Here is a 144,179-nt window from a genome sequence, read left to right on the forward strand (position 1 = left end):
TTGTTTTTTCAGGGTGGGCCTATCCGGCAAAATGTGACAGGGGCTTAAGGCTCGAATTTCTTACGTGATTCATGCGTATAGGTGACTTTTGGGCAGTATGACCGGGCTTTAACACGACCGTTGTGTCATCTCAATACTATACAGTAATAATCAAAATCTTTTAAAGGAAAAAATCGTGCGAATTGCACGGGACTGAGATGGCAAAGAATTCCATACGTGTGGGCCAGTATGCCGAATTGATTTTTTAGCTAAACAAGTTCTGGGATTTATAAGATGAATATTGGATGCATTTCTTGTAGGGTAGGAGTGGATTTGTTTATTGAGTTGGAAAATATTCATGAAATAAGAAGGTACACACTGAATGTTGTAGCGAAACATGAAGGTAGATGTATGTAAAAAATTAATGTCATCATTTTTCAGAATTTTATGCTTTTGAAATATTAGGTCTGTGTGAGCTCTATAATCAGTCCCAGCATAAGTACGCATGGCTTTCTTTTGAAGCAAAAAATATTGAATTAATTTTGTACTACTGTATGAAGTTGCCCAGACAATGTTGCAATAATTTATATATGGCAAAACGAGTGAGTTATACAATACAAAAAGAGTTTCTACACTTCTTAAAAAAATAACATATCAATCTTATTAACACGACCTTTATTCAAAATTTCTTTGATTACTTTCCAAGTGGAATTACAATTATTTCTAACTTTTATACAAGTCTATTACGAAAATATGATTTGCGAGATGCCCTTATCATTTCTGTCAATTTATTTCTATATTATATCTATCAAAACATTCTAAATCAAATCTATTATTTATATGCCATTTATATAACATATTCCGTCTCTTAATCGACCTCAGAATACCATTCGTGATCCACGGGTGTTTTTCCTTCTGTTTGACATTGATTTCTTTTAAAGGCATATTCTTATCAAAATAATTCAAATTCTCTTCACAATGGACAGTTGCAACTGTCCACTGGAATCCTACAATTGAAGTTCCCTTTACCATGCAGTTACCAAGACCTCTGGAAACCTACCATTTAAATACCCTTTACCGTTGACAGTTACCAATGACCACTGGAAACCTACCATTCAAAATATCCTTCACCATGGACAGTTAACACTAATCACTGGAAACATACCAATCAAATACCAGTCACCATTGACAGTTACCACCGACCACTGGAAATCTACGTAAATTCACTTGTTATTGACTGTTACCACTGAATACTGAAAACGTAACATTCAAATACCCTTCACCTTTGACAGTTACCACTGACCACTTGAAACCTACTATTCAAATACCATTCACCATTGACAGTTACCACTGAATATTGGAAACCTACCATTAAATTACCATTCACCATTGACGGTTACCACTGTCCACTGGAAACCTTCCATTCAAATACACTTTACCATTGACAATTACCAGTGACCACTGGAAACCTACAACAAATACACTTCACCATTGACCGTTACCACTGACCACTGGAAACCTACCATTCAAATACCCTTCACCATTGACATTTACCACTGATCACTGGAACCTACCATTCAAATACTCTTCACCATTGGCAGTTGATTACCACTGACCACTGGACAACTACCTTTGAAATACCCTTTATCCATATGAATCATCACTGACAACTAGAAATCTATCATCGAAAGACCCATCACTATACAGTTACTATACTGAATGGTAACATTCAATTCAAAAAACCTTCACCATTTATAATTTATCTAACCGTGACCACTGAAATACCCCTCGGTTTACAGTTTACTTATGACTGCTATAAACCTACCATTCAAATACCCTTCACCATTGACAATTAGCACTGGCAACTAGAAACCTACCATTCTAATACCATTCACCCTTGAGTTCCCACCGAACACTGGACAACTATTCCATCCAAATACCCTTCATCCATTAATTACCATTGACAACAAGAAGTCTATCATCCAAAGACCACTCACCACAGAGTTACCACTGACCACTGGAAACCTACCAATCAAAGGCCTTCACCATTTGCAATTTACCTCTGACCACTGAAATAGTCTTCAGTTTACAGTTTACTTATGATTGTTAGATCCCTACCATTCAAATACCATTCACCATTGACAGTTACCACTGACCATTGGAATCCTACCATCCAAATACACTTCACCGTTGCAATTACCACTGACCACTATAAACCTAGCATTCATATACCCTTCACCATTGAGTTACCACTGACCATGCACTGGAACCTACCACTGTTCACAATTGGCAGTTAACTACCACTGACCACTAGACAACAACCATTCAAATACCTTTCATCCATGAATTACCACTGACAACTAGAAATCTTTTATCCAAAGACCATATAGTTACTACTGACCACTGGAAACCTATATACCATTCAAAGACCTTCACCATCATTCAACGACCCTTCACCACAGAGTTACTACTGACCAATGGAAACCTATATACCATTCAAAGACCTTCACCATCATTCAACATCATTCTACCATTCAAAAACCTTAATCATTTACAATTTATCACTGACCACTGACATATCCTTCAGTTTACAGTTTACTTATGATTGTTAGATCCCTACCATTCAAATACCCATTACCATTGACAGTTACCACTGACAATTGGAAACTTACCAAATACCATTTACCCTTGAGTTACCACTGACCACTGGACAACTGTGAATTACCACTGACAACTAGAAGCCTATCATCCAAAGACCCATCACTGTAGAGTTACTACTGACCACTGGAAACCTATATACCATTCAAAGACCTTCACCATCATCCAAAGACCCTTCACCACAGAATTACTACAGACCAATGGAAACCTATATACCATTCAAAGACCTTCACCATCATTCAACGACCCTTCACCACAGAGTTACTACTGACCAATGGAAACCTATATACCATTCAAAGACCTTCACCATCATCCAACGACCCTTCACCACAGAGTTACTACTGACCAATGGAAACCTATATACCATTCAAAGACCTTCACCATTTACAATTTACCACTGACCACTGAAATTTACAGTTTACTTTTAACTACTAGAAACATGCCATTCAAATACCCTTCACCATTGACAGTTACCACTAATAACTTAAAACCTATCCTTCAAATACCCTTCAGCATCGGCAGTTACCAAAACCGCTAGAAATCTACCATTCAAACACCCTTCACCTTTGGCAATTACCACTGACCACGGGAAACCTACCTTTCAAATACCCTTCACCATTGGCAGTTACCAAGGCCACTTGAAGCCTACCATTCAAATACCCTTTTGACAGTTACATCTGACCAGTAGAAACCTATACCATGCAACTACCCTTCAACATTGATAGTTACCAGGACTGCTGGAAACCTACAGTGTACCATTCAAATTCCTTTCGCCATGGACAGTTCCAACTGACCACTGGAAACCTACCAAAAAAGCCCCCCCCCCCTCCCCCCGTGGTTTCAAGTCCCTCAAAAAACCCGGTGGGATTAGGGTTAATAATAATCGACATCAAAATGGTTATATTGCTATACCGTAAACAAATGGGACTGTTTCAAGTATACAAAACGTGCAAAAACATACATCAAATTGCACCATACAACATCATAATGCAAAAAGTTCTTACCGTGAGATGGGGGAAACCCCCATCCCACTCCCTCCCCCCATCCGTCGCTCACTCAGCTCGCTGGGCTAGGTCGCTTCGCTCCCTCGCATCTACCCCCCCCCCTCACTATCGGAGCAAGAGCTGAGATACCACGATTTAGTCATTCAATTATCAATGAATATTTTTGTTCTTACTTGCTTTTCATGGGAAAAAAATCCAAAATTTTACCAAAGTGTGCACCAGATGGCTGCATTTCAGGTCTAAAAATGCAAAATCTTCCTCGTGTGGGAGGGGGGATACCCCCACCCTCTCCCGCTCCCTCAAACAAATGTTCCAACTGCAAGTCCCTCCACCACCCACCATCATTAAAATGGAATGATACAATCGTCTTGGGATGATTGCTTTATTGACTTATATCAAGAAAATAAAAAATGCAATAGCTACAGGAAAATATCTACTACGTTATTACATACAAAGAAATGGAGATCCATATTACCATTTTATCGATTTTATTTGGGCATTATTCAGGGCGACATTACGTTTTTTAAAAAAGGGGGGGGGTCAAAATCGCCTGTCGGTCAAGAAGAAAGAAAATCAAAAGACAAGAGAAACAACAACAAAAGGGGACAATCAAGTAGAAGTTCAAAACAAATTAAACAAAAGTGAGTCAAATAGCATTATCAGGTTATATCATAATTACGAAGAAATGGTAAAAAAAAATTGGGGAGAAATTCCCCTCCCCCCCCCCCAAAAAAAAAAAAAAAAAAAAAAATGGGTGCCGTTCGTTAATCCGAAAGACACAAATTCCCTTTACCTAGAGGTTCGTTAATCCGAAAATGAAAAAGGGTTCGTTAGTCCGAATGACATTTGTGGGGTTATTCCCAAGGTTCGTTATTTCGACGATTTGTTAATCCGAAAATGAAATTCGGAAGAACGAACCTTTGGAATAACGAATCTTCGGACTGAAGAGCCTTCGGAATAACCAACCTTCGGGATAACGAGCTGTAACCCTAAAAAACATACAAAATTGTGTATCAGTGACATTCATGTCAATTGAATAAAACAAAAACAGTCAGACAATTTTGCACTGTTTAAGAATGGATAATAGTCTAGTGGGATTTCTAAAAAAAAACGGCTCTCTAAAGGTATTTTTTAGTAAAAGTTGGGAACCGGTCTCTTTTACCTAATTTGAGTATGCTAAATCCGAAAAATCCGCTTCCCAAGCGAAATTCGCCGATCTTGACCATCTAATTTGCATAAACAAAATGGCTGCCAAGCACAGAAATTATCAGTTTCAGATACGCATTTTGTAGAAATTCTTCGCAAACGAGCAGGAAAAAAGTGATTTTAAATGTTTGTACAGAGAATAGAATTATCAATTTAAGGGATAAACGTTTCTCAGGTGGTAAATAGTATACTTTATTCATAATCATGCAAATTAGGACTGAAATATGCATATATATATATATATATATATAAAAGAGTAATCTTGACATGTTTTTTTTTTTTTCTTGAGAGGCAAATTAGATACTAAATATGTAAACTTTAAGGTTTTGAGGGTTAGGAAAACTCCGGTTCCCGAGAGAAATTCACCAATCTTAACCATCTAATTTGCATACAAAAATGGCTGCCCAGCCACAGAAATTGTCAGTTTCGGACACGCATTTTCTAAAAATTCTTTGCAAACGAGCTGGAAAAAAAAAGTGATTTGATATTTTGTACATAGAATAGAAGTAGCAATTTGAGGGATATACTTTTCACAGAGGGTAAATAGTATATTCTATTCATAATTATGCAAATTAGTATTGGAATATGCAGATAAATATATATTTACACTGGAAGAGTAATTATTACAATTTTTCTTGAGAGGCAAGTTAAACACTAAATATGTAGACTTTAAGGTTTCCGAGGGTTACGAAAACTCCGGTTCCCAAGCGAAATTCACTGATTTTGACCATCTAATTTGCATAAACAATATGGCTGCCCAGTCACAGAAATTGTGAGTTTCAGACACCTATTTTTTATATTTTTTTTTTTTTTTATACGAGCTGGAAAAAAGTGATTTGAAATCTATGTACATAGAATGGAATAAGCAACTTGATGGATAAACGTTTCGCAGGTGGCAAATAGTATGTTTCTTTCATGATTATGCAACACTGAACTGAAATATGTAGATAAATATATATTAACACTGAAAGATTTTTTATAATTTGTTTCTTCAGAGGGAAGTTAAAAACACTAGATATAATAGACTTTAAGGTTCTCAAGGGTTACATAAAACCAGAATCCCTTCTCAATGGTATCAAAATAAATGCAAATATTGTAATTGGTATGCAAATTATATGTAGGCTTCAGAGTTTTATGTGCATGCATTTCATTCAATAACCTATATACCCTGGTAAAATGTTATTTTTTTCAAGTCCTCTAGAAAGGTCCTTTTGGATTTTTAAAAAAGAATTCAAGTTAGTTTCCGATTCTTAACCAAAATTGATTGCGCTAGGGCAAAAAACAAAACAAAACAAAAACAAAAACAAACAACAACATAAAAAAATGGTCTTTTTCAAGCGAATGAACTTTAACATCTAATTGGCATAATACATACAAAATAGCTGCAATATTGCCATAAAATTGTTAATTCCATGAAAAAATATTTGTAGTGCATCTGTAATCGCAAAACGAATTGATGAAAATTCTCTCTACGCGGATCATGACTCAACTTTTTTAAGGGTGGGGGGGGGGGGAATGCCATCGATTAATGCCATTTTGCAGTGATTTTGTTCATATGCAACATCCATTATTGTATTGTTCCAATATGCAAATCTGTAGCATTAGTACGGAAATTCTATTTCCCAGCTAACCAGAGCATATACATGTATAGTAAACATTCGTCTATAGGTTGAAATGGGATAGGTGGTTTTATTCTATTTTCTCTTGCAGCGTTTTACTTTTCTTGAAAGTCGACGAACAATACCTTTAATGTCACAACAAACGCTACCGATGCCCCAATGAATAAGCAAAATTATGTTGTAAGTTCATTAGATAAAAATCATCTATCTATCAATCTATCTTTATATATATATATATATATATATATATATATATATATATATGTATATATATTTAAGACTGGAGAAGGATCCACTGGAAAGTTAAGCTTGAAGAATAGCACTGGCAAAGGATCAAGAAGTTTTTCAAGTGCGTGTGACTACAAACTTTCCGCGAAACTTCCCACTACAGCTGGGGATATAATGCTGTACTCGCCAAACTTCTCGATCTCTTGCCAGTGTGATCGTGAAGATCGTGAAGACTTCGCGATCTTAAACTTTGCGATCTCTCGCCACTCTGACAGCGCCTTATCATGATCAACTTAAGTAACGATGTTAGAATAGCAGTAAGGGAGAAGAAATGAAAACACATCTACCTATTATAGTATTTGATCTTTCTACATCTGTTATAAGAATGTAACTTAGTCAACTTCCAAGACAGTTTGAACTCTGAAATTGCCTCTAATGCAATCTGCGAAATAAGGGGTTTACCCCTTCCTGTTGCTTTTTATTTTTGTTTTCAATATACGTGGATAATGGTACGTTCCCACTGCCGATCAGATCAACTCGATCAATCCCGATCAAGCTTTTTTAGCCTGGTCGGGCTCGCTGGGCATTGGTATTCGGGGTCGATCTACCTTGATCGGCATCGCTCCTGCTTCCTTCACGATAATTTTGGACATGTCCAAAATATTCGAGTAGGAAGCCCGAACACCAACAGCTCGGGTAGTGATCGAGAAGAGATCGTGCTGATCGGGAATCGGTCGTATAGAAATCTAGTGTGGTCGGGACGGATTTTTCCCCGAGCTCAGTTCCCGATCATCTCGAGTTGTACTCGAATGCTACACGATTGATTTCAGATCATCTCGATCCAGGATTCATCAGTTTCATGAATAACTCGACCGCTACACGACCGATACAGGACTGCTATCGATTGATACTCGACTAAACTCGATCATGCTTCGACCGGCACTCGATCAAATACCGAGCACTTTTTGACAGTGCATGGTTGCAGCAGGTGCAGACGTACTTTCTTAGCACTCATCTATTGTTCAGGTATTAAGAAAAAACATATGCAATCCTTGGTCACGTTAAAAAGTTAAATGTCGTCAGTTTCTTCATCCACTCCTGGCCCACTGAAGAAAAGAAAAGGGCCACGAAGAGAGGGAAAAGAGAACAAACCCTAAACAGCAGACATGACAGAATTAGACTCTCCAGACAAAAATACCAGAAGTAAGAAAAGAAACACAACTGAAACTGAGAAAAAATCGGTATTCTGGTAATATGACCGTAACGTGAAAGGAAATTTTCTAGATTATATACTTTACTTATAAACTGAGAAATGTTTCTTGAATTCTTTTGCTAGCTTGTCTGTTTCAAAGTTGAAGTTGGTTACGTTGATATAAAATCTATTTCTTACGCTGACGTGTTAAAACAGTAGTTGTAACGTAGATTCATAAATGCTCAGTGACTTACTTTACTTTTATTTACGTAGATGTTACACTTTTGCTTCGCTTAATAAGGTTTTTTTTTTTTTATTGAGAGTTGTATGTACATTGCTTAAAGTCCACCTCGATATCGATTGGCTGGGATGAGTTGACAAAAAAAAAAAATAACCAAGATTTTCATCATTTTTTTTTGCTAGTGTAAAATGTTATGTTATTTTATTTTCATGATAATGTACTCTGTTCCACATCAGCACACTTCATGAATTTAGAAATTAATATGATACATGTATTTTATTTTACACACTCTTGGGCCTATATAATTTATCAATGAATACATAGATATTTTTCATTCACTTTTTCATTCTTTAATAATGAGAACAATAATTACAAAGATAACACGACTCATTTGGGGTGTAGAACAGTCAATTTTTTTTCAACTCTGTATAATGGTGCATTTATGGGCATATAGGCCTATGTTTCATTTTAGACCAAATCAATTTCAGCCCACCTTTATGTCATGCACTTATACGAAGCGTGGCGGTGTGACATTTCTTTTTTTTTTTAGTGAGACATCAAACTTAGATTTGCTATTCTTCACATCCAGTGAAAATATCGAATGCATATGAACGAACCTATTATAGGTATTACACATGGTGTCCCGGCAGACAGAGTGCTACAAAACTGTCTCTTATTTAAAAAGATGTGAGCGACTGAATGAAATCGTTACATTATTCAATAGAACGAACATCTCAAATTTTATTTGACACAATGATAATCAATCTTCGTGCAGGTGCTTTGATCTCCATGAAAATTTGTGATTTACAAGTCTGTTACTTTCCGCACTGATATCCTACTTGACTGAGCGATAGTGAAGCCGTAAAAACTGATAACGAATGCGTCAAAAATAGCTACTGAAAACGGATAAAATGAATGAATACAAATGAATGCATTTTTGGTACCTTTTTGAGTGGCTCACAAACAGTAGTGATCAGTCTTTGTCATCGTTTTTTTTTTTGTTTTTTGTTTTGTTTTCAGGAAATATGACTACAGAATCGAAACGCCTGCACGAGAATTGATGATTGTGGTTTCAAAATAGGAAGTGTTCTTCTATCAACTATAGGTTTTCCCGGCCAATTTCGCACTTTTGTCAGTCCAATTCCTAATTGCTGCATTCAATTTAGCAAAATATACCAAAGATGACATGTTCGGTATAGTTTAATTTTATGATCTCTTCATTCAAATTCATTTTGGAGCATTCAAATTACCTTTAGCCTCATTCTAAGTAACACTTTTTCTATTGAAATTCGTAACACAAGCACAATTTGGTTATTTGTTCATTCAGTTTAGAATGATAGTCACGTGATCACGGACATGCTGCTCTCGTTCATTCCAATTCATTTTTGGGCAATCAATTTAACATCTTTTGCAGTCAATTTAGCACGCATGTTTATGGTTTGCTTCTTTCTTTATTTTCTTAACATAGTTATTGTTTTCCAAGCGTCATTACATTTCGTATTTTCGTACTCATTTCAGAGATTTTGGCAACATTCTTTTTTTCTTTAATGTGCTTAGTGACTCTTCAATTCCGAAGATAGTGCAACATGTGCATGGCCACAACTTATCTCGCCGTTGAGCGCTTCATTCCGTGTGTCGGCCAGTTGTAGGAAGTCAAGGTTATGATCATCAAATATTCCTATAATTCGTTTTCTGCCCCCTTGAGAAATACGTCTGTATCTAACTTGTGCCGTCATGACTGTAAGAAGATGAAGTTAAACTAGAGTATTGGTACATGTAGGCCTAAAATGTCATGTATGAAAGAAAAGGGGCGTTACAGAACAGCAAAGTTATATAATAAATATGGTAAAAAATACGATACTTTTACTGCTTAAAGGGAAGATAAACCCCAAGAGCAATGTGGATTGAGTGAAAGCAGCAACATTAGTAGAACACATCAGTGAAAGTTTGAGGAAAATCGGACAATCGATGCAAAAGTTATGAATTTTTAAAGTTTTGGTGTTGGAACCGCTGGATGAGGAGACTACTAGAGGATATGACGTATGAGTGGACAACAATACAAAGAAAATATAAAGGAAATTCAACAAAAATTCACTTTTCTAGAATCATGAAAGAGCAATGGACCAACCTCTTTCAGAAAGCAGGGGGAATAATTCCTACCCTTAACATATGTCAATATCAAGTTGATGGAATATGTAATTTTCATGAAAAGTGAATTTTTGTTGAATTTCCTTTATATTTTCTTTGTATTGTTGTCCACTCATACGTCATAACCTCTAGTAGTCTCCTCATCCAGCGGTTCCAACACCAAAACTTTAAAAATTCATAACTTTTGCATCGATTATCCGATTTTCTTCAAACTTTCACTGATGTGTTCTACTAATGTTGCTGCTTTCACTCAATCCACATTGCTCTTGGGGTTTATCTTCCCTTTAACAGTGTGTGGATCATGAAACAATAAGTCACATAGAAATACGCTTTTAAATGTTATCACCTTTCCAAAAAAAAAAAAAAATGACATGACGTTAATTTCAATGAACATGTTAGGAATTTGACTGCCCATACGCGAAATTGAATGACTGAAATATCCATTTCGCCAGTGCTGGCGAATTTGAATGACTGAAGAGCACGTGCCAATTTGAATGCCCGTTTTACGAATTCGAAAGGCACAGAGCATGTGCAAATCTCATTGATCGGAATGCTAAATTGAACGAACAACTTGCAATTTTGAATGACCGAATGTGCAGTGATGAGGATTTTCGCTAAATTGAATGAACCTTTCATCAAATGGACTGACAAAAGGGCGAAATTGGCCGGTAAAACCTATACTAAAGATAATAATTTCTTTCGTTCATTCATGCTTTTGCAATGAATAGTCAGTTTGTAGCACTCTTTTTGTCCACGCCTTATTCAAGCATTATACTGAATTGTCTCATATAACCAAACGAATACTGTAACCAATTCTTCCTTCACCCGATCACTGTACGAACCTGCCGACCCGAATGCGGATGTGGTCGGATGCGGATCGTAAAAGATCGAATAGCAGTCGGGAAGGGATCGTGTCGAAGGACGATCGAGCATTTGGTCGGGATTGCTCTGGCAAAAATAGGTGATCGGGATTGATCTCGCTTGATCGAGTTGATCTGATCGGCAGTGGGAACGGGGTATTACATGCCGCCAGTGATAACCACCAAGTATGATGCATTTCAATTTATTTATAACTGGACGACGCCACGCTCTCTTGTTTGCAGTGGCGTATCTAGGGAAAACGGCGCCCGGGGCGAAAATTGAGCCCCTAATTTCTGAAAAAGTGTTCAACCCCAACCCGATCCCGGTAGGGACTTTAAAAAAGGTCCGCATGGTATGCTTTTTCAAGCACCTAAGAGGGGTCTTTTGAGGGTGATTTAAATGAAATAAATTTTGATTTAAATTTTTGTATTTCAGCTTACAAAACATGGAATTCATGTCATTTTTTCTTATTAAATCTCTAAAAAAAATTCTAAAAATTCTAATCTAGATATAGTGACGGCCTTATAGATAACGATTTATACCAACAAACTAAGGACTTGAAAAAAATACTCTAAATTAGTATATATGCGCGAGTCATCCGAAATTTGTATTCTGCGTCATCATTACGTTTTGTTCTTATCTTCCTCTTCTTAATGGTGCCAGGTAAAAATGGCAGGGGTAAAAATGGCAGAGGTAAAAATGGCAGAGGTAACAATGGCAGAGGTAAAAATGGCAGAGGTAAAAATGGCAGAGGTAAAAATGGCAGGGGTAAAAATGGCAGGGGTAAAAATGGCAGAGGTAAAAATGGCAGAGGTAAAAATGGCAGGAGTAAAAATGGCAGGGGTAAAAATGGCAGGAGTAAAAATGGCAGAGGTAAAAATGGCAGGGGTAAAAATGGTAGGGGTAAAAATGGCAGAGGTGAAAATGGCAGAAGTAAAAATGGCAGAGGTAATAATGTCAGAGGTAAAAATGGCAGAGGTAAAAATGTCAGAGGTAAAAATGTCAGAGGTAAAACTGGCAGAGGTAAAAATGGCAGAGGTAAAAATGGCAGGGGTAAAAATGGCAGGGGTAAAAATGGCAGGGGTAAAAATGGCAGGGGTAAAAATGGCAGAGGTAAAAATGGCAGAGGTAAAAATGGCAGGGGTAAAAATGGCAGAGGTAAAAATGGCAGAGGTAAAAATGGCAGGGGTAAAAATGGCAGAGGTAAAAATGGCAGAGGTAAAAATGGCACGGGTAAGAATGGCAGGGGTAAAAATGGCAGGAGTAAAAATGGCAGAGGTAAAAATGGCAGGGGTAAAAATGGCAGGGGTAAAAATGGCAGAGGTAAAAATGGCAGAAGTAAAAATGGCAGAGGTAATAATGTCAGAGGTAAAAATGGCAGAGGTAAAAATGGCAGAGGTAATAATGGCAGAGGTAAAAATGTCAGAGGTAAAAATGTCAGAGGTAAAATGTCAGAATTAATGAGAGTGATTTCTTCAGAGATAAACGTATGAAGAGGTTTTGATTGATAACCTAGCCAGAGCAAACTGTATCGAATTATCAAATTCCAACTGCAGGTTTGAAGAATATTGAATTATGTTTTAAAAAGATTAGAGCACTCTCACTATTCTGAGTTTGGTTCAAGTGCAGTGGCGTAATCTGTCTGTTCAGAGGAATAATAAACCAGCAAAGAGCCTAGTAGGCCTATGGGAAATTTTTATTATTATTATTATTATTGTTGTTGTTGTTGTTATTATCATTATTATTATTATTATTATTATCTTTACTACTATTATCTATCATTATAAGGGGGTTCCAACAATGCTGCAAAACCCTTAAACAGTATAATCCTATGTTGTTTCGCCCAATGAAGTTATCACACACACACACTCACGAACCCACTTTTGGTATAAACATATACTTCTATACGCAGATATACATACTCTCACATACACACTCTTAAACAAACGAATTCCGCTCACGTCCAGGCTAGTTTATTGTCATTATTTTTCATTTTTTGAACTGTTTAGTGTAAAGAAGTAAAGGAGACATCAGTAGTCGAAGCAAACCGCTAATTTTTCACCTGTTCTATGTTATTTTCTCACATTCAGGTTTCGTAGGAGGCTATTTATTTAACAAGGCCTGATCACGACATAATGTAGAAATAAAAATACAAAACGCAAAAAACAAACTATAGCAGATGTATCGGCAGACATAAGTAAGCTCTTGCAAAACATGTTATTACATTGTTCAAGTATCACATGGCGCAAAAACAAATATCTCGAAGTTTAATGAACACTTTGTGGTCACTTAACAAACTTATGCTTATTAAAACTGGAGACGAACTTTAGCAATAAACTGTTCAAGTGAGAGTAAAAACCGATAGTTTGTCATGGGATTTTTTCAATCATTGTCGAACGAATCCGCAGGCGAAAAAATGTAAATGTTTGATGCCTTTCAAACTTAGCTGTTGCTCCCGAAGTCAGATTCCATTACGTTTAACGTAGTAAATCTATCAACATGGTGTGTTGCTAAAGATTGGTAGATTCAGCCACCGAAAATGACGTTGTTCTCTCGTTATACAACAACAGTAAGAAAATCCAATCCAATCCCATCCATTTAGAATGAAATCACCGCCTCGATGACTACCATATGATCGCGATTTGATTTACACAGGGATCGCTGAAGCTCTACAAGACTCTCTTCGTCATTTTCATGAGGCCTGTAGTACGAAGCCAAATGAAGAGTCCTAGACCCCGCCATATTTAATTTACACAAGATAATTTCACAATCCCTTTTTTAAAATGTTCTATGGAACAACATGATCAATGGTGGAAATGGGCTGCATGCTTGACGGAGATCTGCGCTCTCAGAGTGCTTTTCTAGTTTGTTAGTTACCTCCGCCAAGGGAGGAGGTTATGTTTTGATTTGTTCGTTCGTTAGTTAGATAGTTAGTTAGTTTGTCCGTGTGCAAAATAAGTCAAAAAGTAGTTAACGGTTTGAGATGAAACTTGCAGGAAATGTTGACAATGGCACAAGTAACACACGATTAAATTTTTGTGGTGATCCGAGAATTTCAAACCTTTACGCGTGTTTTTTTCGCGCATGTATACCTTTTTTTTCCGTTTTAATGTTTATAATAACGTATACATCGTTTACGTCACGGTTTATGCACTCTCATCTCATAGCCCCAAGAAAATGTTTCGGATAAACCAGAAAGAGGTCAGGTGAGGCGATATGCATTCTACCTGTTTAAGTGAGGAAAACGAGGGGAATATTTTGTACATGTACGTAAGCCCTATTGGTCGTGAAGGAATGCAGTTTTCATTCTGGACAATTTTTGTACATGCTCCATTTGCAATAGTTTAGAGACGTTGGAGGCTGGGTGGAAGGTTTGGTCCTTTCCATCAAAACGCAGAGGGTATCCGTGAGAAAAAAAAAAATGCAGGAAAGTAAAATAGGGGAGACCGGGAAAAAATGGGCCATTTTTACCCCTGCCATTTTTACCTCAGCCATTTTTACCTCTGCCATTTTTACCTCTGCCATTCTTACCCCTGCCATTTTTACCCCTGCCCTTTTTACCTCTGCCATTTTTACCCCTGCCATTTTTACCTCTGCCATTTTTACCCCTGCCATTTTTACCTCTGCCGTTTTTACCCCTGCCATTTTTACCTCTGCCATTTTTACCTCTGCCATTTTTACCTCTGCCATTTTTACCCCTGCCATTTTTACCTCTGCCATTTTTACCCCTGCCATTTTTACCTCTGCCATTTTTACCTCTGCCATTTTTACCTCTGCCATTTTTACCCCTGCCATTTTTACCTCTGCCATTTTTACACCGAACCGACGAAATTTAGGCGAGCGAGCACAGCGAGTGAGCCGAAAATGTTTGTATTTAAGCTTACAAAACATGGAATTCATGTCATTTTTTCTTATTAAATCTTACAATTCTAATCTAGATATAGTGACGGCCTTATAGATAACGATTCATACCAACAAACTGAGGACTTGAAAAATACTCTAAATTTGTATGCGCGAGTAATGAGTCGACATTTGTATATTTCTGCGTCATCATCACGTTTTGTTCTTTTTTTTTTTGTTAATTTTTGGCGAGCGAGCGCAGCGAGCGAGCCGAAAATTTTTGTATTTCAGCTCACAAAACATGGAATTCGGAATTCTTGTGTGAACACAATAACACAATAAACATTGTTATTTGTCCGCGTCATCATCATGTTTTGTTTTTATCTTGTTTGATTTGGTTTTCTGCCCCTTCTCCCTCCCCCCCCCCCCCCCTCTTCCCCCGTCCGGGCGAGTTTTGTTTTGTTTTGTTTTTCCCCTTCTTCTTCTTCTTCTCTTTTTTTTTCTTCTTCTTCTTTTTTTTTTCTTCGTTTTTTTTTTTGCGCCCCCAAGGAGTGGTGCCCGGGGCACGTGCCCCCCTTGCCCCCCCCCCCCCCAGATACGCCACTGCTTGTTTGTCTGACTTATGATATATCTCACCAGGTGTGATTCAGATCTTAGAAATGACACTCTCAGCAAACAGGCCTCTAGCTTTAAGGGCCAGTAGATTGTAAGAACTAAAGAATAATGAATACTCATTAGAAACCATGCTAATACATGCAGAAGATTCCACTTCATATCAGACGTAAATGGTCGCCATTTTGCCTCTCATTATATGCTTTATCAAGTATAGTTTTTGAATATCCACGTTCCATTTGAATTTCTGCCCAAGAATTAGGATATGGATCTTTTCATGGAGGACCTGGGTTTTCCACCACCTTGCCAACATGAAGTTACTTTTGTTCCCTTGAGAGATAACATCCATCCAATGGCTACCTTAAAGAGGCCTTCTTCCGTATAATAGATGCTGTAGTTGTGCTTTTTCTGCCAGACTGATACTGACAGTAGCACTCTTATTAAAGCAAGTGATCAATGACTCACAATCGTCAAGGATATACAACTGTTTGTACGAGAAGAAAACTAAAGGGTTCCAAGAATGTGGTTGTTATCAGTCGTCTTTATAAGAATAAACTTATATTCGATTCAAAAGATGCATCACACAAGCTCGTTTGGCACAATGTCTGTTCCGTCATTTTACCGACAAAAGTATACTGAACGCTCGCGGAAGCAGTTCAACGACAATACTCCTGTATTAAAAAAAAAAATATCATAAAAAAAAAAAGAAAATCCTGCTCACTGTGCCAGACCTGATCTTTCTTCACCAGTAGACAATGGGTGGGAACGTTTTGATCTGGTCTACAGCCTGTACAACTGATATATCTAGCTCCAACCCTGCAAAGTTGCCTTGAGATGATTTCATGTGCATGCGAAAGCAATGCAGAATATTTCGATGGAAATGTCACAAATCATGCCTACGACGTACAGCAGTGTGTGCATGTTAGCAACTTGATGATGCAAACCTTGCATGAATGTAGATCGATAGAGTAATAGACTTTTCGATTCAGATTACGTTTCTTTTAAGCCAAAATATAAAGGTGTTGATGACTAGAATTACAAAGTTCATCCTTCGTTTCTGTTTCCGACACTGTCCGAGATACCAGGATTTTTCTAACATTTTTTTTTTTTTTTGCTTGAGCCTGCAGAGTGGGTGAGGAGATAGATACCCCTCCCCCCATAGATTATGACGAGATTTATGAAAATTGCCACTTGATTTTAAATTCAACCGATTGAAAACAATTATAAACCAATCTATCCAATGAAAACGACAAAGTACAGGGAAGAATAAAGTGACCTTTCACTAATCCATAGAGTAGTATAGTGATGTGAATGCCCAATAACTTTGATGGCAAAACCTTGTTTTGGTGGTAAATATGCATGAAAATGGGTGAATATTTGCATAATTTATTATACAAACGAGATAATAGATGTGTGTTGTTTAGTATACTTGCAGTTAAGTTTTGCATCTCTTAATCACACCACGAATCATTAACAGGTCTTGATGTTAAAGCTGTTACGAAACATATTCATATATTGCGGCAGTGCGTTGTAAACTCTCGAAACCTGCTTGGTCTACGGCCTCTTGAATATCAATTTGCAAACATAATACCTTTTAGTGTCATTCAGTTCTCCTTTATTGATTGATTCAAGTACTTGATTTACTTCGGACTCTGACGACATCATAATGTACGACTTGTTTGCCTGAAAACTTAACCTGATAACTTTTGATGTTTCAGGGAATATATCCATAGAAATGGCCAACTATTTGTATAATTTGTATGCAAATTAGATTATTAGGGTATTTCTTTAATACCTGTTTTTTTTTCTTGTATCTCCTTATCACAAAAGAATCATCAACTTATGTATTGATATAACTATAATGATTCAGATTCATATATCGCGGCAATGTGTTGTAGAATCTCGAAGCCTGTCGCAGTATAGCCTCATGCATACCAATTTGCATACGTTGTTGCAAATACTGTTATTCAATTTTTTATTCTGAATTGGTTGATTCCAGTACTTGATTTTCCTCAGGCTCAGATGACACCGTGTACACTTTGTTTGACCGATAGCATATCTATTTTTTCACTACGCCAGGGTACATTTTGATAGCAAAACTTTGTTTTAGGGGAAAATATGTTGAGAAAATGGAAAAATATATGCATAATTTATTGTGCAAATGAGATGCATGTTTTATTCTAATACTTAAAGTTGGTTCTTGTATCTCTTTATCACACTGGGAATCGTGAACCGGTCTTGATACAATAATAACTATCATCAGAATCATGATTCAGATCCATATATTGCGGCAATGCGTTGTAGAATCTAAAATCCTACCAGTTATGTATCCTCGTGTATACCAATTTGCATAGATATTTGCATAAGTGAAATTCAATTCTTTTGAATTGATTGAATTCTTTTGAATTGATTAATTTTGATTCGACTCTGGTGACACTAAGTACTTTTTGTTTGCCCGATAACTTGTTAAAGTGATTAAAAACAGAAGTGAACACGTAGGTATATTATATACATGTGTATTATTATGCAGTAATGCATTGCTGTATCAGCGGCAACTCCTAATTTGCATATTTCACTTCTTAATTTGTATATATAAGTGAAATGAGCAACTGATGACCTAGCTATTGTCTTTGCACCTTAATTTCTGAAATTATTACTATTTCCTCGTGTCTAGGGAGATTTTATGAAAATTAGATCATCGAAATACCTTAAAAAGCAATGAATTGATGGCCATTTTGTTTATGTAAATTAGATGCTCTTAGACTCAAAATTCCGCTTGGGAACCGGAATTTTTGGATTCAGTGTACTTGATTTATACAAAATAGACCGGTTCCCAACTTCTACTAAAAAATGCCTCTAACAGTCATATTTTCCCCAAATCCCACTAGACTATCACATACTTGCCTTGAATTATAACCTTTTTCCATTGAAGGAGCATGATACCGGGTTATGTGAAAGATGTGGAATACCAGAAACAACGAAACATTTTCTAATCGAATGCTCTAGATTTATAATAGAAAGAACATTATGATTTGAGACTCCTAAACTCACCAGCCTAGGCCTATTTACACAAAAAGCAATGGTGGCCTTCGTAAGAAGGACACAGAGATTCTCCTTATATAATCATTTACAATAAATTGTTGAACCCTGGGAAATACTTTTGAGTTTGACGCGTCAACACTCAATTCAATAGGTCTAATGGAAGTGTGAAGGTGAGCAAGCGTATATAGGTACATTATAGGCATGTGCATGTGGATATGAATATTAAAGGACAAGTTCACCTGATAGACATGTGGGTTGAGTGAATGCAGAGACTCACGTTACCCCAAGCACCTTCTGATCTGGAGATTCTCCCGCCCGAAACCCCTATCAAACGGGAGACTCCAAGTTGATGTGTGCGAAGCGCGAAGTTCCTGGGGTTCTAGATGCTTTTGGTGCTATCTAAGGGTGGGATTTCACGGAGCACGCGAACGATTTGCGAAGGACGCGAATGACAAAATGCAACATTCGGAAAAGTTTTTCTCCGAATGTTTTCCGACAATGAACCCGAAAACTATTCTTGCGCAATTTGTGCGAAGTTTCCACGACGTATGTGCGAATGTCGTGTGTATCATTGCTAAAGTACAGCATGTTACGAACACTAAGAACACGCGACGGAAATGCGAACAACGAACATTTTTCAATAATCATGGGAGAAAATGTACCCAAGGAGAGGTGGAAGCTGTCTTGAGTTGATTTTTTTTTTCTTTCCTCTTTTTCTTCTTTCTTTTTCTCTCATTTCTCTATCTTTCTCTCATTTCTCTATCGTGTGCTTGCCTACATTTTTTTTTCCTAGGACGTATCTTCACCAGTAAAGCATTTGATCGTTTTGGTTTTTTTTTTTTTTTTTGTTTTTTTTTTTGCAGTTCCTCCAACACATAATCTCTATATAGTTCAAATGAAATTTTACATACTTTAGATTAATTTCAAGTGTATTCTGCGATTTTTTTTTTGTATATCAAACATTTATTTCTCTTTGCTAGTCTTTAATTTCTTTTGTTACTATAGTTGTGAATAATTTCTTGATGTTTAGATGTATGCTACGATTTTTATTTGTAGAAAACGTATAGGTCATACATCCCCCAACGTGCGCTAAACGTTCGCGAGAATGTCTCAAAAGGCACGCGAACAGTTTGCGATTACGTCGTAAAATGATCGGAAAAACTTCGCAGATTTCGCGTAACATACGCGAGACATTCTCTAAAGTTTCGGAGTCTGTTTGGGGTTTCACGAACATTTTGCGAACATCGCGCGTGTCTTGCGAAGGTCTTGCGCACAGACCGAGGCTTTAGGGTGGGATTTCACGGAGCACGCGAACGATTTGCGAAGGACGCGAATGACAAAATCCAACATTCGGAAAAGTTTTTTCTCCGAATGTTTTCCGACAATGAAGCCGAAAACTATTCTTGCGCAATTTGTGCGAAGTTTTCACGACGTATGTGCGAATGTCGTGTGTATCATTGCTAAAGTACAGCATGTTACGTACACGAAGAACACGCGACGGAAATGCGAACAACGAAAAATGTTCAATAATCATGGGAGAAAAGGTACCCAAGGAGAGGTGGAAGCTGTGGCATCTTGAGTTGAATTTTTTTCTTTCCTCTATTTCTCCTTTCTTTTTCTCTCATTTTTCTATTGTGTGCTTGCCTACATTTTTTTTTTTCCTGGGACGTATCTCCACTAGTAAAGCATATGATTTTTTTTTTTTTTTTTTTTTTTTGCAGTTCCTCAAACACATAATCTTTATACTTCAAATGAAATTTTACATACTTTAGATTAATTTTAACTGTATTCTGCGATTTTTTTTTTTGTATTTCAAACATTTCTTTCTCTTTGCTAGTCTTTAATTTCTTTTGTTACTATAGTTGTTAATAATTGTTTGATGTTTAGGTGTATGCTACGATTTTTATTTGTAGAAAACGTATAGGTCATACATCCCCCAAACGTGCGCTAAACGTTCGCGAGAATGTCTCAAAAGGTACGCGAACAGTTTGCGATTACGTCGTAAAATGATCGCAAAAACTTCGCAGATTTCGCGTAACATACGCGAGACATTCTCCAAAGTTTCGGAGTCTGTTTGGGGTTTCACGAACATTTTGCGAACATCACGCGTGTCTTGCGAAGGTCTTACGCATATGACGAGGCTTTAAAGACACTTTCGAGAACAATTCACGAGCAAATCACGACCAAGTGTGCGGAAAAGGTTCGCAGAAAATTTCAAACTTTTTTGAAATTCTCGCCGAAGTAAAAACGACATTCGCGAACAATTGACGACGCTTCCGAACCCTCACGTTCGTTTGGCGATCTTTTGCAGACCAAAATGCGAATGCTGGATTTTGCCATTCGCGTCCTTCGCAAATCGTTCGCGTGCCCCGTGAAATCCTACCCTTAAAGACACTTTCGAGAACAATTCACGAGCAAATCACGACCAAGTGTGCGGAAAAGGTTCGCAACAAATTTCAAACTTTCTTGAAATTCTCGCCGAAGTAAAAACGACATTCGCGAACAATTGACGACGCTTCCGAACCCTCACGTTTGTTTGGCGATCGTTTGCAGACTAAAATGCGAATGCTGGATCTTGCCATTCGCGTCCTTCGCAAATCGTTCGCGTGCTCCGTGAAATCCCACCCTAACTACACGCAGCCTTTGTCGCGAATCGCGACAGCGCTGCACCTCTATTTCTTCGCGGACGTTCCCTAACAAAAAAGTCCTGTGGTACTCCCTGTGGTACTTGTCGGTACCACACAATGTACCACACACTTGTAATGTTACCACAGGAACTGTGTGGTACTGTACCACAGGCTTGTAGGGTACTCCCTGTAGTACTTGTCAGTACCACACAATGTACCACATAAATAAATGTTACCACAGGAACTGTGTGGTACTGTTTTACAGGCTCATGTGGTACTTCCTGTGGTACTGGTTGGTACCACACAATGTACCACACAAATATATGTTAACAAAGGAACTGTGTGGTACTGTGTGACAGGCTCGTGTGATACTCTGGGATGTACCACAGGGCAGTACCACAGGACATTAAAACAGGAAAGTACCACAGGACAGTACCACAAGACAGTATACACACAAATTGTCCTGTGGTATTTTGGGATCGTATACCACACGACAGTACCACAGGACAGTACCACATGAATTGTCCTGTGGTATTTTGGGACGTACCACAGGAGAGTACAACAGGAAAGTACCACAGGATAGTACCACAGGACAGTACCGCACACGACTTGTTCTGTGGTATTTTAGGAAGTACCACAGGACAGTACCACAGGGCAGTTCCACAGGACAGTACCACAGGATAGTACCACAGGACAGTACCTCACGACTTGTCCTGTGGTATTTTGTGACGTACCACAGGACAGTACCTCAGGGCAGTACCACAGGACAGTACCACAGAGCAGTACCACAGGACAGTACCACAGGAAAGTACCACAGGATAGTACCACAGGACAGTACGACACGACTTGTCCTGCGGTATTTTGGGACGTACCACAGGGCAGTACCACAGGACAGTACCACAGGACAGTACCACAGGAAGGTACCTCAGGATAGTACCACACGACTTGTCTGTCCTGTGGTATTTTGGGACATACCACAGGACAGTACCACAGGAATTGTCCTGTGGTATTTTGGGACGTACCACAGGACAGTACCACAGGATATTACCACAGGACAGTACCTTACGACTTGTCCCGTGGTATTTTGGGACGTACCACAGGACAGTACCACAGGGCAGTACCACAGGACAATACCATGTCAGGGCAGTACCACAGGACAGTACCACAGGAAAGTACCACAGGATAGTACCACAGGACAGTACCACACGACTCTTCCTGTGATATTTTGGGACGTACCACAGGGCAGTACCACAGGAAAGTACCACAGGATAGTACCACAGGACAGTACCACACGACTTGTCCTGTGGTATTTTGGGACATACCACAGGACAGTACCACAGGAATTGTCCTGTGGTATTTTGGGATGTACCACAGGTCAGTACCACAGGATAGTACCACAGGACAGTACCACAGGAATTGTCCTGTGGTATTTTGGGACGTACCACAGGACAGTACCACAGGATATTACCACAGGACAGTACCTCACGACTTGTCCTGTGGTATTTAGGGACGTACCACAGGACAGTACCGCAGGACAGTACCACAGGGCAGTACCACAGGACAGTACCACACGAATTGTCCTGTGGAATTTTGGGACGTACCACACTACAGTACGACAGGAATTCCTGTGGTAATTTTTGATGTATACCACAGGAGAGTACCACAGGAACTGTCCAAAATCCCACAGGAAAATCATAATATGGTGCTATTCCACACAGATATAAGTACCACACAGCAAATTAAATTTTTAAGTACCACAGAAAAATGCTACAGGAAATTCTTTTTTTTTTCTTAACATTTTATACCAGAGGACTATCACATCAGGAGAATATCAAACAGCAGTACCACACAGGAGTACCACACAGGAAAATTGTAAGGCAGAATCAACTGAAATTTATAACAAAAATACAAACAAACAAGCACATATTAATATTCCTCAATTAATTGATAGATGAGTTAGGCTGTGAATTATAATAATTGATTTGCCATTACTTATCCTGTCCTATACTCCTACAGTATTACCTATTTAGTGAAAGTGCTGATGTAAAGCATGAGAAATTTCATAAGGACTTTTATACTCCTGTGGTACTCGTGTGGTACTCCTGTGGTACAAATTTTTACATAGCTCATGAATATTCATAAAAAGCACTCTAGATTTTAAAAAATACATATATGACTTAAAAAGTCAAAGTATTAATGATGGAACTTACTTTGAACTTCATGAAACCCTTACGAAAAAGTCCTGTGGTACTCCTGTGGTAATTACCACAGGACGGTACCACAGGACAGTACCACAGGAAAGTACCACAGGAAAGTACCACAGGACAGTACCACAGGAATTGTCCTGTGGTATTTTGGGACATACCACAGGACAGTACCACAGGAATTCCTGTGGTATTTTGGGACGTACCACAGGGCAGTACCACAGAAAAGTACCACAGGACCGGTACCACAGGACAGTACCACAGGAATTCCTGTGGTATTTTGGGACGTACCACAGGGCAGTACCACAGGAATTCCTGTGGTATTTTGGGACGTACCACAGGGCAGTACCACAGGACTAGTACCATAGAACAGTACCACAGGAACTGTCCTGTGGTATTTTGGGACAGTACCACAGGACAGTACCACAGGTCGATCATTACCACACAGCATTACCACAGGGCAGTACCACACAGCATTTCCATGGTACCACAGGAGAGTACCACACAGGATAGATCGAAAAAAAAAAATCTGGGAGAATTTTAGCCACATCTCAAGGAATATTCCTGATAGATGAGTGATGGATTTCAGGACAACATGGCCCTACTTAATAACCTGTAATCCTAACATATAACCTCAAACGAGAGTCTAAAGGCCAAGTGCCAATCTAGTCCTCTAATAGATCTATACAGTCATATTCTATTCCTAGGTAGCCATCGACCGTATCAGTACATTTATATGGCCGTCTATCCGTAAAGCATTAAGGCATGGTTACTAACTCGATTATACTTTATTATCAAGATATGAAATTACACTTTCATAACAATATCTATGATATTGGGAATAACATAACATAATTAGACAATCTTAAAGTCGGAGATAGTCGCATGACCCCGACTAAAAAGGGTCAAATCATTGCCGGTGCAGCACGCGCGGATCTACTACAAGTTTTACGTAACACATGAAACGCACGGGCGCACGGGCAACCACTTCTGAATGCGCATGCGTGGTAGTTTGTTGATTTTTTGAAGCTCTCGAAGGAAAAGATGCCACCGCACGATCTATACTCCGAAAAATTCAACAATAACTGGATACCAACAAAACGCCGAATTCAACTCAACAATCAGGAAAATATGCTGTAGGTAAGTGTTGCAATTATATTACTCTTAAAATCATACAAAATAAAAGGTATTTTATGTGATTTTGCCGTCAATAGTGACGGTCGTTTACAACGTTGAAACACTAACACATGTCAGACCCTGTGCGCAGCACAGTGTCTGGTGAGGCTAATGTGGATGCAGCAATATCAGTAGAACACATCAGTGAGAGTTTGATCAAAATCGGACATTCCGTAAAAGTTATGAATTTGTGAAGTTTCTGCTCAGTCACGGCTGGATGAAAAGACTACTATAGCTTGTGATGTGAAATGAGTTCAACGATATAAAGAAAGAATAAAGAAAATTCAACATATTTCCATTTTTCTCGCATAACAAAATAACACTCGACTTCTCTCTTTCAGAAGGCAGGGGGAATAATATTAACCTTAAAGGGACTGTACAGTTCTGGTTGAGGTGGGGAATCATGTTTTTAACATTCCTAAGTGAGATAATGAGAAACCTCTTATATGAAATATGAAAGAGCATGTAATTTTAAGAAGGATTCAACGTTTATTTGATAAAAATTGGTTTTCAAATGGCTGAGATATCCAAGAAAGTGATAATAATAAAAGGCTACAGACCACACCTTTTATTAGGATCTCTTTGTTTCACCTTGTTTTTTGGATATCTCAGCCATTTCAAAACCGATTTTCATAAAATAAACTTTTGATATCAACCCCTTAGAACTGCATGATCTTTGACATAGAGTGGTTGCTGAATATCTCACAAAACGTTTAAAGCTAAATCCTCACTTCGAACTGTTCACACCCTTTAACATACGTCAGTGGCAAGTCGAAGAAATGTGCGCTTTATTCAAAAAGTAAAGTTTTGTGAAATTCTCTTTTTATTTTCCCTGTATAGTTGTACACAATATGATTGTGACATCATGCACTGCAGTAGTCTTCTCTTCCAGCAGTGACTGTGCAGATACTAAAAATATTCGTAACTTTTGAGCGGATTGTCCAATTTTCCTCTTAAAACTTTCACTGATGTGTTCTACTAACATTGCTGCATTCTCTCAATCCTTATGTATATGCAGGTGGACTTGTCCTTTAATGTAGGTATGTATACGTACGTACGTATGTATGTTTGTATGTATGTATGTTTGTGCATGTATATAAATGTATTATGTAAACTAAAAATGTAAGAAGTATGTATGTGTGATCATTTGCATCCCACAAGTAGCCCAGAATGTCTGCCTTGATTTATGTTACAATGGTTTCGAAATTACAGGGCCCCTATATTTTGTTTTTGGTTTCAGTGATTCAATCGGAAAAGGAGATCACATTCAGATTGACAGACATCATCCCAGTCTTGGCCGGTACATATTGGAGCTCTAGTGGCCTAGGCTTGCACATATATGCTCAAGCTGAGAAGCGGGGGGGGGGGGGGGGTACTGATAGCAAACCGGGCTGGCCAGAAAATACGCAAAAACGGCCCATGATGGGTGATGACCAAAGAAGTTCTAGCTAGAACCTCTTTGGTGATGACAGTCTGTTTTAGAATCTCCAAAATTGCGGCAATATTATAATGCAGCGATTTTTTTTCTCCTTTATTATTTGAATTTGATAGATATTAGTAGGACCCTATATGAATTTCAGTAGGTATTTTAGGCGTAAATATTCACAACAGAACTGAATGACACACGCCTTGAAAAATCAAAATAATAACAACAACAACAAACGACTGAACTGACCCTCGCGACGAAGGCAAAGGCTCTGCAGGACAAAATAGGCGTAAATATTCATCACTGAATGATACACGCCTAAAATTAAGATAACAAAAAAAAAACAACAACAACAACACAGAACTAGAGATTGTAATTTGTCATCACTGACAAATTAAGGTGATCCGATTTTTTTTTATAAATGATTCGAGTCCTGATTGCAATAGGCATGACCATACAAGTTTCATCTGTGTTTAGAGACATTGGCCGTGTGATGTTTGGATTCTCATTTAGCAAAGGGACTCATATCTGCCATGTATGGTACCAAATTTTGTATACACTATAACGAAGAAACAGCAACAAGTACATATGACTTTGTCCCACCTTTCCACTCCCAAGATAGCATCTGATGAAATATATGTGGTTATTTTATGAAATGATTCTTGCGACATCGTCTATACGTGTGAAAAATATGGGAAAGATAGGACAGGTATTCACCAAGATACAAGATGAAACATTTGTGACCTTTGACCCTAATTTACATACCCAAGATGTTGTCCGATTAAGTAGTTGTTATTTTATGAAATAATGTACGTGACATGAACTTAACATGTGCAAAATATGGAAGTGATAGGGCATGTTTCTTTTGAGTTATTGCAAAGAAAGTTGCAGAAAGAAATATCTCAATACATAGAAGATAAGACTTAATTTCAAGCAAGTTTTCTAACCTGATGCTGACATCGTATGAAAAAAACGAAGGGCAGAAAATAATAGCGCAAAAGCTTAGCTACCACATATTAAAATCTGGGAGAAATTCACTGAAGGGTAAGTGAGCTAGTGCTCGATAAAGACAATCATGTCAATTTTCACATCTAGAAAAATTTCCTCCCATAGAGATAACATGTCATAACGAAGATACAGAAAGAACTACATATGACCTTTGACCCCACTTTGCACACCGAAAATGGCATCTGAGCAAAAAGTGGTTATTTTGTGAAATGATTCTTGAAACATTGCGTGTGCAAAATATGGGAAAGATAGGACATGTATTCACCAAGATACAGCATGAAACATTTATGACCTTTGACCCTAATTTACATACCCAAAATGGTGTTCGATCGAGTAGTTGTTATCTTATGAAATAATGTACGTGACATAAACTAAACATGTGCAAAACATGAGGATGATAGGGGCTGTTTCTCTTGAGTTATTGCAAAGAAAGTTGCAGAAAGAAAGAAATATCTCAATACATCGAAGATAAGCTTGAATTTCAACCAAGTTTTTTGACGTGATCCGGACGTCGTCTGAAAAAACGATAACGATAGCGCAAAGTCTCAACTGCAGCATCTGGGAGAAATTCACGGAAGGGTAAGTGAGCTAGTGCTCGATAAAGATAGTCATGTCAATTTTCATTTTCAGAAAAAATGCACTCCCATAGAGATAACACGTAAACATGTCAAATTTGACAAGGTTACTTTTAAATCATTTTTCCGAGGTGATGCAGTCATCCAATCAAATTGTGACGTAATAATAATGAAAGACCATTTAATAAGCTACAACATACTGAAATCTGGGGGAAAGCGGCAAACGATAAGTGGGATACGCTCGAATAAACTTGTAATTTGATGACGTCATTTTGAAAATTCACTTTTTTTATTTTATTAAGAAATTTGATATCTTTTAAACATTTTTCCATCATCTCCAACCCATGAAATGACATGTGGAACTCATCGGCTTTTATAATGTGTAAAGAAAATGGGGTGTCAACGTCCATTAATTCTGACGAGTAAAATCTGATTTAAAATTGGCGGCTATTTCCAGAAAAACTGCACTCCAATATATAGAGCTAACACGCAAATGGGTCAAATTTGACAAGGTTACCTTCAATCAATTTTGAGGAGGTGAAGACGTCATCTGATTAAAACTTTAATTCATTAAAACTTATAGAGCATTTAATTAGCTACAACATACTGAAATCTGGGTGAAAACCGGCGAAGGATGAGTGAGATACGCTCGAGTAAACTTGAAATTTGATGACGTCATTTTAAAAGTGTACTTTTTTTTTATTTTATTAAGAAATTTGATATCTCTTGATCATTTTTTCAGCATCGCCAACCCATGAATTGACATGCTCAACTCATCAGCTTTCAAAATATGTAAAGAAAATGGGGGGTCACCGTCCATCCTGACGAGTAAAATCGGATTTAAAATTGCCAGTTTTTTGGCATAGTTACGCTGTATATCGCCATTGACGCGCGCGCGGAATTTCAAATTTTACGGGCCCGTATGACGTCATATTGAGTCGGATTGACTTGAAACTTGGTATAAATATTTCTTGACATTTCAGACATCCGATCAAAGTGAAAAAACTTGAAATTTCAATTGCAAATGAGCTGTGCGTGCGTATATGCGCGCGCGCGTACGCGTCCGTCCGATTTTTCAATTTTTCAAAAAATGCTCCAAATGGTCTGAAACGTGTGCAAAAAAAAAATTTGAGCTCGATTGGAGCATACACATATTTCAACGCGCGCGTACGCGCACGTTTTAAGAGAATATATGAAATTTGAGAACATGAGTAAAATGCGCATAACTTGAAATATATGTGACGTAAAATTCATTTTTCAATGAAATTTACGTCACATATATTTCAAGTTATGCGCATTTTACTCATGTTCTCAAAATTCATATATTCTCTTAAAACGTGCGCGTACGCGCGCGTTGAAATATGTGTATGCTCCAATCGAGCTCAATTTTTTTTTGCACACGTTTCAGACCATTTGGAGCATTTTTTGTTGTAGCTTTTAAATGGTCTTTCATTAATGAGATATGATTGAGAATGTGTTTTCATATAATGACGTCATAGTGACGTCACGGTCGATTGATCACAATGATACATTAGATTTGTCGTCTTTGGGACATGATGCATACATGGTATAATTTTGAAATTGATAGGCAGCGGACTTTCTGAGCTAACCTCTGCACAACTTTTGGGGAGAAATAAAGAAATAAAGAAGAAGAAAGAATCCGTACAGATACAGAAGGTGATCCGAAGGATACTCGGATCACCTAATTAGCAGAATTCCATGTGTAGATCGAGTTCTGTGGACACAAAACTACAATTGTATGTTCGATGTTGACGGCGTCAATATCCAGATGAATAGCGAAATAGTACGGGCAGAGTGTCTGGAAGCCAGACTATTTTTAGCCGGCATTTAATTTAAATTAACAACAACAACAACAGCAACAACAACAACAACAACAACAAACGACGGCCAGGTATGGCATAAAAAGTGATCTAGATCGTACGTGCATTTTTACGCACGAGTTCCCTGGCATCCGGCCTTGTCCTTGATTGTCGCAAGGTTGTGGTTTTCTTCTATAATCTGGTTTAGTTTTGATTACAATGGTACAGGGTACACTTAGTTATGTTGTTGTATACTCTTGCCAGCGGTGTCTGTACAGACTAGGAGGATGGACAGCCCGTTCGCCTCCGCAGCAATTTTAGCAGGTCGCGCGGCGCGGTACTCATGTACACTTGTACCACGGACTCGACTCGACTCTGTACTTGCACTCAGCGTTGCGTATTGAATTGCTGCTCCTCGCTCGCTCGGTGCAGATCCTGTGTGCAGATGCGGCAGACCAGAAACGTTATCACATGGGATAAGATCTAATGGTGGCGTCTGACCTCCCTGGCCTGGTCTTTGTCTAACACCGAACAGCCAACAAGCTTTCTTCAACGCTATATAATAAAAAGAAAAGGACAAACGCCATTTGATTGACACTGACAGGCCGCAATCATCGAAATACAGTGTAGCACGTACCGTCGATGAAGACCGGATTTCGTCTGCTGCGTTCAACCTGCTACAGCATCCTGACGGTGGATCAGCCGGACGGTTACGGGTCGGGCAAGCGTGCGTACGAGCTACGGTCGGCCGATCGGTGAGACAAGTCTACATGAACATGGCAGACACAGGCCATGCCAATACTAACGCCACCACAGTGTTTTGTGGCACTCTGGTCCACTCAACAGCCTCCAAACCACTGGACGTTCTGGGTAATTTCGCCATCGGTTTTGAACATCGAAATGGCAAGGTAAAAAAACAAACAAACAAACAAACAAAAACGATTCTGTCTATCGCATTGGGATTGCCCGATCGGTCACTACCACTGCACATGCACTGTCTATCCTAAACTGCGACCATAACCAGCCCTATCTAACGCGAGGTGCTCCCCCCCCCCCCCCCCCTCCTCCGGGGCCTATAATGGGGGTTATAACTTACCGTATTACTTGTAGTAACTATACAGTGCACTCCCGTTATAATGAAAATGCTAGGGACCGGCAGTTTTCTTTCGTTATAACGAAGTTTCGTTATAACCGAACAAATACAATAGTGATAACGAAAACAAGGAATCTGTTCGCTGAATACTCATCATAGTTCATACACTGGAAAGCTAGTTCTATGTAAAACGTGATGGGATAAAACTGTAATATTACGATAATTCAGTGGTGTTTTTCTGTTTTGTAGCCTTGCGGGGCAGTAACGTTCAGTGATCACCACCGCTACATTCATCCCTCATTCAGTCATGATAATGCACTAGTGTCAAGCTTTCTTCACAACAATGTACACATACTGTGCAACAATTTCATGTACTCCGGCATGGTTAAATGCATGAAACACACGGTGTGTGCATACGTACACACATACAATACATGTAAGGATACAATGTGATACATAGTACATGTGAGCAATGCGCAAAAGTTGGATTACCTGTCTATAGCAGCCACCTGTCTATAACGGCCACTTTTTCCGTCTCCCTTGGGTGGCCGCTATAGACAGGTTTGACTGTATTTGTTTTATACAACACCTCGAACGTCAACAGATTTTGGTACTCACAGATTCTTGAATTTAGCACAGAAGTGGCAACCATTTTCCGTGAAAGACGAATGAGTAGCCTCACAGTTGCAGTCACTGTATAACACTACATGAGTTGTACGTACAATGTGAAACGAAGTTGTTTACAAAAATGAGTGACAAAAGTACGCGCTTGTAAGCGCACTTGTAATTGTTGAGTGCACGTGGCACATGTTTGTTTATTGTGACATCAGAGCGCGTGCAATAGAACATTTTGGTCGAATCATAATTGCACGGTTTAGACAGCCGGAGCGTGTAGTAGAACCTTTCACTAAATGTCACGTGATGGGCAATCGACCAATCGGATAGCTACACTCTAAATACAGTGTAGGTGTTGTATGATATAAGTACTAGCCTACTCAAGTCGAACTTAAAATTTACGATTGGCTAATGGTACGCTGTGTGTGTCTTCGCTGTTGCTCAACTTTCGTTCTAATGAAAATGAAGATTTTTGAGACTTCTTTCATGTTGCCATCATCACGATTACTAGTACTGTTAGGCCTAATACAAGATAAAATATATTTAAACAATCAATGGAATTATTCTGTAAACATTAATGATATTATTATTAATTTGAAGTGTAATATATAGCCAGTTTTGGACATTGCTGAGTATCCACCTATGACTGAAGAGTAGACGTAGAAGTGGGTGGTGATTCGGCTAATGAAATTGAACAGGGAAACCAGTGGCAGTGGCATACAGGTACCATAAGTTTAGTCAATCTTAAATTAAGTTTGACTTCTATGATTGCTAATGCTATGTTGACTCCAATACGAGTTGTCATGTAGGCCTACATCAAGCACTAGGCCTACATGGGAAAAGGGGTAAATTAATAATACTGTGAGTACATGTGACAGTGCACCTCAAAACGAACATAAAGTCGCACACACTGATTTTGCGTGAGGACTGAAAATAAGTGAAATGGGTCAACCTAGCCGAACTTGACTTTTTCCTATTTTCTGAAAGAGCGTGTCGTCTTTTGCATTATGCTAAAATTTGGTATCATAAAATGGGCAGGAAAGTGTGTTTTTTTAGCAGTTTATCTCGAACATTTTTGGTAGAATAGTGTGATTAGGTGTGTCTTTAGAATCCCTTTTTCATTTCTGAAAAACCATGTCCACACTCTTCACTTTCAACTCTACTAACTTTTGAAAGGATGATGCTACTGCTTTGAAAGTTGGCATTAATTATGGACAGAATGTTTTAATGAGGCATGCTCAATTTCAGTTTAATCTGATAATCCCTTCATTGTTGTTACTCTGGTGGTTTACTTCCTGTTTTTTGTCCCGTTCATCGCACATCCAGCATGGTTTGGTAAAGATTAAGCGCTTGAATAGACACTGTACTTCAGAGCCTCTTTTCTAAGTTCACACTTTTCCTGAGTTTGTGCTTTCTTTCCAATATTTAGATAGGTTAGGAGAGTCCATTTGATTTGAGTTATACATCATTTTAAAGCTTAAAGTTTGCTCTTTCAGAATATGGTCTAAACTAAAAATTCATGTTTGGCGACTTTTTGTTTGTTTTGAGGTGCAGGGTCACATATGATACCCGCAGTTTTCATGCAGAAAGAAAACTGATATACTGTATAGAGGAAACTTTTAATCTTTCAATCAAAGCCATTTCACTGGGCAGCATAACACAATTAAACATGAATGTAGGCCATGAATGCAGACACTTTTGTCTACATTTTTGAACCAGAGTTGACATGGGAACCAGGTACTGTATACCTAAGCTCTGCAAAATTTGTTTGTATAATGCACTTTCAGCACCTCACAATTTCTTCATGATTAGTATTCACACAAATAATGAAGGCTTTCTGCTGGAAACTATGGTGCGACAGTCAATGTACATGTAGGTCTATTAATGTTTTAAAACAATAAAGAAAAATGGCAGTGATTGTCACTGTCAGAGAGGTATAAATCTATTCTACACCAGTACCGTGGGGTTACGCCATTTCCTGACCCACTTCATCTGACACACTCTTTCTGACACACTTTTTTTGCCATTCATTTTGTACACGGGGCAGTTTTCATGAGACGGCCTCTGTTATTGGCAACTGTGCTAATGAATATTCATCAGCCTTGCGATAATTTTTTCATAATGAGTCACTCGGTCTGATTCTGTGTCTGTGATTGGCTTTTAGCTATTGAATTACGCGTGATATCGATCTCCTCAAGGGGGTCCATGACGATATCTGATTACCAGTGTGCGTGTGTGTGTTGAATTGCGTTTTAGTGCCAGTGAGTGTGGCATAACTTCTGCAGGTTTCCTGTCCATTTCTCTCTCTTTTTCTCTCTTTTGCTTTCGTATCATCTTATCTCTGTTATTCTTAGAGTACAATCGTACTACCACAAGTGTTTTCCCCCATTTTTTGAAGTGATTATCTCGTTTGCAACAATTTAGAGGTGAGTTTTTGTTCGAGTGTTTGTTGAGTTTTTTGATTGAACACGATGTAGATTATCTACGCGTGTGCGAGAACATTCATGGTACCCACTCGTTTGTTTCCGTGTGCATTTTTACCGTACAGTATCTTCATCGTTCGTCTTCCAAGCAGCGAGTTTTCACCCTAGTTTTCCTCAACGTAGTTTTTTACCTCAATTTTTTTTTTTTTTTTTTTTTTTTTGCGGTGCAAGATGTTCAGTGTATTTTTTCTACGGTAAAATGCCATCGTTGATGATCTCCGTGTATTCTTACTACCCCCAGTCGAAATAGAATAGTTTATAAATAGAGAGAAAATATAACAAAAATAGACCCCAAAAATATATTTTCTTACTATTTCCACACCTGAAAAATATGGAGAAAATAGTTTGAAAATATATTGAAAATAGTAAGAAAAATAGAATAAAAATATATTTTTACCTTATATGTTTTGGAACATAAAAATAGACTAAAAATAGACATGAAAATAGTCAAAAAATAGATATGAAAATAGTAAAAAAATAGTCCAAGAAAGGATTATTCTCCCGTCCAAAATAGGAAAAAAATAGCCTAGAAATAGCCTGAAAATCAGTGAAAAAAAGCAAAAAAATATATTTTCTTACTATTTCCTTGATTTGAAAAATAGTGAGAAAATAGCTCAGAAATATAATGGAAATAGTAAGAAAAATAGGTTAAAAATATATTTTTACCTTATATGTTTTGGAACATAAAAATAGACAAAAAATAGACAAGAAAATAGTCAAAAAATAGACCAAGAAAGGATTATTCTCCCGTCCAAAATAGGAAAAAAAATAGCTTAGAAATAGCCTGAAAATCAGTGAAAAATAGCAAAAAAATATATTTTGAACATATTTTTTCCAGAAAATAAAAATAGCTTCGCTCTAAAAAATATGACAATAAAGTAAAGAAAAAAAGTGAGAGTACAAGATAAAGAAAAAAAGTGAGAGTACAAGATACATGTACCATACAAATACCACATTATTTCCCAAGAATTGCAAAAATGTAGGTTTAAACAAATCAAAGAAGACAGTGTACTGAACCTCAGTAAACAAATACAACGTTGTAAGACAAAGAATGCACATTTGTTCGAGTTAATTACTTATGACAATTAAAAAGTAGGTTTATTGCTTCATGTAAAGCACGGTGGTTGTACATACGGCTTACTGTACTGCCAGTCACATGATTTAGAGATATGATAACACCTACAAAATTCTAAATTGAATGTCAAATACACGTTTGTACAGTGAAATTTTGACATGTTTCATGTACATAAAAATACAGATGTATGTAGCTTAGATAATACATGAAAGCTTTGGACTTCAGTGACACCAGGAGCACTGAACAACAGGGCCTACCTATGGGGGTGGGGAACGAAACAACATTAAAACCATATCTTGCAACCTAACAGTCCTGAAATGAGAGCATGTATGCACACTGAGATGAAAGCTGTTCTTGCACTTCTAATGTCCAAGACTATAGGCAGGAAGCTCCAGCACAACTTCTGTTGGACGCTTTGCAGGAGGTCTGATACAGCTTGGGTAGTGTGCCGTAGCTTTGTCATTGTAGAGCGTTGGGATGCCCTTTCGCAACCGAGAGTCATGAGAATTTTCTTGTTGAAGATTGTTCCTGCAATGAATAGAACATTTATTCAATGCACTATTATCATCTAATAACAGTAGTTCTTGCACAGGATAGATACCATGCAACAAACATGTAAAGAATGGGATTAGATTGCTACAACTATTGGTCATTTCATCACTCTGAGGTGCATGTGAGATGCTGTTCAAAGACACAGTGTACATTGTACTTTTAAAGTTTTTAAAAGAATTTACAGTCATTTTAACTTCTATGTGTCACATATAGGCGAAGCCCATTACATTCAACGCTCCATATCATGTTTTGTGCACAAATTGTCTTTAGTAAAATGTAGTTTGATGTTTTTCAATATTTGCACGCATGCATCACTTTCACCTGTTGATTACATTTTATTTTGAGCATGTTGCCAATATTCGACTTCTTTTGAGGATGTTGCTCGTAGCATGCTGCTGGTTTTTGAGGATGTTGCACAAACATTTTTGGTATGTTGCAGACAATATGCTCAAACCCCTCACGGGCCACCCTATAGGTTGAACAAAAACAAAAATAATAACAATAAAAGAGGAATACCTTCCCCTTGATGACATGGAGAAGCCGAGAAAAAAGCAGGACATCAGAGCATCGACTTCTTCGCCGAAGAATTCAGCTAGGAGGATGCCATACACGTATTGACGTTAATCAGCGCTGCATACATGTACTATGCAGATGTACCGGCACCGGGTACCCAAGAAAGGAATGAACAGCATGATCGACGGTCATTTTTCACAGATGGACTTCAAGTCTTCTATCGATGCATCAGCCAGTCAATCTATCATTGATTCTGATGAATAAGAAACAACAACAAAATAATGTTAGAGTTCTATCTCTTAAAATTTTGTTAAAACCAAACAAATATAGACGTCTATAAACAACAAAAAAGAAATACACAGAGATGATGACTTGATGAGGCTGCACCTGAATTTTTACTTTGGTCTTTGTTATATCTAAAAATAAGTTGTAACACTTGTTACAACCGTGTTCGATAACACTCAAGACTAGAACAGGAGTCATTGTTTTCTAAAGTGTCAGTGTAGGTCTAACGCGGTAGCCAATTTAAAACTACGTGGCTAGCTCTAACGTTAACCGTGGGCATTATTCCTTTCTAAATTCTGGCATTCTGCAAATGAAATGCAAATGGTTTCCAATTTGGAATCAGTTCAGACTTTCAATTAAAGATCACATGTACACGAAGTTGTAGGACCTTGTGAATAAAGTTCCCAACGTTAGGCCTAACATGTTAGTTTTGTCTACCAAGATGAGTTATTAATGCTCTAACACTCTTTCACACAGTTTCACGTTGCTATAAATGGTTCTGTAACTCAACTGTTAAGTTTAACGGTCTTAATTTCTAACAAGGTTAAGTTGTCTGGATCTAACGTTAAACTTGTTAGATTCTAACATACGATAGTTACGGTTAGAATCTAACACTAACATTTTACTTTGTTATATGACGAATACCGTACATACTGTCTGCGCAGGTCTAGAAATCCATAGTAAGTAAAAATAATTTCTTTTTGTCAGTATACACACAGCGGGATGAAAAGTAATTAAGCCAAACCCAAAGTAAAAAGTTTGCTGTGCAGTGCAATTTCGATCCCCGTTGGTTCTAACGTTAGAGCCGTGATTATCAGGGCATTCACTGTGTGGTCAGGCCGATGGGTGTGAGAGCTAAACCTTGCAGATCGAGAGCTCGGAAAGGATCGAGCGAGCAGGGCAGCCATTGCAAATCTTTACTTTGCTGCTATTTTTAGCTACCTAACGGTAAGTGTTTAAGATACTATACTGGACTAGAGTTCTACTGTATGTACTACGTAGGTCTTCTAGTTCTATTAAAAGTTGAATTCACCAACCTTTTTCGAGTAGAGTCCAAAAGGAGCAGTTCCTGATCTTATTCTCTTGCGTCGTTTGCATGCCATTTCACAAATATTCTAGGCCCTTATTGTACTGTAAAGAGCAACTAAGCTTGTGTTGTACACGTCCGTTCGGCCGCCGCAGTTTGAAATGAACGGCGCAAATCAAATAACGGCGCGATACGATATGCGCATGATAAACCGCTCACTGTCTAACGGCCATCAGCGACAACAACAACAACACGCGCACGGACATCTTACTCCCGTTTATGATCACAATAATTTGTTGTCATTAATTTTGGGCGCTAAAAATTGTAAAAATATACGTTGTGATACTAAATATTATTAATGATTTGTATTAATATTTTTTTATGCTCAATATATTTTCGTAAAGATTTTCTCCGTAATCTTTTGTACGAACGAGCCTCATATCCGGATCTCCTTTTCATCGTACATAATACACGCCGATGAATCGCATTCAGAGTCCCAGACAGTTTTCTATTGTTCTGTGTACACGGGGAACGGGATACAATGAGTTACTACGTGCTTATTTTCAAGAGTCTGTGATCTTGTTCAAGGTTTTTACATGCTTTATTCCGTAGTGAATAGACGTTGCATTTTATGATTTTCGTAAATCAACAAAGTGAAGCCGCATTATGCTTGCAATGGTAAGATTACTGTCTGATAATAATCCCGCCTGTTGAAACCACAGTATTCCACACGGTTGATGCAGTCACGTTCGATGTCTGGATGGCCGTCATGACTTGCATAATGACCATCAAAATATGACTTTTCGCATTCATTTTTGTGATAAACATCATTGAATAATTATAATCCTAGTAGATTGATTTATAAATAAATTTTGCCGACAACTTTGTTTACGTTATTGTGACATATACTAGGGTCTGGCTTGATAAACTTTCAATAACCCGATCTTCCATTCATGTGTGTAGCAATAGGATTACATACACTGTACAAAAACCGCTAATCGCATACTTTATACAAGTATTGTTTGCTCACTTCGCAATGTACTTATACACGTACGCATGAATGCAATGTGGCATTCAAAGGATCAGGGGGTGTTTCATAAAGGCCGTTTGTCAGCGCTCTGACAAACGTTGATGAAACACGTACCATCCAGGGGGTGAATTCATCAACGCTTGTCAGCGCCGACAATTGTCGGCACTGCATGACCAGTGTCAGCAAAATCCTTGGTTTTGATTGGCTGAGATGCTCTGCATGGTCACCGTGACTGTTACTAATTATGGTGATACAGTGTACTACTGATAGTGTGATTCAAGTTGTCAGCGCTGACAAACGTTGATGAAACACTCCCCAGGTGTGATCGAGCGTGAGAGTTTGTCAGCCGATTTTGCAAATACCGGTACTGTAGGTTAGACCCTTTCTATGTAAAAAAAAAAAAAAAAAAAATTGAATGTGTGTATAGCAAAAAATAGCTAAAAAATAGTGCAGGAACAAAAAGTGAAGGAGATGAGAGAGCAAAAAATAGCAAGAAAATAATGTAATCGTCTTTTAAATATAATTAGAGACAAAAAATAGTTAAAAAATAGTACATGAAATTCAAGGAAAATAGCAGAAAATTAGTGGTATCCAAAAAATAGTTTAAAAATAGTACATGAAGGGGAAGAAAATTTGAAATAGCTAAAAAATAGAGCTATTTTTCCACTATTTGTGAATGAAAATAGTAAAAAAATAGTCCACCTAGTTGGGAAGGTGGGAAAAATAGCAGAAAAATAGTGTGATTTTTAGACTATTTTCAAAGAAAATAGGCAAAAAATATATCATGAAATGATGAAATAGCAAAAAAATATATGGAAAATAGTGGAAAAATATATTTTTCCGCTGGCCAAAATGACTGGGGACTACTAGTTTTCCACCTCCGTTTCATTTTGTGTACAACTAACAAGTAACATTGATCTAAAGTCTAACGTAGTTAGCTACAAAGTCTGCGATGTCTGTATGCTGATGTGTTTTTGTGAGCTGGGAGTGACTATGGTGGGAATGATATTCAGGGTTTTGCTGTGGTTGAGATGATAGTGATGATGATCATAATGATTCTGGTGATGATATACGAACCCTTTTGATGATGCAATTTATTTCGTGTGACCATGACGTTGATCACTGATGATGGCGAGAACGACACGAGTAGCCTAGCCTAGGCCAAGGACGAGAGTGACACTGTCCACGGGGGCTGTTGCTCGCTCATGCACAGGAGTGGTCTAGACCTAGAGACCTGCATTTAATCAGTTTTTTTTTTTTTTTTTTACCTTTTGGTTGTTCACTTGGGTTAGTGCTCCAAAAATTCGTTTCTCTAAAGAAACTCAACCAAAAGCTTGACAATAAGGTTGCCTCAGGGCTATTCTTTAGTAAATATTAGATCTAAATGGCGATGCTAATTTAGTTTTCATTTTAAGAACTCGATTATATCCCATTTTCTTTGCTCATTTTTCAAATGATAAATTATTTAGAACTGTAAATTTACTTAAATTCTGATGTACTGCATTCACCATTGTAAAAATCAATAAAAAAGAGCCCGCTGAGCAGGTGTTTCATTCTATCCTTTTCATTTCCTTCCTATCGTGTTGGTTTCCTTCCTGTCACTTCCTTCTTTGACCCTGGACGGAAGAAAAAAAATCCCATCTTGCCATGTAAAGACAGAACACATACCATCATGAAATATTATGACATTAGAATAGTTTTAAAAGATTATGTAAGTCATCAAAATTCTTGTGTGTGAAAATAGATAATAAATAAAAGGTGATTTCTTACAAAGCAGTTCTTTCAAATGTCCAACAGCCTCAGAACAGCTTCGATAATGAAGCTAGTGAAATCTCAAAACTATCGTGGCAACAAGTGATATTGATAGGAAATTCTGACAAAAACTGTCACAACATTTGATGTTTAAATTTGTCTAGTTTTATTGGATTAGGTCATGAAACTATAAATGCCACCGATAAAATCACAATCGCTCTCAATTTGAACAGAGGCAGTAGGGTAGGAATGACTCAGCAAACAGCTGATTATTTATGCGTCGTATCCATGGGCAACTGCGGGGTAACTGGAAGAAGACGCACGAAGTTTAGACTTGAGTCAAGAACTATTATTTATTATCAATTTTTTATTCAAAACATTTTTTTCTTTGGATTTCAAAAAAAAGGTCAAAATATTTCATATTGCGCTTCTTAGATGTATTATGAATATAAATATGAAGAATTTTTATCGTGATTTCATGAAGAATTAGAATTATTATGAATATATAAATACTAGACGGGCTGAACAATGAAGTCTAATTTTGCCCCAAGAATTTGCAGCCCACCGTACGTGCTGGTGGTGCATTCCTAGCGTTCTTGCCGCACTCTCCCAGCCACGTGCAAGCATGCATGCAACAGTCACCAACAGTCACATAGAGTACATGTTTAGCTACTTCACCGATCTCACTCCTGATCTCTTGCAAAGAAAACCTTTACAAGTGTAGAAAATTCTCTCGAAACTAAGCCAGACATGAATTTGGAACATACATTACAGTGTCAAGACCTTTTCAGTGGACTTTGTTTTCGCTATTTGTCTGTTTAGCTCTCGAATGTACGACTTCTTACGTCCGATTTGTTTTTTACCTCACCACGTGGTACTGTTTTTTCAGCCCCATGCTTCCTCCATATGCACACATGTTGTAAACACACACAAGCCACCGGCACCGCGATCGAAGTTTGAGCGATAGCGATAACATGTGTGGAGCAGACATGCGGATTTCAGCACAGATGAGTAGTTGAACGTATCACGATTGTAAAACAAATATTTTTCTATGTCTCTGCCAATTTGAATTAGGTTATCTAATCATAGATGGATTACGATTTTATTCTAAAATAGATTAGCTATGGCAAGAATTTGCTTACATGAGAGTTATTTGATAACATTGCAAAATAAAACCCCCGTCATTGAATGGAATGTTCCAGAGCTATCTGGGGGGGGGGGGGGGGGGTTGGGAGCATGAATACCCTTCGCGTGTAGATCGCGCCGTAGGGAAGATCGCGCCCAAGTTCACTGCCGACTTACTCAGTCAGACCGCAACGTCCTGAAAAGCCTTCGCATTTATCGTACGCGTATGCATGGACCTCGCGGACATGAATACGTAATGAGCTGGGAGACCACATTTTGAGAGTGTCTGTAAATCTAAACGACATTATCAATCTTCATGATTTATACATCGATAAAAAAGCTGAAGAGTTGTACTTTGATGAAATTCGACCACTTAAAAGGTTATGACATATAAAATATACTGAACAAGGAAATTATAAAACACAAAATTTGCATATTTTTCATTTTTCTGAAGGGGTACACTAGACCAACGAAATTAAGGTGGACCAAAATGGAAGAGGTATAAAATGAAAGAGGAAATATCATTCTATGAAAACATAATGACTTTATGTGGACTGATCCTATGAACGGGTCAGGTTGGCGAATAAATCATTGCGTTGTACAGTTAATTTTTGACGAGATTTCAGTTTGCCGCGAATACGCGTTTCTGATTGGTTAATTCCCTCTGAGTGGAGAGTTGAACGAACCTCGCGGAATGACAGTAAACGTGTACTCTACATAACAGTAATACACTGTGTGTAGATGACAGTGTAGGGCCCTATGGTGTGTGTGTGTGTGCGCGCGCACAATGTATGTATACGCGCTCAGGTTCAGGCAACTGTAGCTGCGACAAGATCTCCACGTAAACAACAAGAACAACACTCCACTCTGATCGACAGCTCAACTTTGGCTTGAACTTTGTTTGCACAACTAGATAGAGTAGCGATACAAATCAATAATAAAAGATCTAGCACTAAGTTTGCGCATATGAGTTCTTTTGGGTTCTCTATTTGGCATTAGAATAATTATTCCTTATTAATCCACTGTATACATCGCTGAGTAATTTATCTAATGATACCTTAGGAGCGCATGATCATTCATGTATCTCAAATTGCCACACTATGATTTTTACTCGACGAGACTTTCAATTTTCGTTGGTTTCTAAGCGAGGGACCAATTCAGTTCTTACTGTGCTATTATAACAAGTATATCTAAAACGTTGACCATCATTCATGTGTTGATTCAACCTATGAACGGGTCGGGTTGGCAATAAATAGAAAACCTTGTTCTAATTTGTCTCAGGGTCGTTTGGAAAATATCGATATAATGCAGAGATATGAATAATGGTATCATAAGCTCATTTTGTATAATGTAAGGATCAAAAGGTGTGATTTATTTCAAATATTCACTGACCATGTCAATTAGTCAAGGATAGTAGATCTTCATGTCGTCAATAAGTGAATCTCGTAGACCATGCACTTTGTCTCTGAATTATCTCGCAAAATCTCGGGTGCTGAGAAGGACATGCGCAAAAACCTGCGCGTACGATAAATTTTTGATTTGAGCTCATTAACAGCAGCGTTGCGGTCTGACTGTACTAGGCAGGCACGAAGATTACTAGTACACAGAGGCCCGTACGTGGATGGGTTAAGCAGCTGAAAAAAAAAAAGGTACTGGAAGCCCACGTAGTAGCAAGGCCTACACGTGGATGAGGTTAGAAATTGCCGCGCGCCTCCAGCTCACCAGCTCCTGGCCGCCTCTTATTGGCCGGCCTTGAGCGCGACGTTCGACAAGCCATACCATAGTCTTGAATATTCATTAGCACAGTAGCCAATAACAGACGCCGTCTCATGAAAACTGCCCCGTGTACAAAGTGAATGGCAAAAAAAGTGTGTCAGAAAGAGTGTGTCAGATAAAGTGGGTCAGGAAATGGCGTAACCCAGTACCGTGCAACAGTTGGTACATAACAGGCAACCATGCACAGGTACATGATTGTCTAATTTATTGTGCATAGTATTGGCAATAAATTATTGTACATAAATTTGTAATATTATTTCTAGACTATGCCTGGTGAATGCCCCTCTATCACTTTTAATAGATTAGCTATTAAGCCCTAAAAGAGCCCCAACCATGTGATGGGCATATATGTACGTACATTGTATGTTTGTTATGTTTCAAGGGCAACATTTAGATTTTCATGTAGCTACATGTCTTGAGTACCATACTTACTGTTCTGTAAAATACCTTGTACCGGATGGTAGACCCTACTGGTTTTAAAAGACAATCTGTACAGCTGTATGCATGTACAGACAAGCATGTACCCAGGTGTTCCTCACATTTATTGGTTCGTCTGATAACATTTCTAGACTTTATGCCTGGTGAATACCCTCCTATCACTTTAATGAATTACATTTGTAGCTAACCCAATTAAAGAGCCCCAACCGCATAATGGGAATGCATTGTATGTTTGTAATATGTTTCAAGGGCAACTTTAAGATTTCATGTAGATACGTGTCTTGAGTGCTTACTTTAATTGTTCTGCATGCAAGATCTGTAAAATACGTTGTGCCAGATGACCTCATTGTAGGCCCTACTGGTTAACTACAGCTGTATGCATGTACAGACCTGTTCCTCACATTTATTGGTTCGTCTAACATTTCTAGACTATGCCCGGTAAATGCCCGTCTATCACTTGGATCATTGGTAGATCTAAGCCAATTAAAGAGTTCCAATCACGTAATGGGCATGTGCATTGTACAGTATGTTTGTTACATTTCAAGGGTGACATTTAGACCTTCATGTAGATAAATTAAACATATGGAATACTGTTATATTATCTGTGAAATAGATTTCAGTTTAATCTAAATTTCAGCATTTCCACATTGGGGCCAAAAATAATTGAGTTAATGCAGCACATAAAGATTTGTATTCTCAGAGATTGTATGTGTTTTGTGGACTTTGAAACTAAATACAATGAAAAATTGTTGATCAGAGCTGGTAGTTGATACAGTACATTGTAGTAACTGCGATTCATTTGAGACATCTGACATGATAATTTGGTACAACAACAAATCTCTTGATCATTATTTTACCAAAGTTCAGCTACAAATACACTAAGTTGGTAAGTGGTTTCACTAGTTTACCGATACATTCTAATCTTACAAAATAATAAGCACATTATTCATTGACTTGATTTTGTACCCATGGTTTAACAAGTGAGCACATGAATGAGTCTGTGGTGCAGAGTGTATTCCCCATGCTGACCCAGTATGTGCATACATAATCAGTGGTATGGCCGAGAGCTGAAACAAAAAACTTTACATAGTCTCCTGCTATCAAAAGAAAATACATAAAAGATGATTATTAAGACATTAGATACAATGTATGAGAAGAATTGCCTTATCCACAGTTCTGCAGTTCATGTGTCTTGCAAAAAAAGAAGAAAAGAAAGAAGAATGTAAGCATTGTGATGTTGGACAGATTAGCATTGTATTGAAACACAAAGTCTCACAAAGCTTACACTTGTAGACATAATATCCTTGGTTTCTCAAAAGTGTCCAAACAGAAATGGTGTTGAACAAATACAACATCTACAATATATGGCAGAAATTAAGTCACAGCAGAACTGCAGTCTATTATTTTGTAGATTACTGCTCAGCGTATAAAATTATGCTGTGTAGACATTGTGTTGCTATTAAACATCATCAATATTAAAGATACTTGTCAGAGTGACAGAAAAAAAAAATAACAACAACAGAACCAAGAATTATTGTGTACATGAATTGAACTCAGTTTTGTACTGATCCACTCAAGGGCAAGCAACATGGAGATCAAACAGTCAATACTTAAATGGCATCATCATAACATACTGATGTTTTGCAGTTGTACACTCCCTCATGACACCATTAGGTTTTCTTTTGTAATACGTAGTACTTATTGTTACATATCTCTGAAAGTTAGTTACCAATGAACAGAGACAGTCTTATCCCTCTCATCTCAGATTATACATACAAGTAAAATATTTTGCCTAATCTGCCTATGAACACTGTCAAATTTTGTTTTCATATTTTTTGTTTTGTTTTACAGATTCTGTTCATTATACCAGAGAGTGATCTCGATGAAGAACTCAGAACAAGGTGTCTTTCAGCTGATTGTGTCACATACTTGACAGATTTGTAAGTTTGGATTGGCAAGGAGGTCCATCATAAATCTATTTACACAGTTTAGTTTACATTCTCATATGATGTTGAGTGAAGTGTGTAGAGATTTCATGATCAGTATCAGATTAGACCTTTTTGTTTTGACAATGGCAGACAGTCATGTACTTTGTGCCTACACTCAATAGGATTTTTAAAGGATTTCATAAGTGACTTTATTCCAATTTAAAAATTTGTGGTTTATGCTGAAGTTCTTTATTTATTAACAGGGCAAGTCCAAGCTATTTGATCACACAAGACTGAAAATTCAAAATGGGTCAATCTACATAAACTTGGTATCATTTTAAAGCTAAGAAGTTAAAATACATGAATTTCAAGAAGAAAAAGTAAAAATCCTTCCGCATAACCAGCAATAAATTAATTAATCTGCATAAATTAAAATTTAGAGTAACGCGTGGGACATTCAAAAATTCTGCATTTTAAAATATATCTTTTAATTTTTACAAGTTTTTACGAAAATAAGTATGGTGACCTTAAGTCTGACTAACAAGTTATCATGACTGTGATTTTCAGTTTCTCAACTGATTAAATATGCAAATGAGGGATGGGCCAAAATTAGCATGTCCCACGCGTTACTTTTTTAGGTCATTATTTCTCATTTGCATAAAAGTTAATGATTTAATTGACCTGAAACTTTCAAAAGACCAAATTCACAATGGACCTAATCATATCCAAGAGATAAAAAGTTAGTCTGATAAATCTCATACTTGCAATTTTCAATTAGATTTAGTAACGCGTGGGACATTTTAGTAACGCGTGGGACGATTTGTGTACAAGTCAATGGAAGTGTACTAAATCTTAGTCTTCTATGGGAAATGTGTACATTATTGAGGGATTTTTTGTAATTTTCTGAATTCTGACTTGAAATTTGGTGAAAAACTCCACTTTGGATAAATAATTCACAAAAGATCATTACATGCTATTTTCAAGGTCACATTCAAAGTCAAATGTTAAAAAATAAAGGATAACACAGGCATTTCATATTTTTTATTATATCTATTGTTTTGGTGGGTCTAAATCATTTGAATTTGCAAGAATTTATTAGAAATACATCTATTTAGATAATTAGTACCCCATATTAAAGTTTCTCTGAGCAAATGTGCAATTCACATCACAATATTCATAGTGACAAAAATGTCCCACGCGTTACTTGTCCCACGCATTACTATACCTATCTTTCTATAATTGACCTTGAGAGAAAACAGTTTCATGATTTTTTCTGAAATGTTTTGTTTCAGGTACAGTAATTGTTGTACGAAAAGATGTTTGTAATGATTTTATAGTATACCAAGTATTTTCACAATAATTGAGATAAAAGTAAAAGAAGAAAAAAAGGACAATTTTTGTGGTCCCACGCGTTACTGGAGAATAAATTTGCATAAATTAAATACTGAACGCGTGATTCTCATTATTTCTATTGTTTTGAATGAAGATACCTACTAGCTATCAAAAGCAACCCAACATATGAAGTTTCAATCTTAACAGTGCAATATAGGGCTAAATCTTCTTGTGATGTCCCACGCGTTACTGGTGCAAAATAGCTTGGACTTGCCCAACACAGGTATGTGGGTCATTCTTCGCTAAGTGTATATTTTTGGCCTTACATATCATTGAAGGAAAAAGTGTCTCAGAAATTATGGAAACTCTTTCAAAAAGTTTGAAAATCATGATGAATGTTGACTTCAGTAAATACAGGTGCAATCTTTATGAGGTGTTTCTTCACTTAAGATAACTATCAATTTTTAGCACTGCATGTAAAATTAAGGGGTGTGACTTTTTGTTCGTTTTGTGATGCACGGTCACATTTGTAGTATCACTGGGATGTGGGGTTTTTATGATGTACAGACCCAGAAAATTAAAGAATAAGTCAGGATGAACACTTCATCCCCTTTTTTGTATGTTATCCTAATTACAGGAATGAAAGTCATCATAAACAGAACAGAAAGTAATGAAATGACCTTTTTTATTTGCATACTGTAAAAGTGGATGTTTTCGCGCTACCTACTCATTTTTCGTGCTTGGCCGGGTGAAAAAAGTTTCGCGTGTTCTTAATTGCGCAGACATGGAGTACAAGAACATCCGGCAAGCAAAAAAATTTGCATGCTTTTATTTTCGAGCTAGTTTGTGGTTGCGCGAAATGCGCGGAAATTTCAACACTGCAAAAATTTCCACTTATACAGTATTACGTTAAAACTAGAGGGATACAGAAATATACACTTAGCGAAAAATGACCCATATATATCATATTGGAAGTGATATATGTATAACAATCAGGGTACCAGTATGCAAATGCATAATATCGGAAAAATGAGAAACATGGTGAAGATGTGTTTTTTATGTCTGCGCCACGAAGTGTCGCCGGAGGCATTATGTTTTGGGGTTGTCCATCCATCCGTCCTTCCGTCCATCTTTCTGTCTGTCCTTCCATCCGTAATCAATTTTGTGGATAGCGTAACTAAAAAAAAAAAAAACGTTTGAGATATCGTAATGACACTTGGCATGTATTAGTGGGCAAAATTGAGCCTATCAACTCTTTGGTGCCCATGCTCAAGGTCAAAAGGTCAGGGTCAAATGCTGAAAATTTCACTAATTCCTCCATATCTATGCAATGCCTGAAGGTATTTTCTTGAAACTTATATGTACTACCACATAAAGATTACCCAGAGAGAGTTTTGGGTCATGAGGTCAAAGGTCACGTGAAAAAGTTAAACTTTCACTTTATTTTTCTCCATATCTGTCCAATTGATGGTTCTTTGGTATCTCCATGGAACTTGGTACATATGCATGTACTGCTTGGTAGTGATTGTCGAGAGAATTTCGGGGTCAGAGGCCAGGGTCAACGGTCATGGTCAGCTCCTCAAAATTTCACTACCGTGGTATTTCCCTGATATTCATGCAATGCCAACAGGATTTTTCTTCAAACTTGATGTACATATATGCATGTATTATACCCAGTAGAGATTTTAGGGAAGTTTCATGCCAAAAGGGGAGACTACAAAAGGTCACAGCTCAAGTGGAAGAGCTAAATTTCACTTTTTCCTTATTCAAGGAAAGTGAACATTCAACACATTTGTGACAAACCTGTCTTTTCAATATTTTGCCGATTATGTGAAACTGTCATCCCACATTGTCAAGACATTGTACTATAGACCTATAGGAGAACCATGCATCATGGCGGAGGCATATCCGTCACCATAGTGACATTTCTAGTTGCTGTTTGTTTTAGCGGAGTGTGCAAATATTCATTTCATGTTAAAGAAAAGAGTCAAACTTTTACATTAAAATGAACATAGATTACAATGTAGCATTGTAATTACTTAAGGGTGTCAAATAACATTAAAATGACTAATATGTATGGTAAAAATGATTAAAAAAGAGAAATTTGGTGGGTTTTTTTTTCGTACTGATATTGCCGTTAGATGTTCCTGATAAATACCCCTTTCATTTGCCACGATATAAGCACATAACCATGACATATCACTAAGTATGAATTAATGTCATATTTTGGTGATCAATTTCATAGGCATTACTTTAAATTCATATAAAACCACTTTCATATTAAAAATAATACATGTATATCACTTTTGCCAAAGAGTGAAGGAGATGGAACTTTCAGGAATACATGTACGTAAGAGACATACATTGTATACTGGTCATTATTAAGAAGTTATGAAAATAGGGCTGGTGTGTTGAAAGATATGATATTTTTCATGAAAAATTTATCTTTGCAATTTTACCTTGAGTATTCATACATGTGCACTTAGTGTTTAGATCTATTCCTACATATTTGTAAACACAGATGGAGTAATGAATGTGAGATTTATGTCGACTTGAGTTGATATCCAAGCTGTGACACTCAAACAATGGTGTATTAAGCCAAAATACTATGTTTTTTGCTTAAATGATACCTTTGAAAAAGGAAAAAAAACATTGAAATAAGACACTAAACACTCATCATAATGACCTTGATGCAGTAGAAAGTGGGCATGGATCATTCTTATTCTTTCTTATAGTAATTTGTTAATATGTGACCGTGCACCTCAAAACGAACATAAAGTCGCACACACTGATTTTGCGCGAGGACTGAAAATAAGTGAAATGGGTCAACCTAGCCGAACTTGACTTTTTCATATTTTCTGAAAGAGTGGGTCTTCTTTTACATTATGCTAAAATTTGGTATCATAAAACGGACAGGAAAGTGTGGTTTTTTAGCTGTTTATCTCGAACATTTTTGGTAGAATAGTGTGATTAGGTGTGTCTTTAGAATCCCTTTTTCATTTCTGAAAAACCTTGTCCACACTCTTCACTTTCAACTCTAATAACTTTTGAAAAGATAGTGCTACTGCTTTGAAAGTTGGCATTAATTATGGACAGAATGTGTTTATGAGGCATGCTTAATTTCAGTTTAATTTGATAATTCCTTCATTGTCGTTACACTGGTGGTTTACTTCCTGTTTTTTGTCCCATTCATCGCACAGCCAGCACGGTTTGGTAAAGATTAAGCGCTTGAACAGACACTGTACTTCAGAGCCTCTTTTCTCAGTTCACACTTTTCCTGAGTTTGTGCTTTCTTTCCAATATTTATATAGGTTAGGAGAGTCCATTTCATTTGAGTTATACATCATTTTAAAGCTTAAAGTCTGCTCTTCCAGAATATGGTCTTAACTAAAAACTCTTGTCTGGCGTCTTTTTGTTTGTTTTGAGGTGCAGGGTCACATAAAAATGTAAGTTCTTATTGCTCAAATTTGCTCAAATTTTCACACAATAAATTACTACAAATGTACAATTCAGGGCAAAAAACCAATGATATTCAAGAAAGAAACAAATTCTCTAAAGTTGTCAAATTAGGATATACCTTCATGAAAATACTAAAAATGGCTGCACTTATTTTCCTCAGTGTTTGAAGATGGCTCAAAACTAGGCGAACCTTCATTGGCAAACTGCACACTACTACATTGTAGTGTATCTTCAGTACTTTCAGGAAAAGCAGTAAAATGAGCTGTTTCTCCATTTACAACATGGGTTAAAAGGTCACAATATCACAGAAATAAGCAAGCATTATACTCCTATGATATCATAACAGGACTTTGGACCTTCTAACTTTCTCCAGCAGAAAGGACCACTGTTTTTTCTTTTATTGCATGCAAGCAATGGCAGGAAAAAAAAAACACAATCAAACAAATTTATGCATCAATTTGATACCAAACACTTAGAGGTAGACTTAGAATTTGTACCTCAAATCTTGATTTTACATTTAAAAGTAGTGAAATGTTGGGTTTTTGCTCAAGATTTTGTTTTACACATTATATGGGTTGGGGGGACTTTTTGGTGATTAATCTTCGGTAATTAACAGTAAATGAGAGGAAATTAGCTTCATGCATTGCATTGGTTTGAGGGACTTTTTGGTACAGTAATTGATCTTCAGTAATTAACAGTAAATGAGAGGAAATTATCTGTTGTATTACCACATGTGATTTTTTATGTCTACGTATGCCTCATGTGAATTTTTTTGTCAGTTGGTGCGTTCTTTAATAAGAAGTTACAACAGTTAAAAGTGAGAAAACCATGATTGCATACCCTGTTTGTGCTTATAAACAAGCCATGAAGTTCAGCTGAGTGATATTGTACTTTTCCTTGCAACAACAACAGAATAAAGTAATGGCTTTCTTGACATGGGAAAAGATAAGGACAGTTTTCCAAAGTTGTAACAATTGTAATGTTTGTTGTAATTTGTTTGAATTAGAGAAGAATATTCTCATTTTTGCATAATCTCTGCAATAGTCTATCCTACACATTCTTCAAACATACTTTGTAATGTCCAAATTAACGAAAAAAAGCAATACTCGGTCTGAAATTTGGTCTTTTATCCCTAACTTTGTAGTTCCAAGCAAATGCTCTAATCATAAGTCTTTCTGGTAATTGAAGACTGCAAACATGTGGAATATCATAAAAGGTGGACAAAAATGAATAATCAGCATCTGGTTGTCAAGTTACTGTTAATGTTTCATGTCAAAATGATAATTTTTACTTCTCTCAATGTATCATTGTTTTTAACTTCTCTTTTTTTTTTTACTTTTTTTTTCACAATTTGTGCATACCTTGCAGCCAGTTTCTAATGCCTGGCCTGGTTGATACCCACATCCATGCACCACAGTATGTCTATGCAGGCACGGCTTTAGACCTTCCTCTACTCGACTGGCTCAATAAGTACACCTTTCCTGTAGAAGCCCAATACAAGGACATCAAATTTGCATCAGAAGCCTACAGGAGAGTTGTTGTAAGATGTTTGTCAATTGTTAAAGGTCCAGTTTACCTTTGGGAGCAGTGATTTCAAAAATGTTCAAGATATCACATTTGATTCATATGTGTAGGTCTGTTGTATCATAAAACATCCTACCATATAAAATTTTTGCAATAAAGCCTAAAATATAAGGAGATATCAGTGTTTTTCTCAATAAACCGTAACTGTATTACGCTTTAGTCTGGAAACATTTTTATTATAACTATTGTTTATATTTTGTGTATTTAACAACACTTGACATCGATTACACGGATTCACATTTTTACAGTGGTTGTTTCTATCCCTAAATCACATTTTAGAACTATTTTAAAGCACTAATGCTGGGTTTTTGTTTCATATGCAAAAGGTAAATTGTGCCTTTAAGCTTGACGCATTCAAATTAACCATTATAATAACTGGCAAAGACTCTGTCAATTGTAATCTTCAATTTTCTGGTTGTTTCTTTTTATTTGTGTGTAATTGTCTTCCTCCCCTTTTTTTAATGCCTCTACCATGAAATGTTGTTTTGGAGGTGTCTATGTGGGGCCGGGATTTGTAAGAATGCCAAGTTTTGTAAAAACACAGAGAAATGTAAACATTTCTCACCGGGAAATGTAAGAATGCTGCTGGGAGATGTAAAAATCATGTACTAATTTCAGTGGTATTACCTACCCATATGAACTCATTGTCTAACTTTACCATTTTCATTTCCTTGTAAACTCCACAATAGATTATCACTTGCCAGATAGCATGTTTATGGTGATGTGAAAACCATTTGAGGTATCGTAATGCAATTTGTGATGTGTGTCTTTCCATCGGCTTGCATTGGGGCACATAACATAGCATCTTGGTCAAAATTTCAACATGAGTTTATTCAACTCAAATTGAGTCCTTGGAATCATTAGTCATTCTAATTATTAATTTCAAGTGAATTTCAAACAACAAACTTCATTTTGGAGTTTATGGCTAAATATTGAAATTCATGAATACCTATATGGGGACACTATTTTTGTCGAGCCCACCGTGGGTGAGGGGAGACTAAGGGATCGCCTGCGGTGTCTGTCTGTCCGTCGTCCTTCAATCCGTTGTCCGTCGTCTGTCCGTAACGCTACAAAAACTATAATAACTCTTTACTCTGGGCTTCAGTTGCAATCAAACTTTGAGGGAAGAGGGGTCATACAAAGTTTCACATTTTGCCATATATGAAGGTCACGTCAAGGTCAAAGCCCACAGGCAGGGGTCAATGAACTTTAGGGCCCAATGTTAAGTTTTTATGGCGCGTTTCTATTATGGAACATAACTTTTGATCCATAACTCCATTTGTGACCAAACTTGGATGGTAGATGTCCCTTGGGGAGTGGATGAACACCACGAGGTCAAAGGTCACAAGCATGGATGGCACGTTTCTATTATGGGTCATAACTTTTGATCCATAACTCCATTTGTGACTAAACAAATGAATTGATTAGAACATTATGTCCTCAGAAATACAAGTTAATATAATGTACATAGCATTTCAATGTGATGCAGTTTTCAAGACTGACTTCTTTATTTTTCATGAAATACTGAGATGAACATGTCAGGGTAGTATCACTAAGTGCTCTTAAAATTCACTATCAAACTTTAATAAGTAGGAATGAAAAAACAAAATGTTATAATTTTCCTCTGCATATATTTTGCATGAACCAAAAATGGAAAAATTTCAATTATGCAAGTTTTTGATAAAGATGATTTTGGTTCATTAGTCCTTTTTATAGTAAATGGATATGAAGTGAAAGTTACCTATGTGATGTGGACACCGTGTCTGCATCACATAGGTACAATTGTTCAGAGAAGAATTTCATAGTTAACAAAATCTTACTGTTTCAGCAGCTATGCATTCTTAACCCTAAAAAGACTGGGCTATTTTGATGCCTCGCAGGACTGAGGAGGGAGGATCTTGGCCATTGACCGCGTGATCGCAATGAAAATCGCACGCGCGTTCCCCACAAGGTAATCTACAAATTGAATAGGTAATTAATTCACAATTATTCAAATTTATTTTTGATATATTGATTATGCTAATTTATGCATTAAATTTTTTTAAAATGGTTGTAAATCTGTGATTAAAGGTCAAAAACTGCTAATTTTTTGTCTAGGTACTCTTTGTAGGATTCTTATGAATGTACATTAAAAAAAAGGATGTATCAAATTTTTTATGCCTCCACCAACGAAATGGCCGGAGGCATTATTTTCTTGTATATATATATTTTTCTCATTTCTTATGTATTTCCTTGTTTTCGACTTTCTGTTTTTTATTGTTTTTTTTTCTGATGGAAATCATTGGCAAAACTATTCCGATCATAAACAACAACATGAAATTAATTGATTTTGATCAGTAAAAGTAAAAATAATGATCGCTCAATACCTTTAATATGAATTTTGGTCAGCAACAGAATTTGCATTGGATTTGTACATGAAATCACGTTTTTGAGCAATTTCGGGTCTGACATGCACTTACAAAATATTGCATGATTTCAGAACCGTGTACCCGGGTCTCGCGAATGTGGTCTCAAAAGTTGCGCAAGACTTAAAAGAAAAATAGTAATAAAACGTTGCAGCGCAAGATTATCGTTACAGGGTTATCGTGAAAAATATCGAGGGGGAGCCCAAAAAGCCCCCCCCCCCCCAGTCTTTTTAGTCTTTTTAAATAGAAGTGACATTGTGCAAAGAGTCATGAATAGAACTTAAATGCATCACTGTCACAATGGTGAGTTGACCAATGACATTTTGGTGACTACATCACATAGGTACTGATTTTAGGTGGAAGGAGGTCAAAGGAGATCTACAAATGGCCTTTTGAGATATTTAGAATGAAGTGATCCTAATGAAAAGTGTGACCCACTTTTCATTAGGGTCGTTTTGTTTTGATTTCATTGTTGTTTGATATCTCAGCCATTTCAAAACTGATTTTTATCAAATAAACTTTGAATTCTTCTAAGAATTGTATACTTTTTAACATTTGTGTCCCGCGACAACAGTTTCAGGCAAAAGTAGCAAGAGCAAATTCCCTCCTTGGTGAGGTTCAAGGATTTTGATCATTATTTTTGTTGATTTAGTTTTTTTGCAGAAATGGAATCTTCAATAATCTACATCTACACTAAATTTCATAGCATAAGACTATTAACCCTAACTAGGCCGGGAGGTCCCCCCTCCAGATCTCGGCCGTCGACCGCACGATTGCTACGAAAATTGGCACACACATTGCCTATAAATGTAATCTAAAGTACTACGAAGTTAAATTTAAAACAAATTATCATTTATGCTAAATTATGCTAATTTATGCATAATGATGCATGAAATCAGACAATTTAGTATAAATCAGTATTAAATAAAGCTCAAAATGGGCAAATTTTTTGTTTGAATATTCTTTTTAGTGTCCTGAGCAAATATAACAGAAAAAAATTGTGCCATCAGAAAAAAATTCTTAAGTATTTTATTGTTTCTTTTTTATTTCTTATGTATTTCTTTGTTTTTTCTTTATGTTTTTCATTGTTTTTTCAATGAAACTTGTCCGCGACATTGTTCCGAACAAGAAAATATGTTATTAATTGATTTTAATCAATACAACCCCCAAATAATTATGCTTTTATGAAATTTGCCTGCAACCACAGTTTGTATTGAAATTGTACATGAATTCACGTTTTTGAGCAATTTTTGGTCTGACATGCACGTACATATTTATGCGCAACTTTGGAACCGTGCGCCACGGCATCGCAAATTTGGTGTCAAAAGATGCGGGAAACTCGAAAGAAAAAAGTCATGAAACGTCGCGGCGATAGCTTTTCGCGTTAACGATACATCGCGCGGAAGGTCAAGGGGGAGGGGGCCTCGGAGGCCCCCCCCCCCCCCCCCCCCCCCGGCCTAGTTAGGGTTAAGTTTTTCCTGTATCGAAAATGTAATTTTTAACACCCTAAGTTGGATCGTGGGATCTTGGCCGTTGACAGCATGATCGCAATGAAAATTAGCATGTGCGTTCCCCACAAGGTTATCTACAAAACTGAATGGGTAATTATTTCACAATTATTCAAATTTATTTTTAGTAAATTGATTATGCTCATTTATGCATTAAATTTTCAAAGCTGGCTGTAATTCTGTAATTAAAGGTCCAAAACTGCTAATTTTTGGTCTAGGTACATGTACTCTCTGTAGAATCCTGACTGAATGTACATACAAAAAAGGCAGTATCAAAATTTTTCCCTTATGTATTTTATTGTTTTTTAAATTTCTTATGTATTTCATTGTTTTCGACTTTCTGTTTTTTTATTTTTTTTTTCGATGGAAATCATTGACGTCACTATTCCAATCATAAACAACATTAAATTGTTTTTGATCAGTAGAAGCCAAAATAATGATACAGTGTACCTTTATGAATTTTGGTCAGCAACAGAATTTGCATTGGATTTGTACATGTTTTTTAGCAATTTCGGGTCTGACATACACTTACAAAATATTGCGTGATTTCAGAACTGTGTACCTGGGCGTCACAAATTCGGCCTCAAAAGTTGCGCAAGACTTAAAAGAAAAAAGTAATAAAACATTTTGGCGCGAGATTAACGTTACAGAGTTATCGTGAAAAATGTCGAGGGGGGCCCCAACCCTCCCCCCCCCCACCCCCCAGTCTTTTTAGGGTTAAAGATTTAGATAGAAGTGACATTGTGCAAAGAGTCATGAATAGAACTTAAATGCATCACTGTCACAATGGTGAGTTGACCAATGATATTTTGGTGTCTACATCACATAGGTACTGATTTCAGGTGGAAGGAGGTCAAAGGAGACCTACAAATGGCCTTTTGAGATATTTAGAATAAAGTGATCCTAATGAAAGGTGTGACCCACTTTTCATTAGGATCGCTTTGTTTTGCTGTCATTGTTTTTTGATATCTCAGCCATTTCAAAACTGATTTTTATCAAATAAACTTTGAATTCTTCTGAGAATTGTATGCTTTTTAACATTTATGAAGTAGTTTCTAATTATCGTGCAAAAATTTAAAAAATTTACTTCCCACCTCATTCCAATACTATACTATCCCTTTAATTTCACTGACTTTTTAAATCCTTGCACAGAAACGAACTTTGGCAAGCGGCACTACCACAGCGTTGTATTTTGCAACTCTTCACAAGGAGGCTTCGCTGAAATTGGCTGAGATTGCAGGTGCCATAATTTCGTTTCATAGACTGATATATCAGGAATTTTCAATTGTTGTTTCTGTCTCTCTCTCTCTCTCTCTCTCATACTGTCTAAAGGGTTTACTGTCAACATTTTGATAACAGTTGGCATGACTATTAGGGAGCATAATATTTTTAGGTGTGCTGAATGAGGCCATTTTAAACATGTTTTTATTAAGTCTCTCCTGTCACTGCGGACATTCAAGTACAGTAAGCATGTCTGGTTGGTAACTCCATAATCGTTTAAGTTCTGAATTATAAAAATCAGTGAGAGAGAATGTGGTACATTTATGTTGTTATTGTGTTTGCAGTGTTGTTGAAATATTAGCAGACACAATTTGTGTGATATCAGGCCTTTCCTATAAAATGCTCTGTGGTCCACTATGTACGACTGTTTCATTATTCATGTAGACTTATCGCAGGGCACAAGAAATTATGCAGTGTTTATACCTTAACATGCCACGTCTGTATATGTTTGACAAGCACTAGAGTGCCAGGTATCATTACCAGCACATGGCATAGCCCCACCTTCATGTTGTCTTGTAAACTGCTTACATTGTTAAGCTTAGTGATCTTTGCAGGTCTGATTTTGATGAATATCATTTGATTGAAGTGTACATGTATATATGAAGTGATGCCCAAGAGTCCTACATGTAGTTTACTTGTTTGCCTGTTGATGTGTCATTGCCAGAGGCAGTTGCCATCATTTCTCCCAAGTCATCAGGTAATTCTGGTACTGGAGGACTTAATTTTCTTCAGCACTTCATGTTGCTTGGTGCTTTTGGGTACAGTGATTAATTTGTTTGTGTGATGTCTATTATCTGACATACAAGATTAGTACTTATCTGTCAGACATGCCATGTAATAGTTTTCTGGAATCTCTGTTGCTCAAATTTAATAATTTTTTTTTTTTCATACCCCGCATCTACTGTTCTATTTTCATTTCATCTATGCAGTTGAACTGGGTCAAAGGGCTTTTGTAGGTAAGGTGAATATGGACCAGAATTCACCTGATTACTATGTAGAAACCACCGAGCAGTCACTCAAAGACACAGAGTGGTAAGGACACTGACTAAGATGTTGTTATTTGTATTCGTAAAGATTGAAATATTGTTGCTGCTAAAGTTATCTTCTCTTTAAGTTCAAGAACAATTATGGGGCCCAATGGTCACATTTTCAGGGTTTTTTGAAAACCCCATGATGGATTTTTTACCAGAAGTAAATGTGACCATGAATTACAAAATGAACAAAAAGTTAGCAAACACTGCTTTTGTGTGAGGACGGAAAATTGGTGAAATGGGTCAACCTAAATCAATCTTGACTTTTTCTGAAAGAGCGAGTCCTCTTCTACATTATGCAAAAATTTGGGATCATAAAACAAACAGGAACATGTGTTTTTAGCAGTTGATCTGGAAAACTTTTGTTTTAGAACAGTGTTATAATTAGGTGTGTCTTTAGAGTCCACTTTTCATTTCCTGAAAATCTGTGTTACGGCACAAATTGTCGCCCCTCCATGATTTGTCGCCTGGCGACCAATTTTACTGCTTGTGCAGTTCCTAATTTTTGACCTCGATAGGGACAATTTGTGCTGTCAAATTGAAGCGTAGCTGCACAAATCGTCGTCGGCCATGCACTATGAATTGTGTGGTTGGGATGGTTGGGTGGAGTGGGTGGTAAGCTATGTGCATGTGTCTGTGTGGGTGGGGGCTGCATGGTATGTGCTGTGTATGATTTGTAGGTGCATATTATGTGACTTGTGTATGCGTGAACTTGCGCATAGCTGTGTGTGTGCGTGTGTGTTTGGAGTATAATAATACAAAGTGTATGTGGAAACTGTGCATGTGTGGTGGTTTGTTTGTCTGTGTATACGTGTGCCTGTGTGCATATATGTGTCTGTGTTTGTGTTTTGATGTTTGTGCGAACTAACTTTTTGGACGGCAGCATGCGCTACTGTGGCACTGGAAATGCCTTCAACGTGTATGATCACGTGTTTATATTCACACAGCAGCGTTGATTTCAAAATGTATGGGTGTGTCAATTTCAGCGGTGAGGCGGGCTAGGAGAGAAAGACCGAGAGAAAAGGCACACGAGGAAGGCACCCACCCTAAATGTTATCTGTCTTTCATTTTTTTTTTTTCACTGTATTTATATTCTTCCATCAGTATTAACTTCAACTTCCATATCACTATATTCTTTGTACCAGAATAAGTTTGGCATACTTTATGCATGAGCGAATAAATTTGACACGCCGTAAATAATTTCGCAACCGTTTGTTGATTTTAGCACAAGCGAACTGCCATATGCACACCACAAATAGATACATACATATGTATTTATAAACAAACACCAACAAACACGCAACAAATCCTCATAATGCATATAAACCACCTCAACACACATTCTTCCATAATATGCAATAACACTTGCACACACACACATGCACACACACGTTAGAACACTTGCAATTATGTGCGCGCGCATATACATGTACACACTTCCTTGAAACCTCACCGTGACTTTTTACATCGCTTGTTTGCATGGATGTAGCCATGTAAGTTATGTGTGTGGCATTTCAATGACCATAGTCAAGGCGCAGGGACCCAGAAAAAATGACTTTGTTCAACCCAACCAGCAGAAAAGGTTTGACTGCATGGGGTGGTCGGTTGGACCCTCTGGAACACCCCTAGGTAGTATGTGATGCTAAATTGTGGTATCAATAAAATTTTACTGGCCATTTTAGTTGCGACAAGTGCTTATTGTTTGAAAAGGGTCTGCGCATGCCAAGACTACTACACGCAACACTGCTACAGGCGCTAGGCACCAGTGCTAGTGGTGCGCAAAGTAGTCTTAGCGCATGCAGACTTTTTCTTCGACAAACGAGAGTTTTTTTTTTTTGCCTGCAACCTTACTTTTCATGCCAAGCTGGGGTCGGTGTAGTATAGTTTCTAGATGTATTTATTACGTCTGATGCCCGAACCGTTTTTTTTTTTTGTTTTTTTGTTTTTTTTTTTTTTGTTTTTTTGGCGTCGCAATCACTGGGTATGGGCCAGCGGGCTTCTGCACATACACAAGGTGCAAGAGAGAAATAAAGACGAAATAAAAATGGCTAGAAACTAGACTATGGCCGATGACGCTCGTCGCTATAAAATGACAAAATAATTACAATTTTTGCATAAATATTACTTCATGAAGAATTCATCAAAACTCCATTAAAGCATATGTACATGTTACTAGAGATGTCAGCAATACAATAGGCTACATTGTAAGTTAATATTGTGCATGGTTACCACGGTAACCAGATGCCTACAGGTGATTGGTAACCCCAAAATGCCTACTGCTGCAAACTTTGGTATTTTTGTTCATATTTTTTGATAGATGCAATGAAAAAAAGCTAATGTTTTTATGCCTCCGCCACGAAGTGGTGCCGGAGGCATTATGTTTTCGGGTTGTCCGTCCGTCCGTACGTACGTCCGTCCACCCGTCCGCACGTCTGCTTTCGTTTACGCGATAACTTGAGTAATATTTACTGGAATTTTACCAAACTTGGTCCAAGTATGAAGTATGATGGGGCAATTATTTGATTAGATTTTGGGTGAAATCGGCTAAAGGTCAAAGGTCAAGGTCAAATCATGAAATTGTATCCGTTTACGCGATAACTCAAGACTGGATGGAGCAAATTTCACCAAACTTTGTTAGAGGATGATGTATGATGGGACAATTACTTGATTACTTTTTCAGTGAAATCGGACAGAGGTCAAAGGTCAAAGATCAAGGTCAAATCCTAAAATTTATCTGTACGTGATAACTCAAAACTGGATGAAGCAGCTTTCACCAAACTTGGTCCAAGGATGATGTATGATGGGACAATTAGTTGAGTAGATTTTAGTGACATTGGCAAGAGGTCAAATGTCAAAAGGTCAAGGTCAAATGCTACAAATGTTGCAATTTCCCCCATATCTATGCAATGCCCAAAGGTATTTTCTTGAAACTTGGTGTGGACATGTACTACTGCGTAAAGATTCTCCAGAGAGAGTTTCATGTCATAAGGTCAAAGGTCAAAAGGTCAAAGGTTAGGTGAAAATGTTGCAATATCACTTTTCTTGCAAATGGTTCAATGTATCTTCGTGGAATTTGGTACATATGCATGTACTGTCTGGCAGGGATTATCTAGGGAATTTAGGGGTCATGGGTCAATAGTCAGGGGTCAAAGGTCAAGGTCAACTCCTCAAAATTTTACTATTTCCCTCATATACTGGTATATGCAATGCTTGTATTATTAGTTTCAAAACTTAATACATGCATTACCTAATGGAGATTCTCCGGGAAATTTCCAGCCAGAAGGTCAAAGGTTAAGGGTCAAAGGCCAGGTTTTAATGCCCCCCCCCCCAAAAAAAAAAAAAAAAAAAATCTATTTTGTACCATCATCACACTCTTTCTTCATACCTTGGAAATTACTCAATGCATAAACTTCCCCAAAATTCCCCAAATATGTGTACCTGCACTCTTAGAAAATTATAGCAAACCCAGTTCAAGACATTTCTGACAAACATGTCATTTCAATATTTTGCCAGTTATGTGAAACTGTCATGGATCACACATTGTGAAGACATTGTACTATACGCCTATTGGGAGAATCATGCATTATGGCGGAGGCATCAGTCGCCATAGCGACATTTCTAGTTAATGATTAAAATGTAAAAAAAAAAAAAAAAATCCTGTTGCAATGGCTACCAGTACTATCCAATCAGCTCTCAATAACTTACAAACAAAAGCCCATAATTTCAGAAAGCTCGATAAGCATGTCCTTCTGCATAAGTGTACCGCATATGGGAAGAAATTATTGAAGCATTTTCAAGTTACAGCAAAATTTCTAAACAAAGTCATATAAAAAAAAAAACATTTTGAGTTAACGGCCATTGAAAGGAAGATATCATTTTCGAATAGTAAAATGCATGAAAAAGTTGTATCCGCCGTACTTTCAACACAAATTTGACTTCAAAGTACACGCAAATGTCGTTTTTAGCAATGTATGGACACAAATTTCCCTCAAAAATATATGTGAATACAGAGAGCAATTGAGCCAATGAGATTCTAATGTTAGCTCTTTTGAGTATTTACAGAGCGATGGTTATTCGAAACAACCTTGGAAAAGAGCAGAGGAAAGGTCCCTGCAGATAACCTGCACATGACAATACCTAGTATGAATCTCGCCTGTAGTTACCCGGAGATGCGCACGCAAGTCCCATTTTCCCGCAGTCAAGTTGAGGCCCTGTCACCTTTCCGGGCAAGCTACGCGGGCTTGTTACGTGTGGGGATTTTCCTGCATGCAGGACAATTTTTGCGGGCGGACAAGGCTTTGGGCGAGTTTCATGTGCGTCCTACATGCTGGTCAGACCCATGCTACTTACGTTCGTCTTAAGTGCATTTTCATGTGACCTGCGTGTCAGGCGCATGGGCGGTGAATGAGGGCTGACAACTTGGTGAAGGAATCCTTCTAAAGGAATTTGATCTGCATAGATTCACAGGCAACTTACGTACTTCAAGTGGATCAACTGCTTGCGACTTGCGGCAGCTACGGGCCTCCTACTAGTGTTCTGCAGGCAATCTCTGCGATTCACTCAGAAAATGTTTTGGTAATGCTCAAAACTTGGCTGCGGGTGAATGTATCGCCCCGTCCGCACCTCGGGGCAAATACGGGCAAGATACCAGATAAATACTGCCAGGTGCGGGCCAACTGCGGGGAGCTCCGGATAGCTTTTTTTTTCCCGCAAGTCAACTCGCAAGGCTTCTCCAGGCACGGTTTGACAAGGTCTTGAGCATGCTCAAAACTTGTTGCAGGTGAGTCGCAGGGGTTTGCCCGCAGAGTTACACGCAGAACACAAGTAAGAGGTCCTTACTTGCAGACCTCACAGGCGACTCCAACGCAGGTACTTTGCAGTCCCCGTATGTCGCTCGTAACTGAAGAAGGGTCGGTTTCGAAGCTTTTATGCAGGTCACATGGAATACACTCAAGTAACAGGTAAGTAGCACGTGTCTAGCAGGTAAGACACAAGTACGGAACTCGCCAACACCCTTGTCCGCCCGCAGAAAATTCTTCTGCTTGCTGGAAAATCCCTACTCGTTATAAGCCGGCGTAGCTTACCCGGAAAGGTGTGACAACTCCGTATAGTTTGCAGGCACAAACCTTTTTTTTTTTTGTGGAAAAAAGCCTGCGTCAAGACTACTACACGCGCCACTGGCACTGTGCGTCCCATAGAGCTTCCTGCAAGTGCCCGTGATGCGTGTAGCAGTCTTGGCATACGCAGACTTTTTAACCCTAAAAAGGCGGGGGGGGGGGTTGAATCAACCCCCCCCTCGACATTTTTCGCAACTACTTCGCCGCGCGAAATTTTTTGACCGCGCCGTTCGCTGACTTTTTACTTTCAAGTCTCGCGCATCTTTTGACACCATTTTCATGAAAGTTGCGCATACCATTACGACGCTGCATAACGTTTTATACATGCCTGTCAGAACGAAAATGGCTCAAAAACGTGATTTTGTGTATAAAGTCTATGCAAATGGAGTTTTCTCTTCTTATTCATAAAGATATGATTATTTTCACTTTTTTAGGCTGAAACTAATTAATTTTAGCATAATTATGCTTGAAATAGGTTCTGTCATAAATTTTGCGAAAAAAAAATCATAAAACAAAAGGTCAAAAAACAAGGAAATACATAAGAAATTCATAAAACAAGAAAATACATAAATTGATTTTGATACCAAATTTTTTTCTCAAGTACATTGTTAGGAATGCTACAAAGAATGTTTTCACCAAAAATTAGGATTCTACGAGCTTTAATTTCTGATTTAGAGCAAAATGTATGATTTTATGCATATATTAGCATAATTAATTATTATGATGAAAATTTACATTTCTTTATGCATAGCTTGGTAGATTATGCCACAGGTAATGCACGTGCCAAATTTCATGGTGATTGCGCGATTGATGGCTGAGATCTCGGGGGGGGGGGGGGGGAGTTGAATCAACCCCTCCCCGGCCACAGAACACCCAAAAAAGCCCGGCCTGGTTAGGGTTAACGTTTGTTCCAGCATATAATGATGAAAAGTGGCCTGTAAAATTTTAATGATACCACAATTTGGAATCACATACTACCTGGGATGTTCATGGAGGTCCCATCTACCGCTCTGTGTGGTCAAACCTTTTCTGCAGGGTGGGTTGAACGAACTCCTTAATTAACCCGGAGGACGAGTCCCGAGTATACTGGGGCAGGTGTCTATGGGAAATGCTTGTTGTAGCAAAATCAAACTTTCCTCAACACTACTGGTTAAGCCCCTTATAGGAATTAGCGCCTTGACTAGTATGTCAAAAATGATATTACCAGCCAAATTGTGCTTCGAGGGTGGGTGACAATTTGTGCCGTCAGCTCCATGCACAAATTGTCACCTATTTCAGGGGGCAACAATTTTGGACGGGGTGACAATTTGTGTTGCAACACCCTGTCCACACTCTTCAATTTCAACTCTAATAACTTCAGAAAGGATGATGCTACTGCTTTGGAAGTTGGCATGAATCATGGACAGAATGTGTTAATAAAACATGCTCAATTTCAGCTTAATCTATTAATCCCTTCATTGTTGTCATTCCAGTGATTTACGTCTTAATGTTAGTCCTATTAATCGCACAGCTAGCACATAGTAAAGATTAAGCGCTTGAATAGACCCTGTACTTCAAAGCCTCTTTTCTCAGTTCAGACTTTTCCAGAGTGCTCGCTTTCTTTCCAGTATTTAGGTAGGTTAGGGGAGTCCATTTGTATTGAGTTATACATCATTTTAAAGCTTTGAGTCTGCTCTTTCAGGATATGCTCTTAACTAAAATCCATGTCAGGCAACTTTTTGTTGATTTGTGATGCTGGGTCACATATTGTAGCATCCCCATGGTGATATTTTTGTTGAAATTAGTTGAAACAGATACAATGCTACCCCCCCCCCCCCCCCAGCCCTGGTTCTCCTGGAACTAGAAGTGATAGAGCTATATACTATTCTGTAATTACATTGATGACATTATTTTCAAGTTTGTTCATGATGGGTTTTGTGGTGCAGCTTCTTAAAAATGAATGAAAAAATATATGTCATGACAGATGGATATTCACCAAATGTGACATGTAAAATCCCTAGGGTGATAGCACTTTTTTTTTTTTTTCAAATTGGCCCCATACCCAGCCCCCCCCCCCCCCAATCCTGTGGACTAGGGGCCCAAATACCCAATTTAATTTAGCTTTAGTGCTGTCATTGGTGACTGTAGCATCAAGCTTGTTCATGATGGATATTGGGATACTCCGTCAGGGGTAAATTAGGACCCAATTTTCACAATTTTATCTTCTCCTTTAAAAATACATGGTCAAAGTTTAACCAAACTTTGCAAGAATTTGTCCTTGTGGGCATTGTGCCACATAATACCCAAGTTTGAGAATCTTTAAAAGAGTCGCTGTCTATAAAACCAAAAATACTGAGAGTAAATACAATTTACATTGATGTAGTGAATGTACATTGTACTTTTGAATACGAGCGTATGTTTATGGCAGATCCTGGGGTGGCCTCCTTGGGGTCAGGACCAAATTTGGGACCACTTTTTACATTTTGCTCTTCTTTTTGAACACACATGATCAAACTTTCTGCAAATTTGGCAGGTTTTATTGTCAGTATGATATAGGTTTAAAGGTCCAATATCGACAATATCAGAGCAAGGGTAACATGAGGAATTCAGATGTCAATAGGGAAATGAAATGCCCCCCTAGAAAAACCGATATCCATTCAGGTAAATGAGATATCCATGGCTAAGCCAAATATCCACATAATAAAAATGGTTGTGTGATTTCAGGTTAATGAGAATCTCATCAGTCATAGGTAATTCAACTGTCACGTAGGTACTTCAAATATCAGTTGACTCCAAAACACAGGAAAGATGAAAAGAAAAAAAAAAGAAAAAAAAAAAAGATGAGCACTGATAAGCATTTTATCAAATGAAGACAGTGACATTATAATGCAGAGACAAGCTCTGATGACTTATGTAACAGAAATGACCAAGTTTTTCTTTTGCTTTTTTTTCGTTTTTTTTTTTTAGAGAACACAAAAGGGTACATGATTGAATATAATAGAAATCTGAAACTTGAGAAATAATTTTGTATTTTTCACAAAAATGGCAGATATGTATTTATTTATAACCTGCAACCAAATGACCAAAAGAGTACAAGAATCTTTTTATACTCTGTAGGATGATGCAAAAGAGGTAGGCATCAGTCTCAAGAAAAGTTATTTCTTCGTATGTTTTCAGATAAAGAAAATGAATAGCCACAAGGGGAGTTAAATATCTATTTTTGTGAACATTGCCTGTTTGGAAGTCATATTGTACTATATATTCATGGAAGTGATTTGATTATTTTCACAGTGTGCAATTATGCAAAGATTTCGTAAGGAATTTCATATTTCTTGCCACCGTAGTCTGGTGTTTGATGTATGGGGCTGTTTACATGCAAAAAAATTCTCAACAATATTATGTTTGTCAGATGTATGCACTGTTTAAAACTGGACATTTGAGATCATTATTTGACTTGATTTTCCTGTTAATTGGACATTGCTGAACCATGTTTTATGTTTATTTGGCTATGCAATATTTCAGCTGCCTATTCTGATATTTGATATGTACCGCACTCTCCTTGGCCACACTCCAAGTTCGGGGTGTAAAAAAAAAAAAAGAAGCTATTGTCATATTCCTCAACTGCGCACACATGCATGGTTATGGGACAAAAGGCATTTTCCAGGGAGGTTGCCGTGAGATCACAAAGAGGTCGCACAGTGGGCATTGAAGAGATCACATCCATAATGAGATTGTGCCAACTTGCAGCAATCTGCTACGAGCTCAATGTCAATTTCAACTTGTGCCAGATCGCAGGCTTAGGTCGCAACAGTGGGCATTACACGTAGGCTTTAGATGGAGTGCAATGAGTGGAAAGTAGGCTGCTGTAGTGAGCAGGCCTGCAAGTCTTTCATTTCAATGTAATCTATTTGTGACCGTGCATCACAAAACGAACAAGAATTCGCAACCCTTGATTTTATGTGACGCCTCAAGAAAGATGACACGGGTCAACTAAGACTCAATATTTGGTCAACCATACTTTCTGAAAGAGCTACCCTTCTATATTATTCGTAATTTTGGGATCATAAAATGAATAGGAAAGTGCATTTTCAGCGGTTTTTCTACAACCCTTCTTTTTTAGTAGAGTAGGGAGATCAGGTATATCTTGGAGGCCCCTTTTCATTTCTTAGTAACCCTTTTTAATACACACTCTTCACTTTCAAGTCTAGTAATTTGTGAAGGAATGCTGCTACTGCTTTGAAAGGTGGCATTAATCGTGAACAGAATATGTGTTCATAGAGCATGTATAATTTCAGCATAATCTGATAATCTCTTCATTGTTGTTGCTCAAGTGGTTTACACCCATGTTTTTGTCCCATTCATCACACATCTAACACGCTTTGGTGGAAGAGAGAAAGTGCTTGAATAGACCCTGTACTTCAGAGCCTCTTTTCTCAGTTCACACTTTTCCAGAGTGTGTGCTTTCTTTCCAATATTTAGATAGATTAGGAGTGTCCATTTCAGTTAAGCTATACATCATTTAAAAGCATAGAGTCTGCTCTTCAGAATCTGCTGTAAACTAAAAATCTGTGTCTAGTGACTTTTTGTTGGTTTTGTGATGCAGGGTCACATTTGGAGCGCAGATGGGCAAGTCCAAGATATCGCGCACCTTACGTATGGGACATTCAGAGTTTTCAAACCTCTGAAAAGTAATGAAGGAGCACATGGATTTTACTGTTTATCATCAGGAGGACTGGTAGCCCTGAGAAGAATATTGTGTTTAAGTTTTATGTCATTTGACCTTGGCTTAATTATTTTATTAAGAAAAATATGGCAACTTACGTATGGGACCAGAGAAAAACTGGATTTTTCAAAATAAAGTTTGAATTGAAAATTCTCTGAAAGTACCTTACTGATGAAGTTCTGTTTAGAAGTGAAGAAAGGTACAATACTGAAGTATCTTTCAGCAAAGTTTCACTGCAAAAGAATGTCGCATATTTTCATGAAGTTGGTGTAATTAACGAAAGTACACCTTACGTGTACTGTCTTGTATGGGACATGGCTGAACTTACGTATGGGACATTTGTCTTTAGTGCACAAGTGTATTCATGGGAATGACTTTAAATTTCCCCATAGTGTCATATTCAGTTCCACAAATCATACTACAACATGTAACAAATGAAATAGACTTCTAAGTGGGTACTTTCCCGGTTCAGATACCTAACAAAAGCTAAAATAAGACAAATAAAAGTAATTAACAATTTACAATTAAATGTCTTAGTTCGGATTCCGTCATGCATTAACACTGTCCTCATGATGTCTACACGTACAGATACAGTATACTGACACTCTATTTCTAGCCCATTTGTAATACTCTGGTCAATATTTTTTATCAAATGAAAAAAAAAATGCGAATTCTAGCTTATGACCTTGATGTATCATACATGCACATGTACCATGACTAATTTGTAGTCTTGATAATTTCACCTGTAAAATCAAATGTCATGTACAGTGTAATTTGCAAATACAGTTTGAAATGGGTACTTTCAGTAGTTTTAGGCTTACCTTGCAAGTTGTAAAGTTTTTATAGAGCTTTGTAATTGTTTGAAATGCAGCACAAAACACAACAACAACAAGAGTAATTAATATTGCTCTGTAATCATCATGTTTTGCCATGTGAATTTTAGCTTCTGCAAAATTAATCCAATTTTAATGAAACTTTTAGAGTTTAAAAGCCGTGGTAGAACAAAGAGATAGAAGAATTTATGTGCCAATGCTGGCTTTTTTTTTTTCAAATTGCTTGGCTTCAGGTCTATGAAACCAAAGACGACAAAATTTGTGTTTGTACTTTGTACATACATACATTTGTACATGCTTGTGTAGTGATACAGGAAAGATTATCATTTGTACATTTAAATCTTAAGAGAAAATGTAATTCTAGATTTGAAACACTCAAGTAACTCACTGATCTGAAACTTACAAGTTTGATAAATTCTAATAACCTAATTTGATCACACACTACGAGATTGCAATGCTTGTTGATAATTGTGTAGATGTGGGGTACAAATTGTATGAGTTGATTAAGGTGTCTCAGAGCACATCTGTCTCTTCAAACACAATATAGAAAAGAAAATTGAATTCCCTATTTGTTTGTGTAATTTGTGTTACTAGCACTCCAACCACAGAACCAGTATTGATATTGTGGTTCATGGCAAATGTAAACTATAGTCTTCATTTTACAGGATTTTCAGAAATCATGTTCATGACCTTGATAAGTCATGACATATTCTGAGGGTGTGCAGTTGAAATATTAAACATCATATCAAAATAAAAAGTATTTGAGTAGAGTTTTTCCTTTGCTATCAACTCAAGTAAATGACAAAGTTACCTGCTGCACCTCAAGTGATTTTTCTTTTCAGTAAGACTTGTAATGTTGTCATTGATGAGCACCACAAGCACAATAATGTTTTGATTTCCCTTTTTAGGCTGTACAGCCTGTAGTACATGCTGAACAGTGTACTGCACCTAAAATGACACTTGTAGAGAATCCCATTCTCTAGGACAAAGTCATTTTGTAGAGAGGTAAAGTTGAAAATGATAACTAAATTAAGAAAATGTCCAATATCAAAATGTTAAAAGGAGGAATGTTAATTGAAGACCAGCTGCACAGCCTGTAATGAAAATAAGAAAATACAAGTATAAATGAATATTCTTTATTTTCCTTTCTTAATCATAGAATGACTCAATAATGCTGTTCTTACACTCTCCCTGAGGTCAACTAAGTAGGAGAGGTAGATATATAGACATATCCTTCAGAGTAGGTGCAAAGATAACCATTAACCAAACAAATGTAAGGACATATAGCATCCATGTCAAAAGGCGTTTTCCCATTCACTTTGCATGTAATGTCCCATACGTAAGGCATTTGTCCCATACGTAAGCAAACTTTAATTAGTTATAAGATGAAGGACTAATTAAATTTCCACATTTAGTTTTGCTAATCTGGAGTTAAAATGAATAAATTAGAACTTCCTAAAGTATGATTGGTCAATGTTGGAAATTTTCAGAAAAAACTTAAAAAAACATACTCAAATCGTTACGTACGGGACACTTCGTTCTGGGAAAGAGCATAATTTGCATAATTAATGTGCTGACCTTGTCTTACCTATTGGAAATTATACTAGCTCATACAGGGGTCATGTCCATAAAGGAACTAGGTCAAGGACAAATTAAACTGATTTTAGATGAATATTTTTAATTTGTCCCATACGTAAGGTTTGTTTTTAATTTATGCAAATTAAGGCTATATTTCTTGCATAAATTTGCATAATTGAATATTTTCTTTGCTGGAAATATATACTTCAACTCTTTGGCTACAACATGATATCAATAACTTTTTGATTAAATCAAGATGAATTTTGAGCATTTGAGGGGACATTATCTTGGACTTGCCCAGATCAAGATAGACTCTTTTCCGGTATTTGGTTATCAAAGCTACCTACACTGAAAGGTGACAAATTTCATACCCTGGTAACATAGTAAGGGTTGGGCTCATCTGTGAAACAGAAACTACAGTTTACATGTAACCTTATTTCTGTTTATTACTCACATTAGAAAAATGTTTATGCAGAGAATATGTGGCACAATTTCTTAGAGAACATTTCAGTTAAGAAACAGAGACAAAGGGAAAAGGTTTTGCTCACTATAGCTGTGCTATTGCCTACAATGTGAGTCCACCGATGTTAGTTAGCACTTTGGGTATTTCATCTAAGAAGAACGTGGGTTATTTGTAGCAACAACTGATATTGTGATCCATTGTTAGTTGTCAGGTGGGCATAATATTTCATCATCACAGACAGAATCATATATATAATTTGTGTAATTATGTTCCGTTATATGCATGTTTTGAAGGTTTGTAAAGCAAGTGCAAGCTCTTCAAAATCCTCTCGTCCAGCCAGTGGTAACCCCTCGCTTTGCTCCTTCGTGCTCTTCGACACTTATGAAGGGCCTTGCTGACATTGCCAAGAAACATCAACTCCATGTGCAGGTTGGTGACAAAAAAAAAAGTAATAAGATGTAAAGAAAATAAAAGACTCTGAAAGAAAAGTAAATTTAATGTACATTTTTTTTTTTCATATTACATGTGTACTTCATCCCACTGAGGCAATTCAGATTGCATTTGCGTTTTGCTGATCTTGTAACTACTTTGTTGTGTATATAATTTCAGACTCTCAGGTTCTATGTATAGTTATTATTACCTCACATCAGTACACCTCTCCTGTACATCAAATATTGCATACAGTACATATCCCTCATGCCAGCACTTATTTCAACAATCAAGTAAAGTGGTTAGTGGTCATATGGTGTTAAAATTCTACAGGTTATGTTTTCTTCTTTATTGGTATTCCCATGCCTCCATCCCAGGGATATGAAGCTAACCACTAATTACGTACAATACTTCGAGATCTTTTTACCTAGGAATGATCAGAATCTTGGCAATGTTTAGTACCGGTTTGTGGGCATTTGCACAGTAAAAGGTTACTTTTCAGGGGTGTCTCTTTATTTTCTGTTTCCAATGTGCAGCACCCCCGAATACAATCTGATCTTCCAGAACACTTTAATGAGAGATAACTTTGCCCCAAAATTGCTTCAAACAACTGTTAAAATTTATGCCAACATGGAAAATTTTGGGTGAAAACGTGTGATGCTGGACCGAAATCTTATGTTGTAACATATGAAGGTCAAATTATGAATGTTCATTGAAACTCTGCTGTTTTTCAATTGAATGGCTTAATTTTGATGAGAGAAGATAATAACAGGTGTGAAAGTGTATCGAACCTTGTGTTTTTTACCATTTCTAGACTTGGTGGTAAATGCACATAACATGGACAGACCAAAATGCGACAAGTCCAAGCAAGGGAAAAAAAACTTCAGCGCAATTTTCTGGTGCCAGAAAATTAACCCGTTGAGGACAAGTCCTAAGTATACTCGGGCAGGTGTCTATTGTAGGTATAAGTTTGATACAGAGGAAACTGCACAGACAATAAAATACAAACGAAGCAATTTGAGTACAGCCATTTTTTTGATGTTCTATCCCAGTGTTAGACCTTGTTGCAGTACTTTTTTCCACTGAAAATCCTGTGGCTTATATGAGTATACAGTGCACTCCCGTTATAACGAAGAAGGTTATAACAAAATTCCGGTTACAACAAAATAAATATCCAGGTCGCAAAGTTGTCAGCTCTATGTCTTTTTATTGTTTATTTGTTCGGTTATAATGAAATTTCAATAAAGCGAAAGAAATCTGCCGGTCCCGAGGAATTTGTTATAAGTATGATGGGAATCCTCTGTATTAGACCAAAATTCCAATTTTGTGCATGATTTTGTTTGATTATTAAATCAGTTACTAATTAACCAGTAGAGGATGAATCCCGAGTATACTCAAGCAGGGGTCTATGGGAAATGCGTATGTACTGTAGCAAAATCAGTTCGTCCTCATCGGGTTAAAAATTAATTCATTTCTGAATATTGTAGACTACATTTCAGGCAGTATGCGTTCCAAATTTGACGGCTGTAGCGCTGAGATCTCAGGGATCCCCCGTCACCCCCCCCCCCCACCCCATAGCATACCAGGCAGCCAAAACTAGCCTAATTCAGTTCGTGACATACACGACTGCGCCATCAAGGTGTACCACAGAAAGGTATACGTTTGCAACAAGTTCAGATCTATTTTGAAGGCTATATGCATGTTAAGCCTCAAAGCTGTTATCATTTTTTACAGAGCCCTATGCAGTAAATAATTGCATTGGGCTCACTTTGCTGATGCCATATTGCCTGTTGTAATTGTTGTTTTTCTCTTTGTCATCCACAGAAAGAGAATCATGTTGTAATCTTTATTTTTTGTTTATGCCCCTCTCAGAGTCACATATCAGAAAACATTGATGAGGTGGAATGGGTTAAAGAATTGTTCCCACAGTGTGAGAACTACACAGATGTTTATGACACACATGGACTCATGACTGACAAGGTTAGTGTTTAATTCACTCTAAACTTTCTAATGAATTAAAGTCAACAAAAAGGAATGCATACTGCTGCATAGAGTGTAGGCTGTCTCATATGTGATCAAGCTGGTTCCTTTCCCCAGTTTTGTCTCTCTTTCTCTTTATTTATGCCTGCGCCACGTACTGTCATCAGGGGCATTCATGTTTTCAGGTTGTTCCGTCCATGCGTAATCAAGTTTGTGGACAGCATAACTAAAAAAATGTTTGAGGTATCCTAATGAAACTTGGCATGTACATGTATGTATGAGTGGGCGAAGTTGTGCCTATCAACATTTTGGTGCACATGCTCAAAGTCAAAGGTCAAATGCTCAAAATTTCACTATTCCCCCCATACTCTGTGCAATACCTGAAGGTATTTTCGTAAAACTTAGTGTATATTATTATTATTATTATTAATGATATCTTTATTCAACAAATTATTGATTGCAGCCAGAGGCTGAATTACAAATGACTTTACTAAAATGAGAAATATACATGTACATGTACAGTATTACATAAATACAAAAATGTAAAATTATATAATTAAGATAACATGCAGGCTCATACCAAAAAAAAAAAAACAACAACAACCTCTGGCACTGCATACATATTAGGGAAATAATGAAAGATTGAGTTGACCTTTGACCTTAGTTTGACCTTAAAGTTCCCAAGACAATCACTGCCAATCAGTACATGCATATTCATTAAGTTCTTCTATAAATGAACCTTGAATCATTTCTGAGATATGAAAAAAAATGAAATTCTAACATGACTTTGTATTTTAACATATACATGTACAAAATCGTACATACAGTATATGTGTACTACCAAATAAAGATTATCCAGAGAGAGTTTTGGGTCATGAGGTAAAAAGTCAAGTGAAAATTTCACTTTTTTTCTCCACACGTTTCTCACAAATGGTTCAAGGCACCTTCATGGAGACTTTACGGTTGTAATACATGTATGCATGTACTGACTGTCAGTGATTATCTAGGGAATTTGGAGATCATGGTTTAAAGTTCAGGGGGTCAAAGGTCAAGGTCAACTCCTCAAAATTTCACTATTTCCCTCATATCTATGCAATGCCTGCAGGTTTTTTCTTGAAACTAAATACATGTATTACACAATAGAGATTCTCTGGGAAGTTTCTTCCCAAACAGTCAAATGTCAGGTGAAAGTGCTAAATTTCACTTTGTCCTCCATATGTATCTCAAAAATGATTCAAAGTATCATTATGAAACTCAGTACATATTTATGTATGTTCTACTTGACAGTGATTCTCTTTGGAGTCTTAGGGTCATAAGGTCAAAGGTCAAGGGTCAGAGCCCAGTTAAAATACTAATATTTTGCTATTTGATACTGAAATTGCACTTTTTTTTTCCATTCCTTGAAAAAAATTACCAAATGCTAAAATTATACGTAAAAGGGTCAAAAGTAAAAAAATCTTCAAATCCTTAAATACTTGCACTCTTAGACAACATTGCCATTTATCCAATTAAACCTAGTTCAAGGAAAGTGAACATTCAACACATTTGTGACAAACCTGTCATTTAGTATTTTGCCAGTCATGTGAAACTGTCATCACACATTGTCAAGACATTGTACTGTAGACTTATAATGTATTAGGAGAACCATTCATTATGGGGGAGGCATATCAGACGCCATAGCGACATAAGAGTGATTGATTTTTCATGAAATTTGATACATGTAATATGCTTTTTGTCAAATATGCAACATCATTTCTTTGTGCAAAATGTACTAGCAGTTTATTGAGTAGTGTTTGTTTAGAAAAGCAGACTCTGATAAGCAGCATTGTGAATCTTTAGACCTGTAATGTTTGCATTAACTCTTTATGTGCCATGGTATAAACCCTGTGTGCCACATTATTCTGAGAATGCAACGTACAATGTACCTAGTCATACTTTGGCAAAGCGTTCTGTTTTTCAAGTCTACGTAACTTTTAATAGATTTGTATACCCTGGTCGTGTAATGAGCAAAGTTGTAGAGAATATGCCCAGCTTTTCTTCAATGTAAATTGTATGACAAATCTATGATTGTTTTTCGTTCAAATGACCAGTATCTACATTATTGTAGAGGCATGACTTTTGCACTCAGAACAGTTAACAGAAACCTAGAATTTATTTGCAAATCCAGTAGGGAAAATCATTTGATAGTCAATCGCCACATAAAATGCAAGCTACATGTGACAGGGATAGAATCACAAGAAAGACTTTCATTGTGCTGTGGCATTTGGCAATAAAGATTATCAATCAGTTTGGGTGGGTGTGTACGTTTGAGCAGAATATGTGAGTTGGCGCACCGCCGGGCGTTTGAACACAACACACAAAGAGTTAATGAACAGGTTGGAATGTAGAAGCCATTCAGTAGATCACATAATTATTATTAGTTTATGCTTTGAGACTACAGTAGAGGTTTATATGTGAATTTGAAGCATGAGGCGCTCATTCTCTTTACAGCTGTTGTTCTTGTTGATTTCAAGGGCTCTTGTGGACCTTTTCAAGTAAACTTAGCACTGGCCACCTGATGCTATGGTGTTCAAACACAGATGGACACTTCTTGTGAGAATGACATTACAGATGTAAAATTTGGCAATGATTGTGAAATTTTTGTGAGATGACAAAATATTGCATTGTGTTTTTTGACAAAGAGTAAAATCTAAATGATAATACACTTGCCTCAAGTCAGGAAATATAGATCTCACTCATTTTTCAATGTATGTTTTCTGGAAACTAAGGTGAGAATTTTGTCTTAAACTTCTTTGCAATGGAGACTGTGTTGGCGCACTGCATTTACCTGGACGATGGAGAAATTGATGTGTTCAAGAATCACGGCACGGCCATGTCTCATTGTCCTTGCTCAAATTTCTCGTAAGTGGATAACATTTTGAAATTCATATCGGCTTGGTGTTTGAGCTGTTGTTTTGTGTTTGCTTTTTCTTCTCTTTTTTTGCTTGATTAATCTGCACACTAGTCTTTGTGGTTTCTATTACATATTTTGCCAGTGGAAATTTAGAACTTGAAGAACTTCTCTCATGAAATGACTTTCCAGTTTCTAGGAGAGACAAGGTACACGTAACACACATGCCTGCAGGTGCAGGTGACATAGTCTACATCTCTGCTTCTTGATTATTTTTTGTATTGTGCATACATGTACACTGTGTATACATGTATTCATTTATATATTTACCGGTACTCCAGTATTCATGCATAAAATGCCAGTTAGTGATGAATCATTAACTATGCTAAGTGTAATTGAAAGTTGTCTGATGAGAACACAAAGGAAAGTGTAATTTGGAAGTCAAGCAGTCAAGTATACAATGTACTCCAAACTCAACAATGAATGCACTACAATTAACCCGTTGAGGACGAGTCCCGAGTATATTCGGGCAAGCATCTATGGGAAATGCGTGTTGTAGCAAAATCAAACCGTCCTCAACGGGTTAAATGATAGTCGAGATTCAAGGAGTTAGCAGCAGATGTATTGAAACAAAACAGAAAAAATCTCATTTACATGAATATGGTGCTTGATTTCCAAATGTTTTTTATGCCTTTTTCCCTCATTTTAGAAGGGGGCGGGAGTGAATGAATTGTTTTGACCAATGTCAGTGACTGTTGTAGTCAAACTTTGATGTGAGAAAAGGGGGAACTCATGGATCAATGTTACTTCCAGTTTCTGAAAGAACTGAGAACTTTACTGAGATTTTTTTGTTACTGATGCTTCCCATGAATGCGCCATTGTCCATTGCTTTGTGAGCCCAAAGCTCTTCTTCAAAGCTACAGAAGTATTCCTGTTGAAACCAGAAAATGTCCTCTTTTTAGCACTCTTCCTATCTCAACCAACAAGTGTTCCCTTTCAAGGCTCTCCCTATCTACACACACACACACACAAATTTCCCCCTTCGAGGCCTGCCTTGTCAAGATTGGAATTTGCCCACCTTTAAAAGAAAACTGTACTGACATTTTCTAATTGTCTGATAATTCTAGTCTACATTTTTTGATGCCTACTACTGGAAAGAGAGGATTGTAAAACCCAGGATAAGCCTGTAATGATTTTTTGAAAAAAATGAAAACAAGCAAGCCATGGAACGATCCACGCAATTTGGCCTACGTCACAGGTGCTCTTTGTGCACAACTCCGACATTAGCAAGACGAACTACATAATGCCAATTTACTGATGAAATCTCACACGAAGCACTCCAAAAGCTGTTATTTAGTATGATTGCAATATGGAGCTATAATAAATATGTTAAACAATATCTATTAATCTTTAAAAGCAAGCTCTTCAACAGCTTTTTATTTAGATAAAACTTGTTGGGAAATTCCAGATATGGGCAAGTCCAGCGTCACGGACATTACATTTCAGACATTTTTTGACACTTTATGAGGTTAGTTTTAAAAGAGAAAACATTTATTTGAAGCTAATACTTGGTGATCACACACCACTCATCTAGATAAAACAACACTGTGAATATAAGAAAAAAATATACAATCGTTGTTTAATTATGCCAGAAAATGTTGTGCGTCACGGACATTACATTTTTTGGACACAACTCTTTACATGCCAACAAATAGTTTACAAACTCTGTGAGTTTAATCATCTTAATAAGACATTTTTCCTTTACAATGAATGTTTTGATATTGCTGTAACATATTTTAAACAAATTTAAATTAAAAAGTGTTTCAAATGACAATGATGGAAAGAAATCTGGCGTCACGGACATTACATTTTGAGCGTCACGGACATTACGCTTTTGTCCACTTATTAAAAACTGAAAGTAAGGTTAGTGAAAAACTATTTTTTCTATTTTTTCTGAAGCAAAAGGACTGTAGGGTACATAAAGATACTTTTTAGTCCATTCTATGAAATAAACAATGTTTTTCAGTTTCCATGGCAACAATAAACAACTCAATATTATTTAATAAAAGTATATAGATATGGTAAAATGAAAGTACTTTTACAATTTAGACTATTCTACATGGTATGTCTTCTACAATCATCTAAGAATACATAAACACTGTCATTGAAGCAATCCCTAAAAGTTAAACTGAAAAGAAAACTCAAAGAGAAAAGTCTTAAAACGTCACGGACATTACAATTTTATGCACTTTGAAAATATATGAAATATCAGTCAGTTACTTAATACTTTCTTTTTCTTTTGTTTTCACTTTTTCTCATTTTTTAAACATACAATGCCATGAAATAAATCGTGTCAACTTTAAACAATTTCTCTGAAATATTTATCTCTTCTCTTTTCACCTTCCAAGGTAAAAATAAACATGTTATATGAATGATGCAATGTAATAATACAAAAATGAAATGATATCAAACAATGGCTCAATACTGACAAATGAAACAATCTTCATAAGTAAATCATAACATGAAGAATACATAATCAGTAATATTGATATTTATCTCTGATATTCGAATGATATTGATGGTACAACTTTTTTATATATAGGAACAAGCCTACGGATGTTACAGATATTACACCTTTGATGAACCTTGAACATGATAAGTGATTAACTTTTTGTTTAGTTCTTTCTGCTGACATCTTTTTTGTATGAGCTAGCTTTACAACATAAAGTATTTCTTTGATACATGATTTTCTCTGATAAGTGGCAATAATAAACATGAATGTACAATCATGGTACGATACAGACTAATTTAAGTGGTTCATTATACCACAAAATTAAGTACAGTTAAGAGAACACATAACCAAAGCAAAAAATGCCTAGATGCAATTCTACAGGGTAGATTGTGAGCTACTGCTACTGCTATTTTGTAAAAAAGTTTAGTTATTCAGCTTCAAAGTTTTGTTTAAAGGAACATATATTTAGATTGTCCATTGTTAGAGAAGACAGACACTCGATAATCTGTGTCTTCTCGATGAAAGACTCTTCTTCATTGCTATAGACGAACAGATTAGATGTACCCTGTCTTATCATGAATGTAAGTTCAGTACATCCATCTCCATGAACTGCAGTGATTTGAGCTACAAAATATTTCACTGACTTTTTGGTTAAGAACTTGACTCAAACGAACGACCCAATTGCAGGTTGGTGAGATAATGAAAGTAGAAACAGATTAAAGGCAAGGGTAAAGATTTGATGAACAAGGTATTACCCCCCCCCCCACACACACACATACCTGCCCCCCCCCCCATATACAATCCATGTGTACATGCCCCCCACCCCACACACACACACCCACACACACATTCACACTAACAAAGAAAGATTACAGGCAATATTAGAAAACTTCATCATTATTTACAGGTATTTCTAAATTTTTCATACTTCGTAATGTCCGTGACTTCTACGGGATTTATAACATTGTAATGTCCGTGACGCACTTTACTGGAAAAGTATTCATGTGTTTCAAAATTTAATTGATAGTCTTGTGTAACAGATTGATTAATAATCAGAAAAACATTGTTTAATTACAAAACTTCAGCATTTTTAAAAAAGTATTTCTAAATTTTTGATACTTAGTAATGTCCGTGACGTCTATGGGATTTATAACATTGTAATGTCCGTGACGCATTTTACTGGAAAAGTATTCATGTGTTTCAAAATTTAATTTGTAATCGTGTGTAACACCATATTCTAGCTTTGCAAACCAAATTTTAACTTACTTGGATCAATTTTAATCTCTGTACAAAAACTTTTATACCTAAAACGTCACGGACATTACACTTTCAAAAAGGTAGAAATCACCAAATTTCAATACGCTGTGATTTTCTTAATATAATATATTTTTGAAAAATTCTTTCTGTTTCATTTAGTGCATTCCATGGACAGTAGAAAAAAAATAAAATGCAGCCAAGATGGGCTTAAACATTCTAATTTTTCTCTCATGAATAAAATGTGTTCAAAACAGTGCTTTTGAGCACTACATTCAAAATGAAGCTAAATTTAGTTTGACATGGTGAAAAAATCAATTTTGCTAGATTTTCCCCAAATTTTCTTTATATTCATCTAAGTATAGGCTTTTCTGAATACTTTGAACATAAATTCAGTTAAAGTCTGTGAAATTTATTTTTTCACCCTGAGGTAACTTTTTTCATGGACTTGCCCATATGCAAAATGAAATTGGCATCGTTATCCGAACGTGCTGCCCATAGAAGACCGTGTGTAAGTAACGTTACGCATTGATGATCATGATGATCGAGCGATGGTTCGCCATCTAATGTAGATGAGGGCTGAGTGAAAAATGTAGTTCCTATATCACACAAGTCGCAAAAATCATTACACTTTTGAGTTTAGTTCTCGCGTAAATTCCCGGTTCGCACAGTACTAGTCGGCTAACTTCAGTTCTAGATTGTGCATCTTGCGTTCGCCAAGATCTCTCGCGAAGAGTGATTTTTTTTTGAGTGACGACTTGAAAGTCGGCGTCAATATTGATACTTCTCGATTACTGATTTCGTTCAAATATAAGAGAATACTTTGAAATATGCTATGAAGTATATCCTGTAATTTTGGTGCGATTTGGTTTAGTGAAATTTGAGATATCTACATGGATAGAACAGTACACAAGCGCCGCCTGCTAGCTAAATTAGGCCTAAGCGTCGTCTGCTACTCGATACGAATTAACGCACGCGTATGCAAGCACTTGTAATCAGTAATAGTGAGAGCACCTGTGACATCATAACATCCGGGCTCGTCAGCTCATTAGCATAATACTCACCTAAAAAGTTCCATTTTTAACATTAAATTACGGACTTAATCGTTATGAAATTTTGATTCTGTTTGCACCGCTGGGTCTTTTAGAATTAAAAGAACAACATATAAAAAAATAAAAAACCGGTAAAATGCCCTTTTAAGACTCACCTTTTAATATCTACATCAGAAAATGTCCCCCTTCAAGGCTCAATCAGAACATTTCTTTTGAATGCCCACCTTATGTACATCAAACTCAGGAAATTTCTCCTTTCAAGACCCTTGTTGCGACACGGATTGTCGCCCCTACACGGATTGTCGCCTCCTGCTCGGGGCGACAATCCGTAACAGGCGTTGGCGGCACGTATTGTCGCCCCCTACACGGATTGTCGCCTGGCGACAATCCGTGTAGGGGGCTGGCGGCACGGATTGTCGCCCGCCCTCGAAGCACATTTTGCTGGGTAATATCGTTCTGGACATAATCATTGAAATACTAACACATAACTTACATGGCTACATCAATGCAAACATGCTATGTAAAAAGTCATGCGCCAGCATGTTTGTTTGTTGTTAATGTTATTATCATTGTTGTTTATAATGTTAACGCCCTCCGGTGGGCAATCGTGTTAAGCGTCTTGGCTGCGGTAATAAATCTACACCACAACCGTACCTGGGATCGTCCGGTGTTTTCTTCTCGTAATGGCGTGGTGGCATCGTTTGGGATCCGAATCTTAGGCCCGATTTAACGTCCACAGGAATCCGAACGGGGAGAGATCTCGCTCGACATAAAAGGGGCCGGACGTTCAGCAAAAGCGCTGTGATAGTTCCAGGTACTGATTTCACCTTTGTGTGTGTAGTCCCATACATACACATTGAAAATGTGTGATGCATCAACGCAGCGATGCGCCGCAGCGGCCAAGTCCAAGGCACCCGCACCCGCACCGACATATCGGTGCCCCGTGACTACTGTCGGAACCACGGCAGCTGACACATTGTGCACAACCCCCTACTTCCCCGGAACTGTTGGTCTCTACCCTCCCGTGGAGGTCGACGTCCACTTGAGAAGTGGTACACCACTGAACATCATCAGAGTGTCAATGGCAGAGAAGTTGGAGTTGGATATTGTGGTTGATTCATATGGATATGATGATCACTTAATTCATGATTACTGGTCTATTGGAGATAGTCTCAAGCTGCCTGATAGTCTCATGCTGACAAAGATAGTAGGCCTGACCTGCTTCTCTATTTATTGTAATGGCTTACAGATGTTGTTTGATGCCATCGTCGTGAGTGATGACAACACAGATAAGGACATAATTGGCAGCGCCCCCTTCATGGAAACAAACGACATCTCAGTGCGCCCCTCAAAGCATGAAGTCACATTCAGCGATGACTCTGTGTTCACATACAATTGGCATTGTGATTATCCTCCTTCCTGTCAGCCTATTCATTCAAGTGACTATGATAACCAGCATCAATCTGTTTGCAAAGCAGCTGACAGCACGCCTGATTCCAGTCACCTTCAGCTTTTAGCTCAGTGTGAGTCTAGCTCTTGCACCGAGCGTTTGCCTGCCGCCCATGCTGGACTTCTACATACAGAGCAGGAACACCACCTTGAGTATGGACTTAGCTCTGATGACTGTCACCATCCTGTCAATTGTGATCCTCATTGCCCTACTACTACATCCCCGTCCGGCTCCCAGCTGGAAGGCGTGAATGACCCTCCACCCTTGGCTGCTACGTGCCCAGCCTTGCCAACGCACACCTCATCAATCCCATGCTCTGGCACCCCATCGCCATCTGCTGTCATGATAGACATCGCACAGACTCCCCAAGACAGAGAAGGCCCTGCCCATGCACATGGTCCACCCCCTGAGGCTGAAGCCATGGACGTTGGTCTCCCAACAGCGATGCAATACCCCGGTAGTGCCCGCGTGGGTGCACCTGACCCCAAGCTAAGGGTGCCCTTCAATGTTGTCCCTAGCACTTCCTGTCACAATGGTGATGTCTGCTCCCTGACCGCTGTACGGGATACCTCTGATGCCCATCTTGGTCCTGTATTGCTATATCCTTTGTGTACCAGCACCAGCAGTTTCCCTCCTGACAGCTCGACTGATGTGCACCACATGTCACCCATGGGGTGGGATACGCCTCCCCAGCCGTGGCCTGATGATGTTCTCGAGCATTGTCCTCTCGTCACTAGCCAAGTTTTGGTACAGCCAGTCCCTGCCCTTTCTGCTCCTGCCCCCTACCTTGCGTATGATGACAACCATCCCCCTGATGGTTCCAGCCGGCCACCGTCCACCATCCCCTTACGGGCAGTACAAGCTCCTTCCCTCTGGATGAGTTTGTTGCTCCTTTCCTGTTCCCATTCGCGCCCCCCTGATGCCAGCAGCCCACTGATGTCCTACATGCTCCATGCGGCTTCTTTGGCCCACACCCTGATGACTCCCTACCCCAAGTCATGCCCCTCTTCTATCTGTGCTGCCTATGCACCTGGATAGTGTGGCCCATTTTGTTTTGTGTATATTGAGTATAGACAATAGACTTTGATGGACATGTTAATCATGCAGTAACTCATTCTTTTGTGTTTTTATGTACAGATGAATAAGATGTTTAACATGCCTTTTTATCGGGTATACATGTACGATTGTATTTCATTCTTTCTAAACATTTACGGTTGTTGGTTTGTTTGTTTTTTCATCAGAAAGTAAATGTAATGTTTCAGTTGTCAGTATTTGTACCAGGTGTACCCTCTTTTTATAGATACACGTCTTCCTGATTATTTTTGTGTTTTCATTAAAAAAAACAAACAAACAAAGACAAGAGAGAGAATAGATACAATTGTACTGTTCTGCTGTTTATCAGTAATGTCCTCAGCTTATTGTTTGCTTTTCACCAATGTAGTTGGTGTACTCATGTGTTATGATCGCTTTCATTGCTGCAATGCAAGTTTGTCCCTGTCCTACTCAAGCCTTTGGACTCTGTCCTCTTTGTACATACATGTATGTAAGTGTGTTGTGTTCTTAGAGGGTTCTCTATCTTTTATAAGATGTGTGGTTTTACATCATTGGGTAAAGCCAATTTCATTTCTCTGTTTTGGATGGGAAACCAAATCTGTTTTTATACTTCTTACACTTTACCCTCATTCGGGTATTTGTACTTTCTGTTCAAATTTGAGATCTGAGTGATTCCTCATATGGGATTTTTTACATAGGTATTATGCAGATCTTTATAATTATTTTGATCTGCAAGATCTGTATAATACTTGTTTTAGTTTCAGATTATACAGGTTTTATACCTCTTGTCGATAAAGTATTGTGTATATTATGATTTATTATTGCCTCTTCTGTTGCTGTAACTTGATTATTACCCAACAGATTTCATTCAGACTTGCTAGGGAGAAGTATGGGTGATCATTCCACATGAAGGACACAACAGTTTGTGGTAATGGCGCCCTCAGTGTTCCAACTTTGGATGCCAATGCTTACTTCTTGTGTGTGCTCTATCAGCCACATTTTTTATAAGATTTTTTTTTCAAATTTGGTAAAAAGGTGCTTTATAGTGAAATGAAGATGCTCATATTTTTTTGGTGGTGGCACCTTCGTTTGTTCTGTCTTTATACATGAAAAGGTAAATTCTACAGGGTCCGCTTGTGTGTGCGACCCTACCTTGTTTCTTGACTGATCTTTTAAAAAATGTTTTATGTACATGTATCTTAGTCAAATTTATACACCTACATCTATTTGGATTTTATTGTATCCTGCAACAGTTGCCATGTACAAAATTGTGGCCTACAAAGTAATCCAGATGGAGTATGGGAGATGGGTTCGGGGGATACATGTGCTCGATTGCGAGTGCTTCTAGTTTACAATTTGCAGTGAACAGAAAGAAGTGATCTGGGCAGCACTTGTTACATAAATATGCTCTGTGTTTGATATTACTTGTAATTGCATTCCAAATGTTATATGCATAATTTTGAAGATAATATCTATGCAACAGTCAAGTAAGTCACTGTTTGAGTGTAGATTTTTAGGTTTGGTTTTTTAAAACAATCCTTATGTTACAGTTTGCTAAAGTCACCCATTATTTGGTTTGATATATGAGTATAGTTATAGACCCTGTGTTTATGCTTGTCCAGCATTCCCACGTGTGACTCTGTGTTTTTACTAACAGTATACCATGCTGTAGTAGAAGTATAAAGTAGTTATTGCAAATTTTTTATATGCATAAGTATTGTATCATTTATGCAGGGAGCTGTCTGTGTATAATTGCTTAATGAAGTGATTTTGATGTGTATTATGGGTAATATGAAGTGCATGCATATGTCATAGCTTCGTGTATTCTTTCCATGCATACGTGTATCATGTTTATTTTTGAAAACTACAAGATGGTGGATTTTAAGTATACTGTGTTTGATTTCACTAGTGTACATGTGTGTCAATGGAGATTTTAGTCTCTACGTACTATGATTTAAAGCGTTAGATAGATATTTTTATAGGGATGGAAGAACACATCGTCTGGCGGTAGTTATGTTCTTTTGTCTCGATTATCACACACTCTCATAAAGGAATTGAAGAGAGAAGGTGGTGAAGATGGTACAATGTATGTACATGTATGTTAAATGATGGTGTGGTACAGTTGTTTAATTTTGATACAAAAGTTTAATAGAGTTTGAAGTGATTGTTACAAATTTATTATGATTTATCTTAGTGCTCATGTGTTATGTAAAAGGGCATAAAAGTATTGTAATGTTTGCATATTTGCAGGATAAGTAGATATGTAAGTTATTTGTTGTTTGACCTTTCGTAATACCTGTTTGGGAATGTTATGACTTATGTATGTATATAGGTTCCTTTTTTTCGTTGTTACAAGCTGGTTTTTGACTTGCTCAGCAGTTTGACAGACTTTGATAGTTGATGTGTAACATCAAGCTGACAGTGCCAAAAGAGATGATGCGTTATAAGTGTTACTCAATTGTGACGATATTTTATTAGGTTAAGGGTCAGTTGATGTTATAAATAAAGCTTCCTCTCTTTGTGTTTGAGTAGGATATTTTGCTCCATTTTATTGGAGGTATAAACTGATGTTGTTTATACAGTGTAGTAGACATGTTGCCAAGAATTACTTAGAATCTTGTTTGACATGCCGAATTGGATTTTCAGAGAGAAGTATTGTATTGAGCTTTGTAAGCAAAGGAGAAAAGAAGTAGTCACGCCAGCATGTTTGTTTGTTGTTAATGTTATTATCATTGTTGTTTATAATGTTAACGCCCTCCGGTGGGCAATCGTGTTAAGCGTCTTGGCTGCGGTAATAAATCTACACCACAACCGTACCTGGGATCGTCCGGTGTTTTCTTCTCGTAATGGCGATGAGGTTTCAAGGAAGTGTGTATGTGCGTGTGTACATGATAGTTTAGTGTCCGTTTGTGCGTGTGTGTGTGTGTGTTTGTGATGGAAGAATGTGTTTATTATGTCAGTTTTTTGCGTATGTGTTTTTTAGCTGCGCGTGGGGAGGGATACCTAGTAAGCTGTTGCTGGCATAAACATTGATATTGATTTTATCAGCAGCTTTGAATTTGATGGGGTTTTTTTTTGGCAGATTTGTATAATTATGAATTCGGAGTGGAGCTTGCGTGCGGGCAGATGCTGCTTTTCTGCATACGGTCCATTATGTCTTATTTATCAACATTGGGAAATCGTTTCATCAGGAAGGAATGTGGTATCGGTTCGGGTGTGCGTCGGTATGTGGGAAGGGGGTTACATTTCGTTATTGCAAAAGTTTGTTACTCTGAAGGCTCATTCGTCCGAAGGCTCATTATTCCGAAGGTTCGTTATTCCGAATTTCATGTTTGGATCTGAACGAACCTCTAGGTATAGGGAATTGTGTGTTTCGGATATTAAAATGAAGCCTCGGAAAAAACGAAACTTCGGAATAACGGAACCTTCGTGTGTGTGTGTGTGTGTGTGTGTGTGTATGTATTTGGGTTGGTGAATGTGGGTGTGGGATGATTTAGGTTTTGTTTAATCAGGGGTTGATGGGTTGGGGATTGGATTTGAAGAAGGATAGTTATAAATGGTATGACAGATGTTGGTAGGATTTAATATTTAGGATAGATGTAGGCCCTAGATTTGTTTCGGATGGGGAGGGGAGGGGGTGGTCGGGTTTTTTAAGACTAATTTCATTCTAGATTCGTGTAATGTATTTGTGTGTTTTTTTTATGTATATGCCCTTGTAAGTAAGAAGGTGTTACATGATCCAAACCAATGTATTCAAGGAATATAGGTTTGGTAGGGCCCTACATGTCAAAACTTTCTCGTGAAGAAATTGTTAGTAGGGTTGGTCTATAATCGAGTTATCTATGTTGAAGTGAGATTATTTGTGGTATAAATTGACAAATGGATTTGTTTCTGTTTCGAATTGCCATTTGTAACTTATTTTTTCATGTTACACCCAGAATGAGTCGATTTATGAATGATTTGAATGAAATCAATGAATATCAAGGAAAAAAGTGTTGAGTTGGTTTATTTGCATTATGAGGATTTGTTTGAGTGTTTGTTGGTGTTTGTTTGTATTACGTATGTATTAGCGGTGTGCAATGGCAGTTCGTTTGTGCTAAAATCAACTAACGATTGACAAATTTTTTACGGCGTGTGGAAATTATTCGCTCATGCTTAAAGCATGCCAAACCTATTCTGGGACAAAGAATAGTGGTATGGACGTTCTAGTTTATACGACTGATGGAAGAAAATGACTGCAGTGAAAAATGAACAAAGACAAATAACATTTGGGGAGGGTACCTCCCTCGTATGTATTTTCTCTCGGTCTCTCTCTCGCCTAGCCTGCCTCACCGCTGATACTGGTTCACACACCCATACTATTTTTAGATCAACGCTGGTGTGAATTTTTTAAACACATGCTCATACACTCTGAAGGCGTTTGTATTGCCACAGTAGCGCCGCTATATTCCACATACACACGTAAGCATACAGGCACACGTAGACACACAGACAAACAAACCATTACCACTATGACCACCACACATGCACAGTTTCTACATATTGTATTATTATACTCCAAACACACACACATACACACATTTACACACACACACACACACACACACACACAACAAATCATACACATCACATATCATGCAGCTCACAATACACACACACACACACGCGCACACATGCACACCCACCCACACACACACACACACACACACACACACATACGCATAACTTACCAGTCATACCCATCCCACCAAAGCTTAACACCGGAGGAACCACCCCGAGCCCGGGGCGACAATCTGTGACGGGGCAACAATCCGTGTCGCAACAATTTTTTTGCCAACACGGATTGTCGCCTTCGAGGTCAAAAACTGGGAACTGCACAAGCGTCACGGATTGTCGCCAGGCGACAATCCGTGTAGGGGGCGACAATCCGTGTAGGGGCGACAATCCGTGTCGCAACAACCCTTCTTAACTACATCAGAAAATGTCCTCCTTCAAGATTTTTCCTACAAGCTTGTTTCTATAAAAAAAAAAAGATAAAAATCTTTGCTACAAAGCTCTTCCTAACTATGCCAGAAAATTACCCTACCTCGAAGCTTTCTGTATCTACATCAGAAAATGTTCTCCTTCAAGATTATGCCTCTCTAAATCAGAAAATGTGCTCCTTCAAGATTATGCCTCTCTAAATCAGAAAATGTGCTCTTTCAAGATTATGCCTCTCTAAATCAGAAAATGTTCTCCTTCAAGATTATGCCTCTCTAAATCAGAAAATGTGCTCCTTCAAGATTATGCCTCTCTAAATCAGAAAATGTTCTCCTTCAAGATTATGCCTCTCTAAATCAGAAAATGTGCTCCTTCAAGATTATGCCTCTCTAAATCAGAAAATGTGCTCCTTCAAGATTATGCCTCTCTAAATCAGAAAATGTTCTCCTTCAAGATTATGCCTCTCTAAATCAGAAAATGTTCTCCTTCAAGATTATGCCTCTCTAAATCAGAAAATGTGCTCCTTCAAGATTATGCCTCTCTAAATCAGAAAATGTTCTCCTTCAAGATTATGCCTCTCTAAATCAGAAAATGTGCTCCTTCAAGATTATGCCTCTCTAAATCAGAAAATGTGCTCCTTCAAGATTATGCCTCTCTAAATCAGAAAATGTGCTCCTTCAAGATTATGCCTCTCTAAATCAGAAAATGTTCTCCTTCAAGATTATGCCTCTCTAAATCAGAAAATGTGCTCCTTCAAGATTATGCCTCTCTAAATCAGAAAATGTTCTCCTTCAAGATTATGCCTCTCTAAATCAGAAAATGTTCTCCTTCAAGATTATGCCTCTCTAAATCAGAAAATGTGCTCCTTCAAGATTATGCCTCTCTAAATCAGAGAATGTGCTCCTTCAAGATTATGCCTCTCTAAATCAGAAAATGTGCTCCTTCAAGGTTATGCCTCTCTAAATCAGAAAATGTGCTCCTTCAAGATTATGCCTCTCTAAATCAGAAAATGTGCTCCTTCAAGATTAAGCCTCTCTAAATCAGAAAATGTGCTCCTTCAAGATTATGCCTCTCTAAATCAGAAAATGTGCTCCTTCAAGATTATGCCTCTCTTAATCAGAAAATCTGCTCCTCCAAGGCTCTTTCTATCTGCACCAGAAAAAAGCAAACAAAAAACAAAAACCCCAAAATCACAGAAATTCCACACAATCAAAACATAGAATAGTTTTACAGTCATGTACCAAGCCAAAACGTTCACTGTACTTTTATTTTTGAGCTATTTTCTTGTCACGCAAAATGCACAAAAATCTCTGATACTGCAAAAATTTTCACTTTTGCAGTATTTTTCTTTTAATCACATGACTAAAAATCAGGAATAACTCAATCTACATTTATGTCCACCACAAAAGCACTAATATGGTCTTAGTTCAATGACAAAGTATTGCATTGCCATTTTCCCTTTTTGCAAGCAGTCTCACAAATTTTTCTTTATATTTTATTTTTTGATTACAAATGAATGCTTCCTCCTTGAATCTATTTTCTCATTACAAATGACATGATGGGACATTTGGCAAGTTTACAAAATCATCAGAGCAATCTGCCATGGTCAAAGCTGCTCCAGTTCTTACGAATTGCATCAATTAGCAAGTATATACAACTCATATCATACATAGAAGTATACATATTGTTTTCCTGTTTCTATGAATCAAACTGACTTCTTACCAGCATTCTTGCTGTACAACTGAAGACAGGATACAATGTTAGTTCAGGGCTCACTTTTACATGTACCAGGAAGTTGACTATTACACGTAGTTATTGATGTGTAGCAGGGTTGTATGGATGTAGGAAGAAGCTCTTTAGAAAACACTATTACTGTTCTTGGCTCTATAAGTTCTTCTTTCAGTGAATGTATGCCTTTCCATGAAAGCAGTTTACACTATTGATATCTGAGCACATGAAAAAGTCTGTGTTTTGGCTTCATTCTTGTACAGTAGGTAATGGTTGCATCTGATGTTCAGCCTGACTCATTGGACAATGTACAGATGCATCCTGCCATTATTATCTAAGTCTTCCATGTACAGTGTAATTACTAAGTCCATTAATCTCATATTACATATAGAAGAAGCCAAGATGGTTGAAAGTGGTAAAAATAAATTAGTTCAAGTAATGCATTTTTCACCCTTCATTTCAAATATGACACAGGTTGCGAAGCGGAGTCATGGACAGCAGGAAAATGATTGATCATGGAGTGAAAGTAGGCCTTGGAACAGGTTAGCAAGCTCTTTTTCGGTTGACTTTTTGAGAAGGTGTTGGCAGGAGACATGAAACTTAAACAAGAGCTACATTTTGTGACCAATATTATATATATTTATATATATAGTATTATACATAAATACATTCCCTGTTTGGCATTTTTCTGTAATACATTGTTTTGTTTTGGGGTTTTTTTTTTTCCTAGGCACTGAACTCTCCAATCATACAGTATGTAATCTCTATTACTCTTTCAGTGAAATACTGTCATAATGATCAAAACTGGCCATGTGATGGGCTAAATATTCAACAGTATCTTCTGAGACCTTCCCCTAATCAGTGTACTCATTTTCTCTCCTAGTCCTTCCTCTATTTATATCCACATCAGTTCATGTATCTGCATCCATTCCTTCTTTTCCTAGTAATCTAGTATCCAGCCTTATGAATGCAGCAGTCATGTACCAATGATACTTAAACAAACAGGAAATTGTGTTTTTAGCAGGTTTCCTTGAACACTTTTTGTATGTAGTGTGATTAGTTGTGTCATAAAGAGTTCCCTTTTCATCTCTTAAAACCCCCGTATGCACTCTTCACTTTCCACTCTAGTAACTTTAGAAAGAATGATGCTTCTGCTTTGAAAGTTGGCATTAATCATGGACAGAATGTGTTGATTAAGTATGCTCAATTTCAGCTTAATCACATTATCCCTTCATTGTTGTTGCTCTTGAGGTTTACATTGTTTTGTTTTTTTTCCCATTCATCGCACAGCTAGCACGGCTTAGTAGAAAGATTAACCCATTGAGGATGGACTGATTTTGCTACATCACGTATTTCCCATTGACACCTGCCCTAGTATACTTGAGACTTGTCCTCAACGGGTTAAGCGCCTGAATAGACCCTATACTTCAGAGCCGCTTTTCTCAGTTCACACTTTGCCGGAGTGTTTGCTTTCTTTCCAATATTTAGATAGGTTAAGAAAGTCCATAATTTGAATCGAGTTTAATATATCTCATTTTACAGCTCATAGTCTGCCCTTTCAGAATCTGTCCTTAACCATAAATCCATGTCCGGCAACTTTTTGTTGGTTTTGTGATGCAAAGTCACAAATGATTGTCTGTTAGCAAAATAACTCAAAAAATTGTGAACGGATTTGAATGAAATGTACAGGTAAAGTTGATAATGACGCAAGAAACAGATAATTACATTTTGGTAGTTACACTGTATGTGGGAATTTTTAATGAATTTTTGAAGGTATTCTTTTTTCTTTTGACAAATAGGGTCAATGAACTTGGGAATTCAAGCTGGGTATATTTAAGATTTGCATACGCGCATGCATGCTGTGCTCTAGGCGCCAAGCAGTGGGAAAGCTGATGAGGTAAACACAAGGCTCCTTCATCTTGTTGTTTTGTTTGTTTGTTTTTTCCAGGGGAGAGGAGAATTTGTGCAATTATGGCACGTGTGTATGAGTGGAAAATCAGCTACTTGGCGGAGGTCTGCATTCTCTTTGAATAGTGCTTTTCTAGTTGATACTGTAGACACGATAATTCAAGAGATTGTGAGCATTGAATGTACATTCAAGTACTGTATCTGTACCAATAAAACACACAAACAGCTAGATAAGATTCACAGATACCTTGGTCATGCTACAGAAACTTCATTGACAAAGTGTGTTTAAAGCAAAGAGAGATTTTAAAACAAAAATCTTCCTTACGCTAGCAGTCCCATATGAAACTTGAGAAGCACTGTGAAAGTGCAGACCTCCGACAGGAGGTCATTTCAACTAATGATCTTGTTCTTCCATAGAGATAGTGACCCATATGTACATGCACACTGAAAATCGTCCGATTCCCCAAGATAGAAGCTTTTTGTTACATCATCGACTTTCAGCTGCGCAGCGCACATCGCCCTAACAGAAACTACAGCACGCACTTTAGTGCGCATATACAAAAACCTCAAAAAAATGTGTAGCTTGAACCTCGAAGATCATTGACCGTACCTGCTAAAATATCGAAAATCCTTCATAAATCAATAAAAATTCCCACATCACTACCAAAATTTAATCATCTGTTCTTTGTGTCATTCTCAACCTTTCCTGTAAGTTTCATCAAAATCCATTCACAACTTTTTTAGTTATTTTGCACACGGACAAATTAACCAACAAATGAACAAACCATCACGAAAACATAACCTCCTCTCTTGGCGGAGGTAACTACCAATCACCAATTGCTGATGCATTTCTACTATTAAAAAAAAAAAAGAATATACAGTTCGACCTCGATTATCCGGCCTCCTTTTATCCGGAAATCTCTATTATCCGGACGCCTTCACGCAAAGAAGGACCTTTTTTTTCATCTAAAAATTGAGAAAAAACAGTGACTATAAACTCAATTAAAACTTCTACAAAACTCACATGATTTACCTACAATATTCCCGACAGAACTAACATAAATTCACACCACATTATCATCGTAAAAGAAGGGACTGCAATTTTGCGCAGGCTAGCATACAAGTACATTACACCACCGTTGCGGGGTACACTACAACGTACCTGCCTCGCTGCCAGTGCACTTGGACAGCAGCTTGGACGGCAGCTATATACATTAACATTGTGTCTCCCATATCCGGCCAATTCGCTTATCCAGATGAGTGCCGGTCCCGACATGGTCGGATAATCGGGGTCGAACTGTACACCTGTATCTCCTGTGCTAGTGTGTTTATTGATTGATTTGACAAAATCACTGGTCTATAGTTTCCTTAATTGCAAAGCTCTTTCTTCCCTCTTTTTAGATGTTTCTGGCGGTTACAGTCCTTCAATGTTGAACGCCATTCAAAATTGTGTCACAGCATCTAACACCATAAGTATCATGGAGCAGCTGAATCAGAGGAAAAATTATCAACACTTACAGTTTGCAGAGGCCTTCAAATTGGCAACACTTGGTGGCTGTGAAGGTGAGTCTGATAAACAGAAATGATGGTATAATTCATAAATCTCTCAACATCCTAAAAAAGAAATATCAAAGCCTCCCTGAATTTGAAAATAAGTATAGTATGCAAGCACCTCCCTGAAAGCTTTCTGAATCTTCTTTAGAACCAGAACTGTTAGAGCTAAGTTTAATAGTGTTTTGAGGAATGACATTGGTGATTATAGAATACAATTGTAAGTCAAGAAAATCTGGCAGTCTCATTGGTTGAGAGGTGTCTGTGGAGTCTTATTGGCAGCACGTCACCTCACTGACAGTAGCCACTGTAAACATGTGAACACACACTTGTAGCAAGATTTCACACTCTCAATAAGAGACACCTATGGGTATATCTGAAAAAGCTCTGATAAATGCTTAATGCTTTCAAGTAATTATCAAGTCGAGTAGATCTGTAGATTCCATATTTAAAAAAAAAATCCCATGATTATACAGTCTTCCAGCTATGTTAGATTTAAATGCCATGTTACTTCTAATTTTGTCCTTTGTCATACATTCAAAACAGCTAATATCACCATCATTTCAGCTCAACACCTCAGCAAACAAATTACAATGTACAGACTTTACCAGCACGTCAGTAGTTAAAAAAAAAAAACACACACACACACACGGTTAACAAATGGCACAAGGCGAAATAGCAAAATGTCCTGCTGAATATTGCAGCAGAATGGGAGAATTACCAAAATGAAAGTAAACAAACGCACTTGAAAAAAAAAATCACTTAAGACGTACATTGTTCTTCACAGAAATATAAAGCGAAAAGATGAAGTTACAAAGAAGGAGAGAAATTTACCCCGTCCCCCTTCATAGACATGCATGCCTGAGTACACTATAGGCATCAATCAAACCAGACAGTTTGGGGGGACTTTTTTTCTTTCTTTCTTTCTTTCTTTTTTTGTTCTTTTTTTTTTTTTTTGGGGGGGGGGGGGGGGGTCACAGTCCCCGAAAAGTTGGGCAAGGCTTTATGTACATAGCTGATGAGCAAAACAAGGGTGGGGGATCCCATAACATGCCGGTGTTATCAGACCAGAACTAGCCCTCCCAGCTTGACTGACATGCGGACTGCAATGGTAATAATAATTATAATAGACATCATACATGTATATCAAAATTATGGATGCTAGATGTTTATTTAGCAGAAATTGTTGATATTTAGTTTTGTGATACTGTCATTTGTTGGCAGAAGAAAATGATATGTGACCCTGCACCACAAAACCAACAAAAAGTCGCCAGACATGGATTTTTAGTTTGGGGCAGATTATGAAAGAGCCGACTTTAAAAGCACATGGTCCCGGTGATTTAGTCAAATGCGTATGCGGGCGCACGGCGCAAGTTTCCTATAGAGAGCTACGCTATAGGCTCCCCTTTAGCGCTTACGCTGTGACCCATTCCCCAGTCCGAAGAAGTCCGATCCACTGTAGTCACTGGTCCGATCACCGTTCGGCTCATGATTCAGCTGAAGGGGATGACAGCTTTAGCAAACTTCTTTTGTGATGTCATAATAAGAAGCACAATGATGCACGCACCCTGGCATTATTACAGACTGCGTGATGCGCAGAGAAGACAATGAAGGCGACGTTACCTAGCAACACCTACGCGCTTTACTCTTGATGACAACTCAACTTCGGCAATCTTCATATCAATAGGTATCAGTGCTAACGGTGATAGGCAGTATCATCAACAGCACCCTCTACACAACGGGGACTATGTGCCTTTAAACTTTAAAATGATATATACAATGTAACTCAATTCAAACTGGTTTTCCTAACCTATATACATTTTGGAAAGCAAGCCCACACTCTGGGAAAGTTTGAACTGAGAAAAGATGCACAGTCACATATCATATCAGCAGTGTATCACAGAAAGAATGCATGGAAGATGAAGTTACAGTACTTAGACAGGTGAGCACTAGACCCCTGGGTTCCTTGTTTCTTTCACCATGCATGCCTGGGGATGTAGGCTCAAAGTTTTGCATGTACTGGCTGCTGCCAACCAACCATATCATCATAAGACTTATGATGTTGTATACTTCCAAGTTGCACAAGACCCAAAACAGTGCTTAGGTTCACAAAGTTAATAAATGCAAAATGGATGAAAGAGGTGTTAAAGTAGGAAGTTGTACATCAGAGAGTGATGGAAGGCTGAATTTTATTGACAAAGACATAGGATGAGTTTGCAGATAGCAGATAGAAAGAATTATACATAAGGAGAATGAATGAGATGAGAGAGTGGAAGTGGTTATGGTAAACAGAATATGACCGTGGTCTAACCAACAGCTAATTTGAACCACTCCTCCTAGATGTTCTTATTATTCATAGATGCTACTTTTCTTCTAGCCTCTGTTATAATAGTGGATTTGTCTGCTGTCTAAGTGTTGTCTCCAGTCACAATGCCCGGAAGAAATCAAAGGAAAACCGTAAAACAGAGCGAGAAGGAGGTTGATGAAAGCACTGAAAATCTCAACCCTAACATGGCTACCCCAGCCAGCCATGAAGCCGGAGCTGTCGGCCCAGCTGTGCCAGATGACGTGGACACCGAGCGTGGAGATTTCGACTTTGGTGAGCTCGGCCAAGCCCCATCCACTGCTGCCTTGGCGAGATATCTTAAAGAGGCAATGGCAACATTCCAAAGCGTGCTGGACAAGGCAGTCAGATCAGTGGTTGAGAGTGTTAAGAAGGTGGAAAGGGCACTTGAATTTGAAGGCCTGAGGATCGACGAACTAGAAAAGAAAAACAACGAACTAGAAGGAAGGTTGGTGAAAATGGAGAAGGCCTACTTAGAGGTTCAACAGAAACTTGCACATCAAGAGGTGGAAGTGAACAAGGCAGAAAGGTTCTCCAGGCGGAATAACTGCCGATTCGTTGGCATCCCTGAGTCGCGCAGTGAGGAGGAGGATTGCATTGAGGTAGTGGAGAACATCCTTCGTACCAAATTCAAAGCTGACATTAAAGTGGAGCGTGCCCACCGGGATGGGAAGAAGGGCGATCGACCTCGGCATATTATTTTTAAGACGCTCTCCTACCGGGAGAAGGTTCAGATCATGAAGGCCTCCCGCCAGGCCCTTCAAGAGGAAAAATACTATGTGACCGACGACTTATCCAAGCTCGACCTGGATACTAAAAGGAAGCATGCAAAGGAGGTACAAGAGCTGTACAAGAAAGGAGTTAAGCTTCGTTTCTATGCTGGCCAGTGGAGAGGAAATGGAGGAGCTCCATACTTCGGAGTGTAACTTTAAACTCCTTTCTCTGAAAGCCTAACCAGAGCCTCGATTGTTTTGGCATTGGAGTAATCCCCAAAGAATGGCAGGAATTTGGATGTTGTATGTCTGTGGTTTGCTACTCATGATGGCCTGCTAAACAGTGACTACAACTGTATACTCTCTGTGTATGCAACCTGTTAGGCCATCCAATGCTTTGCCTTTACAGATATTTCCTTTTGTCTATTTTAATTTTGCCTTTGATTTAAGTGATATAATTATGCTTATATAGTGGCCATCTCTTCTTTGTTCTTCTCTGCATTTTTTTTTTTTTTTCACTCATTGCTATATGCTGTCTGCATTTTCAGACATTTTTTTCATTGGAGTGGTTTGCATACAGCCCTGCTACAAAATCATTCAGTTTGTTTTTTTTCTCTTACCTCAGCAGTGTGTGCTCACGTTCTTAATTTTGCTTTGTTTTTGTTTTTGTTTTTTTTTGCTGTTTCACTTCTGTATATATACATGTATTCTCATTTATACATTATCCCCCCTCTTTTCCCATTCTTTCTATTATGTTCCCTATTATTTGTGCCTGTGTTAAAAATGACTGTGCCAAGTCTGCTAGGCAATTTCCCCTCACCATTCAATGAATTTGGATGAGTATACTGTGCAATATAGCACTAACTGTGAATATTATACACCCAGTGAGTTTTACCCTCAAAAAGATAACTCTCAACACACACAGTGTCTAAGTTTTTTGCATTGCAATGCAAGGAGTTTATCCAAGAACTATCACAATATTGAAGTTCTGTTATCTTCACTAAAATATCATTGCTCAATTATAGGCATTTCGGAAACATGGCTTAATGCTAAATCTCCACCCCTTTTTGCACTTGATGGTTACAAGATGATTCGCAAAGACAGGTTGAATGGTAGGGGAGGAGGAGTTTTAATATACGTATCAGAAAATTTATCGTTTAAGCCGAGAAATGATCTCTCTTTTCAAAGTGCAACTGCCGAATGTTTATGTATTGAGGTTGTTCTCCACAAGGGAAAGAATTTCATTGTATGTATCTTGTATAGACCACCTAGCACTGATGTGGTCAACTTTCTCAATGATCTAGAGTCATTCATGTCAACTCTTAATTCAAGTGATAAGTCTGTTTGTTTAATGGGCGATTTCAATATTGATCTGCTTTCAAACAGCCCTAACTCGATCCGCTTTCGGAGTATTCTTGATTCCAATGCGCTTTCTGTAATGATAGACAAACCAACCAGAATCAATGGTCTCTCATCATCATTATTAGACAATATCTTTGTAAAAGCTCCAAGAACCTTTTCACAGTCCGGTTTATTTTACTCTGAAATTTCTGATCATTTACCTGTATTTTGCATACTATATGGTTACCAGTCTCATGCGAATGGGCCAGTGAGAAACGATAAGAAGAGAAAGATCACTGACGAAAAGGTGTCTGGTCTGAAAGCCAGCTTGCTTTCTGAAGATTGGGATGATGTTCTTGCTTGTGAAAATACTGAGACGGCTTTTGATATTTTTTGGGAGAAATTCTACGGGCATTTTGATAAGCACATTCCGTATGAAAAGCCAAAACCTAAGGAACAGGGATTGCATCCTTGGATTACTAGTGGTATACTCCGATCAATAAAAAGAAGAAATGCTCTCTATAAAAGAAGTATAAAGAAACCATCTCTGGAAAACATTGAAAAATACAAAAAATACCGGAATAGATTAACATCAATTATTCGATCCTCTCGTAAACTGTTTTACTCTACACAATTTGAAAAAACTACAGGCAACATTGCCTCCACTTGGAGGGTCATAAAGGGCGCTTTAGGCAATCAAGGCAATACTTCTGCCCCAGAGAAAATCTTAGAAAATGGACAAGAAATTACTTCTCCTGATGACGTTGCAAACTCTTTCAATACCTATTTTGCAAATGTTGGACCTAACCAGGCTAAAAAGATTGATAGGAATTGCTTGAATTTTAGGGAATATCTGAAAGGCCCTTCAGAATTTTCAGTCTTCTTGCAGCCTACTGACTGCATTGAAATTCTTGAAATAGTTACTGCATTCAAATCTAGTCACTCTTGTGGACATGATGAAATAAGTACATATTTATTGAAACAAATCATTGGCTCAATCATCACCCCACTTGTTCATATTTGTAATCTCTCTCTGGTGACTGGAGTATTTCCTTCCTCATTTAAGCTAGCCAAAGTAATCCCTATCCACAAAAAAGATGACAGAATGTTAATCTCGAATTACAGACCAATTTCAATTTTACCTGCCTTTTCTAAAATCTTAGAGAGAATTGTATATAACAGGCTCTATGATTTCTTGGAGAAACATAACTCTCTAAATCCTGAACAATATGGATTTCGGAGGTCTCATTCAACTGACCATGCCCTTTTGAAATTTTATGATTGTGTCTCTCGTGCTCTAGCTGCACGTGAGCATGTTATTGGTGTGTTTATGGATCTTAGTAAGGCATTTGACACACTTGACCATTCGATCCTCCTGTCTAAGCTCTGTCACTATGGTGTAAGGGGTGTGGCTTATCAGTGGTTTTCTAGCTACTTGTCAATGAGAAGACAGTTTACTCACTGCAACTCTGTTAATTCTGACATTCTGTATCTGAAATGTGGTGTTCCACAGGGATCCATTCTAGGCCCACTTTTATTTCTCATCTACATAAATGACATTTGTGATGTTTCAACAATCTTGACCTACACCTTATTTGCAGATGATACCAGTGTTTTCTTATCTCATCGTGATGTTCGAACCCTAGAACTCACTATTAATTCAGAATTACCAAAGCTAACATCATGGTTCAGAAGTAACATACTATCTCTGAATGTGCAGAAGACTAATTTCATTCACTTTAAAGGGAGGAAATGCTCAGGTGCTCAACAAATTAATGTCAATCTAGATGGTACCCGCATTGAAAGGAAAACATGTACAAAGTTCCTTGGCGTATATATTAATGATAAACTTAATTGGAGTGACCATGTGAATCATATCGCTACACCGATATCCCGCAATATTGGTATATTATATAAAGTAAAAAGTTTTGTTTCTGACAAAGTGCTTTTGATGTTATATAACACACTTATCTTACCTTATATTTCGTATTGTAATATTCTGTGGGCAACGTCAAAGAGTTTGACAGATAATATCCTTTTGTTGCAAAAGAAAGCTGTTCGCATATGTACAGGGTCTGGTTTCCTAGAACATACAGACCCATTGTTCTTGAAATTAAAATGTTTAAAAGTAGACGATATACATTTCCTACAGACTGCCCTCTTCATGTTTCGTTCTAAGCAAGACCTATTACCTGTCTCTTTTTCGACAATGTTTCAACTTAACAGTGCAGTTCACTCGTATCCCACGAGACAAGCATCAGATATACATTTAGTGAACCCCGGTACTGCACTAGCCTATAAATCAGTCAGACATAGCGGTCCTGATGTCTGGAATGCGCTACCTCAGCATGTTCGTAATTTACAAAAAATAGTTACTTTCAAAAGGTCGATCAAACATATTCTATTATCAGCTTCACGCTGAACTCCTGGATACTATTAACTATTAAACTTGCTGTGATCATATATTTCCCCTGAAATCAACATTTGAATGGGATTTATGAGAAATTTAATCAATTCAATCAGTATAATTTGCTTATAATGACTTGACACTTTAAACTTTTTCTTGCTCTCTCTTGTCAATGTCCGACAGGACAAATAGGCACCACACATGCATTTCTTCTTTCCCCCTCATGTTCCCATGCTCTCTTTGTAAATACCCCCCCCCCCCAACTCCTATCAAGTATCATTTAAACTATTTGCAAGCATATAAAGATTGTGTGCACAGGGGGTTGTAACGATTCTCAAGCTTTAAGCTTATGTTGCAATTCCTTTGCGTGTTCGTAACCTTGAATAATGTAGCTCTCTTAGTGGAGTTGTATACTATCCTGTAACTGCTTCTTATCAATGTATACTTATTATATATATTCTGTCTTGGCTATATGAGATGTACTTGCATACATTTGTATGCATTCCTATTTTGTGAACACGCATGAAAGCTTGAATAAATAAATAAAATAAATAAATAAAGGAGCTAGTATCTAGAGAAGGTTTGTTAGGAAGATGTAGTGGTTTCAATAAGGGAAGTGATGATTGCAAGTGAAAAGAGGAGCACGCCGAGTGACCCCAGTTTTTACGTAGCTCCTCTTTTCTCCCTTTTCTATGAAATTGCACCTCATAATTTGCCTATTTCAATAACTTTTTGAATGAGTTAGGAGGGTCTGATTTTAACAAACTATTGTAAGCTTAGAGTTGACTCTTTTGAACTATGTTAAAAAGTGGATATTCAATTTCGCCAACTTTTTGTGGGTTTTGAGCAGTGACATATGGAGATTGATATTGTATGTGGATGACTAGGTTTTGTTGAGCAAGACAATGGAGGAATTGAGGGAGAAGTTTCAGAAGTGGAAGGTGGCCTTTGAGAGTAAGGGGCTGAAGGTAAGCCTCAAGAAGACAAAAGTGATGGTGAGAAGATTGGAAGAAGTGTCAGTGAGCATTAGATCCATACGGTGTTTGTGGATAGAGGGAAATGGCAAATTTGATGCTTGATATGTGGGGAATGGACTAATGGCAGATGTACCAAAATGCAGAAGGTGGCCACAAGACTGGCAAGAGATGTATGTGGAAGATACGAGAAGAGAGTTAGATAAAGCTTGTGAAACTGATGGAAATGGTATGTAATGAGATCAAAATAGTAAGAGGGTTAGCTATTTTGCGGGTAGGGAGCCTCAGAGTAAATACAGGTGGTGGCTGTGAAGTACAAGTTGTACATGTAGCTGTGACGGACAGAACAAAATATGGCTGGGAAAGTTTAGGAAGTGTGTAGAGTTATCTGAAAATATGCTCTCTGTGAAGATAAAAGGGAGAGTTTATCAGTGTTGTGCAAGGTCTGCAAATCTGCAAATCATAAAATAGCAATTTTTAGAAGAATGGAGAAAAGCAATGGTGATAACGATGTTTGTTGTAAAACTAATGGAAAAAAGGAAGACTGAGGGTTGAAGGAATCAGTGGAACACCTGGCAGGGGTAAATCGAATGCAGTGGTAAAGGCATGTGTTGATGAAGGATGATGACCATGTCCTGAGCAAAGTGCTAGATTTAAAGTGAAAGAGATGCAAAAGGGAGGACAACAGAAGATGTGGAATACACAGGTGGAGGAGCTTTGGAAGGTGTGCATGAAGAGAGGAGGATGCGCCATATTGTGTGAGATGGGGAGAAGGTGCTGCGTAGTGCAGTTGATCTTTACAGAGTACTTGAAAGATAAATCTGGCCAACTTTGTTAACACGGAAATCCAGTTTGGATGATGATGATGATCAAAATTTTGGAGTTGACTCTTAAAGAAAGAAGCTGAACTTCTTTTAGAGAGCGAAGCTCGAGAGATAGAATGGTTGTAGTGTAATTATGTCACATAGCTGCTGCACAAACAGTAAGTTTTTATGCCTCCGCCAACGAAGTGGCCGGAGGCATTATGTTTTCGGGTCGTCCGTCCGTCCGTACGTCCGTCTGTCCCGTTTTGTTTTTGTCGATATCTTAAGAACCGTGTGGTGGTTTTGCATCAAACTTGGTATGAGGGTATATCCTTGGGGGATGATACTTTGTGTGGATTTTAGGGTCACAGGGTCAAAGGTCAAAGGTCACAGGTTATTTTGTGAAAAAAAATTGAAATTTCATGTTTTTCTCCATACACAATCTCGCAAATGGTTCAAGGTATCTTCATGGAACTTAGTATACATGCTTGTACCGATGGGCAGTGATTATCTAGGGAAGTTGGGGGTCATGGGTCAAAGGTCAGGGGTCAAAGGTCAAGGTCAACTCCTCAACATATAACTACTTTCCTTATATTTATGCAATGCCTGAAGGATTTTTTAAAAACTTGATGTATGCATGTATAACCCAATATATATTCTGTGGGAAGTTTCTTGCCAAAATGTCAAAGGTCAAAATGTCAAAGGTCATGTGAAAGTGCTAAATTGCACTTTTTCCTCCATATCTAAAAAATAACTCAAGGTATTGTCATGAAACTTACATATTTATGCATGTTCTACCTAACAGTGATTCTCTTTGGAACTGTGGGGTCAAAGGTCAAAGGCCAGGTTTCGATAATACTATCACCATTTGATACTGAAATTATACTTTTTCTCAATACCTTGAAAATTACTCAATGCATAAATTTGTAAAAGGGTCAAAAGTCAAGTGAAAATCATCAGTTCCCCCAAATACCTGCACTCTGACGTTTTAATCATTCATCGAATTGAACCTAGTTCTAGGAAAGTGAACATTCAGCACATTTGTGGCAAACCTGTCATTGTAATATTTTGCCAATTATGTGAAACTGTCATCACACATTGTCAAGACATTGTACTATAGACCTATTAGGAGAACCATGTATTATGGCGGAGGCATACACCAGTCGCCGTAGCGACATTTCTAGTTTTTCCATATAATGATCCCCATAAACATGAAAAAGTTGCAGTGAATGATGAGAACCTCATGTTACAGGGAGCAGGAAGAAGTGTAGGTATGAATCAGACACAATATCAGGCTCTAATTATGATGGCTGGCATGGGCTGACATTACGACTCATATTTTTCATGATACATAAAGAACAATGTGCGTGTTTATACAGGAGCCTCTCGCATCGGCGCGCATGAGCCGGTATTTTACCCTGAGCGCTCATTTCTCGTGTTTATACAGCAGTCAAAATACCGGCTCATGCGAGCCGATGCGAGCCGATGCGAGCGGACCTCAGCTGAACCGGACCTCTGGAATTTTGGGGTCAAGCATAGGTCATGTTCACAGTGCAGTTTATTGCATTGTTTATTGTTTATTGCATTATTGCATGATTATTGCATGACGGCAAAGTCATCAGGACCACCAAGCTTGAAGGTCATTCTTGTAATGTTCCTCTTGACAACCACCCGGCCAAATGATCAATTGGAATCCAGTTTTTCAGTAAGAAGGAGAAGACGTGGTTCGATCATGACAGATATTAAAATACACGCTTTCCGGTTACCTCTCGAATTTCGGTCGTCTGTATAAACACACAGTAAAATACGCGAGGCTCCTCTCGCATCGGCCACCTCAAAAGGTGGCGGACGGAACCTCTCGCATGAGCCTGCATTTGGCGGCGTATGCCGGCATACGCCGTGTTTATACAGAGCAAAATTCAAGAGGTCCTCTCGCATGAGCCGGCATGAGCCTGCATGAGCCGGCATGAGCGCGTATTTTGCTTCTCTGTATAAACACGCTCATTGACAGTAACAGGAGAATCACACAAAAGCTGATTAGATAGTTTGACAGTGCTCAGCTGAGTGAATGGACATTGATGTGGTGAAGTTATTTTTAACCATTGCAACTGATTGACAAATTACTCTGCATCAACGTACATTGTAAATAGGTTCTGAATTGATAAGTGTTTTAGAAGTAGCCATGACAGACTAAATCATTAGCATACACACTCAAGCAGGATTCAAACCTACCACCTCCTGATCCCGGACCGGCGTCTTACCCACTAGACCACCGAGCATGCAGCAGGAACTGCATAGTTATTCAAATTGATGAAATTCTTCCATCCAGTTGTCTTTATTGCAACTGACTGACAAATTGCCCTACATCGACATAAAGAAGCACTGAATTGATTAGTGTTTTAGTAGGAGCCATGACAATTTACTCAAGGAGTATTTGAAACTATAACCTGATCATCTCAGATGGTTGTCTGGTAATTAATCATCAATCAGTTGCAGTAAAAACTTGATGGAAGAAATTTATCAATTTGAACTTTTAACCACAAAGCATCTAAATTACCTACATCAGCACAAGACCCACATGTGTTTGTGTTTATGTGTGCAGGTGTTTGAAAACGTCAATTTCTCTAGATCATCCTGTATATTAGTATGCTACCACAACAAGGTATATTCAACAGTGTTTGATATAGAGCTGTGTTTCCTAGTGAGATGTTAATAAGTGTACGTGATAGATGTATTGCAAAATAATTCTATGTGCACACAGGTTAGTAATAAAAGTTATACCAACTCTGTAATTTTCTCCTTGTCATTACAGCACTAGGGATCAGTGACACTGTGGGTAATTTTGAAGTTGGCAAGGAGTTTGATGCACTGCTAGTCAACTTGAAGCCTCCTAACAGTCCTCTGGATGTCTTTCAAACAGAGCAGTACTCTGATTCCAAAGAGGTGAGGAGATGAATAGTGCCATGATACTTTTTGATACATCTTTGTGCAGTAATGCAGAGAAGCAAAATGTGAGAAATGGGGTCAATTCCAATCATCATTTCAAGAGTTTCATTTCTTCTTCTTCTTCTTCTCCTCCTCCTCCTCCTCCTCCTCCTCCTCCTCCTCCTTCTTCTTCTTCTTCTTCTTCTTCTTCATGGATACTGTCCAACATCCCAATATACCCATGGGCCAACCAGAACAGGTGTGTGCCCATGTTGATGGTGCAGAGAGAGAGAAATTAGAAGTGAATTGTTTTGCTCAAGAATGCTGCGGAGAACTGCTGTTTTGAGATGGCAGCACTCATATATTTTTAGATGAGTAAGATTATTTTGGTTAAAATTTTATATTGTTCATGAATTGATGTTGCAAAAGTTGTTGAAAAGTGTTCCACATCTTGATGAGCAGATTGCACAATGTAATGTGTACTTTGCATCCAAAATTCCCCCAGAATTATAACATGTTTGGAGCACTGATCTTTCATTGATGGCTAATTGGTTTTTGCACAACCATTTGATATCAAATGTGCAGAAATGTATACATGATGTTAGGATCACAAGCAAGATTAACAACTTATACCAGTTTGAATATGTGCATAATACAGGTAATGCAGACCTCGAAAGAGTTTATGAATGTGAATACCTTGGTGTCATTATCAGTTGCTATCAAATTTGTTCTCAGCAAATTGAAAGGCTTAGTGTAAGACTTGCAGCCATACAAGTTGACTTTTTAATTGATCGTTGGAAAAAGCAAGCATTAATTCTCATCTTCAAACTGCTCAACAATTGTTTTTACCAGAATGATATGTGAATGTGTAGAGAAGAGAGTAAGTCACTATGATTTATGTAGCCATTAAGATATCCTTAATCTAATAAAGCCAAAATAAAATATTCTTTCTTAAAAATAACCCTCTATATTCAGCATTAAGATTACTCAATACATTACCAACAGAAACAATTACCTTTGCAAATTGATTGACTTGATTGTGTCATTTTTCTTTTATTCCCAAATGTCTGTAATTACCGTCTTCCAGTGACTTGTCAATTATGTTGTTTGTTGTTTTTTCATCTATCTGCACTTGTATTAGATGACTCTTTATCTCTTTTTTTTTTTTAATGATTTTGAGTTCCTTGTTTGTTTGTAGGCATTCTTTTCATTGTATGATTTCTGTATTGTATTTTTGTCCCCGAGCAGGGGACTATGAAACGGGCTCCGTACGCGTGTGTGTCCGTCTGTCCGTCCGTCCGTGTGTCCGTGTGTGATCAAAATGTTCAAAATGCTACTCCTTCGCCATTTCTTACCCGATTTTGATTCTGTTTGCTTTATATGATAGCACTACATGGGAGCTTTGAAACTTCTATACAGAATTTCAGTTGTGACCTTTGACCTTGACCTTTGACCTATATTGTACATTTTGCTTCAAAATGCTACTCCTTCGCCATTTCTAACCCGATTTTGATTCTGTTTGCTTTATATGATGGCACTAGGTGAGGGCTTCAAAACTTCTACACAGAATTTTGACCTTTGACTTTTTTGACCTTTGACCTTGATTTTTGACCTATATTGTACATTGCCTACAAAATGCTACTCCTTCGCCATTTCTTACCCGATTTTGATTCCGTTTGCTTTATGTGATGGCACTAGGTGAGGGCTTCAAAACTTGTACACAGAATTTTGACCTTTGACTTCTTTGACCTTTGACCTTGATTTTTGACCTATATTGTACATTTTGCTACAAAATGCTACTCCTTCGCCATTTGTAACCCGATTTCAATTCCGTTTGCTTTAAGTGATGGCACTAGGTGAGGGCTTCAAAACTTCTACACAGAATTTTGACCTTGGACTTCTTTGACCTCTGACCTTGATTTTTGACCTGTATTGTACATTTTGCTACCAAATGCTACTCCTTCGCCATTTCTAACCCAATTTCGATTCCGTTTGCTTTATGTGATGGCACTAGGTGAGGGCTTCAAAACTTCTACACAGAATTTTGACCTTTGACTTCTTTGACCTCTGACCTTGATTTTTTTACCTATATTGTACATTGGCTACAAAATGCTACTCCTTCGCCATTTCTAACCCGATTTCGATTCCGTTTGCTTTATGTGATGGCACTAGGTGAGGGCTTCAAAACTTCTACATAGAATTTTGACCTTTGACTTCTTTGACCTTTGACCTTGATCTTTTTACCTATATTGTACATTTTGCTACTAAATGCTACTTCGGCGGGGACATATATTACGCACCGCGTAATTTCTACTTTTCCTTGTTGTTACATAATATGTTATCACTTCACAGCTTTGCTGAAAAATAGCTTATGGCCGATAGCAAGCTTTTTTTTTTACCGTGGTAAAATGAATTGAATTCATCTCAACTCAGTATGATTTAGACTGCTTTGAATAGACATGCATACTGCTATTAGTTATTTTCCTGTTCTCGCAATTGATATTTCAGGATATGATCCAGAAGTTCATCTTCCTGGGTAAGTGAATTGAGGGTCTTAGAATACCACCAGCACCACAACAGATCCTGCTTTGAATGCCACACATTGTCAATAATGTTCTCCACCTGGGTATCCCCTCTCCACGGTCAATTGTATGTGCCATCAAACAGTGCAAAGTATCAGTCGAACTTTAGATATGAATAAAGAATGTGCTGGGCTCTTTCGTATACTAAACTGGCATTCTCATGGAGTCAGCGAAAGTCAAAATCTTTTAGTGAGCTCAGCCTTGATTGCTACGTAAGTCTTCATACAAGTTTTGTAGCAAGACAAGTGCAGTACTACACTGGAAGAATGTAAATTAGACCAAAATACACACAGTTTTGATTGAGAAAAAGAATAGATGTTGATAAAAGAAGCTCTACTCTTTTGATATTAGTAGTTTTTCTGGTGAGCACAACAGAAATAAACATCAATGACTTTAGGCTTGAATTGTAGGCGTAATTTTCTATATTTAACAAGAACTTGGTATATTAGGTTCCCATATATGAGTTGATGCTTTAGGAACCTGTTAAGATTGACGCTGCTGAACAAGATTGACGCTGCTGAAAAAGAAAGAAAATTATATATGATATGAATGTACGTATAAATTGTAGTAATAGCTTTATTTTTTTTTATGTATCAAGTGAGGTATCGTTGCAGAGATTTATTATTTCTCTATGTGAAGATGACCTTACCTTTTAAAAAAATGATAATAATAATGTTTAAAAAAAATTAAATTAAAAAAAATGGACAATGGTGCTAATAGACTTTTACATTCAAACTCTATCATCAATGCACTATACTGGCAGACTGCCAGATTAAATTGATAGTTATTTTACCCACTTGTCTTAGCATTAACAGGGAATACATCCTGCAAAGAAATCTTTGTAATTCTTTTGTTTGTTTGTTTGCTTGCTTGTTTGTATTTTACTGTAATGGAAGAATTTCCAAAGGAACACAATTTCTACCAGCTCTACCAGCCAAGCAGTTCTAGTGGCGTGCCTCGGGGCAGCATTCTCGGGTTGTTGTTGTTTATTTACACTTAATGATATAGCCATAAATCTGTTAAGAAGTGTTCCCTTCCACTCTACAGGGATGACACTTGTTTATATTGTGCCATCAAAGACCGAAGAGTATTAGAAAAGGTTATCAATGATGATGTCAAATGGTTCTTGGATAATAATTTTCTTCTTAATATAGAAAAATGTCATTTTATGTTGGTCGGTTCAAATGGATTGTTATGCAAGTTTGAAAATGTGCATCTTTCCATTCAAAACAGAAAATTGCAAAGAGTTTCCCCAGTGCAAATATCTTGGAGTTATCCTTGGCAGCAGTTATAAAATGAACACCCCAAATAGAAGAAGTGAAGAAAAAGACTCTGAAAATGTTTCACTCGGTAAAACGTGTCCATCAGTACCTCGTCAAAAGAACCTCATTGATTCTTTATGATTCAGCCACAGTTGGACTATTGTAGTATGGTTTGGATGAATGGTCATGCTTCCCAACTAGCAAAGCTTCAAACATTACAAAACAGGTGTCTCCGCTTAATCCTGGGAGTTGATGGCCGTTTCAATAGAGAAGCTCTGTACAGTGCACTCCCGTTACAACGAACACGGTTATAACGAAATTTCGTTATAACGAAGTAAATCTTCTGGTCCCAAAATTATCACCATTAAAGTCTATGGTGCAAAATTCGCTTATAACGAACACGGTTATAGCGAAATTTCCGTTATAACAAAGTCTTTTCCGAGCACCACAGACAAAGAAAAACAAAAGAAATGTGCTCCGTTATAACGAAATGCGAATTGCTTTCGAAAATACGTAGCGGAACAAGCATTTATAGCGTCTCTGCATGGGTGAACGCTCCACACCACTGTGTATTCGCTCCTTGTGTCACGCACAGTTTCTGAATGGAACATGCATTTATTATTGTAATACAGTTATCCCATCACATTTCACATAGCTTTCCAGTGTATGATGAGTATTCAGCAAACAGAATATGATATATATACGTGGTTTCCTTGTTTCCGTTATATATTGTATTTGTTCGGTTATAACGAAATTTCGTTATAACGAAAGAAAACTGCCGGTCCCGAGCATTTCGTTATAACGGGAGTGCACTGTATAGTACCTTGGGTGTCAAACCGTTGAAAAATTGACGTTAGATTCAGGCCTTGACAATCACTTTAAATTGCTCCATAACCTTGCCTCTGATTCACTGTCTTTCCAGGATTCAGTTTAGATCTCAGTTTTATTACAATCTCTGCAACGATAACACCACTGTTGTTCTCCCAAAACCATGATCCAATTTTCTAAGAAAAAGCACCCTTCATTCAGCTTCTAAGCTCTTTAATGATCTCCTTATAAGTCTTAGGACAATTAATGATATCAAATTATTTATAACAGAAGTAAGACTTGTATGATTGGAGCAATTTATATTCAACTTATATCCAAGTGTTAATTTTGTACATTCAAATATTTGCTCACAGAACAGGTCTGTCAATTCATTTGACCCCCCCCCCCCCCGTCTCGTTAAAAGCTCGTCTGTCCTTTCGAAACGTCTTAGTCTGTTTTCACTGTGATATTATGATTGTCAATTTTTCAAACATTTGTGTATTTCTGTATAATTTTTTTTCCTCAGTTTCATTATGATTTCTTATGTTTGTTGTATATATATACGTTTTATGTTACACTTTTCATGTTACAATTTGTATACTTTGTGACTTTTTCACTCTTTCCTATTTTAGTGTTCGTTTGTAATGATTATTACATGTTCTTATTTGCATCCTCTTCATTGTATGATTTCTATGTTTTGTTATTATTTCACGGCCTTGCTGAAAAAACAGTTTTTAGCTGATAGCAATCTTTTTACCATGGTTAAATAGATAATCTCAAACTCAAACTCACAATCTGCAGTGTATTCAAAAGATGCTATTCGATAGTTATCTCTAGAGACAGGAGTAGGTTAGTTGCTGTACACAGGCTCTGGATTAATGATTTTGTACTTTGTACTGGGTACAAAGCTAACTACAATATAAAAGAGCACAGGCTGGTGTTTTGATAGTGTTAAGCTCACCCATGTCAATAACTCCAGTGAAGTCCAAGAATGGTTGCAATGCAAAGATCTTCATCAGATCCTGCTGTACGGTAGTAGAACCAAGGTGATGTGTGATACCTCCTTGAAAGAAATAAGTCATTGTGATTGCATGTAGATACTCTATGAAAGATGAAGAATGTGTTTATGACTGTAGTGGCGGTGGCCTTTCAAGACACTTTCTAGGGTTACAAGTTTGGATAAAGTGTGCCATAGTAGAAATCAACATTTTCAATTCCTCTTCAGTATGTATTATCAGATGATCAGCAAGCAGAACCCCACAGCCAATCATGAATTTTTTGTATCATCTTCTAAATTTTTCCCTATTTTTCAGATCCACCTGTAGCACAGTGAAGTCTGTTATGGGTTTAGATAGTATACGAGCTGAACACATTTTGTTCTGTTTTGGTCTGTTTTCCCAAACAAAGGCAGTGGTGTCTCTTAAAGGCTTTTATGTGAATGCCATGTTGGTGGGCAGTCAACTGTTCACCTGTTCCCTACGGGAACCATCTTGTAGACAGGAGTGTCTGCATTCATTGCTTAACCCTATTCTAACTGGGCTATTTGAGACCAAGTTTTTACTGCGGGGGGGGGGGGGGGGGGGGGGTCAATTTGACCCCCCCTTCAGATCTCGGCCACCGATCGCGCGATCGCCGCAAAATTTTGCCTGAACATAGAGCCGGATGTCAACTACAAGATTACATGATCATACAATAAAGAAATTTTGATTTCATATTTTTTAATAAATTAATTATGCAAATTAACGCATGAAATCATATTTTCACCTATAACTCCATCAAAAAGACTGAAGGATTATTAAATTTTTTGTGTCAGAGTTCCTCAAGACAAATCAAACAATTTTCTTGTAAAAAAATAGCGCAATCAAAATCATTTTGTTTTGTTTTTTATTGTTGTTAATTTCTTATGTATTCTATTGTTTTTTCGATCTTTTGTTTTCTATTGTTTTTTTGCCAAAATTTGTTGGAGACACTTTTTCAAGCTTATCGACATTAGAATTGATTTATTTTAATGGTTAAAAGTTGAAATAATCTAATTTATATCAATTAAACAAAAAACCACAGTTTGCATTGGATTTGCACATGAAATCATGAATTTGAGCGGTTTTCGGGTTGACATGCATATGCAAAACATTGCATAACTTCAGAACGGTGTACCCGGACGTCGCAAATTTGGTCTCAAAATATGCGGGAGACTCAAATGAAAAAAGTCATGAAACGACGCGGCAAAATCTTTGCGCGTTGCGGAATCGTGGCGCGAAACGTCGAGGGAGGGGTCAATTTGACCCCCCCCCCCAGTTAGAATAGGGTTAAAACAAGTCCACCTTCATATACATGTGGATTGAGTGAATGCAGCAATATTTGTAGAACACGTCAGTGAAAATATTAGCCTTTTTTTCTATAAATACCTGTTCTCTTACTCTATCAAAACTGTATGTATTTTTGTCTGATTCATCTTTTTCCCATGTAGTAGTGCATGTGACTTGCTATAGAATTCGTATGAAGATGTACATAGCCATCAAGGCTGAACTCACTAGATGTTAACTTTTGCTGACCCCATTTGGGTGCCTGTATAGTGTATACCAAGAGTTTGCGAGCCCATCAGTGCATGCTGTATCAATAATCTCCTGTCCAATAAATATTTTGCATTGGTCAATGTCACATGCAGTCGACCATGGAGAAGGGATACATGTACCACTTGACTGCTTTCGCACAGGCAGATTGATACCAAAATGTTCATTCTTTGTCGACTGGCAAAAAAAAAAAAAAAAAAAAAATCTTTTTCGGTGACATTGAAACCTCTCAGAGAATTGGGGGAGGAACAGGTTAAAACTGAAGCATGTCCCTATGTTAGCCAATAAGTAGCTAAGGGATACTGAGGGCTAGACTGTGGAGAATTTCAGTTATTTTTCTGTCCAGTGAAATTCAATTGTAGCTACACAGTGGACGCCCGTAAATCTCCTGAGCAAATAAACAACAAAAAACATAGAGCTGATATTGTTGCGATCTGAATTTTTACTTCGCTGTAGCCACAATTATGTTAAAACTGTATACGTAGTAACAGGAGTGCTCTGTATTTGACTCATAAGTTCCTTTGCTGCAGTATTTCCTCTTGATATGCCTTACCATGTAAAAATGTTTTCAAAACTCTCTCCATGACTGATTCTTTTCTTTTTTTTTTTCTTTTTCTTTTTCTTTTTTAACTGCCAGTGAGACACAATTTGATTCACTGATAATTGAAGGAAATTTGTGTCACAGAATGGCAGAGTTACACCTGTGAAACTTGGTATCAGAAAGACAATATATCATCATGACTGAACAGGTACCACCATCAATACAATCTTAATTTCATTCTCTCTCTTTTTCACAATATCTTTTCTAAACATGTAGGAGATGATCGGAACATACAGGAAGTGTATGTTAAGGGAAGGAGGGTCAAGCCATTTTCTGATGATGCAGTGAATGGAACTGCAAAGAAAGTATGAAGAAATACAATACCAGATGACAGATTATGAAGAACATGGATATTGTGCTGTTGTACCTCTTACATCGTGCTTACTGACATCTTGAATGGGGTGAAATCATGCTGAACATTTTTGTAAAGACAATTATTCTTGAATGGCGATTTGTATTTTTCTACGGGCTCTAAAAGCATATAGGCAAGTAGTAGTGCAGCTTATCCACCGTGTGCTATGGTATTACTTTATGTGCTTTATTAGTTACTCCATTCAATTTAAGTGGAGAAAGTGAATAACCAGTGGTAAATTGATATAAATACATTGGGTTTTGTATATGATCAGAATGCCCTAACTTTGCTATCGCTGCTATTCCGTATACAGATTATTAAAGTGCAATGCATTTTTAGTCTGAGAACTCAATAAATTGTTCAGCTGATGCTGCTGTCAGCCAGTGAGGCTGTGATTGGTCAGCTGCTGTCAGCCAGTGAGGCTGTGATTGGTCAGTGTTTGGAAGTTGCCAAGTCCAGCCCATGCTTAACCAATAATTGATTAAGCACGTGCTGGGATTCTCTTTTCCTAGTGAGTAAGGGATGTGAATATATCTACTACACAGAGTATACAGAATGATATTTGTATAGCCAACTGTATCTTTAGAATGTCATAAGATGAATGCTTGTCCCTTTCATTAATTTTGCATGCATTTCCATCCACTTTCCTCACACTCTAGGCAACTAGAGGGTTTACATTTCATGTTTGTCTGTATGATCTCTTATACCAGCTTTATACAGGCATGTTTATTCTGGTTGAAACCAATTACATTCCTCGGCAATACGGACATTGCAATCTTGAAACTAGCTGTGGTACCGAAAGAACAGTTCTACCTGATACCGTATCATACACTGAGTATGTAGGTCCACAGGTTTATCTCAATGGCATTATCATTTTGAAACATAAACAACACAGTATTATCACGTAGATTACGTGTACATGTAAATTAAAAACTGTCACATCATGTGTGTATCTGCCTCTTTCAAACAACATGAACCCGTGTGCTCGAGGACAATCTCTGATCTGTCGTCAAGGTCAGTGGACTTCATCGAGATGTACGTATAGGGCCAGTATCTATGGCAGATATAGAAATAGGGTGAGAAATGGAGGGATTGTAGTCTACAGTGTGCATCAGTGGAAGTGCTCTAATTATCAAATTCATGTTTAACCTGTATAGATCTCCTCGGGAGGTACTGTAACTAATGGACTGAAATAGAGTTGTTTGCTAGGTGGGTCTGGTTAACTTCAATGTGGTTCACCATGCTTGTATGATGCAGCCAATGCTTTCAGACACTTAAAGATGAATTAAGATGATGAGGACTACATGTGCTCGATAATAGTTTGTTGTGGGTGCACTGCACTTGAGGGTACAGTGTATTGCTGTGTATTTATAACATGGGTGTTGAATGCATATTGTCTCACATTCAGAGAAGTGTTGGACAGAATGCAGGCTGTGGTTTTGATTTTTGCTTATCATCTAATATGTTTATGAACAAATTTAAAATTGGACACTGTGACACAAAATTTGGGTGAACTCTTGCATTATGGGAGTATGTATATCATTAATAAATTTTTACCCTGAAAGGGTGCAATAATTTCTACTTTTTACTTGCCATATTGATTGCCATGAAGAATGTGGTAATTTATATTTTATGATCTTGACACTCATCCATATCGATGCTTGTTTATTGTTGTTGTTGTTTTCTGCCTCTGCCACAAATTGTCACAGGAGGTGTCATGTTTTGAGTGTGCGTCCGTCTGTATGTAATAGATTTTGTGGATAACGTAACATAACATGATTTGAGGTATCCAAATCAAACTTGGCATATGAGTGAACTATGAGTGGACGAAGCATTGCCTATCAACTTTTGAGTGCACACGCTCAAGGTCAAAGGTCATGAGTAAGGTTTGAATTCTAAAATGTCACTATTTCCGCTCCACATGTTTACAATGCCTGAAGGTATCTTCATGAATCTCCGTGTGTAACTGGTAAAGATTTGCTAGAAAATTTTTAGGCCATGAGGTCAAAGCAGCTGAAAGGTCAAGTGAAGATGCTGAAATTTCACTTTTTTCTCAATATCTCGGAAATTGTTCAAGGTAACTTCATGAAATGCAGTACATCTACATGTAATGTCTGACTGTGATTCACTGGAGGTTATGTGTCATGAGGGTGAAGGTCAAGGGTCAGGGTCAGAGATGTACCTTAGAAATAACTAAGTGTACATACCTAATGAAACTTGTATGTACTGGATAATTATTCTGTAGGGAAAGATTTGGCATATGTGGTCAGAGCTTACTTTAAAGAGCAAATGTACACCTTCATGTACATGTGGATTGAGTGAATGCAGCAATATTTGTAGAACACAGTGAAAGTTTGGGGGAATCGGACAATCCGTTCAAAAGTTATGAGTTTTTAAAGTATCAGCACAGTCACTGCTGGATGAAAAGACTACTAGAGTGTATGATGTCACATGCGTTCAACGTTATAAGGAAAATATAAAGAGAATTTCACAAAATGTTACTTTTTGAAAAAAAAAGTGCACATTTCCTCGACTCATCACTGACGTATGTTACGGATAATATTTCCCTTGCCTTCTGAAGAGGGAAGTCAAGTGTTCTTTTATTATGCGAGAAAAGTGAAAATATCTTGAATTCTCCTTGTACTTTCTTTATATACAGTAGTTGTACACATGTGACATCACAAGCTGTAGTAGTCTTCTCATCCAGCAGTGACTAAGCAGAAACTTCAAAAAGTCACAACTTTTAAACGACTTGTCCAATTTTCCTCAAACTCTTGCTGATGTGTTCTATTAATATTGTTGCATTCACTCAATCCACATGTCTATGAAGGTGAACTTGTCCTTTAAGAGAAAATTTCACTGTTTTTGTTTATGCAACTGTATTTTGAAAATTTTTGAAAAAAGTATTTTCATGAAAATTAGTGTATACAGAAAGTGATCATTTGTTGATCATATGAAACCATTATCTCACATTGGCAAGATGTTCTGTAGACCTGTTGGGAAAGTAGTGTGAAACAGTGGAGGCATACCAGTCGCCACATTTCTGTCTTAGTTATGTGTAATACTGGAGAAATCCATACACATTAGCATGGACGTACAACGTATTTCCCTCTGTGCAAGGTCATTTGGAGTGACTAGATAACCCCTCAAAGATTATGGCAAGCAGGTAAAACATTCTGTAGTTTTGTTTCATTTTGTGAGAATCGTAGTCGGAAACACTTTGTAAGCAGAGATGGGAGCTAGAACCTCAAGTGGGGAAATACGTTTTAGAAAACTTTGATATATATGTATTTTTCTTTCATAATGTTACATGTATTAGTAATGCACATGTTAATCATTTTAATCAATGTCTTCTAGTGTGATGTAATAACAAAACAAAGCAACACACTTCTAAATGCAACTTTAATGCTGTCACAGATTGTGTACATCTAATTTGAGTAGGCATTAAATTTCTTATGTAATCACATTGTTTTGCACTCATGACTTTCCTTCTTCCTCTCGATTTCGATATCAAAGTGTGCTTAACATCTGGTTCCTTCCATCGCAGTGTCCATATAACACACCGCAAATTGACAGCTACTTGGCAAAATAAACTGTGCATGAGGTCATGGGCGTAAATCCCGGGGGGGGGGGGATGGGGGATATATCCCTCCCCCCCCCCCCCCCAAATGGGGGAGGGGGGATGAGTTTTGAGGGGGGAAAATGGAGGAAGCAGAAATGTGATTGTATCAATTTTGGCAATATTGCATGACGTTTGTACGCCGGCCTTCAGACAGGTAACAGAGCTGAACAGTATTCTATCTTGTAGGAAATACACAATTTTGTCGCACAAACGAAAACAGTGATCCACAATTTCCAGCCACATTATGGTGAAAGACAAATTCTACATGTGTACGGCCCTAGAAAAAAACATACAGACATTATGGTTTCGTTTTTTTGTTTTGTTTTGTGTGTGTGTGTGTTTTGGTGGTTGTTTTGGGTTAGTTTGTGTTTTGTTGTTTTTTTTTTTTAGTTTTTTTTTTGGGGCCGTCCATGTTGAATGAAGTTTGCATCATACATAAGATGCAGTAACATAAAATTAGACAAATAAAAGAGCTCAATTCCAAATATTGTCACGACATGAATCAAAGACTGCAGGCCCTACTACCGTTTAAAATGCCGAATACCGGGGAAAAGCGAGAAAATGCCGGCTTAGAATTGATTCACCCTCGCAAGAAAAGACCTTAATACAACTGACTAGGCCTACATGTAATTTCTTTGAAAAGTTTATGAAATTGTGCGAACAAAGACGAATTTGATCCTCGCATTCTTCAGTCGACGGGCAACGTGGACGAATTTAAATGACAATTAAATTGACGATTTTGAATGCGATGCCTTCGAAAATGGTTGACGAAAAACGAATTACAGTGACAGTTGGCTCAATTGAACTTAGGATTTGCATTCTGTGTCCTTCTCGGGACGAATTTGGATTAAAAAAATCTTTGAAATTGATCTTTAAAAGTACGAAAATGGACGGGTAGATCTATACATGAACGAGATATGAAACTCGTCACACTGAAGACGAGTTAGGTGATACGCTTGGGGTCATCAGATGTCGGTCATCTGTGATCGACAAAGAAAAGAATGTAATATAGCACCTTGAAGTTATAATGAGATACTTAGTTGAACTTTTTTGGGCCTACATTATTCAGATCACATTTGTTTTTCTGTCACACAAACTAAGTGGAAATTCTGTGCGTGTGCGATTAAGTCGATTTACGGACTTTTTGAGTACGTACAGTGCATAAACTTAGATCCCGTTTACGGTGCGGGGCTGGGCCGAGCCGCCGCCGAGCTGCGGCCAAGGCCAACCTCAATTGCGAGGCCGAGCCCCGCAATTTAGTCCGTTTACACTGCCGGGCTCGGTCGCGCTTTTGATTCAAACCTTTCAATATTTTGTCGTAGTGGCGCTCTACTTTTAAACAAACGCAATTTGGTATTGTCTGGTTTTCAGATCCTTTGCCAACTGAATTCCGTGGCGACGAAGTCGCCGTTCGGGCAAAGGCCTTTGCCGAAGGAGAAAATCGTTTGCAGGACAAAACCACCTTAAACTATCCTAGTTTTTCGACGTTGAAGTGGTTAATATCTTGAATAGCGAAATAGTACAGGCGAGGGTTTGGAAGCCAGACTAAAATTGGCCGCGCATTTAGCCCAGTTTGCGCTTACACTGAGAAAAAGGCCGGGCGCGACCGCGGCTCGGCCGCGGCCGAGACCACCTCCAGAGCGTGGCCTAATGCGAGGCCAATTTTGGCCCCGCATTTGGCCTTTAGCGCGTTTACACCGAAATGAAGGTGGGCTCGCCGCGGCCGAGCCGCGGCCGAGCCTCGCACTGTTAACGGGGTCCAAGTGATCCTCGGCATGTACAAATAAAACATGACAATTAAGTGTTTATAACCATCCTGGCTTTAACAGTGGCCTTTTAAAACATGACCTTTGACCATTATTTACATAACCAATATGACTCCCTCTAATCTTGCTATCACAATGATCAGTTCAGAGAGCTCTTACAGCTATATACAAGCCTGTGAGATTTACCAGCAGTAAAACCAATGAAGCCTCCGATACAAAACAAGGGATATAGAGCAAGTGAGGCTGTTTACGTGAGAATGTGATTTATCCTGGACGAAAGTGATACCTCAATTAAAGAGAAAAGGGCAAAAGAAAACGGGCTAAACGTACAGCTCTAGCGAAAGAGACATCACCTTTAACCATGTAACTATAGGTCTCCTCCAACTAAGAGTACACTTTGAATGTAAGTTTATACGTGAATGATAATTTATGACGATCTCACGTGATCGACACACATTCAAAGGGGACAGTTAGAAGTGGAAGGAGTGCTTAATCGTGTCATTAATTCCTAATCAATGACACCACTACTATAGGCATAATCATAATTTCTCATCTAAAATCAATGGCCTATAGGACTCATGCACCATTACTTGTATCGTGCATAAACTTTGTTTTTTAAGCTTTGAGTGAAACGTGTCATAACATAATTCTGTAATTCCATCAGGATTGATATAATAAAGAAGAAAGATATATCACCGTATTGAACGCTTAGAACCTAACGGGGGGAGGGTATTATAGCATGATACTCGGTTCTTTACTGCCCAGATGCCAACAACACCCATCACCCACGGCTACGCATATATTATAGAGAAACAGCCATGGCGAAAATAAAACTTTGCTTTCTCGTAGTCAGAATGACACAGAACCCCGTCAAACACACTTTTCTTGGCAGGGATGGACATAAAAAGATCATTACTAATACTAAACAGCGTATGCATTCCATTCATGTGGCGCGAGATACAGTACCTCTATAGCAACATAAAGCCTGTCTTCAACTCCGTTGGTCGAAGAATGACAACATGAAATTTCAAAGAGATGAGCGAGACGCTATATACACCTGGCCTAGAGTTAATTTATTCAGTTCTCATTCGTACCTCAAGTTGGGTTATGTTATTGTAATCATTCCCATCTGCAGTATAACAAAACCAAAGTGAGGGAAAAGGGGAGAGAAAAACGAGAGGTGGCAAAAGGAAAACTGCATGCACAACTGCAATCCATATCATTGCGTGTGACAAGTGAAGCAAATGTATTAGTTGTTATAGCAATGTTTTATGAGCATAAACTGGCAAATAGACAGATAATGTCAAATATAAAAACCATCAATTTAATGTCAGAGAAGATGGTAAACAAGATGCATTGAAACTAACTAAATCGCTGCTCTTCTACTCGGTCACGGAACGTCCAACTTTATATTCAACAACACAAAAAAAATGTTATGGGAAAGAAACAAATTTGGATATAACATTCTTAAATTAAAACAAGAAAAAGAAAATGTCCACGTCAGGATTTAAAAAAAAAACGCCGCACGAACATGCATTATATTCTAGATGGGAATCGGTCTTGATGCAAAGGTCCAATGATTGTCTCATTACTTTAAAAGCAATCTATGGTTCCCTTACCATCACCAGTACCACACCACAATGACGTCTCTAAAATCAATGGCAGGACATTTATCATTGCATCGTGCATTAACTCCCTTTTCCTAAACTACCAGTGGAACGTGTCATATTATATTGTGTATTTCGATCAGTAGTGATTGACTTTAAAGAAGAAAGATAATGCAAAAAATTGAACGCTTACCACATTGCTTATAGGGCTATTTCAGTTTGGTACTGATCTGTTCTATTCTCCCAGATGCCAGCAACATAATCACCTATGGCTAACTAGTGAAACAGCCATGACGAAAATAAATGACAGAGAACCCCGTCATAATCACTACACTTGGAAAGGTTTTGCCCGAAATTCCTCATTATGAAGCAATATCAAGTCACTTCCTTCCCTGCCTGTCTTTAACTCCGTTATTTGGTCAAACAATAACAACCTGGAATTCCAAAGAGATAAGCGAGACGCCATGCGCCTGGACTAGAGTTAATTAATTCAGTTCCCATTCCTGTTAGTTATGTAAACGTACACGTTCCTAAATATCCTGCTACAGTATAACAAGAACAAATGAAGAGAAAAGGAAAGAGAAAACGAATGGTGGCAAGCGGGGTACTGTTTCAAGGGGCAATTTACAACATTACGTGTGACAAAATTAATGAAGCAGACCCAACCTCCAAACTCCAATACAAAACAAGGAAAATAGAGTAGCTGTGTTCATGACATCAGAGTGAAGCTGAACAGCAGATAAAAAAAAAGAAAAGAGAAATAAAAGGAAAAAGTCCTGCGGGACTCGATTAACTTCTCTCCTTCCGGTCGGGCATTATAAACACGCAGCGTGCTAAGCGATTCTGCCACACGGAAGATCCGAAGATCTTGTGCGAAACTTAAATCTATGTCTGCTATACACAACACAAATTTACATTGATATTCAGTTTTCGGCGATATACGTCAAGTCACTGATAGCGCTATTCAACTTCCCACGAGTGGCCGCGTGGATTCGATCAATATACAGTTACAAAGATAAATCGGGAATCGTTTCAACCAGATTCCATTCTCATTTTCAGTGATCGACAACGAAAATAATGTTAAGTAGCGACTTGAAGTGATATTGAGAAATGTTCGTGAAGTCCAATTCTTTATACAGTCCTACATAATTCAGGCGAAATTGCTTCTGTCATGCAACTAATAGAAAATTTCGTGTGGTGTCGGCGTGTGTTGAGGTGCAAAAGTGCGAATTGGTGCAAAACCGCGAATTGCCGCCTAAGCTGGTAGAAAATAGAACGGTAGAGGTCTATCACCTGTTACGTACAGTACACTCATCTGCTGGATTTACACACACGTGTGCCGCGCATGCATGCGATCGCGAGGTATAGGTATAGGTACACAATAAATGGGCAATGTACGCGACTCGAGCTCATCTTCTGTGCCGTATTCAGTAGAAATTTACAGTTTTACTTAGCATTTCGACCGAGCAATTTCTAAAGTTTCGAAAGGAGATTACCGTGTGGAAACCTTGTCAGCTGGTTCTTGTATATTAACTGTTTTCAGCTCAGTACGAGGAAGTGGTAAATGAAAGAAAGAATCTTGGCGTGTAGAATGCCTATGCATTCCATCATTTGTTATGAACATTGATTGTAATACCTCAGGTAAATCGTGAAGGCGTGCTTGATATATTAAACAGCCTAGCTGATAATAGAACAAATCGTTTAATTTCGACACTTTATTTTGAAGGAGCTAATCTAGGCTTATTCAAGATTATTCTCATCGCCCTTTTTTGTATTGAGAGTCTATTCAACTGACACTTATTGGAGTTGCCCCATGCAAGATTACCATAATTTATATATAGGGTAAAACAAGTGTGGAATATAACAACAATAATACATGTGAGGGAAACAAGTATTTCAACTTGTTTATAATTCCAACGTTCTATCGGTGTAGAGAGTAACTTATTTAGATGCACAGTGTGTGGTTTCCAAGACAACTTATTATCAATCAATAACCCAAGAAACTTTAACTCCTCAACCATTTTGATTGTGTTGTTCTTAAGTATTACATCACCATCAAGAGATGAGATTGAATTACTGAACAACATACATCGAGTTTTATCCAAATTGATAGATAGTGTATTTGCACATACCCAATCATGCACGCCATTAAGCTCCTTATTAGTTTGTTTCAAAAGTAACTTAGGATCTCTGTTAGAAAGAAATACATTCGAATCATCAGCAATGAATGATAACGCACTTGATGCATTTTGAAAATCATTTATATATAAAATAAACAACAATGGGCCGAGGAGAGATCCCAGTGTGGTACCCTACATCGAAGTTCTTTAATTACAGAGTCACACTCATTAAAATGTACCGGTACATATTGTTTCCTATTCTAAAGATAACTTTTAAACCAGTCAAGGGCTTTGCCTCTTATACCATAATGGCATAACTTATAAAGCAGAATATTGTGATCAACTATATCGAAAGTCTTTGGAAAGTCCAAAAAAAGTCAAATGGTGTATTCATAATTATCAATGGCAGTTGTTACCTTATTAATAAAATGCAAAATAGCAAGAATAGTGGAATGTTTTTCTCTAGATCCAAACTGAAATTTAGAAAGTACCCCACAATTCTTTAAAAATTTCACCGCTCTTGTATAGATAAGTTTTTAAAGAATTTTATATATTGAGGGTATTTTTAATAAAGATACTGGTCAATAATTGTTTAGTTCTAACCTATCTCCTGTCTTAAAAACTGGAACAACCTTAGCAATTTTCATTTTTTCCCCGGAACAACACCACTCACCAAAGATTGAAAGTTATGTTCCAAAGGAGTCAAAATTCCATCCACTACTTTCTTTAGCACAATAACTAATACCATCATGGCCAAAACTAGGTTTATTTTGCAAATTATTTACAATACGCTTTATTTCTTCTGAATGAGTTGGAACAATAAACAATGACTCAGTATCACGATCTTTCAAGAAAGAAGTAAAATCATAATCAGTGGAAGGTACTTCTTTAGCAAGGGTGGGTCCTATGTCTGCAAAAAAGTCATTAAAGGCATCAGCAATCCTCTTGCTATTTTCAATACACTCATTATTTAACGAAATTCTAGTGGGTTGCTTCTTTTGACTATTTCTATTCAGCGCATTATTAATAACATTCCAAGTGGCTTTAGTATTATTATGAGACAAATCAAACTGAGAGCAATAATAATCATTCTTCGCAATTCGCAATAAAGAAGTCAAGGTATTTCCATATTTAACATATTTTTATGCCTCCGCCACGAAGTGGTGCCGGAGGCATTATGTTTTCGGGTTGTCCGTCCGTCCGTCCGTCCGTCCGTACGTCCGTCCGTACGTCCGTACTGACTGGAATTTTACCAAACTTGGTCCAAGTATAAAGTATGATGGGGCAATTACTTGATTAGATTTTGGGTGAAATCGGCCAAAGGTCAAAGGTCAAAGGTCAAGGTCAAATCATGAAATTGTATTTGTTTGCGCGATAACTCAAGACTGGATGAAGCAGCTTTCACCAGACTTGGTCCAAGGATGATGTATGATGGGGCAATTAGTTGAGTAGATTTAAGTGACATTGGCAAGAGGTCAAAGGTCAAAAGGTCAAGGTCAAATGCTAAAAATGTTGCTATTTTCCCCATATCTATGCAATGCCCAAAGGTATTTTTTTTAAACTTAGCGTAGACATGTACTACTGTGTAAAGATTCTCCAGAGAGAGTTTCATGTCATAAGGTCAAAGGTCAAAAGGTCAAAGGTTAGGTGAAAATGTTACAATTTCACTTTTCTCGCAAATGGTTCAATGTATTTTCATGGAACTTGGTACATACGCATGTACTGACTGGCAGGGATTATCTAGGGAACTCAGGGGTCATGGGTCAATAGTCAAGGGGTCAAAGGTCAAGGTCAACTCCTCAAATTTTTACTATTTCCCCCATATACTAGTATATTATACAATGCTTGCATTGTTAGTTTTAAAACTTAATATATACATGTATTACCTAATGGAGATTCTCTGGGAAATTTCCAGCCAGAAGGTCAAAGGTTAAGGGTCAAAGGCCAGGTTTAAATGCAAAAAAAAAAACCTATTTTGTACTGTACTTACACTCTTTCTTCATTCCTTGAGAATTACTCAATGCATAAACTTATAAAAGGGACGGTCAGAAGTCAAGTAAAAATCCTCAATTCCCCAAATATGTGTACCTGCCCTCTTAGACAATTATAGCAAACCCAGTTCAAGGAAAGTGAACATTCAAGATATTTCTGACAAACCTGTCATTTCAATATTTTGCCATTTATGTGAAACTGTCGTCACACATTGTGAAGACATTGTACTATACACCTATTGGGAGAATCATGCATTATGGCGGAGGCATCAGTCGCCATAGCGACATTTCTAGTTTACGAGATGCATCTGAAGGATTAGAACGGAATCTATAATAAAGTTTATTTTTCCGATTTATACACCTGAGCAGAGATTTGGTAACCCAGGGTTGCCGGGCTCGACACTTGTAATTTTTCTGCTTAATAATCATAGGGGGAATACACTCATTGAAAATATTACATTATGTCCATAAATTTATCATATGCAACATCAATGTCATATTCCTGGAGCACATCATTCCAATCTGCCTCTGATTTCTATTTCAATCTAGAGATTTTATCGTGCGTTAAGCTACGAAAATATCTTGGTTGTGCCAGTTTGGAATGTACCTAGAGAGAGTTGTGAAAACCAATGATATGAACGCCACGTCGTTTCCAAACTATAAAAGAGACTCTAGATCTTGCCGAGCCGCCCTCTGTGTCCCCCATCCGAATTGTACCCGATCTCACATTCTGCCGATCACGCTCTGTGTTTTTATTTTTTATACCAGCTTAGGCGGCAATTCGCGGTTTTGCACCAATTCGCACTTTTGCACCTCAACAGGCGTGTCCAAGTAAGTAGATTGGAAAGGATATGTAAAGGAATATTTACCAGCAGGTCTTTATATTTTTTTTTTTTAAATCAAACATGGCCATGCGGTCTTTCAAGAGTCATCTTCACTTTAACATTTGTAATTTCAAGTCCAAGTTGCCTGTCAAAGCAATGTGGTCTCCAACACAAAACAAAGGGATTGTGTGTGTGTGTGTGTGTGTGTGTGTGTGTGTGTACGTTTACATGAAAACGTGATTACTACATGGACGAAGGTGAATAATCCATAAAAGGAAAAAAGCAAAAGATACAAGTATTTTGTTTCGTGCTCTTATGGGGTTCGAACCTGATGAAGAGATTTGAAAAAAATAAAATGCATGATTACTGCAGCTTATTGTCTCAGTTACCACATGCTTAAGTTACAGAGGAAATGGAGCAAAATCAGCTGAGATAAAGGTGATTAAACGTTGTCAAGTCAATGCATGGTTTAAAAAAGAATCACCTCCCACAGACATAACACGTCAACTTGTCTGATTTTGAGTCTTTACCTTTAATCACAATTTGAAGTATGGTAAGTCTTCTCGAACTAAGAGTGTGGAACGTAAGCTTCTACGTGAAAGATGAATCATGACGATCACCCGTGACCGACACATCTTCAAAGGGATCAGTTACAAGTGGAAGCCCTCGTGCCAAGCATATTGTCTCAGCAATTCCAAAGCAATGATACCCTTACATTTAGGCATAGCATAATTTCCCTCTGAAATCAATGGTATTATTTATGTACAATTGCTTGCCTTGTCCATAAACTTTGCTTTACAAACTTTCAGTGAAACGTGTCATAACATTCTGTAACTCCATTAGCAGTGATTGACTACATAAATAAAGATTATATCAAATTGAACGCTACTGCTCAGATACCGACAACACTCATCACCTACGGCTACGTATAGAGAAACAGCCATGACGAAAATAAAAGTTTTCCTTTTCTTTGGCAGATAGACACACAACCCCTTTAAACACACTATAATTGACATGGAGGGACATGAAAAAGTTCATTACTACTACTAAACAGTGATACCTTCTACTCATGTGGCACAAGATACCTCTATAGCAACATAAAACCTGTCTACAACTCCGTTCTTGGGTCAAACAATAACAACGTGGAATTTCAAAGAGATGACCGAGATGCCATACACCTGGCCTAGAGTTAAGTCATTCAGTTGCCATTCCTGCTCCAGTTGAGTTATGTAAATTATTTTCCGACCTGTCGTGTGACGGTGTATTCAACACAGGAACAAACGTAGAGAAAGGAAAGGTGGCAAGCGGGGCACTGTACCAAGGGCAATTTAAACAATACGTATGATAAATGAAGCAAATCCAACCTCCAGCCTCCGACAAAAAAAGGGGGGGAACTTGAGAGACTGTGTGTCGTGGGGTAGTATACTTGATAAGATAATACGATAAATGACATCGATCGCAATAAAGCTGAACTGCCAAAAGAAAAACAAAGAAAGAGAGAGAGAACAAAAAATGATAGCGTCCTGCGGGTCTCGAACATCTCGTCCTAAGGCAGTGCATAGTGACCATGCAGCGCGCTAAGCGACTTTAAAGCCACACGGCTGTCCCGAAGATTGGATGTGAAATTTATATCTTTATACCATTTACAACATGAAAAAGTTCATTACTACTACTAAACAGTGATGCCTTCCACTCATATGGCACAAGATACCTCTATAGCAACATAAAACCTGTCTACAACTTCGTTATTGGCTCAAACATTAACAACCTGGAATTTCAAAGAGATGAGCGAGACGCCATACACCTGGACTAGAGTTAATCAATTCAGCTCCCATTCCTGCAAGTTATTTAAACGTACATGTTCCTACCTATCTTGTTACAGTATAACAATAACCAATGAAGAGAAAAGGAAAGAGCAAACGAAATGTGGCAAGCGGGACACTGTAACAAGGGGCAATTTACAACATTAAGTGTGACAAAATTAATGAAGCAAACCCAAACTCCAAACTCCAATAGAAAACAAGGGAAATAGAGCAGCCGTGTTCACGGGTTACGTACACTTGATGAAGTGACAGGAAAAATGACATCGGAGTAAAGCTGAACTGCGGAAAAAAAAAGAGAGAAAAAGAAAGAACGGAAAAAAGTCCTGTTGGAGGCGAGCTTCTCACCTTCCGGTAAGGCGTTATGAACACCCAGCTCGGTAAGCGATTATGCCACACGGCTGTGCCACACGGCTGTCCTGAAGATTGAGTGCGAAACTAATATCTAAATACTATCGTGAATGTGTTGACTTGTGATGGCGCTATCTAACTTCTCACAAGTGGCAGCGTGGATTCGATCAATATACAGTTGCAAAAAAAAATTGGGAATCGTTCTGTACAGAATCATTCTCATTTTCAGTTTTAAACTACAAAATTATCAAACCTAATGAGGAGATTTGAAAACATAAAATGCACGATTACTAAAGCTTATTGTCTCAGCTACAACATACGTATGTTTCAGAGGAAATGGAGCAAAATCAGATGAGGTAAAGGTGCTTAAACGTTGTCAAGTCAATGCATAGTTTAAAAAAAAATCATCTCCCATAGACATAACACGTAAACTGGTCTGATTTTGAGTCTTTACCTTTAATCACAATTTCTAGTATGATGACGTCATCATATTTCAAAACCATCACATGGACTTGATAGGCAAATGTTCAAAGTACAACATATCTGAATTTGGGATAATATTGAGCTTAAACAACAGAGATACGAGCAAATGAATGTCTGAAACAGTACCTCAAAAAAATCAATTCCACTTTTTTTTTAAAATGTCGATATGATGACGTCATCGCGTTTTCCTGGCAATATTGATACTTGGAATGTTATTTACAATTCATATACTTTTGTAATATGCAATAGAAATATAGGATCAACGGACGATTTAAAGAGCTATGGCGAAATAAACAAAAACATGTTTTTTCACTATATTTGCATAAAGACGCGCACGCGGAATTTCAACTTTGACGCCAGTGCATTCCTTTGTTATAGGTCGAAATCGATCGGAAATCAATGGATATTTTTACTCAAAGTATAAGGAATCCAGATCAGTCAAAAAAAAAAAATGGCATTTTCATGTTGCTCACGGGCTCTGCGCGCGAAATTGCGCGGACGGACGCGCACGCGAGAAAATGTTTGAAACGCTTAAAATTGTCTGAAACTTCGAGATTTCCCATTGGGAAGTCGTTTTGAGCCTTTTAAAATTTTGACGCGCGCGCGCGTAATGATGACCTGTGTAACTAGCGTTAAAAAGTAAGATAGAGCGTGACCTGGACTTCATGTCCACCGAAAATGATACAGAAATTACATCTAGTTATGAAGTTATGATCGATCATGTGACAAGGTCCGAAAATCACAAAATGGCGCCTAGATGACGTCATAGATATGTTACTGTCATGAAAACCTTATTGTGGCTAGATTTTGTCATGAGACATGTTGACTGAAAATGTTATTTCGTAATGTCATTCTTGAGATATTGACGACACAAAATTGTCCAGAAAGAAAGAAGAATTAAAAAAAACGATATATGAAACTCGTCACACTGAAGACGAGTTAGGTGATACGCTTGGGGTCATCAGATGTCGGTCATCCGTGATCGACAAAGAAAAGAATGTCATATAGCACCTTGAAGTTATAATGAGATACTTAGTTAAACTTTTTTGGGCCTACATTATTCAGATCACATTTGTTTTTCTGTCACACAAACTAAGTGGAAATTCTGTGCGTGTGCGATTTACGGACTTTTTGAGTACGTACAGTGCATAAACTTAGACCCCGTTTACGGTGCGGGGCTGGGCCGAGCCGCGGCCGAGCTGCGGCCAAGGCCAACCTCAATTACGAGGCCGAGCCCCGCAATTTAGTCCCTTTACACTGCCGGGCTCGGCCGCGCTTTTGATTCAAACCTTTCAATATTTTGTCGTAGTGGCGCTCTACTTGTAAACAAACGCAATTTGGTATTGTCTGGTTTTCAGAGCCTTTGCCAACTGAATTCCATGGCGACGAAGTCGCCGTTCGGGCAAAGGCCTTTGCCGAAGGAGAAAATCCTTTGCAGGACAAAACCACCTTAAACTATACTAGTTTTCGACGTTGAAGTGGTTAATATCCTGAATAGCGAAATAGTACAGGCTAGGGTTTGGAAGCCAGACTAAAATTGGCCGCGCATTTAGCCCAGTTTGCGTTTACACTGAGAAAAAGGCCGGGCGCGACCGCGGCTCGGCCGCGGCCGAGACCACCTCCAGAGCGTGGCCTAATGCGAGGCCAATTTTTGCCCCGCATTTGGCCTTTTACGCGTTTACACCGAAATGAAGGTGGGCGGCCGAGCCTCGCACTGTAAACGGGGTCCAAGTGATCCTCGGCACGTACAAATAAAACATAATAATTAAGTGTTTATAAACATCCTGGCTTTAACAGTGGCCTTTTAAAACATGACCTTTGACCATTATAATGATCAGTTCAGAGAGCTCTTACAGCTATATATAAGCCTGTGAGATTTACCAGCAGTAAAACCAATGAAGCCTCCCATACAAAACAAGGGATATAGAGCAAGTGAGTCTGTTTACATGAGAATGTGATTTATCCTGGACGAAAGCGATACCTCAATTAAAGAGAAAAGGACAAAAGAAAAACTGACCAAACGTACGGCTCCAGCGAAAGAGACATCGCCTTTAATCATATAACTATAGGTCTCCTCCAACTAAGCGGACACTTTGAACGTAAACTTATACGTGAATGATAATTTATGACGATCTCACGTGATCGACACACATTCAAAGGGGACAGTTAGAAGTGGAAGGAGTGCTTAATCGTGTCATTAATTCCTAATCAATGACACCCCTACTATAGGCATATCATAATTTCTCATCTAAAATCAATGGCCTATAGGACTCATGCATCATTACTTGTGTCGTGCATAAACTTTGTTTTTTAAGCTTTGAGTGAAACGTGTCATAACATGATTCTGTAATACCATCAGCAGTGATTGACATAATAAAGAAGAGAGATGTATCACCGTATTGAACGCTTAGAACCTAACGGGGGGAGAGTATTATAGCATGATACTCGGTTCTTTACTGCCCAGATGCCAACAACACCCATCACCCACGGCTACGCATAGAGAAACAGCCATGGCGAAAATAAAACTTTGCTTTCTCATAGGCAGAATGACACAGAACCCCGTCAAACACACTTTTATTGGCAGGGATGGACATGAAAAAGTTCATTACTAATACTAAACAGCGTATGCATTCCATTCATGTGGCGCGAGATACCTCTATAGCAACATAAAGCCTGTCTTCAACTCCGTTGGTCGAACAATGACAACCTGAAATTTCAAAGAGACGAGCAAGACGCTATATGCACCTGGCCTAGAGTTAATTTATTCAGTTCTCATTCCTACTTCAAGTTGAGTTATGTTATTGTAATCATTCCCTCTGCAGTATAACAAAACCAAAGTGAAGGAAAAGGGGAGAGAAAAACGAGAGGTGGCAAAAGGAAAACTGCATGCACAACTGCAATCCATATCATTGCGTGTGACAAGTGAAGCAAATGTATCAGTTGTTATAGCAGTGTTTTATGAGCATAAACAGGCAAATAGACAGACAATGTCAAATATTAAAACCATTAATATAATGTCAGAGAAGATGGTAAACAAGATGCATTGAAACTGTAACTAAATCGCTGCTCTTCTACTCGGTCACGGAACGTCCAACTTTATATTCAACACAAAAAAAAAAATGTTAGGGGAAAGAAACAAAGCTATATATAACATTCTTAAATTAAAAACAAGAAAAAGAAAATGTCCACGTCAGGATTAAAAAAAAAAACGCCCCACGAACATGCATTATATTCTAGATGGGAATACGGTCTTGATGCAAAGGTCCAATGATTGTCTCATTACTTTAAAAGCAATCTATGGTTCCCTTACCATTACCAGTACCACACCACAATGATGTCTCTAAAATCAATGGTAGCACATTTATCATTGCATCGTGCATTAACTCCCTTTTCCTAAACTACCAGTGGAACGTGTCATATTATATTGTGTATTACGATCAGTAGTGATTGACTTTAAAGAAGAAAGATAATGCAAAAAAATTGAACGCTTACCACATTGCTTATAGGGCTATTCCAGTTTGGTACTGATCTGTTCTATTCTCCCAGATGCCAACAACATATATCACCTATGGCTAAACTATAGTGAAACAGCCATGACGAAAATAAACGACAGAGAACCCCGTCATAATCACTACACTTGGAAAGGTGTTGCCCGAAATTCCTCATTATGAAGCAATATCAAGTCACTTCCTTCCCTGCCTGTCTTTAACTCCGTTATATTTTGGTCAAACAATAACAACCTGGAATTCCAAAGAGATAACCGAGACGCCATGCACCTGGACTGGAGTTAATTAATTCAGTTCCCATTCCTGTTAGTTATGTAAACGTACACGTTCCTAAATATCCTGCTGCAGTGTAACAAGAACAAATGAAGAGAAAAGGAAAGAGAAAACGAATGGTGGCAAGCGGGGTACTGTTTCAGGGGGCAATTTACAACATTACGAGTGACAAAATTAAAGAAGCAAACCCAACCTCCAAACTCCAATACAAAACAAGGGAAATAGAGTAGCTGTGTTCATGACATCAGAGTGAAGCTGAACTGCAGAAAATAGAAAGAAAAAAGAAATAAAAGGAAAAAGTCCTGCGGGACTCGATTAACTTCTCTCCTTCCGGTCGGGCATTATAAACACGCAGCGTGCCAAGCGATTCTGCCACACGGAAGATCCGAAGATCTTGTGCCAATCTTAAATCTATCTATGTATGCTATACACAACACTAATTTACATTGATATTCAGTTTTTCGGCGATATACGTCAAGTCACTGATAGCGCTATTCAACTTCCCACGAGTGGCCGCGTGGATTCGATCAATATACCGTTACAAAGATTAATCGGGAATCGTTTCGACCAGATTCCATTCTCATTTTCAGTGATCGACAACGAAAATAATGTTAAGTAGCGACTTGAATTAATATTGAGAAATATTCGTGAAGTCTAATTCTTTATACAGGCCTACATAATTCAGATGAAATTGTTTCTGTCATGCAACCAATTGAAAATTTCGTGTGGTGTCGGCGTGTCCAAGTAAGTTGATTGAAAAGGATATGTGAATGAATATTTACCAATAGGTCTTTATATTGTAAAAAAAAAAAATCAAACATGGCCATGCGGTCTTTTAAGAGTCATCTTCACTTTAACATTTGTAATTTCAAGTCCAAGTTGCCAGTCAAAGAAATGTGGTCTCCAACACAAAACAAAGGGATATTGTGTGTGTGTATGTGTGTGTGCCTGTGTGTGTGTACGTTTACATGAAAACGTGATTTCTACATGGACGAAGGTGAATACTCCATAAAAGAAAAAAAAAGAAAAAGATATAAGTATTTTGTTTCGTGCTCTTATGGGGTTCGAACCCGTACGTGTGCAACCTCACGTCTCTTGTGACGTCGCCTTTATCCTCTCGGCCATGTACGTCTTGACTAGAAAATATGAGGAACTTAAGCTTATATGTGAAAGATGATTCAGGAATCGTTTGGTCCACATTCCATTCTCATTTTCAGTTTTTAGCTGCAAAATTATCAACCTGATGAGGAATTTGAAAAAATAAAATGCATGATTACTGCAGCTTATTGTCTGAGCTACGACATACTTAAGTTTCAGAGGAAATGGAGCAAAATCAGCTGAGATAAAGGTGCTTAAACGTTGTCAAGTCAATGCATGGTTTAAAAAAAGAATCACCTCCCATAGACATAACACGTCAACTTGTCTGATTTTGAGTCTTTACCTTTAATCACAATTTGAAGTATGATGGTAAGTCTTCTCGAACTAAGAGTGTGGAACGGAAGCTTCTACGTGAAAGATGAATCATGACGATCACCCGTGACCGACACATCTTCAAAGGGATCAGTTATTAGAAGTGGAAGCCCTCGTGCCAAGATATTGTCTCAGCAATTCCAAAGCAATGATACTCTTACATTTAGGTATACCATAATTTCCCTCTGAAATCATTGGTATTATTCATGTACAATTGCTTGCCTTGTCCATAAACTTTGCTTTACAAACTTTCAGTGAAAGGTGTCATAACATAATTCTGTAACTCCATTAGCAGTGATTGACTACATAAATAAAGATATATCAAATTGAACGCTTAGCGCGTATAACTAAGGGGTATTTTAGCCTGATGTTGTGTTATTCACTGCTCAGATACCAACAACACTCATCACCTACGGTTACGTATAGAGAAATAGCCATGACGAAAATAAGGTTTTCCTTTTCTTTGGCAGATAGACACACAACCCCTTTGAACACACTATAATTGACATGAAGGGACATGAAAAAGTTCATTACTACTACTAAACAGTGATGCCTTCTACTCATGTGGCACAAGATACCTCTATAGCAACATAAAACCTGTCTACAATTCCGTTATTGGGTCAAACAATAACAACCTGGAATTTCAAAGAGACGAGCGAGACGCCATACACCTGGCCTAGAGTTAATTTATTCAGTTGCCATTCCTGCTCCAGTTGAGTTATGTAAATTATTTTCCGACCTGTCTTGTGCAGTGTAACAGGAACAAACGTAGAGAAAAGGAAAGAGAAAGCGAAAGGTGGCAAGCCGGGCACTGTATACCAAGGGCAATTTACAACATTAAGTATGATAAATGAAGCAAATCCAACCTCCAGGCTCCGACCAAAAAAAAAAAAAAAAAAAAAAGTAACTTGAGTGACTGTGTGTCGTGGGGTAGTGACATCGGAATGAAGCTGAACTGCCAAAAGAAAAACGAAAAAAGAGAGACAAAAACAAATAATAGTGTCCTGCGGGTCCCGAACATCTCGTCCTAACGTAGTGCATAATGACAGCGCGCTAAGCGATTATAAAGCCACACGGCTGTCCCGAAGATTGGATATGAAATTCATATCTTTATATCATTTACAACATGAAAAGTTCATTACTACTACTAAACAGTGATGCCTTCTATTCATGTGGCACAAGATACCTCTATGCAACATAAAACCTGTCTACAACTCCGTTATTGGGTCAAACAATCACAACCTGGAATTTCAAAGAGGTGAGTGAGACGCCATACACCTGGACTAGAGTTAATCAATACAGATCCCATTCCTGCCAGTTATGTAAACGTACACGTTCCTACCTATCCTGTTACAATATAACAAGAACCAATGAAGAGAAAAGGAAAGAGCAAACGAAAGGTGGCAAGCGGGACACTGTAACAAGGGGCAATTTACAACATTAAGTGTGACAAAATTAATGAAGCAAACCCAATCTCCAAACTCCAATACAAAACAACGGAAATAGAGCAGCCGTGTTCACGGGTTACGAATACTTGATAAAATAATACGATAAATGACATCGGAGTAAAGCTGAACTGCCGAAAAAAAAAAAAAAAAAAAAGAGAAAAGTCCTGCGGGAGTCGAACTTCTCGCCTTCCGTTATGGCGTTATGAACACCCAGCGCGCAAAGCGATTACGCCACACGGCTGTCCAGGAGATTGTATGCGAAACTTAAATGTATAATAATACTATCGTGGCAGTGTTGCCTGAGATGGCGCTATTCAACTTCCCACAAGTGGCCGCGTGGATTCGACCAATATACAGTTGCAAAGAACAATCGGGAATATTTCCGTACAGATTGTATTCTCATTTTCAGTTTTTAGCTACAAAATTGTCGACCTGATGAGGAGATTTGAAAATATAAAATGCATGATGACTGCAGCTTATTGTCTAAGCTACAACATACTTAAGTTTCAGAGGAAATGGAGCAAAATCAGCTGAGATAAAGGTGCTTAAAAGTTGTCAAGTCAATGCATGGTCTAAAAAAAAAAATCACCTCCCATAGACATAACACGTAAACTTGTCCGATTTTGTGTCTTTACTTTTAATCACAATTTAAAGTATGATGATGTCATCAAATTTTGAAACCATGACATGGACTTGAAAGGCAAATGTTCAAAGTACAACATATCTGAATTTGGGATAATATTGAGCTTAAACAACAGAGATACGAGCAAATGAATGTCAGAAACAGTACCTGAAAAAATTAATTCCACTTTTTTTATTTCAGATGATGATATGATGACGTCATCGAGTTTTCCTGGCAATATTGATACTTGAAACGTTATTTCCAATTCATATGCTTTTGTAATATGCTATAAAAACATAGGGTCACCAGACGTTTTTAAGAGCTATGGCGAAATAAACAATGACATGTTTTTCGCTATATTTGCACATAGAGGCGAACACGAAATTTCAACTTTGACGCCAGTGCATTCCTTTGTTGTAGGTCAAAATTGATCGGAAATCAGTGGATATTGTTACTCAATGTATCAGGAATCCAAATCTGTCAAAAAATGTGCATTTTCATGTTGCTTACGCGCACTGCGCGCGAAAATGCGCGGACGGACGCGGACGCGCGGAACGCTTAAAATTGTCTGAAACTTCGAGATTTTCCATTGGAAAGTTGTTTTGACCCTTTTAAAAGTTTGACGCGCGCGTACGCGCGTGTAATGATGTCCTAGGTAATTAGCATTGAAAGGTAAGATAGAACGCGACATGAACTTTATGTCCACCGAAAATGATACAGAAATGACCTTTAGTTATTTTTTGTTTTGTTTTAAAGAATATTTTATTCTTCATCAATGGAAACATAATATACAAATAAATTGATACAAAAATCTCCGGACCAATTTTATAGTCCTTTTCAACCTTGGATGCAACACTGATACCAAAACTTTACATCGGTTGAACATGTTTTGATACACTCTGGTACATTTTTTTCACAATCAATATATACAATCCATATAAACATCTCTTCTTTTATGGTTTTACATTACTAATTCCTCAATCTCTTAACAATTTTTTTTCTTTCATTACATAATAAATTCTATTAACTGAATCACTTACCACCAAAATATTTCTTTTCAGCTTTCATACAATCCAACCTAAAATATCAATATCCATTGATTGAAGTTTTTTGTTAAAAAACAAAACAAAAACAACCCCCTCGCCACCCCCCTACTCAATACCCCCGTCCATTCTCCCCCTTACTACCCCACCCCATCCCCCCTCCCCCTTCCAGAACCCCCATCACAACAAAACCTCAAAAGCAACTGAAACCTGTGTGTCCTGACTTACATTATAACACTTTATACGAGTGCGTGGAAAAGGCATTTCCTGGTGGATGTGCGGCAGACCATACTCTGTTAAATAAACGTAAAGCAAATTCTCAATTCTTTTTCCAGTTTTCCCACTTTTGTAAATGTATTGACAACGTATTACGTATAACTGCTAATTTTTCTTCTTCTAACCTATCCTGCTCTATAGACCTTTTAATGAAATATTCCGTCGGGGGTGTCTTCTTTTTCCTTCCTAAAAAAAGCAATTTCTTCACCAAAATTATAACATGGTTAACTAACTGAGCGTTTCCTTTATCTGGTAGCTCTATACCAAAAAAGATCTCTTCCCAACTCAACTGTTGCAAATCAACATATTCAAAGAAAGTACTACATTTTCCCCAAACTTTCCTAGCAAAATCACATGTATAAAATATATGTTTATACGTCTCTTCCTCATTATGACAAAAAGAACATAAATTATCATTTACGAACTTAAACTGAAATAATTGATGATTTGTGTACACTATTCCATGCAATAATCTATATTGGAAATCCCTCAAAGCAGAACTCAAAGTGCTACTTCTTATCCTACTAAAAATACATTTTATATCTCTATTAGAAAAATCACAAAAATATAAATTTCTCATTTTTTCTATCACCGAAGAATCATCACTTACTTTCTTCACTAATTCAACATAAATGTCTTTAGAGGTAATCTTTTCCAGAGGGATTTCCTTCCCGTTTCTTATAAAAGTCATTTCATCTACATTTGTATTCTTCTCTATCTCTGTGTTCTCTGTATTCCTTTTCCAACCAACTGGAAGCGCCTCATATATCTTTTGAATACTCAAAATATTCAAATAATTAAATCCTTTATTATTAAAATATTCAACCGAAAATAATTTACCATTCCTATCCATTATATGTTCCAATCTAAAACATTTTTTCAAAAACAATTTTTCATCAAAACTGCATTTTCCCTCAATGCGAATCATTTTATTATTAAACAAAACTTCCTTCCTTATTTGATTATAATTACCCCTGAAATCCCTTGTTTTCACCCATGTTTTCAACAGATCCCTGTAAAATTCCGGTATAAACAAATTCAAAAGATAAATAAAATAGTTACAACAAAATATAAATTTACCTCCAATATGTTTAGTAACAAACTGAAAATATTGTTTCCATTTCATTTCTTGTTTACCATAAAATAACCTTTTAACCCACATTACTCTTTGAGCGTCTATTAATGATGAAAAATGCATATATTTTACTCCCCCGCGTTCATAATCTAATACCAACACAGTTTTTTTTAATTTTTGGTTTCCCTTGCCAAATAAATTCCCAAACAACCAAATCCAGTTCTTTATATACCCATTCTGGCAAAGGAGTTAGAGACCCCACATATATCAATTTAGAATAAATAAAAGTCTTCAATAACTGAATTTTACCAACTAATGTCAAATCTCGTTGCTTCCACCATATTAATAATTTCTTTATTTTACTAAGTATTTCTTTATAATTCAATTTTTCTTTCACCTCTGGATCCAAAGTAAAATATACCCCTAAAATCTTTAACTCCGTCACTTTTTGTCCAAAAGAAAAATCATAAGCACTATCTTTACTACTTCCCAATTCCAACACTTTTATCTTATCTTTATTAAGTTTAAGTCCAGAGACCCGTTGAAAACAATCAAAAATAAATTCAATCCTCAAAATCTTGTACCAAAAATGTAATATCATCCGCATAAAGCACTTGTCTAACTTCATTCCCTCCAAAACATAACCCTGAAATCTCCTCGTCTTTTCTTATCGAATGCGCTAACACTTCTATACATAAAGTAAACAGATAGGGTGACAGTGGATCCCCTTGTCGAACCCCCTTTTCTATCTTAAAATACCCTGTCGATTTACCCCCGTTAAAAACACAGCTAAGAGCATTATTATAAAGAGTAGGAATCCATTTTCGGAATACAGGTCCAAAACCAAAATATAACAAGGCCTGTTGTAAAAAAAACTGTGAGCAACGGAATCAAAGGCTTTTTCGAAATCAATTGCAACCAAATAACCTGGTAACTTAAAGTGGGAAGTATGGAAAATCATGTCATCAATAATACGTATTGCTTCCCCTATATATCTACCTTTCAAAAACCCCAATTGATCTTCCATTATAATTTCCTGTAAATCCTCTGTAATTCTCATTGTTAAAACTTTAGAAAGAATTTCATAATCCACATTTAATAAAGAAATAGGTCTATAATTCTTAATCTGCAAAAAATCTTTACCTTCTTTTGCAATTAAAATAATCATTGCTTGTCTTTGGGAAGCCGATAGTTCCCCATTATGATACGCTTCATTTAAAGCTTCTACTACTAATTGTCCGATAACCGGCCAAAATATTCTATAAAATTCAACCGTTAACCCATCATTCCCTGGTGATTTATTCAGTTTCATTTTTTCCAACACCTGTATACACTCCCTTTCTACTATTAACCCTTCACAATAATCTTTGGACTCCTCAGATAACCTGGGCAAGTCCTCAGAAAAAAACACATTATCTGAATTCAAAACTACATCTGATTTAGCATACAATCTACTATAAAAATCCTTAATTTCATTAATTATACCAGTTTCATCATAAATAATATCACCATTTTCATTAATCAATTTTTGTATATTAGTTTTTCTTCTATTTGACTCCATTAATTGCGTAAAATATCTCACATCTCTTTCTCCTCCTTCATACCAAGAGGCGCGGGAGCGAATCTTAACTCCTTCCTTATCATAATCATAACTAACCTGTAATTCCCTTTTTTTTTTCTTCAAGTCTCTTACATACTTCTTGATTTGGCTGAGATATCAAACTATCCTCCAACTCTGCTACCTCTCTTTCCAATTTTTCTCTACTTTCCTTTCTATTTTTAGACATTTTCTTAGAGTACGTTTGTGTAAATTGACGAATTTTCCATTTCAAAAAATCCCAAAGTACTCTTTTATCCTGAATCTCTTCCTGTAAATCTCTCTTTAATTTCAAAATTTCTTCCTTCATTTGCTGAACATAAACCATATCATTACATAAACTGTTATTAAATTTCCAATAAGAACTTCTATTTCTTATTTGATTTTCCCGGATATCCAAAAACCCTAACCCTATTGCGGAATGGTCCGGAGCAATTGAAGACATAATTTCACATTTAACCACAAAGTCTACTAAATCTTCTGAAATTAACCAATAATCCAATCGACTTTGCATAAATGGTACTTTCTGTCTATATGTAAATTGCTTTTTTCTTGGATTTCTCTTCCTCCAAATATCTACTAAATTCCATACTTCCATAAAATTATCAATTTCCAAATTGAACCTACTCTGACAAATTGACTTATTTCTACCAACATAATCACACTCTTCATTACGGATCATATTAAAATCCCCTCCCATTATAACAGATACCCCCTCTCTATTCATTTCCCTCAATTGTCCCTCTAACTTCTTTATCGTTTGTATTTGCTCTTTTTCTTTTCCCCTAACAGGAAAATACACATTACATAAAATCAATCTTAACCCTTTCAAATTACAATACATCAATATATATCTACCTTCTACATCACTTACCACCTTTTTCATTTCCAATTTTACTAACGAATTAACCAAAATCAAAACTCCTTTACTATGGGAGGTTCCATGACTATAAACACATTGACCGTTCCATTCCGATGTCCATTTATCTTCTACATCTCTTGTACTATATGTTTCTTGTAAAAATACAAAATCTGCCCCTTTCTCCTTACACCAAGCAAAAATTCTCTGCCTTTTACCCTTTTCTCTTAATCCCTTTACATTTAAAGAAACATAACTACTTTTCCCCTCTCTATTATGCGCCATATACACACAAAGAAGTGAATCTCAGATTACTGACGGGAGTGACCACGACAGCAATCCGTAACAAAAATTTGATGTGCATTTCACCATCCACCACGAAATGCCCCCTGGTAACCGAAGAGTGATAAAAACCCCACAAACGAAGAAGAAAAAAAAAAACCGCACTCGTCCCTAACCCTTATACCTACCCAGCAAAACCTACCCTATCTAACCAATTCCCACCTGGATCCCCAATAAAAAGAAATATAACCCTACAATCCACGTACTGACACCAATGAAGCTCAGTACCATCCAGTAGCCTCTCCTCCTCCCCCGCACTACATTACGTTAAAAAAACCCCTCCATTCATATTTTAAATTCTTACCATCAAGAAAAAAAGAAAGAAAAGAAAAAAAAATTCCTCTCAAAACTTATTTATAATGCCCTTCATCTCATGCCAGCATTATCCCTACAGCTTAAAAACAATAACCGCAACCCAAAACTAAGCATCACCCTACTCACCGATGTGCATAAATGTCCCCACTACCCGTGTGTCGTATACACTAAACCTAAACCTTATACACACGCACAAATAAACAAAAAAAAATCAAAGTCCAATAAAACCACACCTCCCTTGCACAAAGGTGTGCTTATTATTACCACATACATTTTCCTCCATGCTATCTCCCTACGCCCCTAAATCCAGCACAAAACGTTGTATTTAACGTAATAGCATAAACACACAAACTATAATAACCGGACTCACACATAGAACGACACGCCCGGACATGATGAAACTCGAAATACACGAAAGGACATTCCACAACTGGGGGCATTAACTTAGAAAATCAATAATAGTTTTAATCAGAGACCGAATTAATCTTCCATCTATTTGTATACCGTGCCTATTGTCACTGCATAAAACAGATAAGAAACTTGCGTTCATTACAACTGTCATACCGATACACATCATACAATGCGTACATATCAAACTTCATAGGAGACATGGGTTGTTCAATACAACCTGACCCTTACGCAAGCCGGGCTCCCCAAACATAAGTCTTCCTTGCCCGCCAAAATATAACCCAGCGCTTTTTACCTCAACATTGACCAATGGCCTCCATCCAAACCATTAATCCGTGTTGGAATGTATTTAACCAGCTTTCCTCCCTAGACACATTGCTCCTGAGTTATTTCCCGATACACACATTTGATTCAAGTCCATAGACAATATCATAAAAATTCAGTAATTAAAGCACAAACGACATGAAAAGTACCCTGTTTGTATACCTTAATACACACATTTCCCGAAACACACATTTCAAATCCTTCGGCAGTAACATGAATAATCGGTGATTAAAACATAAAAGAGATGAAACCTTCCCTGTTTATATATCTTGCATCTGTTCACAACCTGAACCAAACAGAACCCAAACTTATCTGCACATGTGGAGTTATGCATGTATTACAAAATGTCATACTGATAGCCCTTGGCTTATCGAGTGCTCATACCCGTGAATCCTGTGTGCCTACATAACCTAAACTTCATTTCCTCTGGTATAACACTTGAGATATTCAATACTACTCCGACCCTAACATGAAATAGAGCTCTCGCCCCCAAACCTCTGGCTCCTTCCAGAACATTGCAAAACGAAAGAATCTGCATATTCATAAATGCACATTTCCTCTTCTAAAGCTCTGTGACACTCCAAGTCAAAGCACCGGCGTCGAGCATTTCTAATTAGCATGACAGTTAATCCCATCAAATAAACCCGTTCTGTGTGCACTGGTTGTCGTTGATTTTACTCGTTCTAAGGAACAGTACACTCTTAGCAAAGTGCTCTTCATTCCTGCATACTTTCTCGACCAGAAAATAATAGACGTAGTTAAACACACAGGTCAGTAACTCATGCAGTGTAAGTCTTACGCGGCACAAACAGATTCCAACCCGGGGGCACTGACTTGAAGTATCAATAGATGTGCCCACTCATAGAGAGAAAAAAAAAGAGAAAACAAGCCCCATCACCTGTTTATCATTATACATTGATGTGCACTATTGCTACCAAAATACCAAGAACAATTTCCTTTATACTGCATATGCGTTGTTGCTCAATTTGCACTTACACGTCGGTAATCAAAACACAAAAGCAATGAAAAGTACCCCGTTTATATACCTTGATACACACATTTCCCGAAACACACATTTCAAGACCTTAGGCAGTAACATAAAAAATCTGTGATTAAAACATAAAAGAGATGAAACCTTCCCTGTTTATATATCTTGCATCTGTTCACAACCTGAACCAAACAGAACCCAAACTTATCTGCACTTGTGGAGTATGCATGCATTACAAAATGTCATACTGAAAGCCCTTGGCTTATTGAGTGCTCATACCCGTGAACCCTTGTGCCTACAAAACCCAAAATTCATTACCTCTGGTATAACCCTTGAGATATTCAAATACTAACCCGACCCTAACATGAAATAGAGCTCGCGCGCCCAAACCTCTGGCTCCTTCCAGAACATTGCAAAACGAAAGAATCTGCATATTTTATAAATGCACATTTCCTCTTCTAAAACTCTGTGACATCCCAGGTCAAAACACCGGCGTCGAGCATTTCTAATTAGCATGACAGTTAATCCCATCAAATAAACCCGTTCTGTGTGCACTGGTTGTCGTTGATTTTACTCTTTCTAAGGAACAATACACTCTTAGCAAGGTGCTCTTCATTCCTGCATACTTTCTCGACCATAAAATAAGAGATGTAGTTAAACACACAGGTCAGTAACTCATGCAGTGTAAGTCTTGTGCGGCACAAACAGATTCCAACCCGGGGGCACTGACTTGAAGTATCAATAGATGTGCCCAATCATAGAGAAAACAAAAAAAAAAAAAAAAAAAAAACAAGCCCCATCATCTGTTTATTTTTATACATTGATGTGCATTATTGTTACCAAAATACCAAAAACCATTTCCTTTATACTGCATATGCGTTGTTGCTCCATTTGCACTTACACATCGGTAATTAAAACACAAAAGCAATGAAAAGTACCCCGTTTATATACCTTGATACACACATTTCCCGAAACACACATTTCAAGACCTTAGGCAGTAACATAAAAAATCTATGATTAAAACATAAAAGAGATGAAACCTTCCCTGTTTATATATCTTGCATCTGTTCACAACCTGAACCAAACAGAACCCAAACTTATCTGCACGTGTGGAGTATGTATGCATTACAAAATGTCATACTGATAGCCCTTGGCTTATCGAGTGCTCATACCCGTGAACCCTTGTGCCTACAAAACCCAAACTTCATTACCTCTGGTATAACCTTTGAGAATATTCAAATACTAACCCGACCCAAACATGAAATAGAGCTCGCGCGCCCAAACCTCTGGCTCCTTCCAGAACATTGCAAAACGAAAGAATCTGCATATTTATAAATGCACATTTCCTCTACTAAAGCTCTGTGACATCCCAGGTCAAAACAACGGCGTCGAGCATTTCTAATTAGCATGACAGTTAATCCCATCAAATAAACCCGTTCTGTGTGCACTGGTTGTCGTTGATTTTACTCTTTCTAAGGAACAATACACTCTTAGCAAGGTGCTCTTCATTCCTGCATACTTTCTCGACCATAAAATAAGAGATGTAGTTGAACACACAGGTCAGTAACTCATGCAGTGTAAGTCTTGTGCGGCACAAACAGATTCCAACCCGGGGGCACTGACTTGAAGTATCAATAGATGTGCCCAATCATAGAGAAAACAAAAAAGGGAAAACAAGCCCCATCACCTGTTTATTTTTATACATTGATGTGCATTACTGTTACCAAAATACCAAAAACCATTTCCTTTATACTGCATATGCGTTGTTGCTCAATTTGCACTTACACATCGGTAATTAAAACACAAAAGCAATGAAAAGTACCCCTTTTATATACCTTGATACACACATTTCCCGAAACACACATTTCAAGACCTTAGGCAGTAACATAAAAAATCTGTGATTAAAACATAAAAGAGATGAAACCTTCCCTGTTTATATATCTTGCATCTGTTCACAACCTGAACCAAACAGAACCCAAACTTATCTGCACGTGTGGAGTATGCATGCATTACAAAATGTCATACTGATAGCCCTTGGCTTATCGAGTGCTCATACCCGTGAACCCTTGTGCCTACAAAACCCAAAATTCATTACCTCTGGTATAACCTTTGAGATATTCAAATACTAAC

At 37.7% G+C, this 144,179-nt stretch overlaps 1 protein-coding gene and 1 long non-coding RNA gene across 2 annotated transcripts; one reads left to right on the top strand and one right to left on the bottom strand.

Moving 5' to 3' along the window:
• The first annotated feature begins 29,958 nt into the window (after positions 1-29,958).
• On the top strand, positions 29,959-115,287 carry LOC140238367 (guanine deaminase-like). Its single transcript, XM_072318300.1, has 13 exons — positions 29,959-30,374; positions 45,082-45,170; positions 51,318-51,489; positions 56,599-56,686; positions 57,657-57,759; positions 70,745-70,880; positions 72,753-72,860; positions 75,664-75,761; positions 90,254-90,321; positions 93,089-93,250; positions 104,633-104,763; positions 107,254-107,281; positions 112,784-115,287. Exons 1-13 carry the CDS (start codon positions 30,237-30,239, stop codon positions 112,876-112,878), a joined length of 1,416 nt encoding a protein of 471 aa, XP_072174401.1. The 5' UTR covers positions 29,959-30,236; the 3' UTR covers positions 112,879-115,287.
• LOC140238112 (uncharacterized) lies at positions 34,755-37,309 on the bottom strand. Its single transcript, XR_011901883.1, has 3 exons — positions 37,120-37,309; positions 35,801-36,050; positions 34,755-35,260 (listed from the first exon to the last, which is right to left on the bottom strand). It is a non-coding gene; the product is annotated as an uncharacterized lncRNA (long non-coding RNA).
• Positions 115,288-144,179: the final 28,892 nt, after the last annotated feature.

Source organism: Diadema setosum, chromosome 14 (assembly GCF_964275005.1).
Source record: "Diadema setosum chromosome 14, eeDiaSeto1, whole genome shotgun sequence".
In the NCBI taxonomy this organism is placed as follows: Eukaryota; Metazoa; Echinodermata; class Echinoidea; order Diadematoida; family Diadematidae; genus Diadema; species Diadema setosum.

Coding starts and splice junctions, on each gene's coding strand:
- LOC140238367 (XM_072318300.1), top strand. CDS start 30,237: ATGAACATGGCAGACACAGGCCATGCCAATACTAACGCCACCACAGTG. Junction 51,490..56,598: donor AAGCCTACAGGAGAGTTGTT/GTAAGATGTTTG, acceptor ATCCTTGCACAG/AAACGAACTTTGGCAAGCGG. Junction 75,762..90,253: donor TGTCCTTGCTCAAATTTCTC/GTAAGTGGATAA, acceptor AATATGACACAG/GTTGCGAAGCGGAGTCATGG.